Below are 144,179 nucleotides of genomic sequence, written 5' to 3' on the forward strand. Positions count from 1 at the left end.
CACACCTGTAATCCCAGCTTTTGGGAGACAGAGGCAGGAAGATCTGAGTTCAAGTCCAGGCTTGTCCATATAACAAGTTCCAGGCCATCTGGGGCTACACAGTAGGACCTTGTCCCAAATCAGAACAAACACACCGCATTAAAGTCAGTCGTGGTGATAGACAGGCAAGCACTTCAGAGGATGGAGCAGGAGGTTCTTGAGTTTGAAGCCAGCCTAGACTATTCTATAAGACTTTCAAAAAGCCAAAAAAAAAAAAAAAAATCAAAACAAATGAAACTAAAAGCACAGGCTACAGCTTAGTTGAATTGATAGTTTCCATTTTTATTGCATAAAAATGTACATAAAGCACGTTTGAGTCATTTTCAGTGTGCAGCTTTAGTGCCATCAAATGACCTGTAAGATCATAAACCATCAGTGCTGTCTTTTTCCAGAATGATGTCAATACTCCACAAGAAAACTGTGCCTAGTCACTCCCCGTTACCTCCCTGCCGTCTCGTCCCCAGCTGGGACCCATCTACTTTCTCGTTTGTCTGTGCTGGACATTTCGCTGACACGGGCTCATTCCAGGTATATGTTGTTTCCTGTCTTAATTCACATAGTATCATGTCTTCAAAGTCATCGATGTTTCAAAATGTCATCCGTGCTTCACTCCAGTACATGTCAAAACCCTATTTTATTTATATGTGCAGCAGTCAGTAAATATTTGGGTTGGTTTGGTGTGGGACCTCTCTTAGGAACATCTTTTTAAAAAAATATTTTATTCTACATGTGAGTGTTTTGCCTGCATGTATTTCTATGTACCACATGTGTGCCTGGTGTCCTTGGAGGTCAGAAGAGAGCATCTGATCCCTTGGAACTGGAGTGATAGATAGCCATGAGCCACATTCTCCTCTGGGAGAGCAGTCAGTGCTCTTAACCACTGAGCCATCTCTCTGTGCAACTTTGCACTTCAGTTCCTACCTTCAATTCTTTTGGCCATTCCTAGGAGTGAAATTGCTGAGTCAAAGGACAATCCTGTGTTTAGTAATAATAAATGGTCAAATGGTTTTCCACAGAGGCTGGTGTGTTCTCAGTATTGGCGTATGATGGTGGCAGGTTTTGAACACATACCTGCTCCTTTGCATTATTGCCACCACTGTTACCATTCCCGTGGAGAAGTGTTCCTTCATCATCCCTTTGATCTGTGTTTCCTTGACAACCATGGGTTTTTAGTGCCTATGTCATGGGATTGTTGGCCATCGGTATGTTTCCTTTGCCAAAATGACTTTTCAATTCTTTCTTGTTTTCCCTTTGTGCTGTTGAGTTGTGGTTATTTATGAATTCTGTGTACTCGGCCCTTATCAGAACATGACTTACAAATATCCTTTGTTTCTGTGGATTGTCTATTTATTATAGTCAGATATGTGGGGGGGGGGGTTGAATAAAGATTGATTCATTTTTGTTTATTTATGTGGATGAACGCTTTGCTTCCACTGCCCGTTTGTCCGGTATCCATGGAGGCCAGAAAAGGATGCTGTATGCCCTGGAACTGGAGTTCTACCACAGGGGTACAGGGAACTGAACTCTGCAAGAACAGAAAACGTGCTTCACTGCTGAGCTGTCTCTCCAGCCCCCACATTCTTTTCTGGGGGGAAGGGAGCTCAAGACAGAGTTTCTCTGTGGAACAGCCCTGCCTGTTCTAGAATTCACTCTGTAGGACCAGGCTGACCTTGAACTCACAGAGATCCACCTGCCTCTGCCTCCCAAGTGCTGGGATTAAAGGCGTGCGCCTCACTATCTGGCTATACATTCTTGTTTTTTAAAGGGTAGATGATGAACAACCCATTCGGGTACCACTGGAATGAGTTTTGAGCAGAGAGGTCTCCTTGCCTCTCTTCTCTCCCGAGCAGCCCACACCCAACTTTCCTGTGATAAAACTACAGCCACATATGTTGTGTGAAGACTCTCAGCTCACACCCATGTACCCTCTGGGTGTTGTCCCCTGTCTGTGTGGTGCCCTGCCTCATAAGTGCTATGACTTCTGTTTTTCAGGTGGGGAAACTGAGGAGCAAATACTCCAGTGAGGGTCCTGAGGTTCTTGCTGCCCATAGCAGCAGAGTCAGAATCCAAACCCAAGTCTATCCAACTTGACAGCTGGACCAGTCCAGCCACAGTGAGCAAGCTGATGTTCTTGGGCGCTAGAGTGCCTTCATGTGCCTGTGACACCTTTCTGCCCACAGGGAGGAAGGTCAGAAGAGGGTGCAGGTCTCGGGAGCCGTCACACACTCCAACCACGGCAGCTTCGCTTTGATGTCTTCATTATTTAGGACTCTGGAATCAGATTTTGGTTGAGAGAAAAGAAACGAGGATAATGGTACTTTTAGAAGTGTTTGAAGAATCACAAGGAACGCATGTCACTTTGGAGAACAAATCCCAAAGCCATTGTAACTTCTCGTTACACAGAAGTCTCAACAAAGGACACCCAGTTCTAAGCTTAGAGACTGAAAGGTAGCATTTGTGCACACCCACACCTACACATGTGCATGCGTGTATTCACACACTCCCACGTCCTGTCTTTATGCCCCAATTCATACCCGCTTCTAGTCCAGGACAATGCCAGCCTTAGGCGTTGCCTCTAAACTCCCACTCACTAGGGAAAAAAAAAAAATAGTGGCCTCACCCACACTTCCCAGCAGTCCCAGCTGCCACCATCATCAGTCAGGTATGCTGTCTACTCACCTTTGAAAGGCTTCCCAGCAGCCAAGCAATTCTCCTAACCAAAGCTTCCCATCTCATTCTTTGCCTTTCCATTAGCAAAATGAGTTACCACCAGCCTCACGGGGAGGCCTTGGCTTTTCATCGTCTCTAGTTATGAGACTGAAATCCAGGAGGAGCCATCCTGAGGAACCCTGACAAGGTGAAGCCAAGTCCTAAGAGAAATAGCTTGCAGGTAAGTGTCCCTCTCCCTGCCTGGCTGCCGGCCAGGACAGAGAGGAATGAGTGAGCTAAGGGGAGGGGCCACTGGACCACCCACTCCCACAGAATGTTGCTTATCTTCCAGACAGAGCTCATCTTAGTAGGGTAGGAACTTTCCCTGGCCCCGGAAATCAGGCTTGATCTCAATCGCTCTGTGTTTTTCCTTGGTAGAAGACCCAGGTAGCTAAGGTGAGTTCTCGGTCTCATTGTCTATGAGGTTCAGCAGCCCATGCAGATGAACAGTCACCGGGACGGTGAGACTTTGAAGAGGGTGGGGAGAGAGGTAGATTTTGTGTAGCTTCATAGGACTGTATCTTGGTTTTTCTGAACGTTTCTATGTCCCAACAAATCACTACCAGATGTCTGCTCAAATATAGTTCAAGTGAGAGATTCCATGACAAGGTTTAATGCTATTAACTGCTTTGGGAGCGATGGGAAAAGGTGTTGGAGAGTGTTCCTGCCCACTAGAGAAGTTGGGTCCAGGGGCAGAATATCTTTTCATCTCTGTCCCTATCTTCATTTAAACAATGCATAAGGAATCTTGTTTGCTTATTACCCCAAAGATTCCCCAACTGGCTATGGGCATCCAGCGACAATCCTCTAGCTTTCTGTTTCTGCTAGATAGTGCTTTCTGCCTCCTTTAAGAAAGAGCCAAGGCAGACGTGGACTCACAACCACAGATAAAAACTGCAGAGTCACAGGTGGCAATAGGGTGTTTCCAAAAGCCTCTCCAGTGACGTGCCTGGGCACCACTCCTTCCCAAACTCTGCCTAAACTTTCTCCAACTGGCAGTTGTAGTAGCTCATTAACCAACTAACAGTGGACTCATGGTACTGAGAAGGGCCCTGGAAAAACCTACCTTGTATAACAGGCTCAACTGCAGAGTGACCAAGCACTCTGGAAGACCTAACCCATATGGATCCAGGTACCTAGGTGTGTCCTGCAGCCTCAGTGCACACCCACACTGGCTGTGCCCAACTCATCCATCCAGAGTTACAGCTCCAGCCCCCACACACCGGCTCCTAGGTGCTTGGAAGTGAAGCAAGTGCTCTTTCCCCATCTTTCTTCTACGCAAACCCAGAGATGCAGCCGTAATGTATTCCCGTCCTTGAAATGGGAAAAGTCGGACAAAGGAAAATGAAAAGACCTTTAGTGCAGATGAGTCTGCCTGAGTCCCAAGATCTCAGATCCTCCGCCATGCTGTGGTGCTTAGTCTTTCAGTGACACATGATTCATCTGGGAGCATGGGGGAGAGTGGAGAAGGTTGCACACCCCCTACACACACACACACACACACACACACACACACACACACACACACACACACACACTACAAACTAATGGGAAACTGCTATTGGCTCTATCATGACAGACATGCAGGATGTCTCTCCGCTACACCCATAATAATTCTTTGGGTTCTCCACCTGGGATGAAATTAGCTGATAGACAACCTGCAGAGTACAACAGAGAGGGAGGATGTGTTTGGATCTGAGTACATGCTAGCCTCAGAAAGAGTGAGACAGCAAGGGATATGCGAGAGCAGCCAAGCACAATAGGAAGAGACACCGTGATGATGTGATGTTTAAGATTGCCTTTGCTTTTAGGTTTTCATATAGAAGGTACATAGCAGACCTCAGGGATGCTGGGTAGGTGTCCTGGGGATCTGGGTTAGAATTACCTCCAGGATTCTGTACCAGGTTTCAACAAGAAGAAAATATAGATTTACACTTGAGAATATACGTTATTGAAATAAAGAGGCAAGAAATCATCTTTTTTCATGTGAAAGAAGCCTCCCAAAGCCCTGCTCATATTAATGAAACCTCATAGCACAGGCTGCAGGCAGCATGTGGAAGGGAAACCATGCGCAGTTTGTACATGTGTTAAACATTCAGAATGTGGTCAGAACAAGCATGCTCACTCTATTAGCTACAGTGTGCAAATGACTATGAGCAAGGAGAAAGAACTTGAAATGGCTGGCCAACTATGCTTATTAAATTTGTAAAAGATCATTCTTCTCTTGATCATTTCCCAAAATAAATGAAGATAGAGAGTGCTTAAAAATTACACTAGGTCTGTGTGAAGAAAATTTATCTGAAATATTATTTTATTTCTATTTCATATTTTTTTTTTTTTGCTTCATCAGTACCCTGTCCAGGGTCCTACTTTCAGACACCGGTGATCATGCTGGAATGTAGGCAGGGAGAAGTATGTCCTCACCTGCATCTGTAGACTAGTCTTGTTAATCCCAAAGAACCCTGGCTGTGGGGATCAACAGAGTTGGCACTTTGCAAACTGTGATTTCAACACAACAGCATTATCTGTCCCACTAATCATTTGAGTTGTTATCTGGGAAGGAATGAGCAAATCTTTGTGAACATGAAGTATTTAAAAAGTGATTTCTGGAGATGCTCTCAGAGAAGCCCACACTCATGTTCTCTGGTTTCATTTCAAATGTCTCTTCTTGACCCTTATGCTTAGAAATCTATATTAAAACATCTTTATTAACCTCACATATATAAGTATAATATCTTAAAGAATATTCATAATATTAGCTGCAATGTTTGCCTTTGAGGGGAGTTTTACTTTCTTTTTATTTTTTATGTGCATTGGTGTTTTGCCATGGGTGTTGGCTTCCTGGGAACTGGAGTTCAAACAGTTGTGAGCTGCCATGTGGGTACTAGGAGTTGAACCCAGGTCCTCTGGAAGAGCAATCAGTGCTCTTACCCTCTGAGCCATCTCTCCAGCCCTGGAAGGTAAGTTTTAATGCTGAGCTGATGGATTAGAAGGGGAGTTTCATTTTAATGTAAACCCCGTTGCATATTTTTAATAATTGAACAACATTTCTTGGGTTCATACCCAAGAAAAAACATTGATTCTTTACTCTTTGTTTCAAGACAAAGGCACCCTCTGTAGCTCAGGCTGCCCTGGGACTTGTCATACAGTCTGCCTGGGTAGTTTTAAGATCTGGGGAGTAGGATCAGCTACGTGGGGTCTATTGTTAAGCCTTAAAATTTTTTACAAAAATAGCCGGGCGGTGGTGGCGCACGCCTTTAATCCCAGCACTCGGGAGGCAGAGCCAGGCGGATCTCTGTGAGTTCGAGGCCAGCCTGGTCTCCAAAGCGAGTACCAGGAAAGGCGCAAAGCTACACAGAGAAACCCTGTCTCGAAAAACCAAAAAAAACAAAAAAAAAAAAAAAAAAATTTTTTACAAAAATAAGTTAATCAAGCCCCTGTCCCCTTAAGTGATTCCCTCGAAACAATTAGCACATTTGGATATCATAGAGTATTTGTACTCTTGGTTTGAAACTTCAGAAATGAAGTGTGTCTTGGGATCAAGATTCACACTTGACCTGAGTCTCATTATTAGCCATGAGCCAAAATGTGCAAAGGAAACATCTCTCTGTCTCTGTCTCTGTCTCTGTCTCTCTCTCTCTGTTTCTGTCTCTCTCTTTCTCTGTCTCTGTCTCTGTCTCTGTCTCTGTGTGTGTGTGTGTGTGTGTGTGTGTGTGTGTTTTAGTGATTTGAGACAGGGTTTCTCTTGATGGCTCTGGATGTCCTTGAACTTTATAGACCAGGCTGGCTTCAAACTAAGAAATCCACCTGCCTCTGCCTCTTGAGTGCAGGGATCAAAGGCATGCACCACAGATGCTCAGTTCAACTGAAATATTTCTTTATGGACAGGGCAAAAAATAGCACACTTGTACCAATTTAGAAAAACTTCTCTGTAGGTATAATATTTAAATGATAATTTCTAAAGGACCATTTAGTTTATTTAGAATAAACATATTTAAAGAAAGGTTCTTTGAGAGAAAAAAGGAAAATCAATTGTCACTGTTTAGTTTCATGGATGGAAACATGAATTTATACTCCACACCAGTTACCTCGCTCGTTCCCATCAATTCTGGGACAATGCTCCTCCTTGGTGAAGCTTCATGTTGTGAAGTTTGGATTGCTTTATCCAGTGCCAAGGATGGGTTAGTGATCAGCTAATCTTATTTCTTCCACAATACTGAGTGTATGAGGACAACCTGAATGGGTCTCAAGGCAAAGGCTGGTTCTCTTGACCCTTCCTCATAAAAATTAAGAGAGTCTCTTGGTGTGGGGTTGGGAATCCTATTTTAAGACAACATTCCCATGTACTTCTTATGCACAATTGGATAAATTGCAGTGCTAACCACTGCCAAAAACATAGGGAAATTTGTTAAGACAAATAAAAAAGTAGACCCACCACATACAGTGAGGCATGTATGTAAGCGGGGCATGAAGGAGGCTGAGGCAAGGGAAGGGGGTTGTTCATTTGAGACCAATGTGGAACTGAAAGCCAGCAGGCTGCGTAGAGAGACCCTTCCTTGAAAGGAAAACAACAAACCCAGGCCGGTGGCCTTGACTTTCCACTTGTGATCTTGTCGGACATGGGGACTCTGGCCTCCACTACTGCTCTCCAGTGGTCAGAAATGTGCAGAAGACTCCATGTGAACCGCACAAGGCAAGAGAGAACTATCTAAGCAATAAGGGCTTTTTAACAAAATGGTACCAGTCTCTCCTGGGAGGCTAAAAGAAACTCAAGACATCACTACTTATAGGGCCACTGTGAATCAGGTGACAAATACTGTTTTCAATTAGAAATGCTGTAAAGTATGACAAGTTTTTGAGCACACTCGTATCATGTTCAGAAAGTTTCAGATTGTCATGTTAGAAGTGCCTTACCAGTGAAGTCTATGTAACATTCCTAAATTGGAATGAATCTGAAACACTACTGGTCCAAAGCATTTCAGAACAGCTTACAAAGCAACACGTGAGAAACGTTCAAAAGTTGTGGGCTCTTCTTCAAAATAAGTAAAGAATGGCTTGTTAAAATATGGATTGGCCATAGTTGCCAGTCAATATACACATAGGAGGAGTGGAACACATCTCAATGTCATAGTGATAGGATGCAAAGTCTAAAGTTTGGAAAGCAGTATTCTGTTCCTTCCTCTAGGACCCTGACAGTTGAGATCAATTAAAGCAATAAGACATGAATTGCAATGTGCTACCAGTACGTAGTCACATGCGACCCCCTCTTAGCCTTATTTGTGATTTAATTGAAGAAAATACCGAATGGGTTCCAGTTCTAGTGAGAGGGTTCAGGCTGCAGTTGGGAGGTAGGTAGGCGGTTGGAATGTACAAGCCTATTGCAGGAAAATGAAATTCAATTTTAAAAAACTTGTATTGAATCAGAAATTGCCTAGAAACAGGAACACATGGCGGTTATAACATTTTTTTTTAAGTTTTTCAGGACAGGGTTTCTCTGTGTAGCTTTGGAGCCTGTCCTGGAACTCACTTTGTAGACCAGGCTGGCCTCGAACTCACAGAGATTCGCCTGCCTCTACCTCCCAACTGCAGCCTGGGATAAAAGGCGTGCGCCACCACTGCCCGGCAGTTATAACATTTTAATGAGGCAACCAATAGCCTTCTGCTCTCCAATGAGCTGAAAAATAGACTCAAGTTAGTTACTGCCCAGTTCTGCACACGGTTTGCCAGTGAACATGTTTTGTTTATATTTCTCACTGAGTTTTACAGACCACATCAGTTCTAAGAGTCGATACCTCTAGTGACACTTCCTTTGCATTTGGCTTGCACAGGAAAGTCAGTTCCATGACAATCTCTGCACCTTCTCCCTTCTAGTCTACAGCACACTGTGTTTCATGCATATCTAATTCTGCTTTCACAGTTGCCAAACATCCCTAAAAATGGGATCCACTTTAGGACGATGCTTGTGGGACTTTGGCATTGCTATGACACAACAAACCCGAAGAAAGATCTATTTTTAGCTTGTAGTTTCATGAGAGTTCAGTCTGTGGCTACGGGTTGCACATGCTTAAGCATCATGATGGTAGATCATGTGGTGGGGCAGGCTCCTCATTTCTAAACAGAAAGGCAGAAGGCAGAAGGAAAACCAGAGAGGACGGCAGTGTAGACTGCACATCCTATGGAGAAGCCTCCAGTGCCTTACTTTCTACAGCATCTAGAAGTCCTGCCCCACCTACCTTTCGCCACCTCCCAATAATTTATCTTGTGAGTTTAATCAGGGGATTAATCTGGTCACTCAGTCAGAGCCTCAAGAGCTAATCTTTTCTGGAGAAATCATCACAGAAAGTCTAGAGGTGTGTTTCACTAATGTCCTGGGCATTTCTTCATCTAACAAGTCAACAAACAAGATCAGGTACCACAGTTTACCCAACTGGCCTAGTTTGCCTGACATGGCTTCATATGTACTAAGTCCTAGGTAAAGTAGGATAGCTCAGTCACCCTAGTGTTGTGCTGGCCAATCAGACCAGGCACATGGAACTATTTAAATAAAAATCAATTCAAGTAGAAGACAGTGAAAATTCTACTTTCTCTGTGGCACTGGTCACATTCCGAGGGAACACCTTGTAGCTAGTTGCTATGCCATTGGTCAATGCAAAAATAGAACTCTTCACCATTACAGAAAGTTCTGCTGGGTGGTGCTGAGCTTGGAGGTTATTCCTTGCAGTTTCCTATAGCTAGCATCCTTTAAAGCAGCACACTAATCAAGGCTTGAGCAATCTCATATGATGAGGATACTGCCTCAGTGAGCACACAGAGCCTGCTGTTCTAGGAGACCTGCAGTGAACTGTTTTTCAGAGTTTGTATCAGGCTTTTGTCTCTGTGCCCTCAATCTGCTTAGCTCACAGGAATGTGTGAACACCTGCTAGCACTTAGTGGAAGCAGGGGCATGACATAACAAATATTTAACGTATCAGCAAAACAAATCGCTTGACCCTTTTAAAATCTGTCCACTAAGCATGAGAGTCACGTTCATTTTCTTCCATTTATAGTATCTCTCTTGATGTGCTACACTGCAGGGGTGAGGGGTGAGGTAACTTACAGCCAAGGGAGGGCATGCATGAGGGAAACTGCCTTTTGCAAAGGAGTAACCCGTGACTCCATTGCAACCCTACCCCAAGCATCAGTTGGATGACAGCTATGTGGTGGTCATGAGTTAGAGGGGCCAGCCCTCTTCCTGAGGGCAAAGGCAAATTAGAATCAGAAACAGAGACAAACTGCCTATGTGTTTGAAGACCACTGCTGAAGGAGTTCCGTATGAGCATACATGGGTTTGTTCATTTCAAAAAGATGTTATTGACTATCACTCCAGTCCTGTGACGTTCAGACCGGTGAGTGTGTGTGTGTGTGTGTGTGTGTGTGTGTGTGTGTGTGTGTGTGTGTGAAAGAGAGGTTCTAGAGAGCCTAACACATTTACTGATTTTAAAGGTACAATGTAAATGAAGATTTGTGAATACTGTGGTGGTGGTGATGGTGGAGGTTATAATGAAACCTAGCGTTTATTGGGAGCTTCCCAAAGGATGGGCCTTTTGTCTGCATGCTTTACATGGGAAAGTGTGAGGCAATTCCCTGGGAATCAGAATGTTGAAAGAAGTCTTGGGTGAAAAATGTAATGTTCTATTTCTGAATATTTCTAATAAAACTACCATTTAAGCAGAGACAGACTCTCACGAGTTATTTGTAGAGAAAGAATTTTATACTAATATAGTTGCTGGATTTTATTTTACTTTTTAAAATGATCATTTCATTTTGGAAAATCTTAGGATTTTGAGAAAATGCAACAATAGTACACAGAGTTCCAATGGTATAATGGGGCTCTGAGTTGAGATAAAAGTGGTTTCATGTTTCTGCCTGTGTCTTGGATAAATTATTTAACTGTTCATGTGTATACTCAGATGGACTTCTTCAATTGCCAAATGACACAATAATGTGTGCCATAGTGTAGGAAAGAAAGATATGAGATACTATATACAAAGTGCTCAGCTTGATTGGACCATTGGGGTGCTTAATAAACATCTCTTTTTATTTATATGAATGGCATATTTGCTTTAATTATTATATGAAAATAATATATAATATTAAATGGACATTTTATATTAATGCTTACTATAATTCCATTTTCTTCTTAGTCTATTCCTTTCTTAGGTAGAAGGGACTCTTGGAATTCACACCAGGTCACATAGATCCACCATATTTTTGCCTTGTGTCATTGATGACCTTTTTCCTATTTAAGGAGACAGAGGGAAGCTAGACTTGGTACACCCCCTGTCTCAGTCATTCAGGTTTGTTTATCAAAACATATTGTAGACCATGTAGCTTATTTGGTCTACCAGAAACTTATTTCTGTATAGTCATAGGTGATGAGAAGTCCAAGATCAAGCTGCCTATCCAGCCTGTTAGTTGTGAGGATGCTAATCCTGACCACATCCCCATGTGGTGGTAAGAGAGAACAAAGCTCTCTATGGTCTCTTCTACAAGGGCATCAATCCTATCAAGAGAGCTCCCCAAAGACCCCATCTCCAAGTACCATCTCAGTAGTCAGTGGAGTTTCAACATATGGATTTGGGGACAAGGCACACAGAGAGTCCATGGCACTCATGCAAGGTGGGAAGCTGGAATGCTCTGTCTGGTCTGTCAGGGACTCACTGGCAAGGGGAGAGGAATTGTGTAGCACTGTCTTAGGAGCTCAGAGCATGGGAACAGTGACTTTCTCTTTTGTGGAACTCCTGGATGACCCACAATCCAGCTTCCTCTTGTCTACTTTTGAGCTACAGAAAAGAGTAGGGTGGTAGAGAAACTAGAGTACCATAGTACTCATTTTTCTGTTTACCAAAGTCATGTGGACTGTTTCCATCTTCAAAAAAAAAAAAAAGGAAAGAACAAAAACAAAAAACAACAGCAACAGCTACAATAACAACAACAACAACAACAAAAACCAAGTTTTCCAATCTTTTGTGGGGTCTATTTAATGTTTATTTCCTTCATCGTTGATTTAACATCATGCCTACTACCTGGTTTCTTAATAACAAGGGTTAAGAGAAAAGGAGGCACCCGGGAAGAAAGCAAAACACACAAGAGCATAAGTGTGGTCTCCTCAAAGAAAGAGAAGTCTTTTAAGTGATCATATTTGGGCTATATATTCAAAATTGTTCTGAGTCCTAAGAATTTGCAAGGTTGTTGAATACATTTTAATTTTCCCATTTCTTTCTGTTCCTCTGAAAATCCTTCTAATTATAGTTTGACCTCAGTTTTACCTAAAACAGAGATGTCAACTCAACACTGTTTGCTGTTCTTCGTACCCTACTCCTTACTTTTATGACCCTAACTCACTAGCATGCTGGCTCGTTCTATCTCTCAGGCTTGACGATAATTTGCCAACCTCAGACTTCAGGTCAATTTTGGTTGCCCTTTTCAATTCCTGAGAAATGTAGCAAGGGCTAATGGGAAATTCTGGATCATCATGGTCTTAATGGAAAGCCCCAGATTAAGAATAAAGGTTTCTCTTTGTTTTGTAAGCTGATGTTGGCCTTAAGACAACAGTGAAATATTCTCGGAAATTGTTCCCTCTGAATATTTTCTGGAAAGAATTCAGAATGTTAACAGTGGGTCGTCTCATGGCAGAATTGGTACTTCTACCACGCCTTTAAAAGAAAATACATCTCCAAGATGTTCCCATGGATGCACATGTCTTGTAGGCCATGCGGATGATTTCTTCATGTGGCAGTTGCAAGGGCTAACATTCTAGATGACCTTCTATCATCAAACCCAGTACATGTTGACCACTTACAGCCCTAGGGGCTGTGTCCAGAACCCACGTGGATTGTCTCCTCTAAGGAGCCCAGCAAAGCTGTGAGTGGGGAGTTGTATTACTCCCTTCATTTCATGGTTAAGGAAACAGATACTGAGTTTCACTGCCTCATACATGGCCACACAAGTGGGAAGAATGAAACCCGTGATCTGAAGTCAGGAACTTGACTTTGGAGTATATGCTGTTGACCACTTGGGACACTTTTTCAGAAGCCAGCACGCTAACAGAGTATTGTTCTTCAGCTGCATGCAAGCTTTTCCTCAGTCTTCATCTCACCCTTAGAATCTTAGCAGCAATAACGTTGGTTGTAACAGAGCTTTGGGCAGCAATAGGACAGTTGATGACAGTTTGAGTTTCCTGACTGGTTCTTTGGCTGCTGAACCCAGTGTGTTCTGTCTTAGCTCCCAATCAGTATCTACTTTGTAAAGAGAGCCAGGCTGATGAAAACATGGATGCTCATACTAACTCCAGTAAAAATCCAGAAGAGTATTAAATCTACTTCCTGCTAAGAATGTGGTGGCGAGAGTATCTTTGGCAACAGATCTCTAAGACATTGTCATTGAACACAGTGGAGACACTATTGCCTCTCAGAACAGAAAAGAAATCAACACCCCAGCTATTCAACCAAGTGCATAAGAAAGTGAGTTCTGTGAAAGACAACTTTGAAGACTTGGAGCTGAGCTTTATCTAGTCCCCATTTGTACCATTTTCAGATCCTCTTTGCCATAACTCTCTTCCTTTGAATCTTAAGAAATGGACAGAGAAGGAAAAGCAGAAGGTCATGGCAAAGATTTGGACATCTTTCAAAACAAAGAATGCAAGGCCTGGGCCAGACTTACAGGATTATGTGGCTCCAAACATCTAAGAACTAACTATAATTCTGTCCAAGGAATTCATAGTCTGTAAAACATCTTCATCCCCAGGAGGTCAAGTTTCAAAGAAGCCTGCTTTTGTTAGAAGTAATAAGGAGGGTTGGATTTGATTTTATCTAATTTATTTGGGGCACCTAGGAAACGAATTGGAATCACTCAGAGTACTCTCAGACTCTGAATATTCTAGAGGAGATTGGTGGAAATGCTTAGTGACCATGGATGCACCCAAGTCGATCAGAGAGCAGGATAAGGAAACAAAGAATTAAAATGTAAGGCAACAGACAGGAGGAAGGCAGAAAACTGTCAGAGCGCCGGCATCTTCAACTTGATCTGCTTTGTGAACAAGTGTTTGACCTGGGTCCGGGTCATTTTTGTGTAGTTAGAAAAAGAAGGCATTTCTCTCAACAGTACAGAGAACAACTAACCAAAGCAGCTCTTCTTGACCCAATGAATGGAAACAGTGTTTAAGATAAGGATCTTAGGAAAAGCAAGCAACTTGGCTTATTTTTGTGGAAAAGTCACTGTTTCTAGGCAGACAAGCACAAACTTTCAAAAGGCCATGTGATTTTCTTTTCAGCAGTATAAAAATAGAAAGAAACTAACAAGTCAGAAAGGATGTAACTGATGGTGCTCTTCAGTGGTGCATCTTAAGCTGACTATAAGAGTACACATGCAATTCTAGAGTACAATTCTAGAAGGATGTCACTTTGAAACTTGGTAGCTGTAATTCCTTAATAAGGGTCACTTGTCTGTCAAGGACTACGTCAACTTCTGAGCTGGGTTATTAGGGAAATCAGAGCCTGTTCCACTGTCAGCATTGAGTCATAAATGTGGGCAGATGCAGAAAGAGAAAAATGGAGCCTGTCCATTGGTTCATACAGGGATGGGATCCTGAAGTGCATTTGTGCTTTGGGGGAAAGCCCATCCCTCTCCTCATAGAACTCTGTTCTGTTCCACACTGAGGATACTGAAACATTCTGACTTCTAGAGGGGAGTGGTCCTCAATTAGAAGTGATTCCTTCTCCCCCCTCCCCACAAGAACTTTTGGTAATGTCTGGAGACATTTTTGGTGGTCATACTAGGGACACTAGTGGCATTAGACTAACCAAGATGATCAAAATACCATGGACAATAAACACAGAAGATGAAGTTGTCATCAGAACCACAGCTTAGAGAAGTCAGGCAAGGACGAACATTCCAGGCATGCGCACACACGCACACACACACACACATACACACACACACACACACACACACACACACACACACACACACAAATGAAGTAAAATCTGTATTAAAAATGAAGTAAATCAAACTGAAAGACAATGATTAAAGAAGGGAATCTAAAGAATCAGGAAGACAAAAAAATGAGATGTACAAAAATCAGAAATAACTGGATGGAGTAGGAGGGATACTGGATGCTGAGTTTCTCACTCACTGCCCAGCTCTCCTCTGATGGGTGGAAAACTCAAGCCCTGAGCATAAGGAGTGGATTGCATACAGCTGTTCATTCAGCAGCAGTAGCCACAAAAAGGTTTAAGTGGGCCGGGCAGCAATGGTGCACACCTTTAATCCCAGCACTTGGGAGGTAAAGGCAGGTGGATGGATCTTCGTGAGTTTGAGGCCAGCCTGGTCTACACAGCTGGTCCCAGGACAGCTAAGGCTGTTAAACAGAGAAAACTTGTCTCAAAAAAAAAAATTAAATGGGGATGAGAACAAAGTGATAGGGGGAGAGGATGGGGGATGAATAGGTTAACCAAAACTATGGGTATGCAAAGCCTTACAGAAATTACCAGTTTGTAAGTTAATTAGACACTGTAATATATAGTAAAGGATGTTAAGAAGAAGTATGCTCCTGGGGTAGACAATGTTGCTGTCAGAGACTGAATGAAAATCTCAGTGCCAACCACAGGATATCTCCCTATAAGCTATTTGCCAGGGAGTCTCAGAGGAACCCAAGACAACACAGTCTATTGTCCTTGATCTTGGTTGCCCAACTTAACTAGACAGGTAGACCCTATTGCTGAATATACCGCTAATTTTGGAAGCAGGACGTGGAGAAATCTACCTTGACCGCCTAGGAAACTCTCCCTTGCTGGCTAGCTTACATGGTGCCAAAAGTTGCTATGCAGGGATCTGGGGGAGAAAAATGTAAACATGACCTCACTCAGTACCGAACCCTGCATATGACAATACCCACTGGCCTGGCAAGATGTACCCACTGGTGCATTCGTGGTATAGAGGTTACAGGAGTAACCAAGCACATTCTGATTGACTATGAGGCCTGTGCCACAAGATGGATTTCAAATCCAGCTCAAAGCTCCTTCCTGGGAAGATTGTAGACCTCAAAGGAGAACCTACTATTGTTGTGTTAAATGGATACGATGTCAGACCGCATTCCAAATATTTAAGCTTATTGATTCACAGCAGTTGTGGCTACTTGCACAACACTGGCACAAGATCAAACCAGTCAAAATTCCAACACATGTGGGGAGGGACCCCTGAGGCTCCACCCTTGGAGGGGGAAATATTAGCTCTAGATGATTTCTGAGGGAAGGAGAGTCACTCTCTTTTAGTGACATGGCCTCTAGTAGGTTGCCCATGTCTTAGGGTTGGCCCCATACCCATGTGCATATGGGCAGTACTAATGAAATTCAGGGGCTTATAATAAAAAAAAAAGAAGTTGGGAATGAGAGGGGTGGTGGACATAGGGGCAGGTGCATGAATATGATCAAAATACATTGTATGATGTATAAAATTTTCGAACAATAAGTGAGTGAAAATTATTATAGGTTGGAGGGGAGACCAACACTACGTCCCTGCCCCACCAACTGCAGGAGATCCAGAAATAGATTGCCATAACAATCAGAAACTTTTATTTGACAGTTTGACAGACCTTTTGTGATTGGTCATAGGTCTCACCTTATTTACACTCCCATGTTCGGTCAATCAGGACCCAGTGGTTTCTTAGGAAACTCAGGCTGCCTAAGGCTTCAATACCAACCTCTCCTCCACTCTTAGACTCAACAGAGGAGACCAATACAAACTTCAAAGCCAAGCTGGTGGTTGGTGACAAAAGATAGTCTCTAGCCAACAGCCACTTCAAATATGCATAATTATGGTAAAATGGCGCTGGTGGTGGCGTTGGCTGCCAGCGTAAAAGTCACAGGCCACATTAAAAAGAGCTTTATTAGAAAGCACTAGGGGATAAGAGGGGAGCCAGGCCTGGCGAGGGAGGGAGCAGAGCAGAGCAGGGAACAGAGAGAGAGAACACAGAGCAGAGAGCGCAGAGCAGAAACACAGAAAGAGAGTGTGGCGGCTTTTTAAGGCGAGAATTGTGTGACCACAGGGCAGGTACCTTGGCCCCCAGTGCCCATTGATGATGTAAGACACCAGAACCCGGAAAAGTGAGAGCAGGATCCTAACACATAGGATAAGAGTAATTCTTCTCTTGTGAACCCTGCTTAATAATTAGAAGATTCAGCATCAAGTGAGACAAGACTACTTACTATACTTAAAAATAGGAAAGATAAAGGATTCAAAATGGAAGGATAGAAGGAGGCCATATTTTCAACTAATGCAAAACATATATATAAGTAGAATATAGTAAACTCTGTATATTGTCATGTCCAGACAGTCGAATGGATGCACTCCAAACACTATAAATAAATCAAGATGGAATCTTTTTTTTTTATTTTGGTTTTTTGAGACAGGGTTTCTCTGTGTAGTTTTGGTGCCTGTTCTGGATCTCACTCTGTAGACCAGGCTGGCCTTGAACTCACAGAGATCCACTTGGCTCTGCCTCCCGAGTGCTGGGATTAAAGGCGTGTGCCACCACCGCCCGGCTCAAGATGGAATCTTAAATTCAAGTAACGTAGAAAGCTACAGAAGCAGGAGCAGAGGTATGAGACACAGCAGAAACAGACTGAAAACAAAGAATTAAATGGTAGACATTTAATTAACAGACAGCAGCTACCTTAAAACACAAGTGATATAAATACAACAGACATCACTGAAAGAGTCAGAAATTCATTGCCTGTCTCAGAATGTCCCATCTTCCTTGGGGAGGCTAATGTGAGACCAGTTAACCTGAGTAGGTAGAGTTAATGAGCTCTTGAGGTCCTGGATCATTTTTCTAGGGAACCATCTGAGGTGGTATTGTGTTCCCCGAAATATTGTGCACCCTAATAAACTTATCTGAGGTCAGAGACAGAATAGCCTCAATATTAAACATAGAGGATAGGCAGTGGTAGCACACGCCTTTAATCCTAGCATTCCAGAGGCAGAAATCCATGTGTTCAAGGATACAGCCAAGCATGGTGACTCACGCCTTTAATCCCAGAAAAAACGAGCCTTTAATCCCAGGGAGTGAGGCAGAAAGCAGAAAGGTATATAAGGCATGAGGACCAGAAACTAGAAGCATTTGGCTGGTTAAACTTTTAGGTTTTGAGCAGCACAGTTCAGTTGAGAGCCATTCGGATATGAGGACACAGAGGCTTCCGGTCTGAGGAAACAAGATCAGCTGAGAAGTTGGCCAGGTGAGGTTAGCTGTGGCTTGTTCTGTCTCTCTGATATTCCAGTGTTCACCCCAATACTTGACCTCAGGTTTGATTTATTAATAAGAACTTTTAAGATTCCTGCTACAACCATCCATCTTTAAATGGCTCTGCAAGCTGACCAGGTAGGAATTTAACTGAGTAGTACTTATACAAGCTCCCATTGAAGTCTGGGTCCCCTCCCTCCTTCCTCTTCCTGCCTTTTTTCATGGAGATCACCTATAATTTACCTGTTGCCATGAGTCCTGTGGAAGACACTGGATGGGTCAAGCTCCATCACAGGGGCTCACATCCCATTCATTGGCTGTTCCTGAGGCAGCTCCCTCATGTTGAATGAGGGGACAGATGAAGCTGGGATAGCAAATGTTCTCAAGTGACTGGCATGGGGTTACTTTAATCATTTTCTTCTGTATAGTGACTGTGTTTTCAACGATTTCCTCAAGGCATTCAACCCTAGTTCACTCGTCTGTATATTTAAAATGACAGAATAATATGCTAGATAATTTAAACTCCATAACTACTTTATGCATATCCCCATTATAGTACTTATCATGCCTTGCTGTAATTTTTTGTTTACATATCTGTCTCTTCTACTTGGCTTTGAGCTCCTACGGGACTTAGGCTATGAATTAACTCATCTTAGATTCTGCCTCCTCCTCTGAACACAACAGCTTAATGTTCTGAACATAGTAGGTTTTTAATGAATGAGTCAGCTTTGAAAGACTCAATAGGCCAAACACACCTGCTGTGCATAGATACATTTATCCACAGATATTTTTACTGTAATTATTTGTTTTTGAGAAAAAAGTACAAATCATATACATTTATTGTACATAGCTTGAAGTTCTAAAGTATGCATATGTATAAATGGTTAAATCAAGCTAATTAACATGCGTTACTTTACGTACCTTTTGTGGTGAGAATGCTTAAAATCTTTTGACAGTTTTCTCCTCATTGATTATATGTATTCTTTGACAATTTCACAGATGTACATAATACATTCTGTTTACTCTTAACCCCTGCCCTCTCCTATCTCCCTCCCATTGCTGTTACCCACCCCCACCTCCCTATAGGTCCCTTTCCCACATTCACACCTCTTTGTTTTTATTTTAATCAGGACCATCTGTGTGACCAAGTCTGGAATTATCCAGCAAAGCAGTGGTTCTCAACCTTCCTAATGCTACAACTCTTTAATACAGTTCCTCAAGTTGTGGCGACCCCCAACCATAAAATTATTTTCATTGCTACTTCATAACTGTAATTGTGCTACTGTTATGAATTGTAATGTAAATACTTGTGTTTTCCCATGGTCTTAGGTGACCCCTATGAAAGGGTCATTCAACCCCCCAAAGGGTTGTGACCCACAGGTTGAGAACCGCTGTATTAGAATATCATGTGCAGCCGGGCGGTGGTGGCGCATGCCTTTAATCCCAGCACTCGGGAGGCAGAGGCAGGTGGATCTCTGTGAGTTCGAGGCCAGCCTGGGCTACCAAGTGAGTCCCAGGAAAGGTGCAAAGCTACACAGAGAAACCCTGTCTCGAAAAACCAAAAAAAAAAAAAAAGAATATCATGCGCTTACCTTTGGAATATAACTGAAGGTAATGACTGCCCCTCCCCCAAATCCATCACTAGCCAATAGTTGGGCAGGTGAGGGTAAGGCCACAGGAGTTCTTCCTCAGCCCACAGCTGGCTGTTGACAGACCCTGTCTTGTGCAGGCAGTTGCAGTTACTGTGAGGCCATGTCTGCAATGGTTGTGCCATTCTCTGAAGACAGACAGAACTTCGCATCTCCCCTCTCTGTCTTCCGCTCTTACCGTCTTTCCAATCTCTCTCCTGCCATACTCCCTCTTGGAAATCTTTAAGTACCTGATGCATTGTTACTAACTGTAGTCACCATGATATGCAAATGGGCTCTTGAACTTAATTTTCTTTGGAACTGAAATTTTGTCTATTAGCAATTCTCACTAGTTTCTACTCCCACCCTTGCTTCCGTCCCCCCGATAATTCATGATTCAATTAAAAGACCATCATTCTACTCAATGCTCCTATAAATTTACTTACAGACTCTTCATATAAGTAAGACCTTGCAGTATTTGTCCTTATGGACCTGCGTTACTTTGTTTAAATACTGTTAACTAGGTTCTGCCATGATGCTAACGGCAAGATTCTTCTTTATGCAAAGGCTATAGCACATCTTGTGCCTATTATATGCCACGTGTTATGCATGACTTCATTTACTACTGGACACTTAGATCTCATACTGCAATAACACAGGGGAGCAGATGTATATTTGACATTCTGACTTCATCCCCTGAGGATGTGTACCCAGTGTTGATAATGTAGAATCATATGGTGGAACTGTTTTGATTTTTAATGGAATCTTCATAGTCCATAGTGGCTCTATCAATTTGCATTCTTACTCTGGGTATACTAGGGTTCCCTTCCTCCACATCCTTACCAATACTTTATTTTTTTTATAATAACTTTGTGACAGAAGTAAGTTGATATCTCATTTTTGATTTTAATTTGCATTTACTGATGATTAGTAATATTGAACATTTTGTTCATGTATTTGTTGGCCATGTGAATACTTTCTTTTGAGAAATATTTCTTCAGATCTTTTCCTTAGTTTATTTTATACATTTTATCCTACTAAAACAAGTTCTCACTATATAGTCTTAGCTGGCCTGGAACTCACTATGGAGACCTAGCTGGCCTCAAACTCTCAGAGATCCACCTGCCTCTACCTACCACACCCAGCCTCTTTACGAATTTTAAATTAGTTGTTTATTGTCTTGTTTGACAGACATTTCTAAAACACTAATCTTCTCAGCACTCTGATAAGCTAAAGAAATAACAGCATCTTTAACAAGTTGAGTTCCTGATTGTGTGATTTTCAGAGAGTGGGGGTGTCAGGGAAGAGGTGAGGATTATTTAATGCAGCCTGGTTTGGGAGGAGGCCAGGGAAGAATTCCCAGAGAAGGAAACTGCTAGGGTGTGCCTCAGGGGGTGACTCTGAGATAACCGGTCAGACTTCAGGGACAGATGTCATGAGGGACTAGGAATGAGCGCACTTGTAACCTGGGCAGGTTTAGGTGGGAAGTTCTGTCAATTTGCTGTTCTTAGAGGAGCATCCTCTGACAGACACAAAATGAGGCTGGGGAAAGAACCAGGCCACGTGATAGTGGGCAGTTCACTACAGCTTGTGAAGGCAGATATCATCACATCATAAGTGACTTTCGTACAGAAAAGGGATGGACATCAAGAGTGACTGTGGCATTGCACGAAGTATCACTCCTCGCCTTGTGAAGAACAGAGCTGAGGAACAAAACTAGAATAGGGAAAAATCAACGAGAAGACAGCTGTTCTCACCAACAGGAGAACTCGGCATCTATAGGAAGAGTGGAAAGAGACTGCCTGGAGCCTGAGTCAGGAGATGAACTGCCTGTTTTCATTCCCATTTGGTCTGTCTCTTCTATCTAGTGCATACACTTCCTGAGATCAGGGATAGGATCTTATTTCTAAAGAAACCCTTGGATGAAGAGCTTCAAGCGGTCAATGACCGCTGACATTTGGAGAATCAGTCTCCTCCAGGGACACACTCCCACATAGGTTGTCCAATCACAATGGGTCATCCCTGGACACATGTGCATACAAGCAAAGCTAAGTGGACCCAGTAGGTCATACTTGTAACAATAATTTAAAAAGAGATGATGACTAGGTGGTGGTAGTGCATGCCTTTAATTTTAGCACTTAAGAGGCAGAGGCAGGTGGATCTCTGTGAGTTCGAGGCCAGTCTGGTCTACAGAGTGAGTTCCAGAACAGCCAGGGCTACACAGAGAAACCCTCTCTTGGAAATCCAAGAGAGAGAGGGGAAAAAGAGAGGAGAGAGAGAGAGAGAGAGAGAGAGAGAGAGAGAGAGAGAGAGAGAGAGAGAGAGAGAGAGAAAGGCTGAAAGAGCTGGAGGTGGAGGGGTGGGAGTGATGTGCTGTGTTCATGTATGAAGTTCTGGAAAAATTATGAAACAAAAACTAAGAAAGAAATGTCCATGGCCTAGTCAATTCCTAGCAAATTATATTTGTTTGATAGGTAGTTGCTCAATACCAATTTGAATTTAAGTTTAAAACTCACACCTCTGTCTCCTAGGAGTGCAGAGCTACAGAGAGGCACTTTTGTGAGTCTAGTATTCGAAGCATGAAACGTGTATGTGTGCATCTTTATTATTTCCTCTTAAAAAAATTAAATTCCTGCCAGTTTTTTAAAAATAAATTTTAATTATTCCCTTTCTCCTCTCTATAAAATGCAGCTTCTAATTCTTGAAGAAAGGAATGCAGGCAAAGAGCCGACTAGGCCTGGGTTAGTTCAAAATTGGTGGCTAAATGGTCACAGTCATTGCTTGTTAAGGTATATCCAGGCACTAGTGCTCAGAGTCCCTGCCCAGCATGCACAAGGCCCTGGGGTTGATCCCTAACATTGAAAAAGATTAGGTGTGGTGGCTTGTAATCTAAGCCCTTGGGAGGTAGAGGCAGATGAATCAGAAGTCCAGATGTTCAAGGTCGGAGATGGCTCAATTGGTAAAATACTTGGTTGAAAAGCACAAGGACTCAAGATCAATCCCTAGTGCCCACGTACAAACATTAAGCATGGTGGTACATGCCTGTGATCCTAGAACTGGGATGTGGATAGCAGGTCTCTAAGCCAGGGCAAAGGCTACTAACACTGGGATGTGGATAGCAGGTCTCTAAGCCAGGGCAAAGGCTACTTGAGGTGCCTATTAATATATCTGATGCTGGCTGCCCGGTTCTTCTAGCATCCCTCACTCCCCACCTGTTACAGGGTCTTCCTGGCTGGCATACCCTTCCCTCTATCCTAAACTTCTGCGGCACAGGGACTGAACTGGGCAGCCCTTCCCCCAGCTTCTCTTCCCTATATAACCTCAGCCCTCTTGGCTACCAGCCGTCTTGGCCTCTTGGTGGCCTCTCTTGGTTTCTGCTTTCCTGTCTCTTGGCTCCTGGCTCTCACCTCTCTTCTCTGCCCTCTCCTCACATGACCCAGTTCAGTTTGCAGGTCATGTTCACTCTGGACTCTCCTAAATGCCTCTGCCTGTATTCTCCCTTATATCTGTAATTAAAAAAAAAAAAAACAAAAAAAAAAACAAAAAAAACTCAACCCCTTAGGAGCAGCCATGTCCTCCTTTTATTTCTTTTTTTCATTCAGTGAGGATAAGAAGACTCTGGGAGTTCACTGACCACCCAGTCTAGTCTAATAGATGAATTCCAGGCCAATGAGAGACCTTGATTCAAATGAGGTAGATATGTTTCTAAAGGGTGTCACTTAAGATTGTCCTCTGGTCTCCAACACCCATGTATAAAAACAGAAATATACCTGTGTACCAGAGTGTACCCCCCGACATACATTTAAAAAGTTCACTATTAGCCGGGCGGTGGTGGCGCACGCTTTTAATCCCAGCACTCGGGAGGCAGAGCCAGGCGGATCTCTGTGAGTTCGAGGCCAGCCTGGGCTACCAAGTGAGTTCCAGGAAAAGGCGCAAAGCTACACAGAGAAACCCTGTCTCGAAAAACCAAAAAAAAAAAAAAGTTCACTATTATCTTTAGCTACATATAGAGTTCCAGGCCAACCTGGGCCCTGTCTCACAAACAACAAATAACAACGAAAATCAGACATACCAACAACAACAAAAAATAAAAGTAGTGAAAACTCTACCTGATATCATACCTTGGGACAGATATCATACTGTTTCATGAAAGTGGATCTGATCATCCATCTAGGGATATCACATTGTAATGCAGCCGTGGTTATAATGTAGATTTCCTTTTGGTGACAGTTTTGAGTCAAGTTTTATTAGAAAATTTAGTTTAGAAGTTACATAGTTTTTACATACATAAAATACACATTTCTATTTATTTCAATGCTGACAATTAGTTGGAATCACAAAACAAGTATTAAATACAGTACAAACACATTTAAATACATCAATATTTATCAGATGTCTCATTGAGAAATGTTTAGCAATGAGAGGCCCATCTCTGGGTCTGAATCCACACCAGAGATTTGGGTTTTTATCTTCTCCTTCCCATCTTTGCCTTAATCTTTACTCAACCCTGCATTACTGGAGATTGAGAGAATTTTCTGATAAGAAGATAAATACACCGGGCGGTGGTGGCACACGCCTTTAATCCCAGCACTCAGGAGGCAGAGCCAGGTGGATCTTTGTGAGTTCAAGGCCAGCCTGGGCTACCAAGTGAGTTCCAGGAAAGGCACAAAGCTATACAGAGAAACCCTGTCTCGGGGGGAAAAAAAAAGATAAATACATAAAAGTCACTTAGAGGAAATACTGAAAAGGGGCCAGCAGGTATGCAGAGCAAATGTTTCTCTGTGCCCTTGAGATCCACTAGTTACCAGTGTGGACCCACTCTACCTCCTCACTGCTTACTCAGCACGTTATTTTAGCATTAACATCATTATGGTATTTAAAGTGTTCAGAGAACTGGCATCCATAAAGCGATTGGAACCATGCTTAAGAAAGCAAGAGAAGCCATTGTTATTTGCAGTTTTAGCCTAGGCCATGGGATTTTGCAGAGCACTGTCCCCATGTCCTGGATCACTCTCTCCATAGTGAATGGTTTTCTGTTTTAAATGCTCAGGCCTTACCCGAATTCATCGGGTAAAATCTCAGCTCTCAAAGTGATGGCCTCAAGTAAGAGGTGTGGGCTATAGATAAGTCCTGGACATAAAGACAGAGGCGTCTTCACAGATAGGATTCTGGCCCCAAAGATGCCCACAGGGGCTGTTTTACCTCTTTCCCATGAGAGGTCATGGTGAGAGGGTTACATGTGTTAACTCGAAAATGAACCTGTACTAGATGCTGAACCTGCCAGCAGCAGGAGAAATAAGTTTGTTGATAAGCCTACAACTTTGTAATATTTCATTACAGCATTTCCAACAGACTAAGAAATGGTTACCCTGTAGACATGCCAGCTTAGGACCGCTCTCTCGCTCTCTGAGTCCTAATGCTTGGTCTAGTTGACTTTTCGAGCATAGATTAGTTCTGGGTTTCTTTGGGTTCTCATAGCTCCTTGAAGTTCTTTTTCTCAGTTCTTTTTTTTTTTTCTTTTTTTTTTCTTCGAGACAGGGCTTCTCTGTGTAGCTTTGTGCCTTTCCTAGATCTCACTCTGTAGCCCAGGCTGGCCTTGAACTCACAGAGATCCACCTGGCTCTACCTCCCAAGTGCTGGGATCAAAGGCGTGCACCACCACCGCCCCAGCTTCTCCCTGGTGAAGTCATCCATAGCATCAGACTTCCCTAATGGCACCAGGGGCATTTCTCAAAGAATTTGCTCAAACCTCCAAGTCAGTTGCCCAGGGAAACAAGCTGGTGATGTCACAAGGCATGGCCCTTGCAGTTCTCCTTCAGCCCCCTTCTGCACTGGCTGAGGTAGGGTCCTGCCCATTGCTCTCCCAATCCAATTATGTCTTCTACTCCCCAGAGCAGTGCAGAAGCCCTTGCTCACCCCGAGCCATGTCTACACTCAGGTATGCTGGCCAAAGCTAGCTCCCCAAGCTTCTTCCCTCTGGGCAAAAAAAATGCTATGCAGATGGAATGTCTGGACCTCGTTAGTTCTCTGGTATAGGGGCGGGGGAGATTGAGACACCCTTGAGTCTGTTCCTAGAGGATCAAAGGCTGTCTCAAGCTTGAGAATGTCCCTGAGATTTCACAAGTAGAATGACTATACCTGGTTTTCTTATCTGTCATGAACACACCCAAGTTTCTACTTCCTGTTTTAAGACAGCCTCTCATTCTTTGAAGAGACACTATTACCACCACTGACTTTCTGACCAAATGAAAAGGAAGAACAGAGGCATGACCTTTTACTGAGTTGGCATTTGTAGCAAACAGGTCATGCAGTAAGCTGTGCCCTGTTCCAAGTACAGCTCTTGTGTGTTGCTCGCCTCAAAGCCCTATTTTGAAATATGAGCAAACCGTCAGGTTATCTAAATGCAGCTATCTGAAAGAGTTCCTCCCAAGCTTATAAGAAAAAGTGCCTAAGAGAGAAGCAAACTCCAGCCTGTGTTCAAACTCTAATTCCCAGAGGCCTTTGTTCCTACAGCCCTCCAGTCTGAACAGAGAGCAGCCGTGACTCCCAGGACTCAGAGGCAAGGCCGAAGGCAAGCACGCTGCTTCAGTCCACGGAAGCCATGACGAAGACAACCACTTGTGTATACCACTTCCTTGTTTTGAACTGGTACATTTTCCTCAATTATTACATCCCACATATTGGAAAGGATGAAGAGAAGTTAAAGGAATTCCACGATGGTGGACGTTCAAAGTACTTGACACTCCTTAATCTGGTAAGTCTGTGTGTCTGCGTCTGGAACCAGGTTATTAGTAATGTGAGAGCTTTTCCACGTACCACTTTACTAAACACAGGTCCCCCATGTCTTCTTTCTTCATGGTTGGTGAGTTTGGGGCTTGCCCTGTTATTTAGCAATTTGCTCTGAAGAACTCAGTTTGGAAACTCTCCATAGCGACTGGGGTGTCTAATTGTTAAATGCTCTTTACAAAGACTCTTGTGGGGGAGCACAGGCGTGTGTACGGAGCACAGGAGAGATTTTGAACCCTGCCTGAGAGTCTCTGGAAAGAAGGCGAAGTGTCGCACGTTGTGTAGGAAGTGTGACTTCCAATGGAGGAATAATGTCCTTTGACAGCGCACACCAACTCACAGATTTATCCAAGCAAAGCAAACACATTTGCTGCCTTCCTCTCCCACTAGAGTTTTTTATAGGCTCCAGTTCCATCTGAAAGGAGAGATCACCCGAGCCAACAACCAATACAGAGTTTCAACTATTTTAAAACCAAACTTAAAGCTTAATCCCTTCTTGTCTTCCTAACCTGGCTGACCACGTGCTACTGAGCAAAGTCTGAATGAGTGGAAGAAAAACTGCCTTGTAAGAAGTACTTTAGGAAACATATATATAGATGTGTGTGTGTGTGTGTGTGTGTGTGTGTGTGTGTGTGTGTGTTAAAAGATAAAATTGGAGCATCCTTCAGACATGGGAATTGACATTTAAGTCTTTGTTGTTGTTGCTAAAATACACAGTTCCATAAAAACACCTGATTTCAGGGAGCTGGAAAGAATATTCTTGTTTTCAAGATTGATTTTTTATTTTATGAGTGTTTTACATGCATTGCCTACATGTATGAATATGTGTCACATATATTTCTGGTGCTTGTGGAGGCCAGAAGAGGGCATTAGATCCCCTGGAACTAGTGTTACAGATGGCTGTGAGCGGCTATGTGGGTGCTGGGAACTGATCCTGAGTTCTCTGGAGGAGTAGTGGGTATCCTTAACTGAAGAACTGTCTCTCCAGCCCTGTGATCAGAATGTGCTAATCCTTCCGAATCACAATCCTCCTTTTGCAAACAGAGCAGATGAAGGGTCAGAAAAAGGGACACCGGAATGCCGAGTTCAGATGGAAGGGGCCTTTGCGGCACTGCCCCCTCCCTTCTGGCCTTGTGTTCACCTTTTGGTAACATATAGAATATTTTGAATTTTGGACAAGCTCTCTTGTGGCAGAAAGTGTCATGGTGGCTGTTTCAGTCTTGAGATTTTTGTGAGGGAAAAAGTCGAATAGTTGGAAAAGAAAACAAAAATTGGTTGTGTAGACCTCTACGAGTACTGTGAGTGTCCAACAATGAGGTTTGTATCTCTGTTGGGTCAACTGGGGGGCGTATGTCTCTCCCTGTTTAATCTACTAATCAAACTCAGGCTCCGGTACCGCCATTCTGCCGCACAGAATGGCAGAGCCTCGGGACAGACTTGGCACATAGGCCACCTGCCTGACCTCTTCCAGCTTTCGCTGCCGGTTCCCCCTCGTTTTCTGTCTACTGGCATATCCTAGCTTGATGTTTTCAAAAAACTATAGCATTTTTATTTATTTTTGTGTGCATGTATGTGTGTATGTGTTGGGGTCATGTGCACCACAATGCAGGGGTAGAGGTCAAAGGGCAAAGCTCTCTCCTTCCACCATTTGGGTCCCTAGGATTGAACTCAGGCCATCAAGCTGGGCAGAAAGTACCTTTACTTAGAGAGCATCTCATAGGCCCAAATCATATTCTAGTTTAATCTCATTTTCTGCCTTCCTGTCGAATTAGCCACCAAATCAAGTCCCACTTGTTTCTCCTTTTGTTGGACCCGCCTTTCCCTCCCCTCCCCTCCTGCCTCTCTCTCATTCCAAACTTAATAATGTGCATCAGAGGAGCACAGTAGCTCTGCATTGTCCTTTCCTATCCAAAGTGCCTACCTCTCCATTACTCAGACTCCAGATTGATCTTTTTATTTTGCTTGAATTCCTTTTGACATCGTGGACTCTTTTGGAAAACCAAAACCAAAACCAAAGCCAAACTCTCCCCTCAGGTCCCCTCTTCCCAGGAAAGCTGGTGTCTCTGAGAGACAGGCAGCTGGCTCCATCGTTTTATCCACAGGTTTCTTTCCTCACTTCTCTGCTCACATTCCCAAACAAAGGCCTGCTGGCCTCTGTTCCCAGCTCTGCTTCCTCCATAGACTTCCACAGCCCATCTGAAACCCCATGTACAGCGCTGTGATCCAATCCTTTCCCTCCTCTTTCCGTGAATATAAAAAGCATCTGAGCTCTTACTAGCTCAAAACCAGTTCCACCTCATGGGCCCTTATCAACCTGAGCCACTTACAGTTTTCTTTGTGTCTGCCGGGAGAGCGGGGCAGAGGGCACTCAGGTGCCAGGGCTCTGCTCATTTGGTCTATTGTAGGCGTGGCTGTGTTTTCTGCTTCCCTGAGTGATCTCTTCTGGCTGCTTCTAGCCCCAGCATGCGAGCAAAGAAGATGTTACCTGCAATGATTTCCTTTCTATGCTCTTGAGAGTATGACTTCAGAGTGTTCCCTACCTGACAAAGATGGGTTAAGTATAGTTTAGGGGAGCCATCCAAGGATAGTTTCCAAGTAGTGTGATTATAATACATGTTTGAGCCTCAAAATTTCTACCTCTTGAGATCTCACATGTTCATATATATATATGGTTTTTTTCAAGATAGGATTTTTCTGTGTAGCTTTGCGCCTTTTCCTGGAACTCACTTGGTAGCCCAGGCTGGCTTCAAACTCACAGAGATCCACCTGCCTCTGCCTCCCGAGTGCTGGGATTAAAGGTGTGCGCCACCACTGCCCGGCCAGCTTTATATTTTATATGGAATAATTGACCAGGCTTTAGAGGTCTCCTAACTTACTCTAACAGAACACTCATGTTTATTTTACTTCGACCTGGTGAAATCAGTATCCAATCCAATTTGGCAGTAATTGTTATTTTATTTTACATGTCTAAATTTTTGCCTGCATATTTGTGTGTGTCCCACGTGTGTTGCAGTACCTGCAGAGACCAGAAGAGGGGGTAAGATCTAGAACTGGAGTTACAGGCAGATTTGAACCAGCATGTACATCCTGAGAACAGAACCCTAGTCCCCTGTAAGAGCAGCAAATGCTCTTTAACCACTGAGCCACCTCTGTAGCCCATCAGCTTAGCAGGAATTGTGTACCTCCTCTTTTTATTCATATTTCTTAGTTAATCAAACATAATTATTTTAATGCCTTTGTAATATGCCCTGTTAGTCATATTAATCTTCTATGTGTTTTCTTCCTGTTAACATACAAACTAAAATGGATGTCACTGAATTTTCATACAGGTTTTGTTTTTGTTGATCCCCACCCACACGTCCTTTCTCTGTCATCCTAGCCCTCACCCATTTTGTCCCCAGCAGCCCCATTCTTCTTTCATGTCACATGCATCCTTGAACTTTCTTTTTTTTTCTTCCTCTCCGTGCCCTCTTTTCCTCCCTTTCATAGTTTCCTGTCTAGTTTCCTGACTTAGAAGCTCCAGCCTACACACACAAATGGTAATATCTAGAACCTACATGTGAAGGAAAACGTGGCATTTGACTTTCTGAGTCTGGTATACCTTTCCTCGCAGACATCTTTCATTTCTGTGTCCCTGTTGAATAACAAAGCCTGTCTTATTTCAAGTCAGATCTTAGAGCCCTGCACCATTTTCCGCCTGAAACTCCCCCCTAGGGAGACCGGAAAGAAGCCACAGAAGCTGCCAGAGTTGGTGGCTGGTAGAGTGTTGGTAGCTAAGAAGAGAAAGGCGAGGGGACAAGAAAGTCACTGCTGACAAGACAGAGAGCTGGCCCCAGGGAGAGGGGGTGTGCTCTGGCGGCTGTGTTCCTGGTACGGTTCCCCAGTGCACTGCTTACCATCTGTGACCCAGGGCCCAGGGCTTTATGCCATTCGTTTCCACATTTATTAAGTAGGAACAAAAATAGGAGCTAACGGCATGGCCACGAACTTAGAAGGCCATCAACATGGTGTAAGCAGAAAAAGGAGAGACGATGGAAGGGAGATGGGGAGCCTGGAGTTACCTTGTGTTGGACAGAGATGGGCAGTGTGGAATGTGGTGAATCAGCTGAATGTGGGTCTCCTCGCTACGTCCTCAGTGGATGGCAGATCTGGATGAAAGTCAACCCCTACCCCCACAGCTCCTGTGTATGTCTCCTCACACTACATTCTCCATCATTTAGCTAGAAGAGGATGTCTGTTGAGACACCCTTCTCTCTGATATAGCTGCTGGGGTAGACATCCCTGACATTCGGGCTTTTGGGGAAGGTATAGCTTCCGGTTCAAGCAGAGAGCAGTGAGTCCTACCAAGCGAGGAAGCCCCAACAGCTGAGTACAGAGACCAAGCTATGCAGTCTGCTTGTGCTGGCTCCACTTGTTCTTATAGCACCCACTTTAGTACTGAGAGGCAAACCCTTGCTTTCCATCACAGAGTTAAGATTTTCCGTCTGTGAAGCTCTTTAGCTTTACAGAGTCCAAAGAACACACGAGTGATGACACTCACAAAGATACTTAGAGCTACTGACTTAGCTTTTGAAGGGATTAGAGCTCATAGCACAGAGGGAATGGATATCTCCAGCACCCAAATGAAGCAATTTAAACTGATGGAGTAGCCAGGACGAACAGCATTTTGGTGAGTTCTTTAAACAAGGTGGGGAGATCTGTGATGAGAGGCCTGGCTTCTGGAACCAGAGCACTGGTTGTCTACTTCCTGGGTAATTTGAAGTGAGTTACCTAACTTTTCCACATCTCGGTTTGTTCCTGTGTAGCACTGAGGAGAGCGTATCCTCCCACCTCCCCAGAGCTGAGAGATTCATTCCCCAGCTCCCAGATGGTGTGTGGGCTTCTGATGGTTCACAGGTGATCTCTCTTCCCAGCAGCACCCGCAGCCGGAGGAAGCTGCCTCCACCAGCTCCTTCCCTGGGGTTGCCAAGGGACCCACTTCAGGGAAGCTCTCTCCGCAGGGCTCCTCTAAGAATCTGCTCTGCCCCCAAATCCTTCTCCCTCCCTGTCAGAGATACTCTGAGGGTGTTATCCTCAATGAATTCCCTACAGGCATATCTCCGAACCACAGACTGTTTCCCATTCATCCTGGCTTTCATCCCCACAAATAACTTACAGAAAATGTTCCTTTCTCCTCCTCCTCCTCCTCCTCCTCCTCCTCCTCCTCCTCCTCCTCCTCTTCCTCTTTTTCTCTTTCCCTTTCCTTATTTTCCCGGTAAAGGTAGACTGACAGAGCCAGTCCTGGCCTGTACTATCTCTAGTACAATTCTGGGTTCCTAACTGATACTCCAGGGATGTTGACTGAATGAATTGATAATCAGAACACAGTTCTAATTGGTCTGAGCCGCTTGCCAAGAAACCTCTTCCTTTCTGTAGGTTGCTCTATCCCAGGAAATGCTTCTGCTCTATGAAAGCCACTGTCCTCAGCTACACTTGGCCAAGGCTGCTTATACTCCTAACCAACATATGCTACAAAACCCTTGGTCTCTCTATTTTTATCCTTGTTATTCCAAATTGTGTCCTTCACATTATTGGTCCTCTTGGTTTTGTTTGTTAAGTTCCCTTGTTTATCTTGGCTTCTTTTTTGTTTTAACTTGTCTATTTTTTTATTTAACTTTTTGAGAATTTTATATATGAATTCTGTATTAACGTAATTTTACCACCCCTCTCTCCTTCCAACTCCCTCGTTTCCACCATCATTCCCTCTCAAATTCACGACTTCTTCGTTTACCACTGTTTTACAAACACACACTCTACTGAGTTGATAAACTCATGTGACTCTCTGCTCAGGACTGACCACCTGGAATTGGAATAACCTATCAGGAAGCTCATCCCTAGAGAACACTGAAGTTTCCTTCCCTCAGCATCAATTGATGAATTCTTTGTGGCTCTTTACCTAGTCTAGCATGCTTTTTCATCGGCCACCAGCTCACAAATAACAACACAGAGACTTCATATTAACTAAAAAGCTTGGCCATAGACTTAGGCTGCTCTCACTAGCTCTTAAATTAATCCATTTATATTAATCTACATTCTGCCTCATGGCATTACCTCTCTTCCATCTTGCACCTTCTTTTTCCTCTCCAGGTCTGGCTCATGACTGTGCCTTTCTTCTTCCCAGGGTCCTCTCTGTCCCTGGAAGTCCTGCCTAACCTCTTCCTGCCTAGCTATTGGCCAGTTAGCTCTTTATTAAACCAATCAGAAGGTGCTTTGTCAAAGACACATCTTCACAGTATAAACAAATTATACTGCTTCATAGTATAAGCAAAAACCTAGGGGTGGGACCTTGTGAAATTTCCCACACCCACATTGGCATGCCCACTGGTGGTATCATTATGTGGGTCTTATTTAGATCATATTGATGAGATTACATGGGTGAAGCTTCAGAGTCTTTTTTAACCTAAATGCACATGAATGATGAGTGGGGATTGTGTGCTTCACACCAGCCCAGATGGTCTTGGCTGAGGATCCTCTCATCCCTCCCAATCAACTGCACCCTCTCCACTACCACCAGACAAAATGTCTGTCCCAGTTAGTCCCTGTGTTCTCTTTAATTTGGGAATAGTCTTTCACTGCAAGGGTTACATCAGGTTGAGGGAAGGGCAAGGAAAGTCCCGGTGTGGCCGAGTCAGGCCCGGAGCCTTGGGCTTGGCACTGGGTCACTTGACTCATCCAGCAGGAGTCATAATGTCTTGTTCAGGGGACTTGTGGAATCTCCCTCTCTGGAATTATTATTTTTTTAAATGGAAGAAATTTTCATTTCCTGGGGTTGTTTAAAAGGGTTTTGGCTTTACAGCAAGGAAATAAACTTGATGACTTAGAAAGGGTAAGTTTCCATGATTTTAAGATCCTCTCGGATTTGTGAAGACATGGAATGTATAAACTAAATATCCTTTAGCTACAGTTTCTTAAATCACATTAGTTATTTTCTTAAAATGTAAATTCAGCTCTGTCACTGGTCCTAAGTTTGTTAGCTAGCAACAGAAACAAAAGACAGCCAACAAACTTAGAGCAGCAGCATCTCAGGAAAGGGCCCAGAACATTCCACTGGAGTAGAATCAGGGAAGAGCTGGTAGAAAAGACGAATCAGAAAGCGTCAGCTATGAAAAGGCTTTGATCAACAGGACACCATGAAGCCTGCTGTCCCAGGATGGAGGATGAGCACATCATTCTCCATCTGCATGACCCAAGATGATCCCAACGTTCCCTCGACACTCCTCAGGACTCCCTGGAACCGCTGGCTTCTCACCCTCCCCATCCTCCAACTCTGCTCAGTGGTTCCCTTACACCCTAGCTCTTGCTGCGTCTTTCCCTCGGCAGCATCCATGTGCGACCTGTCACTGAACACGTATTCCTTGTTGATACTGATGTGACACGTCAGTTGAGAGATCCAAGTGACAGTCATTGTGCTGTAAGTTTCTTAACAGCATCCCAATTCGTGCTCTGTTTGTAGAGCCACCACATCATTTGGCAAGGCTGTCCTAATGGACAGTGGAAGCTTATTGTGTCACTGTTTTGGAAACTGCAAGTCTGACATCAAGTCTTCTCACTGGCTTGCAGCTGTCCCGTCTGTTCTCTGTATCTTCTCATGGTCTTGCCTATGTATATCTGTGTCCTAGAGGACACTAGTTAGATTGCATGGGCCTGCCTGTGTGTGCTCATTATAACCTAATTCTTTAAAGACTCTACTTCCAAATATAGTTACATTCTGAGAATTCCTCAGGTGTTTGAACATCAACAAATACATTTCTGGAGGGGATACAGAGGAGTCCATAACTGCTGGCATTTTCTCCTGATAACTCTTTTTCTCTTTTAAGAGTGTCATCACAGTGTGTGTGTGTGTGTGTGTGTGTGTGTGTGTGTGTGTGTGTGTGTCTGTTTATAAACATTATCTTTTTTTTTTTTTTTTTTTTTGGTTTTTCGAGACAGGGTTTCTTTGTGTAGCTTTGCGCCTTTCCTGGAACTCACTCTGTAGACCATGCTGGCCTTGAACTCACAGAGATCTGCCTGCCTCTGCCTCCCAAGTACTGGGATTAAAGGCGTGGGCCACCACCACCTGGGCCCCTTATTTTTCTTTTGTTGTTGTTGTTGTTGGTAGATAAGCAGATCTGGATCACACATCTGGATGACCTGAGTTGACCCAAGTGTGCTCTTGACACCCCCTCAAGACTTCCTAGAACCCCTAACTTCTCACATTCCTCATCCTCCAATTCTGCTCAGTGGCCCCCTTACACCCCAGCTCTAGCCTGTGTCTTTGACTTGGCAACACCCTGGTGCCTTCCTCTCCAACACTCACGTGGGACCCGCTGCTACCCGAATCTTCATTGTTGATACTGATGTGGGATGTCAGCACTCAGATCAATGGCAGCAAGGCTGCCTCACACTGAGTTGGCGTCTGGAGATGCCAGTGTGGCATATGTCTTGCAAGACAATGTGTGAGCCGGGGGGGTGGAGGGGGAGAGGTGATTGGCACATTTACAGTGGGGAGCTAATTCATATTGATGGAGAGAAACCTCGGAGGAGCTGAGTAATATACTTTCTTTCTTAATCTGGTTTCCACACTCCGTGGCTGAGATGGGCAAGGAAGAGGATGGACTTGACTCTCAGTGACTCTAAGAAGCTCTGGTCAAAGGACGTGGGGTAGCATAAACCTCACTCTCTGGGTGGAGGCGGTCTTTCTTCCAAAGATGCCAGATCTCGAGGATGATCAGTGTGTGATGAAATGTTGTGTTGATCAACAGAGCCCAGACCCCATGGTTGCTTCTGCAAAGACAGGAAGGGGCTGCTGCTGCCAGAGTATCTGGAAGTGAAACTAGGTCTGAGAGCTATGTGGGTGGGGGAAGGAGGAGGGAGAAGATGCAACGTCTGACATCCGTGAGTAAATGACTGTGTGCACAATTCTACAGCTCTCGGGCTTAGTTCCAAAGGCACAGACAGTAGGAATAAACATTGTGGAGGGAACCTCTGCATGGCATTTAGAACTGGCCATTTCCCTGCCTCCCACATACACCCTCTGTCCTTGGGAAGCCTCCTGCTCTGCTAGGCACCTTGTGACCCTCACCCGGTCTGTGTTTTCTGCCCCTGAATCTGCCTCAGCTACCTTGGATAACCCTGCCTCACCCTCTGCTGCACGAAAGGAAACTTCCCAGCATGTGTCCCCTACTCACGGCGCCCTTAGGAATTTCATTCCACCTCAAAGGACTGGCTAAGTCTTCTTCTCCCACTCCCATCTCTCTGAGACCACCCGGTCTATATTTCCAAGAGGAGGTTTGCTTACAGAGGTGGGCCTCAGTCTCAGCTACCCAGGATGAGGAGAACCCAGGAATGTGGCAAGTGGGATGCCTTAGCTGGTCAAGTGCCTGGGCACAAGCTTCAGGATCGAACTGTCATTTCCATCACCTTCATAAGAAAGAGGCCAGGGGTGGTGGCATGAACTTGTGATCCCAGCACAGAGGAGGTGAAGATGGGCAGATCTCTGGGGATGGCTTGCTGAGCAGCCTGGCTGAAGCAGAGAGCTTCCTCCCTCCACCCCACCAACACACACACACCAGAAAAGAAAATCAGGCAGCCTTGGAAAAATTTAGTAAGCACCCCCTCATTACCTGGCCTTCACCCCCAGACCCATTAAAAGGGAATCTCTGGGGTAGAAACCAGACCTTGAGACTTTTCAAAGATGTATTTTATCTTCTTACTCAGGTAGAATTGTTTCTTCCCTGACCTCCCACAGAATTTTGTGTGGACTGCTTGAGAAAGCTGATGTGTCTTAAGTCTGGCTCAAGAACCAGACTCTGAAGCCCGGGAGCTTGGAGCAATTTTGTTAATTTCTCTTTATCCCATTTCCCTCAAACCCCCACCCCCTACGACAGAGTTTCTCTATGTCACCCTGGTTATCCTGGAACTCGCTCTGTAGACCAGGCTGGCCTCGAACTCACAAAGATCCGCCTGCCCCTGCCTCCTGAGTGCTGGGATTAAAGGTGTGCACCACCACCACTGGCAAATTTTCCTCATCTTTAAGATGGGTCTGCGAGCTTAATGCTAGCACATCATGAAGACGTTTGAAAATTAAAAGTGAGTCTCAAGTCTGGCATGTAACAAGCCATGACTAAAAGTCAGCTGCTGGAGGTCTGAGTCCTTAGTAAGACCATGAATGATGGATGTCTAATCCAGAGGCTTCTGCCTATGCAAGGACACATAAGTGCTTCCTTAAAAATCACCATTGGGCCCTTCTTCCCCGGCACTGTGATCCCAAAGTCTGCAGGTGGAGAAGAGCCTGGCTTTCTGAGAAGCTCCAGGCAGTACACTTGCTGCTGGTCTGAGGACTCAGTGCTGAGTCACAGAGGAGTCCACATCTGCTTCTTCCCCCACCTATGCCTCAGCACAGGGAGTGTCCTGAAGCCAACTTTAGATCTTTGCTCCAGCCTAGACTTTAGACACTATTCCCCAACAGCCAACCCGGATCAATTATTAACCCAGCTCCCCCGGGCTCCAGAACTTTCATACTCTAAGCTAGAATCCAACTGCCCCTCACATGCCAATGCAGAGCTTCCAAAGACTGAGATGACTTCTAAAGCAAATATACATTAAATTCAACCCAATCTCCCCATAGTCAGCACCCACCAGGCCTTAAATTAGCGACTGTAACATTGTACAAAATACCAAGACCACTGAAGACTTGCCTTTCAGGCCATTCTAAGGGCTCAGCATCCCAAATCCAAAGACCTGACTCTTGAAAGGCTCTAACATCCAAGCTTCTTGGTCACAAGTATGACACCACAAATGTAAGAATTCACACCAGGTAACTTGACTTCATGCACAAAATTATTTAAAAAAATATAGTATAAGGTTACCTTCAAGCTATTTTTAAGAAGTGAGCATAAACATTAAGTGAATTTTGTTTATACACTTGAGTCTTATCCCCATTGTGTGTCAATATTCTAAAATCTAGACAAAGAAATCAATAATCCAAAATACTTCTAGTGCCAATTTGGGTAGGGGGCCTTCAATCTTACTTGAGTGAAAGAGACTCTGTTTCTCTCTTGCCTTGCCTCACAGACCTCATAAAACTCAGCAGCTTCCAGAATTCTGGGTCTTGTTTCTGGTATCCCATGATTTAATCTCTCCAATTGTCAGGTTGCCTCTCTATGGCCTTCAGCCAGGGCCCTGCACTGGCTTCACACTATCTACATTTTCTTATTTTCTTAGAACAGCACAGGGCTCCATTCCTGTGGTCGTGACCCTCATTATAGCTTTCTCAGTGAGAGTTCAGTGTGTGTGTGTGTGTGTGTGTGTGTGTGTGTGTGTGTGTGTGTGTGTGAGAGAGAGAGAGAGAGAGAGAGAGAGAGAGAGAGAGAGAGAGAGAGAACATGCTTATGCATGTATATGCATGTGTACATACATGTACGTATGTGTGGAGGCCACAAGTCAACTTTATTTTGTGAGTCATTGTCTCTCACTGAAACCATAGCTCACCAACTGACTGTGCTGACAGGCTGATTTCAAGGGTCCACCTGTCTCTGCCCTCACCCCACAGTGCTGGGGTTACAGACACATGCTGTACCATACCCTGCTTTTCCATGAATGCTAAGGATCTGAGCTCAGGTCCTCATGTTGTGACTGGGTTTTCTCCCCAGCCCCCTGGGCCTTTACCGTAATTATCTTTCCTGGGAAAGGACGCCCAACCACGCCACCACTGTGCTTGGTCCTTCTCCCTGAGCTGTAGATTTGGTTCTTAACTCTGTGCAGCCATGCTATACACCTCATTACATCCTCCCTGGAAAGCCTTATTTTGTTTCCATTTTAGCTGAAGGCCATTAGACTAAATACTGTACACATTATTATCTCGTAAATGAATTTCCTCCAACAGTTTTCGTATGGAAGGTCAAGGCCCAGTGAGCTGGAATCCCAGCCCTTGGATCGACTCTCCACCCAAGCAACACTACATCTCCTCCTTCTCAAATCAGCATCGCTCCCACAGGGATGCGGTCTTCTCTCAGTGGCAAATGCTCATTTGTTGTAATGAATTCAGCTCTTGCAGGCCGTTTTCTTTGGGGTTGCCTGCCTGGATGATGTGCTGAAAAGAATCATAGGAAGGAAAGACATCAAGTTCATCACATCCTTCAGAGATCTGCTTTTTACGACACTGGCTTTTCCTGTCTCCACAGTAAGTGCCCGAATGTGTATCTCACACCATAGGCATGTACAATGGATGGTCACTTCTCCTGGAACAGTAAGGTTGTCTGGGGACAAGTTATTATAACTAGAGCATCTCCATTTCCATAAATGTCCTGTCTGGGGACTGACTACATTGACTGATGTCTTTAGGAAGTAGGGTACGTGACGGATGAGCTTATCATTAACTTTCTGTCTTTGTGAAGGTTTTGTGCATGGTCCTTGCTGCTGCTGATAGGAAAGTTTAATCAAAATACAGTTAAAAGAAATAGTCTCCACGTTTGCACAGTTTGCACCCACAAATTCAACTAAGGATCAGAAATATTTGACAAATAAATGAAAATCAAATTAAAAATACTTATAACAACCATGTAACATTTACATTGTGCTGGATATTATAAACAGTCTCTCGGTGATTTAGCACACACAAGAGAGTGTATATGGGTCCTAGGCAAATGTGATTCCATTACATATACAGGACTTAAGCATCTATGGATTGGAGTATCCTTGTGAATGCTAAGAGATGACCGTATCAATGGGACAGACTTGCTTTCATCATGACTGTGGGAAGGAGAGGCCTAGGTGGGGAAAATTATCACATCTATACATTCAGAAAGCTATCAAATAAAAAAATTTGAAAAAAAAAAAGACATAAGACTTTTGAAGTTGGCCCGTGGAAAGCACACACTGGAGAGAATGGCAACCCGATGCAGAACACAGGACAGGTGCTTCACGTGCTGTGGATGGACAGAAAGCAGGAACAGCAAGCCACGCACAAGCAGAAGTAAGCTGGTTTGCTAGTGCTGCCCACACTGCCATTACACTGTTTATGCTTCAGCTCATAAGCTGGGATGGAGACAGACTGAGATCACACACGGGGCTGTGCAGCAGGGCCTGGGATTAGAAATCACTCTTTTATTTCGCCCACCATGGTCCTGCTTTCTGTGGCATGGAGACTTCAAAACCAAGTGCAGAATGAAACTTTCTATACCTCCAGTGAGTTCTCAGATGGAGCAAGCACTTAGCATTCCAGGTTTCTTTGTGGAAAATCTCCACATCTACTCTCAGAAAATCTTCTACAGTTCAAGATGTTAAAAGGAACAGTGGAGTCTGTTCATTTGTCTTGCAAATTGAGCCTGTGCATGTTCAGAAGGTGGTGTGATGGGGGAACTAATAGCCTGTCCCCTCATCGTAGCACAGACCCTCACAGAGGGCAGACGGTGATAGGACATTCAAGGGGTACAGTAGACACACATAAATCCAAAGTTCTGAGCAATGGAGAGATCAACTCTCACTTTCCTAGTTTACAAATGATCTAGTGCTTAGCCCTACTCCAAGCCTCCCTGTTGTCCTTTGCCATGACTACTTAAAGGGGGCAAGGGGCAAGGGACATATGCCAAGCTATTCCATATGCTCATTCACAGTACTCTTGGTATGAGCTTAGATGAGAGAGAGGTCATTGGTGACGATGAAGGACTCGAGGTCTATGCATCCTTTTTATCTGTGTCTTCTCTGCACGCCACTTCTCTGCACTTCTAACCCATTGAAGAATCCCCAGAGAGCCAGGATACACTGTTATAAAATAAGCATTTCCTCTTTCCTTTTATGTCCCTAAAATGTATATCCGATGTCCTTCACATCACCATCCATTTTTATGTTGCTGTTTCCTTGGTTAGCTTAGAAACCTCTGATAAAAAACAAATCTAATAATAATACTTTTGTGTTTCCTCTCCAGTTTGTATTCCTGGTATTCTGGACCCTCTTTCACTATGATCGAAGTCTCGTTTACCCCGAGGGCCTGGATGATTTCTTTCCAGCATGGGTTAATCATGCAATGGTAAGTAGAAAAATAATGAACTCGAACATCAGTGGCTTTTCTACTGAGTGCCAAAGTGCCTGTGTGTGATTCCAAACTGTTCTTCAGTGCCCTCCAGCTCATGCCTGTCTCTCCCTCCTGTCACTATTAAAAAGCGTCCTGAGGGCTGCTAGAGAGATAGATGGTTCAGTGGCTAAAGGTATTTGCTGATTTTCCAGAGGCCTGGGGTTCAGTTCCCCGGAACCTACATGGCTGCTCACAGCCATCTCTAACTACGATTCCAAGGGATCCGATGTCATCTTCTGACCTCCATGGGCACCAGGCATGCGTGTGGTGCACATACATACATGCAGTCAAACGCTCATATACTCAAAATAAAAATAAGCAAACCTTTTCGTTTTAAAGCATACTGGGGATGTAAATGAGCAAAACCTGGTATTGCAGCCAAGGGGGACTCCACTGAAAGCAAGGATGAGGAGCTGAACAGTTGTCATACTGCTTCGAAAAATCACTGAAAAGTTAAGCTATCAGGAAAGGCGACCTTTGGCAGTTCTGAAAAAGAAGTGACTTTTGCCCATGACTAATAATGAAATTCATTTCCAGGAATGGAATAAAGGAAGGTTTAAACAAAATCTATCCCCTTGTCCAAACAATACGTTATTCTAAAGGGCAAAGCAGTGGCCGCTCACTAAGATTCCTCTAGGACTGTGCGTCACAAACAGGATTTGTATTTAAATGTTTCAGGGTGGTTTATCCAGGCATGTATTTTTTCATTGACTCCTGTTTTGAGGAGTTACACAGAAAGCAGAAGCTGCTCTAAGAGGTTTGAGTCACTGGAGTCTGAAGAGTCGACTGTGACCCAGACAAGCAGGGCTGAGCTGGGATCCAGGTCTCCACTGCAGGGCTGAGCCTGACTCATTAGAGCTGGGAGTATAGTCTCCCTGGGCAATCCTGGCTCAGCTTCTCCACACTTACAGATGTATTTCCACACTACTAAGCAGTTTAAATAGGAAGATTTCAGGTTCCAGGAAGCAAGACACAAACAAATCAGGAAAACTCATAAGGGCTTAAAACTCCCAAGTTTACCCAAAGACTTTCTTCTGCCCTTCAAAAGCTGTCATTGTCTCAAAATTCATGAGACAATCAATGTGGAAAAGCTTTGCTGCCCACTAACACTACCCCATGAACCCCAGGCCTGGAAAACACTGTTTCAACATTTTGCTGAGAAAGATACTGACCATTGGCTGAGTTTTGTGCTCTGGTTTCCTCAAGATCCAAATCTACATGTTGAATAATGTTGTTAGTTGGGCTGACTGACTGGCCAACGAGTTTCCAGGGAATATACTCCAAGCCCTGCTGAGGTTGCTGCCACCTTGACCAGCTATTACGTGGGTACCTAGGAGCCAAGCTTAGATCCCCATGCTTGGAGAGCAAGCTCTTTACCAGCTGAACCATTCCTGCACCCCTTTTCTTTAATGTCACATCACACTGTGTTAAACATGTTCCTCGGGAACGAGTTGATTTAATTCACATGTGCATCTTTAGATAAGTACCACAACTTAAGTTTTACAAATGGAAAAAAAAAGCTGAAAGGCCATGTCACCTGCCTGGGGCCAGCAAACTCATCATCCATGGCTCATCTAGAGAGGTAATCCCATAATTGGATGCTAATTCCCTGTTGCCTTTTTACCAAATTCGTGCTTTGATGTAGCCTTATATTTCACCAGGAATCCAAAGGAATAACTAATATGGCAAAGTGAGAATTTTCACTTAGAAAAAAAATCCAGACTCCCCATCTTATGCCAATAAGCCAAAACTCAGAGAAAGTGAGGGGACAGGAAGCATGCACCTACTGGGGCTGGATGCTATAGTATAAGAAGCAGAGCCTTGAAAGTTCTTTTTATCTGGAGCCGAACACACTTACCAAGCATCCTCGCCAAGCTTCATGAGCTCAGCTGCCTTTCCTACAATGACTACCATCTCCCTCCCTCTTCGAGTCCCGCTTACTACTGATGCTTGGATGTCTTCCAGGGAGTTGTGATGCTGATGCCTAATCATGGTGACCTTGATAAGTAAACAGCCATATGGGTGGTTGATCATTTGGGAAGTGAAGAGCTGGATAATAATGTACATCATATCCACGAGCCAATTATTAATAGTAAGACAGATACTGTAGCATGGAGATGCTTAAGCATTTTTGTGCCTCCACAACCTGGGAGGGGGAGAGCAGTGGGTCTGCCCCTTGCTCTTTGTCCTCGCCTCCATCCCTTAGGGAGATCAGGCAAGAGTCGAAGGAGGTGGGCAGGCTGGGTTATAGGAGAAAAGGAGGAGGCAACCTGCTGTGGGTTAGACACTGGTGTTTCCATGTTTCTCTTCACTTAATTGGAGAAAATCCCTGCACAGCCATCTCAAAAAACAAACAAAACAAAACAAAAAACAAAAAAGCCACTATCAACTAACCCACTCTGAGTTTCCTAGTGAAACCGTCTCCAAACATTCTGCTTCTCTTCCATGTTGGCTCCAAACTGAGTGCTTGTGGCTGCATCTCTTCCCTCCAGATATTTTCTGTTCTTACTATTCCATCCTTCTAGCTTGATGCTTTAAGGATGTTCTGTCAAGTTCTTGTTCAAAGGCAGGTAAGGGCTAGAGAGATGGCTCGTTCAATAAAGTGCTTGCTGGACAAGAATGAGACCCCGAGTTCCATCCCTTGCTCCCACATGAAGCTGGGCACAGAGGAAGTTGCTGTGATGTTAGTGTTGAGACAAGTGGATTCCTGGGGCTCATCGCCAACCAGCTTAGCTGAAAAGATGGGCTCCAGGTTCAGTGATACACTGTATCAAATGAAGTGTTGTGCTAGATAGTTTTGTGTCAACTTGACAGGAGCTATAGTCATCTGAGAGGAGAGAACCTCAATTGAGAAAATGCCTCCTTGAGATTGGGCTGTAGGCAAGCCCAGAAACCATTTTCTTGATTAGAGATTGATGTGGGAGAGTCCAGCCCACTGTAGGCAGTAGCATCCCCTAGGCTCGTGTTCTTGGGTTCTATACATAAGCAGGGTGAGCAAGTCATGAGCCGTGAGCCAGTAAGCAGCACCCCTCCATGGCCTCTGCATCAGCTCCTGCCTCCAGGTTCCTGTCCTGCTTGATTTTCTGTCCTGACTTCCTTCAGTGATGAACAGTGATGTTGAAGCATAAGCCAAATAAACTCTTCCCTCCTCAAGCTGTTTTTGGTCATGGTGTTTCATCATGGCAATGGTAACTCTGAGACAAGTGGAAGGCAGACGAGAAAGATGCCTAACATGGACCTCCACGTGCATATGCACACACGTATACTCTTGTGTACACATCTATAGGATTGTGTATGTTCATCTATGTACATATATACCCTCCACCCTTAAAAAACACAAAAACATTACATAGGGGTGGAGAAACAGCTTAGTCAGTAAAGTGTTTACCACGCAGGCATGAGGCTCTAGTCAGATCCCCAGACCCACGTAATAAAACCCGGACGCTGCAGCATATGCCTGTAATCCCAGGGCTGGAAAGGCAAGGATGGGACAATTCCTGGGGCTTCTTCACCAGCCAGTCTAGCCAATCAGTGAGCTCTGAGAGACCCCCGTCACCAAAAACTAAGGTGGAGAACCATCCAGAAAGACAAGACTATATTGACCTCTGGCTTCCATACACATGCACTAACAGGTGCGCGCGCGCACACACACACACACACACACACACACACACACACACACACAAAAGCATGCAGAGATAAGTTGAGAGAATGAGAGGGAGAGATGGGGGAAGAGAGGGAGGTAGTTATTTGGTGCTATGGTTCATACGTAGAGTAGTCTCCAAAGCCCCAAGTGTTGACGCCTGGGTCCCTAGGCCTTTCTGTTTGCAAAGGGTGGAACACTGAAAAGATGGGTGCAAGTGGGAAGCCTCGGTTACTGGTGAGCATGCTCTTATAAGGGATTTTGCAACCCCAGCTTCTGTCCTCTTGGGGTAGAGGTAAGAGATTTCACGTCTCCACATACTCCCTGGCATGCTATGCGGCTCTTCCATGAGTCCAAAAAGTAATTTAGTGAAATGGTCATCAACAGGAACCTCTAAAACTGTGCACCTTGATAAACCTCTTTATCTTCAGAAGCTGTCATCGCAGGCATTTGGTACAGCAATGGGAGCTGACTAGTTAACTGGGTCAATTCGTCAGTCCTTCCCTTTACCAGTGCCCCTCTAAGACAGCCTGAAGAAGATGGTTCAGTGCTGGGAAGCTGGGACCAGAGGGATGACAGGCAGTCTCCTGGACAGTTGGCCTCTGTGCTTCCATGTGGGGCCCACCTGCTCCCTGGAATGATTCCCTCTCTGTACTGCTCCTCCTTTCTCTCTGCCATATAATAACTGTGACGTCACCAGAGCCCTGGGACACTGAAAGCTTCCTTTACAGCATCCCGTATGCTGACTTGATGCTAACTTTCTTTTTGCAACAGTTTCCTTGTCATTATCTGTGTTTCCAGTTTTGTGGCACTCCCCCTCTGACACCATATTTCGAGATGCTTCAGGACTGATTGAGTCTTTGCGATCTTCCTGCCCAGTGCTTCTGACTCTCTGGAAATTTGTTGTTCCTGTAGGACCCTTCAGAGTGGACTGCCACTGTTGTGTTCAACAGATATTTTTCTGTCCCTGTTACATTTTCTGACCAAACAGTAACCTCAGAAGGATGTTTGCATCCACATGGACAGGCTGCCATCACTGGTGACAGCCAGGCTGCCTTCGCTGAAGTAGATTGTGTTATTGCTGAGCAGTCTCTGCCTTCATAAAAGAAGGAAAGGAACAGCAAAGCATTCCTTCAGGGTTTGCCAGGAAAGCATTAACTCCTCAGGTCTTATCTAAATGCTTACTAAAGATAGAACCAGAGCAGACAGATTTAAGTAACAGGAAGAGGCTCTTAGTAACTGAGAAATAAGGGCCCTATCCTGCATCGGAGGGCAGCTGGGGAAAGCATTTCTCTGGAAATCAACCTGCATTGTTCAAGTTGGAAAGAGGAGTGGATAGATCAGAGTTCCTCCTAAGCTCTGCTGCGTTGGAAAACTATGCATAATCATCTAGAATGTGCCCAAGCACTTTCCAAACAGCCAAAGACTGCATAAATGGAAGTCATTATCATGTAAAATATGAGAATCCCAGCCAGGACCCATCACACTACCCGTTATCCACAACCATAATCTGAGACCCATGAGGCTCAACAGGTAATGAATAGAGCTTAAAACAACCTCCATGAAGAGAATTTTCTCTGGCTCTTTGAATTCGAGGCAGGAACAAACATGGCTTCTTAGTTACTAGATGTATTGTCATCTGTTCATTTGGAAATAATTATTGAGCACTGTTACATGTGTGGTGCTATTAAGGTTAGACTATCAAGTGTCCCTCTGGAGGACACGTATTGATGGGTGGACATACAGGTCCTCGGTTAAGATGCTGCTGAGGGGTGACTGCATCAGGAGCTTCCTGAGTTCATGCTTGAGCACACTCTTGGAGATGGGCTGGCTTGGAGGAAGTGGCCAGGGGAGTGTGCCTTCGAAGAGTGACTCTTGTCACAGGGGACCGCTTTTGGTTTCTCTGCTTCCTGGCTGCTATGAGGAAAACAGCAATGTTCTGCCCCCCAACTTTCCACCACGGTGTTCTGCCTCATCACCATGGACTAAAAACATGAACCCAAACCAATCTTTCATCTTTTAAATCATTTATCTCCGTTTTTGTTATAGTAAAGGAAGTTAAGTAACACAGATGTTGTGAGCAACATTTGACAAGGGTTTGGGCATCCAGTGATTTTTGAATCCTGATTAAATCTACTACACACACACACACACACACACACAGAGAGAGAGAGAGAGAGAGAGAGAGAGAGAGAGAGAGAGAGAGAGAGAGAGAGAGAATAGTAGTGAATGCTAACACAAAACACTGGTTTATTTGTTTTATGTTTAGGCTATTAAATACCAGTTCGTGAGTCCTGAGGATCCATCATGGGCATGTCAGCCACAGATGGCTGCCCTCGGTTTCCAGGCCAGATAAACTCCTCTCTCTCCCTTCTTGATTCCTCATCCCCCAATCACCTCTTTGGACACAGGTCACCCATAGCCTAGACATTTCTCGATGTCTCCATGTTTTCAAACTCTCAGGGACATCCCCTGTTTATCTGAGTAAATCTTCAAGCCATTTCTCAGGGATAACACGAATATCCATTAAAATAATGCACTATTTAAGAAGGCCTCAGACCTTCAACACTCCAGTGAATGCTGGTCTCAGAATAAGACCATCCAATATAACTGAACATATGCTAGAAATAGAACCTCATATGATATCCAATATGTAGCTCCAAACACAAAGACAAAAAATCACGAGGCATTCAATTTTTAAAAAGTCAAAATTGTGTGTTTAGCACCGTTTTCTGCCTTCGTGGGATAGTGTGGACACAGGAGGTAAAGTTAATATTGATGAATTTAAAGTATAAACATTGTGTGTAACAACTCCATACCCTCTAGATCGTAAATAGAATGACAGGCAAGACATTTGTTTTTAACGTAAGGAGGGGTTGAAAAACACCTGAGGTGGGCTGATTTGTAAGAAGAGATTTGTTTAGTGCACAGTCTGGGAGGCTGGAAGTCCACACAGTGTAGCAGATACTCTGAGTGAAGGCTCCATGGAAAACGATGGGTGGGCGTGTGCGCAGAAGTAGATTACATCATCTACCAGAAAGCCGCAGAGAAAGTCAGCTCACTTGCTCTGGAGAGATCCACCTAAATTCCTCCTAAGAGCAGAATTCAAATGCCATAAAAACTTCTGCCTTCTAGGCCCCCCTCCCCTCTTAAACATCCCTCTGCTTTCCACATCACCATACATGGTACCAAACTTCCAACACATGCAGCCTTGAGGAACACATTCAAATGATATCCAACTCATAACCATCAGCAAAGCCCTTTGACCTTGTAAAGTAACACCCTCTAGGATTCCAGGAAATAGGGTGTAGACTTCTTTGGGGACCATCGTTCAGTTATTACTCTGTATGATGGCACCACTAATGCATATTCTCTCTCTAGTTTGCAAAGCTTCTCCAAACATGCAGACAATAAGGGATTCTGTCTATATAAAGGTAGCAAGGACATTGAAGCTTGTGGTTAGTGAACTGTGATGGAGTACTGTCTTTTTAAAAATTTGCACACTGCCTATGAAGAGAAGATAAGGTACTATGAAATTTGACAACGATGCTATGGTACAGGTGAGAAAGTGGAGATAGGGGAAAAGAAAACTGGCCTGAGAAGGAGAAAATTAAATCTTGAAGGCTATTGATAAGGGTGAGATGACATTTTCATTTGTTGATAATGTCAGTTCCCAGTTTATGTTTTTCCAGAAGCTTCTACTCTCCCTCTTTCCTTCAGCTTCCCCTACCATCCTTGGCTCACTAAAATGAACTGTTGTCTGTCAGCCACCCAGAAGACCTAACAGAAACCTCTCAGTGGCATGCCACTAGTGGGAAAACAGCCTGAGCGCACGTGCCTCTGCATCTCCTCCTCTATAAGGGCACTGATCAGATTGACTTAATATCCTGAATCTCCGAGAAACACACCAAGTAGATACTATTCGCCTTAGTACAGCCAATCAAGCAAGAACAGAGTGATCCAACAAAGAAAGAGGGGCCAAAGTAGCTCAGCAGTAGATCACTTACCTAGCATGTGGAATGCTTGAAGTTGGGGTTGGGGGCAGAGAGACATATGACGTATTTTCAGAGTAAATGCTGAAGAACTTTAATGCTAAGAACTTTTGTTGTTAGTGGTGGTGTTGACTGTTGGTTGGTTATCCTGTGGTCAAAGGAGATTGATAGCAGATTTTGAGCTTGGAATTTTCCTTGTCCATGAGTGTTAATAATTACAAAGTTAAAAAGAAGTTGGGGTATTTAGAAGGTGTTGTCAACATATACGGTGAGTTGTGATGGGGCAATCTCACCCTGACTAGCTAGGGAACTCAGAAACTCTCCCCAAATCTCCACGTTTATTTTTCTAGTTGGAATTCTGGGGAGAGACACTACATTATTTTTGTCTTGTATTAAATCTTGTTTTCCAGAGAAAAGAACAAGAGATTAAAATTCTATTTGTATAGCATTCTTAAAATAGCAATTTTGATTCTATTCTTAAATGAATATGGTGTTTGTGAACATTTGCTTAGATGCTGCTGTGACCTCACAGTGCTAGCTGCTACCAAGTAGTGATGATTCATCACCCTGTGCTGCTTCCTGGAGACATAAATGTGGTGTAGACTCAGAACTGAAACACCCCCAACTCTCCGTGCTGAACACCTTCAGAGGGGGAACAGAAGAGGAAGCTGAAGCTCAGCTGTGACAAGCTAGATCTAGCTGATGACCCTGAACCATAAACATGTTTTCTTTGACACTTTTATGCTTAATACATCTTTTCCTCAAGGCACATCAGTCACTAGAGAATTGTTTCCCTGCCCTGCACAATCTTTATATGCAAACATGCAACACCTACTATATGCATGTCTCCCTTTATTCCTTAATTTGCTCTTAAAAACTACTTTTAGATAGTTATACTACAAATCCCCTGTGGCCTTTTCCCATTTCCACCAGGAGTATTGGTGACTGTGTGTGTCTGTGTGTCTGTGTGTGTGTGTCTCTGTGTGTCTGTATGTGCCAGTATGTGTGTTCCTGTGAATTCCTGTGGACATGTGTGCTTGAGGTGCATGTGAAGGTCAGGGAATCATCTTCCATGTCAGTTCTCAGTGTCCATCGTGCTCTCGTGCTCCAGGAAGGGTCTTGCTGTTTAGCTCTGCGTGCACCAAGCTGGTTGTTTCTGAAGACAGGGTTCTCCTGTCCTTACTCCCATTTCACGAAGATGCTAGGATTGCAGATGTGCTCTACCATGCCTAGCTTGCATGTGTGTTCTCTCACAAAAATGCTAGGATTGCAGATGTGCTCTACCATGCCAAGCTTGTATGTGTGTTCGCTCACAAAGATGCTAGGATTACAGATGTGCTCTACCATGCCAAGCTTGCATGTGTGTTCGCTCACAAAGATGCTAGGATTGCAGATGTGCTCTACCATGCCAAGCTTGTATGTGTGTTCGCTCATGAAGATGCTAGGATTGCAGATGTGCTCTACCATGCCAAGCTTGTATGTGTGTTCTCTCACAAAGATGCTAGGGTTACAGATGTGCTCTACCATGCCTAGCTTGCATGTGTGTTCTGGAGACTCAACCATAGGTGCTCACACTTGAGCAGTAAGCACATTCCCACAGAGCCATCTCTCCAGTCCCCCTGTCCCCATGCACTGTTAATGTGCTACCTATTGAAGAAGCTATGAAATATCTTTGAGTCATAAACTCAGAGGCAACCATTTCACATCACCCCCAATCCCAACCTGTTGTATTATTAAACTCTAAAACGTTCTCTGGTCATTTTCTGCTCTAGATTTTCATGTGTTCAAAGTTTTGCTCTATTTCCCAGTTATGACAGAATATTGGAGACTATGACATTTATAAAAGAAGGGGAGGTTATTGAGCCCACAGTCCTGGAGACTGAGAAGTTCAAGATTAGGTGGCTGTACCTGGTGAAGGCCTCTTGCTGTAATATGTACATGGCATCCGTGATAGATCCTCATGAGAAACTGACAACCCAACATTTGAAGAGCGAGAGGCAGGGGACCCCTTGTAACAGTGGCCTCAGAGAAAAACTAATCCACTCTTGCAAGAGCCAGTCCAGTCACTAGAGAAAGACACGAATCCTTCTCAAAGGCCCCGACACTGCTAGGTTGGCAACCAAGTTTCAGCAGGAATTTTGGCAAGAAGCATAACAATTGTGTTTACATTGGAAACAGAAAATATGACTTAAACTGTGAGTGTAAAACAGTGCTGGGAAACACCTTCTCCTGTGACTCCAGTGAGAATGCGCATTGGTGACGGCTGGGGATGAACACTCCTGTGGTCACACCACCACCATGGGGAAGAGCCTGACGCTGGGAGTGCTTAGGAAGCCTCAGCTCAGAGAAGTACAGCCCTTAACCACACCCTAACAGTTCTTTGGATGGGATGTCAGCCTGACCACAAGGGCGTGGTTATGGGTTCCTTAGAAACATTTCTCACCACGCTTCCTTTCATTGTGCTCACTTCCTAACCTAAGGTGGGCTAGACAGCCCTCCAGCACTCACCTGAGAGACCTCGAGAAGGCAGACGAGTACTTAAAACTCCACAGAGACACCTGGAAGCTAAACCTGGCTTTGTCAGTAGTTACTTACATGACAAGAATCACAGCATACTTGCAAACAGAAGGGCATCTGACAATGACCTCCCTCAGGATTACCATCTACTGTGGGCTTTTTGTAACTAGACTCAATCAGACACTCACTGGGCCTTTTTTCTTCCTCTCTGGAGAGCAGGAACCAGGATGGCATCAGCTTGCCTGTTTTGTTTCTTTTAATCTCAATTCCGAGACGGTCCAATTTGTGCTGGAGTGGCCTGCTTTCAAAATTCCGTTGATTCTTGGTTGTTTATCAACAGGCTGCTTTCAGACAGATCACAGATTTTTTAAAATGCTTCTCAATTTCTAAATCAAGGTCAAAGGTTTTCAAAAGTCATCAAAAACATGTAGATGTCTTCTGAGAAACTGTAGGAATTTAAGTAATTGAAATCATTCAGTGTGCTTGAGGGCTTGCTAGTGGCCCCCTCCAGTGAGAATCAACCAAGCCTTACTTCCATGGCAACCGTGTATAATCCCCCAAAAGGAAGAATGACTTTGCTGGAGTCTACCAGGAGGCAGACACTTGAAACAGAAGAACCTGGACCTCGCTGAAATACCAAGCGACAAAAATAAAAAGCTAAGTAGGTAGGAGAGACCAAAAGTCCCATAATCTGAATGCAGGAGAGCAAGCAGCCTGGTGTGTGGGCTGGGCAGACTCCCCAGGCAGACTTGAGTGGACGCCCCACCCCCTTCCTGATGAAGCAGCCAGTACAGAAAAGCCATCTTTTCACTCTCTTTGCTTAATAACCCCACAGGCAGCCATTCTAGTGGCTGCTGTGAAGACCCAGCCTTGAACATAGCGGCTGCCAGCCCCTCACCCAGCCCCCACTGAACCTATCCCCTGCCTCTTCCATCTCCTCTGCCCACCTCATACCACTTGTGCCTAATTGGGAATTCTATCTCCTCCCCTTCTCTTTTCCTCCCCTTCCTCTGGGTGGATTACCAGCCAGTAGAATAATCCTGCTGGGCATTACCCATTAGCCCCTTGGATAGTCTAAAAAAAAATTCTCTGAGGATTCCAGTGCCTGCATGGATTCTCAGTTCTCTGTTCTTTGTGTCCATGCTTTGGATTTCTCAACTTCCAACTCATCCTTTCCATTGGTTCTCCCAATCCATGACCTAAACATCTCACATTTGCCCAAAAGACCTCGCTTTGCCGTCCCCTACCTGAATCTCACCAAGTCTTTTTAAATCGCCGATAGCCTTCCTGCCACTGGTGCTGTGGCTTGAATATTCCCACTGAGTCCCGTGTTGGAAACAGTCCCCAGTGCAGCAGTATTGAGAGGTAGGACCTTAAGTGGTGATTAGGTCACAAGAGTGCCACTCTTCATAAATGCATCAATTGTATCTAGTAAGAGCACAGTTAAGTGAACTGGGAGGATGGGTCCCTAATAAAAAGACGAGTTCGACTTTCCCTTCTCTTCCCTTATTAGGTGCCTTCACCCCTCTCCCATCTACTTTCATAGGATGATAGAGCACGAAGCCCCTCCCCAGATGCAGAGCCCTCAATACTGGACTCCCCAGACTCCAGCACTATAAAAAACCAAGCTTCTTTGTAAGTCACATAGGCCCTGGGATTCTGTTACAAAGTCACTAACCAGGCTAAGACATCTGGCTTCTTCCTTCTCCCAGCATCTTCAGATTTGCTGGATCCATCCCTCCACTTCTAAAATATTTCATTCAAGCAAAGCTAAAGAGGAGGGAGGAAAGGGGTATAGGCCAGAACTTTCTCCAGGACACACGCATACTAAGCAGTGTGAGAGGCACAAGTCTATGAAGAGTGAGTAAGGCCGGCTCCAGTTTGCAGGTCTCTTCGTAAACTCAAAAATTCTTTAGAGTGCCATGTGTATGCATGTAATCTTCTAACAGCCACGGGCAGCTAAAAGGACTCCAGACATCTTTAGTGAGTACCTCCATTAGTGTCAAATCCACAGATATGTGATGAACCCTCCCCTCAGAGAGTCAGTTATCAAACTGTGATGGCCTGAACACAAAGGAAACAGTGATGTTAACAGTCCCACCAGGGACTTCAGCTTGTAGATACCAGTATTGCTTGTCTTTTTTCCTTGGGTCACATGACTCTAGCAGATCATTGTACCATGAGATTTTCTTTTTTTATCTATTTCATGCTCAACAATGACTCTGCCTTGGTAGGAATGATTGGCAGAGATATTAAAACACTTAGCCTGTCAAATAGCATATAATAAAGGTCTTTTGTCTCCAATCAGCACAGGGAGTCGAGTTCAAGGCTTATATGTGGGAACATTTTAATTAATATGCATAGTTATACTGACATATTTTAAAATAATACTTCATAATCCAGTGTCAGAGTTGGTAGCATTAAATTGTCATTGTGAGCATAGAAGGTGTAAGCTTGGCAAGAAAAGCTGCTTGAGAAATATTTGTTGAAGGATATTTGGCATCTGTAATACGGGGTTATATGTCCAACTGAAGGTGACCATTGGATTTAGTAGCTTTTGTTCTTTTTGCACTGAGGTGTTGGTTTCTAGAATATGAAGTAAATATGGAGGCATCATTATATACAAGCCGTTAGGAAATGTGTTATATGGCAAAGTGATTTCCATCTTCATAGCTGTCCCTCCACGTGTGTTAAAGGTCTATTTGGCCTAAGAGGTTGAAAATTAAGTCACTGGGAATGAAAACATCGAAGCTCAGACACTCCCTAAACCTCACATCGAGGCCAAATGCCTCTCTGTCTAAGCCACAGAGAAACAAGCAATCTCAAGCATGCACAGTTTATATTTGATTTCATGAAAAAAAAATTGACAAGTACCAGGAAACCTTGATTTTGATTTGTATTAATCGCTTTTCTTATTGCTGTAACCAAATACCTGACTGGAACTGATTTAAGGGAGAAAGGTATATTAGGACTTACAGTTTGAGGGGACATATGACATCATTGCGGGAAAGGCTTGGTGGCAGGAGGACAGCTGGTCACCCTGCATTGACAGCCAGGAAGCAAAGAGTGAACAGGAAGTCGAACATGGGCAAAAGAACAAAACCAAACCCAAAGTTTGTTTTCTATGGCCTACTTCCTCCAGCAAGGCTCCACCTCCTAACAGTTCGAGAATCTTCCCAAATAAGTTCACCAGCTAAGGACTAAGTGTTCAAACACATGAATGAACCTATGGGGGAAGATTTTTACAATCCACAGCATGATGGTGTTTCTGCCATTGTCTTGTCTGGTTTTGAGAAAGTTGTTCAACTTGTCTGATAGTTGGATTCCTTAGAACAGGAAAAGTATGTTGATTCTCTTTAAGCCTCAGAAATGTTGTGGAGAGCAAATTAAATGTTATATATGGGAATGGGGAAATGGTTCAGTGGTAAGGTATTGTGCAAGCCATGAGGATCTGATCTAATCCCCTAGCACCCATGTAAAAATCCATGTAGTGTGCCTGCCCACTTCTGTAACCCCAATGGTGGGGGAAGGGAAGGAAACAGAGAAAGGCAGATAGATCCCTTGGGCTCACTGGCCAGCCACTCTAGCTGAAATGAGAAACCTTGTCTCAATAGAAGATAGATAGATAGATAGATAGATAGATAGATAGATAGATAGATATGGAGAGAGAGTGATAGAGGAAGATGGCTGTTATTGAGCCCTGTCTGCACATATGCAGACATGGTGGAGCCCACATACACCCCCTGCCACACACAATGTGTTATATGTACAACATTTGAATTTCAGTTATAATCAATTGGGTCAAACTGGGGCCAACTTGGAACTGCCCACCTTCTTCCCTGTTTTCTCCATTGCATAGAGAGTCAGAAACCACACAGTTCTAAGCATCCCTTCCTCCATGGGGTCTAAGCAAGAGGCCTTCTCATGAGACCCAAAGAGAAGCAGGGGTCGCTACTGTCCAGTGGAAGTAGACAACAGGTGTGTGGGAAGACTGCAGACCTTGAGCTGGCGGTGGCTCCTGGATGAACACATAGGGTTCACACGCCTCACACAATGAGCAAGAGAAGCCATGGTGGCAGCTCATGGAGACCTTGGCTCTCATTTACAGCATCTGATGGAGAGCTCCCTCTTCCCTAGAAGGTCCCTTGATTTCACCATCCTGTGTTTAAAAGAATTGCACACACACATGCATGAGCTCACACTCATGTATATGAGTATGGCTCCAATGCCATGGGTGTGTGTGGGGATGACAGCCTTAAGTTTGAACTTCCCCTTCTACCTTGCTGGAGAAAGGACCACTTGTTCATTGCTGTGTCCACTGGGTTAGCTGGTCAGAAAGCCTCCACACTTCCTGTCTCCACTTCCCATTTCCCTGTGGGGGTGCGGGGATTGCAGACACCTGCTCTCATGTCTGGCTTCTGGGGATCTGAACTCAGGCCCTCAGGCTTTAAAGTCAAGCCCTTTCCCACTGACCCATTCCTCCCCACTGTTACTTTACAGTTTTAGAGTTAACCTACAAATTAACGGGTTGTATTGACATTTGGAGATAGGTATTCATAGTCAAAGGAATCCGAATCCAAAGTGACTTTCATCTCTGCCCTCTTCAGAGAAAAGTGGCCCGAAAAGGGAAAAGTCTCATTAAGAAAAAGGCACCTCAACTGTTGAATAAAACATTTTAAAAAATCTTTTTAAATGCTTGGCTTACATACAAGAAAGTAATGGAAATTTCCCAAAGTTAAAGTAAAGCGGAGAGATAACAAAAAGGTGAGATAAAGGAAATATTTGAAGAGATAATTACTGTTTCTTTCGAGTTTATGAACAATGAATCATCATACTGAAGAAGTAGGAAAAAAGATTTCCATACAGGACGAGGAGGCAGACAAAAAACACTCTTACTGGGCCACGTGTGTGCTACTGCAGACACCCGAGATGAACGACAGTCCTGAGGACAGCCCTTAGAAGGGCACATTTCCAAACGTATTCCCGTTTGGACTCCTACAGGTTCAATTAATGAAGACTGGAAATAATCGGGGAAAACGCTTATGTACCAAACATGTTCAGACTTTTTTTCTTATTTTTGTCCTCTAAACCATCAGTGTAGAAATTATTTACATAGAATTTACATTGTGTTGGCCATTGTTAGTACTCTGAGGGTGACTTAACGTGTAGAGAATGGTGTGCACTGTTTCTAAGTAAATGTCATAGCTCTGAATGTTGGTGTTGTCACCAAGCTTTATGACCCGAGTTCAGTCTCAGGTCCCACATGGCAAAGTAGAGAACTGACTCTCACAACTTGTTCTCTGACCTCCCCCCCCCCCCCCCCGCAACACACACACCATTGTACATGTGCACATGCACACCCCCTCCCCACACAATCAATAAATAGACTGTAAAAAGAAAAGAAAATGTTACCATGTTTTAGACCAGTAGTCCTCAACCATGGGTCATGACCCCCACAGGGGTTGCCTATCAGATACCCTGCATATCAAATATTTACATTATGATTCAGGACAGTAGCAAAATCACAGTTATGAAGTAGCAACAAAATAATTCTATGGTTGGAGGTCACCACAACATGAAGAACTGTATTAAAGGGTCACAGCATTAGGAAGGTTGAGAACCACTGCTTTAGATAAAGGATTTGAGTATCCAAATATTTTGGTATTCAAAGGGATCCTGTAGCCAGACCCTTGTAGACACTGAGGGACCAGCATACTGTCAGACTTGTGGATGTGTTTCAGCACCAACGATGGAATAACAGGTCCTGAGAAGGGGGGGGGGCAAGGAAAAAAGTTGATTTAAGACAATGTGCTGAGAGGGTTGAGTCTCCTGTCTTGGGGTCTTGTCCTGCCCACCCTCTAAAAATGTAGTGGGTAGACAATAGAGGGACTCTGAGCCTCTCAGCTGCAGGAGGATGCCACCAAGAGAGCCAGTGGGTCTCATAGCCGTGTGCTGTCAGCAGGCTGTGGGTGCCAATCAAGAGAGGTGGCAAGTATCACAGCTTTGTGCTCTCAGTGACCTTCAAGGTGCCAACAGAGACTGTTGGCAGGAGTTCTAGTTGGAGAGATCCCAGAGGGCTTTGGGTTGCCAACCTAGAGCAGATGTGCAGCAAGCAGGTCAGCCATAAGAGGGACAGAAGTGGCAGGTCTTCAAGGCTGGAGGCAGGTGCAGGAATATATTCTCCTCCACAACCAGAGCTTGGAGTCTTCAAGTCAGCCTTCCTTCCCTAAAGAGCCTCTGGAAGCCATGCCTCTGGGATCCTGGCCCCCAGCTAAAGGCAGGATTCAGCTGAGGGCTGGTCTCCACCAGGAAATGGGATCTACACTCTTCCTTCTCTTCCTCCTCTGATGTGTATGTCAGTGAAACTGCCTCTCTAAGACCCCTGGGTTGAGCTCTGGAGAACCTAGTGGATTCTCATTAGATGAATGGGACTGCATGGAAATAAGATGAAAAAAATGGGACCAATCAAGGAAGTGCCATCAAACCTGGAAGAAAAGGAGAAGAGGAAGAGAGCACTACCTAGTCAGATCTGAGTCCAGCCTTATGCCCCTGCTGTGCAGTAGGTATGTGGCTGTGAAAAGCACTTTTCCTAGGTTTAACGCTAAGTCTATGACTCTCTGGTCACCTTTGTACCTTGAGTGCCTGCCACATTCCCTCCCAGGAGTTAAGGCACACTTGTTAGGGGAGCAGTCTGACCTCTAGCCCTTGCCTTGTCGGCTGCGTCCTGTTTCCTCCCCACAGAGCTGGAGGCTCTTCCTGTGGCTTGAGGTCTTCCCTGGCTGCCATTTCTCTGACAGTTTGGGTCACGGACGTCTTTTCACCCTCGGGGCTTGAGCCTGTAGGCCCATTTTGGGACCCTGCTAAAACGGCACATGATGGTAACCTTAGAAATTGGGAGGCTGAGGCAGGAGGATTGTGAGTTTGAGGCCAGCCACATAGCGAGTCCTTGTTTAAAACCCAAACAACACAAAACAAACACACAAAACCCTGCAAATGTTAACTCAGTGAGAGTATCTTCTAAAAACAGGAGTGTAATAAAGACAGGGCAGGCACTAACGTAGATTTTAGTACGCACACACCCTCACCAGAGGCTGCACTTATGAAACAAAGAATGAGATCTTGTGGGAGCCCATTTTCAGGTTCCTCGTGGCTTTACCAAGCAGGTCCGCATAAAGGATGATTGGAAAACGGGCCTGAGTGCAGGTGTCTGAGATGGTCTGCACTTCCCTTGGCATTCCTTTAAAAACCCAGGGTGGAGACAGTCAAGGCCCAATGGATACGGACCCAGGCCCTCTCAAGGCTATCCTGCAGTTCTCTCTGTTTCTCTCCCCTCTTTATTACTAAGTCTCTTATCCTCATTCCTCAAGAGTCCTTGGGGTAAATAAAAGATCTCAGAGGGGAGATCTGAGAAAGCTCCAGGGGCTGCTGAGAAGATGTCTAGATGGACCATTCTGTTAAATCTGTTTGATCTATGTCGTTTAACTCGGATGTTCCTTTGTTGTTTTGTCTGGATGCTTTTAGTATGGGTGAGCGAGGTCTCCATGTGACCCACTGTTCTTGGGTGATGCCAGTCTGTGCTTTTACATCAAGTAGAGTTTGCCGGGTGAAATGGGTTGCATCACTGTTCCATGTATGTGTGCTTTGGGTCACAAAGCCTCCTGATGGGTTGTCGCCATCATCAATATGAAGTGACTCTTTTCATCTCTTCTCATTTGGGTTTGAAATCTGTTCTGTCAGTTGGTCGTACCGTGGTGTCTGCTTGCTTTCTGTGTTTGCATTCTCCTTGGGAGTGCGTTTTTTCCAGCCTGCTCTTACCCTTGGGTTGTGTTTGTCTTTAAAATGGAGGGTGTTTCTTGTCGGCAACAAATAGAGGTACCTGTTTTTAAAACCAGCCTGCTAGTCGGAGTCTTTTGATGGGAAAGTTGAGACCATTAAGTTCAGAGTTAATTTTGAAACCCGTCGTTCGTTCCCGTCATTTGTTCTTGTTGTAATATTTGGGGCTTTCCTGAGGCTCACTGCTGTGTTTACTGTTCTGGGACAGGTTTTTGTTTTCCCATGACCTCACGGGCATTCATCTCTCTTCGCTGGGCAGGATTCCTCCAAGTGTCTTCAATACTGCCTAAATGGTCATGAGTCCCTTTCCCTCTCTGAGTTGACGTGTCCAGAACCAGTCGCTTTATTTTCATCACCGAGCCTATGCTGGGCTTCTCCAACTTTGGAATTGGAGCCATGTTTTACCAATTGCTTAAGATAGAAGCCAGAATTGGAATTGTGATTTTAAGGCTGTTTGGAGCTACATTGTGAGACTCTGTCATAGAAATAAAAGCCAGCTGGGTGGGGAGGCTCATACCTGTAACCCCAGCACTCAGGAGACTGAAGCAGGAGGCTTTCTGTGGATTCAAGACCATAGTCTCAGCTACATAGTGAGTTCCAGACAAACCTGGGCTATCGAATAGCATTCTGTCTGGAAAATGGATGCCAAGTGATGTCATCATGTTTTGTAAAATACATGATTCAGAAAGACAGGTGTTGCACACTTCCCTTCCTTGGTGGCTCCTATATTCTATGTAGATAAAAGCTCTATACATATACGACATGAAAACAGAAAGAGAGACTGGTGGAAGAAAGATGACACATTGTGGGGGAGGGGAAGACAGAGTTGTGGAGAGGAACATGGTCAAATCAGGTGATATATTTGAAAGAAATTGTCTTTAGGAAACCCAGAACTATGCTCAGTGAATATAAACCAATAGAAATATCAAACAAACAAAAGAGTCAGTATCAACCTTGCCCACTCCTTAGGTATCTTATCCATTCTACTCAAGTAGGTAGCATTTCTGGTCACTTTCTAGAACCAGTGCTGACATGCTGGGGGCTACAACCACTTCCTACATGACCCATGCCAGAGCTCTAAACTGGTCATAACTGTCACCATTCTTAACTTTCTCCACATGACAGCAAAAGAGATTGGAAAATGCCACCTCTCTTGGTCCTCCATGGCTTCCTAGTTCATTTGAACCATGTTCATCAGACTTACTGCTACCAGCTCAGATGGGACCTCCCTCTTCTTGGTGTGCCGGGAATTTATTATTTATTTTATTTATCTATCTATCTATTTAGATATTTATATTTGTTTAGTATGCCTGCATGCCAGAAGAGGGCACCAGATCTAATTAGAGATGATTGTGAGCCACCATGTGGTTGCTGGGAATTGAACTCAGGACCTCTGGAAGAGCAGCCAGTGCTCTTAACCTCTGAGTCATCTCTCCAACCCCTTGTTTATTTATGTTGAGACAGGGTCTTACTATACAGTCTTGGCTGGCCTCAAACTCACAAAGATCTGCTTGCCTCTGCCTCTGAGTGTTGGGATTAAAGGTGTGTGTCATTAACGCCTGGTGAGTTTTAGGTATTCTTGCCATTTCTCTTTTCCTATGAACCTTGAAGTCTTTCCTTTACCAGGACCTTTTCCCATGCAGTCCTTCTTACCTGGAATCTTCCCCATCTGCTCTTGAATGGTTCCCTGTATATTTCAAAACATTATTAAACCTGATCTCTGAATGGCTGCCCCTGACTCTGTCCATACTACACCTTTCTGCCCATGTTCCCATGCATAGTTTCTCAGTCTTCTTTCACAGCACACAGTATGTTGGTAGCGTGTTTTCTTGACTATAGAAATTTTGTCCATTAGTGAAGTCTGCAAGAGTAGAGATGTTCATCTTTTCCCTTAAGGGCCATACAGAGCACGTAGTATATAATAGACAATGGAGGTTATTACAGGAAAGGACGAAGGTGTCCCTGTTTAGCCTCACTGTTGCCCTGTAATCTTGACCAACCCCAGGATTCTTCCTCTTTGGGGGCACAGTAGGGTGTGATGAGATCAAGCGTCACTCGTGGCAGGAGAGAGGTTGTACTGTGAAGGCAGTTGGCACTTATGAAATTTGGGGGGTTGGGGGGGGTTGTTCTTTTGTACACAAAGTTGTAATGAAATTCTACCAAGTTACATAGAACCTTGAAATACCTATGGAAGTTTTGGTTCTACCTGAGTGAGACCTGGTATATTGAGGCTAGTTCATCTTTAAGACAAGAACAGTACCATAGCTACAGCATCCATTTTGTCGAATAGTATCTATCCTGGTTTGGGTCATGGCTCAAAGCCAGACCTTTCAGTGGAGACTTGTTGCTGGTCTCCACTTTGCTTGGTTATCACCATTGCTAGGTATATATTAGGCAACAACATTCAGTAGCCCAGGAGAGTCCAAACAGCCACTGAAGCAAGGAAGAAATGTGGCTGGGGATGAAAGTAAGAAGAGAAATGAACACACAATCGTGGAGGTCATCAGATTCATGAGATGTGGTCAAAGGAAAGGGAAGAGCCATGGTTGAAAATAGAAACATCCTTTCTCTGTGAACAAACCTGTGTAAAAGGCCCGTTCTCCTCCCTTGGGCAATGGTGGGGTCAGCACTGATACTGACAGGTGTACTCCGTATACAAGCAAGGATTCCTGCAGATGGGTGACTTGTGGAGTTGTTTTGTTGTATGATGGAAGCAAACCCTTGAAATATGAAGCTTCACCAGGAAGAAGCATTTCTTTAGTGGCCTCCATGGAGCCTAACATTTCAAATGCTGACTTCTAATCAAAGACTTTTTATTTTAAGAACAGAATTTTAAGAAAAGCCTCAAAAGATTTCAGCCTTTCCTTACTTCCCTTACAGGGAACAGATGATACCAGCAAGAATTCAGATTTGAAAGCTAAAACGTTATCAACATGCAGAGGACTGCAGGGGAGTTTTTGTTGTATTGTGTTTCCTGCATTTGGAAACCATAAAGTGCAGAATCATTTCAGAGGGGTATTCCAGACACCTTACCAAGCGTATTTTGGGCATATCATCTCTAGACACATATTCAGGCTCTGAAAAGTCACATTTACTGTTCTTTGTTGAGGAGATGTTTCATGACCTTTAGAGCCCTTTTCATTTGGTTTTTCTCTAAGAAAACCAGGAGGAGGAAGTAAATCAACTTTCTGGGTAATGGGAGGCTGGTTTCAATATCCCAGGCATGCTTTCTCAGGAGTGTAGAGGGTTCTGAAAGTGATTGTCACCAACTTAACGTGCACATAGGTCCCCAGATGTTATATTCACAACTGAGATTTCAGTCAGTCTCTGGGTTTGTGGGACAGCTGGAAACGGCAGTGTGGCAGTATCTCTAGGCTAACCTCCAAAGTCTCTCCAAGGTCCATGTCTAATACCATAAACAGGAGGTTGACAGCCCGTGGTTCCCTGGGCAAGGAGTGCAGGACTCACTGTGGAAGGATGATCAGCAGGGGAATGCAGGGAGGAACTGACAGTAGTCTTCTTGCCTCTGTATTTAGTTAATTTGGTACCATGTCTTTGTGTGTATGTGTGTGTATACGAATTCAAGTGTGCATGTGCAAATGTGTACACATGTGTGGAGACCAGAGGGTTTTTCTACAATCACTCTACACATTATTTTTTGAGACAAGGTCTTGACTGAACCTAGAGCTTTCTTACTTGGTTAGAATGACCGACTTGGAAGCCCCAGAGACCCTCCTGTCTCCACCTAGCCCTGGAATTGTGGGCATATGCTCCTGAACCTTACTTTTTACATGGATGCTGGGGATCTAATCCAAGGTCCTAATGCTTGTATGGCAAGACATTCACCAACTGAGCTATGTCCTTAGCCTCTGTTGCTATGTTTTAATATATCTCCTCAGGTTGGGACACATACAACCACATCATTACTGAAATCACCTAGTTTTCTTTTTACAGGACTTCCAAACTGACCATTTCTGTCAATCTCCTTTGCAAAACAGTCTTTAGACCATCATTTTAGCCAGGGACCCTCAACTCCATCTCACTGATCCCAAACTCTATCTAACTCTCAACTCCATCTGACCTCCAACTCCATCCCATCCTCAATTCCATCTGACCCTCAACTCCATCTGACCCCCAAAGTCCATTTGACCCTCAACTCTATCTGACTCCCAACTCCATCTCACTCTCAACTTAGGTGACTCTCAACTCTCAGGTAAGATGGAATTTACTCTTCAGAGGACGTATAACAATGTCTAGAGGCAATTTTGATTGTCATGCTGGGAGTAGGGACTGTGCTACTGACATCTAATGTATTCAAACCAAGGTTGGCACTTGACATCCTGTGATACACAGGGGAAACCCCAACTCAAGATGATCTTTTCTAAAATGTCAGTAGTGTGGAGTTTGAGAAGTGTTGACTCCACTCTGGTGGTCCCTCAGTATTTCCTTCCAGATCTTATTCATCTCCTCCCTCTGTTGTGTCCTCCCTTCTTCAACTTTTAAAGAGTTTTTTTTAATGCTCTGATGACTCCCAGTTCTTTGTCCTGTCTAAATATTTTTGAGTGCCCAATGTCATACTGGACAGTTTCAGTTTGATAACCTATGCACAGCCATTTTTTCTTTTATTTTGAGTTCTTTTTTCATAGAGAAAAGAGTTTATAATTTTAAAGGTAGGTTAGGATAAGTAGGTATCTAAAATAACATTTCAAAACAACAAAACACAATTTGGTAACCATTATGAACTAATCAGACCTGGCTAGGGGCCCAAAACTATTGAAAAAAGATCCCCAAGTTTTTAAGACAGAAAGATTTCAACCCAGTGGGCCTCGCGTGAGGAGTATAGTTCTTTGAATTAAGCAAAGATGTGTCCATCTGTTGTGGTCTCCAAGGGCTGAACACAATGCTACCTACTACTGTTTAGTGTTTTCAGAGCCTCCATCGCATGAAAGTTTAAAAGTAGTCTTGCCCTAGGGTGACAGGGTCGGTTTGACAGAAATCCAAGTTTAAATTCATTACTATTTTTTCAGTTGCTGAGAGTGTGGATTCCGCACTCTGTCTTTTAAGATGCTAGATGGATATGTTAAGGACAGTTTTCAGCCCTCACCTTCAGCCATCCTCTTCTCTACTGGCAAGACCACAATAGAAACACACTCACAGAGACTAAGCCTGAACCAACTGACTGGTGTACATTTAGGAAAATCACCAATGAGCAACAGCATTGCAGAGCACATAGTGAACTCCATCAGCATAGGACGATGGGTCAGCATGAGGAAGAAAGGAGAAAGAAAGGAAAGTAGTCCCTCATGGGGTCTGCCTTGAGGGGGGCTCGGAACTGTGGCCCCGAACTTGTGCTTACAGGGTGCTTTTATGAACCACTGCTGTTTCCCAAGGAAAGCAGCTGTCTTCATGTCCTAAGTTCTTTGCTGACGTGGCAATAGGCTACTGGGGAGGAAATGGCATTGCCTGGGATACGCAGTGCCCACGAAGCAAGCCAAAACCCCGATGCTTCCTAAACCCCCTCTGTGTTGAGATCAACCTCTCATCAACTCTGAAGAGCCATCTAGAGAGTTCCTTGTCTGTCTGTCTCGTATCTGTGTACCCAACAAGGGGTCATGGAGGAAGACAAGGGGTCATGGAGGAAATGTAGGAGGAAGATTGATGAAGAAAAGGGGGTAGAGAGGCTATTCAACAAAGCCATAGGGGAGAGGGCTCCATCTGTCCCAACCTCAGGATGGAGGTAGCCTAGGTAGTCCTGGGACAGACAAAGGGCTGTGTATGCTGCCTTTGAGTCTTCCAACTCCATGCAGGGATGTTGGCTCTAAATGCCAGTACCACTGGTTGAGCATGCAGTGAAGCTGCCATTTGTTGGTGGTGGTGGTTGTTCCCAGGAGCGTCCCTTGCTCATAGCCTTCCTTGAAATATCCAAGACATAATTTAAAGACCTAGCATACCCTCTCCAGCCATGATGAAGTTGCCGCTATCTCATTGTGAGGCTGACTATGCCACTTCCCTCATGCACACATCCTGACACATGGAGGCTGATGCCTATGGGCGCCACTCTGGGTTCCTTTCCAGGCTCTGCAGAAAAACTCTCCACCTCCCCCTTTACTGTTTCTTGGCCTCGCTCATTAATGCCACCAGTATTAAGTGGCCTAAGACTTGAGTTGCTTCAGTCTGAGGAAGATGCTCTGGGCTTTAGGATGCAGTGATGGGACTGAGCACAGAGGGCTCCAGGAAGACCATGAGGAATATCAACTGGAATGCTGGGATTCACCCAGGAGTCACTGAGCCTTCCATAAAGGGAAGGAGGTAAAGAGAGTGAAGAAATGGAGGGACAAACAGATGATGTTTCGGTGTTAAAAGAGGGCGCAGGGGGCTGGAGAGATGGCTCAGCAGTTAAGAGCACTGGCTGCTCTTCCAGAGGTTCTGAGTTGAGTTCCCAGTAACCACAGGGTGGCTCGCAACCATCCATAATGAGATCTGGTGCCCTCTTCTGCCCTGCAGGCAAATATGCAGGCAGAACACTGTATTTATAATAAATAAATCTTTAAAAAAATAAATAAAAATAAAAGAGGGCACAGGGGTCTTCAGATGGGGATACAGAGTAACCAGAAGGAGATGAAGAGGAACTTGGGTATGAGGTTAAGAAAAGATAGGTGACCAAGCCATACTAAGGACTCTACCTTCCTCTGTGACAGGAAGATCAGTCAAGTATTTATTATCTGACTGGACGGGAGTGCAGAAAAGAGTAAATTAGATCTTTGTCCCCCAAGCATTTGTAATCTCATTGAGAATAGGAGTGGAAACACACAAAGCTGCAACAGAACTAACAACCACACTGGATGGTTCTGAGGGGGGCATTTCAGGAAAGGGTGTGTCCTGCCTGGGCAGGGGGGACAAGGAGTGGGGGAAGCAGGGGAGGGGAGTGGAGAGGCTCTCCAAAAATAGTGTAGCAGAGAAGGAGGGAGAAACTCTCCAAGGTTTTGCATCTGAGTCACCACCAGTAGATAACTCATGCACTCTGGGCTTTACACAAAGAGGCTGACATCCAATGCAAAGTTAAAATGAAAATACGAGGAAAATGGCGCTTGGGGTCTGCTGCTCAGACCAGGACATGCTGCACAATGGTTTGCAAGGAAGGGTCTCTCCCCTCGTGCTTTATCTTGTTGCCTTCCAAGGATGCCAGTTCATAGATTCTAGAGTCTTTGCTATGGGGATACTGTCAAAATCGCTAGATCACTTACGCCCCCTAAATGAAGTACAATGGTAACTAACCATTTCTTCTCAGTCGTCTCACAAGAGGAAAACCTTCATTTGCTCCAAAAGGAACCTAAAAGCAAGCCACATCATTCCCTTCTCTTTCATGTCAGCTATCTGGAGCCTCACTGCTGAGTAATGTGAGTCTCAGCGGGAGCACAGCAAGCTTTCTGGTTGGTTTATTGCGTCTGTTCTCTTGAGTCCTATTTTTTTCTTATGTCTTTCAATGCTAATGAATGGACCTGAGATGAGAGGTATCTCAAAGGCACATAGGGCTAGTTAAGAGAGAAAAAAAAAAATGAACTAATTTAAAACAAACAAAAGTGAAGAGTCATAAAAAAAAGACCAACAGAAGCAAAAATACAGTGAGAAGCTGATCGGAGTCTGAAGACGGCCTACCAGAAGACAGCCTACCAAGAAGGAGGATGGGCTGGGCCGTGGTGGTGCACGCCTTTAATCCCAGCACTCAGGAGGCAGAGGCAGGCAGATCTTTGTGAGTTCAAGGCCAGCCTGATCTACAGAGCGAGATCCAGGAAAGGTGCAAAGCTACACAGAGAAACCCTGTCTCAAAAAACAAACAAACAAACAAACAAAAAAGGAGGACAGAAAGGGGGAAAGGGAAGAACCACAAGACGGTTCTGAGCAGGAAGTGGTCGTATGAGACTTGATTTAGGAGGTTGGCCAGATTACAATATGGCAAAATATGCTCCTGATAGGCGTACCCCAAACTTTTTGTTGCTATGACCAAAACATCATGATCAAAAGCAACTTAGGAAGGAAGGAAGTAGGGGCAGGCTGTACAACCTCAAAGCCTGTGCCCAGTGACATACTTCCTCCAGCAAGGCTCTGCTTCCTAAATGTCCCGTAACCTCCCTACACAGCACCACCAGCTGGGGGCCAAGCTGTCAAATACATGGGTCCATGGGGAACATTTCTCATTCAAACCACCACACGGGAAGAAGCCAGCAAGTTGAAGCTTGAGATTTAAAAGCTAAGCACTGTAGGGAATATCAAGTTTGGATCTAAGGTCTAAAGGAATAAGTCAATAGTTATAAGAACCAGTGTTGCAGACAGGGTAGAGGAAAGGACAGGAAGAGGCAGAATATGCTGACAAGACAGTCCTGGGACCTCAGATGTCTGTTTTATCTGGCTCTGACTAGATAGAATCCAAATCATCACTACTTCTCCAGGCCAAACTCTTCTAAAACCAGCTAGCTTCTCCAGATAGGAGAACGATGCTTGGGTTAACCCCAGGTTAAACCAAAGGATACTAGTCTGCAAGTGGAAGATGGCTTACAAAGCTTTCAGAAGGTTCGAGAAGTTGTCGTCCAGCTACTTGTTCAAAAATACATCTATATGATAAATACTAGCACACTTCCTCTCTTCCCCTACAGGATCATTTATTTCCAGATGAGTGGAGGCTATTCAACCCCCTCAGTGTCTTATTATGAAAATTTTCCAGCATAACGATGAAGGGACTCCACAGTGAACTGTTGGTTCTGCCCTTGCCGGTTGGCTGGTTTGGCTTTAACATAAATCTGTCCATCTCTCCCTGCATTAGTTCATCGGTCCAGGTGCCTTTCGGAGTAACATGGAAAAACCATGACGATCCTTTCCCATAAACGAGACAGTTGCTTTTTAACTTCCTTGCAGGTGGGCAGCCTGTGTCTGCCTACCTAGGTGGATAGTGGAAATCAACCTAGAGCTTGTAGATCTGTCTCTGGATGGTTTATGTCCCTCCATCCTCCACCCCTTGCCCAAGGCAATTTCACATTGCCTCTGTAATTACAGTGGAGTCTTGCCAGTGAGTTCCTAGAAAGTAAAAGAGAATTTTGTTTTACAAGTATAGTCCACTTTTAAAACTAGAATACTGAGGCTGGAGAAGAGTCTTGCCAATAGCAGATGCACAAGAGTTAAAATCCAAGATTCCCTAGTGGCAAAAACTGAGTGACCTGTGTGTACACTTCTGAACTACCCTATTATTAGATTTACTTCAAGCAAAACTGTACCTTTTTAACAATGGAAGGGAGTCTACACTACAGATGGCTTTAGTTTGGGACTATAAAATACTCCCAGTTGCCCACCCCACACCTCCACTGTTGCCTTGTGGGGATTTGAGGCAGAAAGTCAGCTGGGGAAGCCAGCGAGGAAGAGTCAAGAGTTATTAGCTGGGGAACTGTATGGTGTTAACAAAACCAGGCTCTGCCCTAATAGGATTAACCAAACAGCTGTCACTGCATGGAAAGGGACAGGGGCATAATCGTGAGCCATGTGACCAGCATGGGAATAACAATACTTCAATAAGGTTGACTTGGCCTCCATTCTTCCATCTCTTGCATTTACATTTAAAATTTTGATTGATGTCTTTGTCATGCTTGTCCCCAAGGAGCTTTTGTGCAGGTTCCTTTTGTTTTGGTGTGTCTATTTTATCATGAGATCCATCTTTATGTGTTCAGAAATGAGGTCTTACAGCACACTAAAGTTCATCTGAAAGGCGCCACCCATTAGCACCATGAAAAGAAGTTGTATCAGTCACTTTTCTCATTGCTATAACCAAATGCCTGACCAAAGCAACCTGGGAAGGAAGGATTAATTTTGGCTCACAGTTGAGGGACTGTCCAGCCACCAAGACTGGGAAGCCATGATAGCAAGAGCCTGAGTCACATGGTAGTCACAGTCAGGCGGCAGAGAGCCATGAGGTGAGGGCTCAGCTCCATTCCCATTTTTATTTGGTGTGAGACTTTAGTCCATGGAATGACACCTCCCACATTTAGAGCTGCTCCTCCCTCCTCAACTAACCTAATGCAGAAGCCCCCTCACTGACACGCTTTGATGTTTGGGAAAAGTCAACACCAGGACGGGGTTCTTAGATATAAGTGCTGTCTTGACAGAGGGGATGCTGAGAGCACGGGGTCTGTAGGAAACAGCAGTATGTCATCAGCTTGGGGTCAGAAAGGGTGTTGAAAGGAGACACTGCCTGAAGGCTGATCTGAGAGGACAAAAGTTGGCTGGTTGATCTTGATCGAGTGAACTCAACACAAGAAAGATTCTGGCAAGAAAATAAACAGAAGAAAGAAGCAAAGACCAAACATTTTAAAGTTATTAGTATTATCTGATTTTTAAAATTCACAGTCACCCTAGTATTTTTTCATTAGAGAAAATTGAATGTCCTCCCCCAAACCCCATGGTACCTCCGGAGTCTGAGGTGCCTGGCTGTCCTGTGGATGTAGTCTTTGGGGGCCTCTGTGACTATGAGCAGGCTAAAACTGCAATACTAGAAGACAGATCCCGCACTGCAGAGTAAGACTGGAACCGAAACAAACAAAAACCAAGAAGTCTGTGGGCTCCACTAGTTACTGTGTTGGCTGAAGATTGCTTCCTGAGAGTCAGGCAGAGAAGGTATCCACGGTTAGTCCACAGGCAGGGCCAGGTAACAGCTGCTTCTCTGCAAGGAGGAAGCAAGCAGGAATACAAGCGCAAACCATTATCATTTTATTTCCAGTTGCCAACTCTTGAAATCTAGTAAGAACGTTCTATGGTCATTATTCACAACCCCAGAGATTCTAAAGTGCAATTATCATACTAATACCTAAATTAAGAGTTCACACGTAACTCTGATGGAAGTTGGCATTATAGAAAGAGTGAGGGGGAAGGAATAACCAGGAAGGACAAATAGGGCCAGCAGCACTTCCCTTATATTTGAACAGACACACTGAGAGAAGAACGCACCCAAACGACAACTTCATTGATGAGGAGAGATAGCTCGCCCCACCCACTGTGTTTACATTTGCCATTGTTCCAGCCTGTGATGTTTTGTTTACTTCAGAAGGAAATATTTTACCCCCTCTGAGATAATTAATTTTTGTCAGCTTCACGGTTTTTAAGGGAAACTGAGAAACTGTTAATTGAAATACAGAATGAGTCACTGTTTTCGGTAATTTTTGGCAGCGTTCTAATTTGTGTCAATCCCAGCCTAATTATTAGATTTTGTTGGAAGCAGAAAGCATATTTGATTTTTTCTCTTATTGAACTCTTTTTTTTCCCTATTTTTTTTTCTTTGAAATATGTGCTCTCTGGCAAAGGTTATGTAATTTATGTCAATGTAAGGTGAAACGCAGATACATCTGAAACGCTGCGAGGTTCATTGCGTCATGCTTGGCTCAGTGCCTCAATATTTACAAAGCCTGTAGACTGCAGTCTTCCAGCCTTGCTCCTGCCTACCGCAAGCCCCTGTGAGAAAATGTGATACTTTAAAAGACCTTCTCACTGGTGAGAAGCTGCCGTCTATGGACCATCACTAATGGTATCACGGAAGTGAATTTCCCAGAAGCCATCAGGGAGGGTTCATTTGGAAATCCAATTGAATGTCACTGGCAAAGGGCAGGCACCTAGTAGAGGTGGCCAGTCATGCATCCCGAGCTGTTGGTTGTAAAAGCATTAATCACCATGAACTCATTTACTCCTAATGCAAACATACTGAATTATTCCACAGGCATTCTGTTCCCAATGATCATTAGTGCAGACAACAGGGAGCTTCTGGTTGTGGGTGAGGTTAATAAAATCTGTCAGCTCAATGGCCAGCATAATGGACCTGTTAATGACTCTTAATAGAAGCTGGATTCTTCCTTCCTACTGCTGCAGAGCAACGGAAGGAAGAGAGGCAGGTGTCTACACAGGGCAGACAGCTCTGTCCCTTAGCTCCCATGGTGGCTTCTAGTTAGAGACAGCACTGAGATCAGTCACTGAGTATAATCAGGAATCAGAATCTGTTGTGTCTGGGAGTTTTGGTGCCTGTGGTGGGCAAAGAAGGGAGTCCCCAGGATGACCCAAGATGGTTCTGCTCTCATCCTCTCAAATGCCTGCTGTAGCTGCTTGCAAAGTCATGAATACCCCAGACCCTTCTCCACCCTGAATCCACCCATAAGAAGGCTATAATTCACAATAATGTTAGCGACAACCATGGCAGGTGGTCACCAGATGCTGCCAAGGACCTAGGACTAAATGATGTGAGTCTACCAAAAGTGCTCACGTAGTGTCCCCATTTGACAGCAGGGTAGCCCCAGCCCAGAGGTCTTCAACTACTGCCCCGAGGTGACATTCAGAAGGTTATGCCCATAAGCACCATGCTTCTTCATTGGAGGAACACACAAAAGCAGCAAACTGTACTCAGACTCATAGAAAGGTACAGGGCACAAGAGAGAATATAGAACTTCCTACATTGTGTGTCCATCTAGTCAGTCAGCACATGCAGGACCAGTTTCAAGCAAAGTGCATATAAACTATGCTACCTTCCATGCCTTGTTACTACAACACAGGATCCCAAGCCCTTAGGATGCTCGGCTGTTCAGTGTCACCCATTTGTGACCCTGGCTGGGACACTCCAGCCAATGATGCTCTCACTCCATCCTTAACATTGCTCCTTACTACTCTAGTCCCACATGTTACAAAACTGGTCACCTGAAGCTCATCTTGATCTCCTTGTTGGGTCCTAGCTGTAAGGTACAAAAGAAGCTACCAACTCTTGTGGGGGACTCCTGAACACAAGTCTTGTGAGATTGACAGTGAGGAGTGCCCTGAGCCAGAGACCTGAGCTCCAGCCCCATAGGCTAGGTAGAAGCACACAGACCCTCCCAAACCCTGAGGACTCTGTGACTTGGGTGCTGATAACCACCAGGACTTATCATCAGGAGGCTTTGGATGCAAGGGCCTGCAAAGAACGATGTAAACCAGGCTACAGAGTCACAGAAGGGCTCTGTAGTCTCTTCAGTAATGAAGGGAGCATTGTGTATAGACCGCCAGGGACTGAACCTAGAGCAGCTTCCAAAACCCAGAAGGGAGCAACCCCGGCAGTTTTTAACCATCAACCTCATCTCTAAAGGGGCACTTCCTTGATTGTGTTTTTTTTTTTTAAATGGGGTTTGAAGTATTTGAAAGATAAGACAAAGCAGATGGTTATAAAGAGGGAAGGTATGGGGAGGAAGATGGGCTTAGGGAGTTTCAGAAGGAGCCTTATGAATACTCCACAGCACCTACCATCCCCAGCAGGCCTGAGCTCAGCAATGACTGCAGTGGGGGAACACAGAAAGTGTGGGATGTGTTTTCTGCCCCACACCCGTGCTTATGGGTGCACAACTTCAGTGTGAGACTACATGGCACCAGATATAACAGCAGCGAATCAGGAGAAATTAGCAAGAGGGAAAATTCACAGAGAACACCACAGAAGATTGCATTAGTTGTCAGGAGCACGGATCCATGCACGCACATAGAGGGAAAAGACACTTATGGAGCACGATGAGGCTTCTGGATTGAGAACAGCATGCAGAGTACAGAGAATTCTGAGGGACACTGCCCTGTCCAAGTGGAGAAAGAAAGTATCTATGGGTATATACATAAAGGAAAGTATGTGCCTGTGTATGTGTGTGTATGTGTAAGACTGTATTTGAGAAAGTGTATGAATATACAAGCTTAGTGTGTGTGCACGTGTGCGTGTGTGTGTGTGTGTGTATATGTGTGTGTATGTGTGTGTGTGTGTATATGTGTGTGTATGTGTGTGTGTGTGTATGTGTGTTAGGAGAAGAGCACAGCAGGCAGCAGGCAAGGCCAGAGACGATGGTAGTACATTTCAAAGAGCCTTATAACCCCCAGAGGAGTTTAGACTAACATAGCAGGTAACTGGGAGCCGCAGGAGGGCCTTGGGCACCCAAGGAGAATGACCTAACTCAAGTGTTGCAAAGGTCAACCTGGCAGTGTACAATTGGATAGACTGGAAAGGGACAAGGGGACTATGTGCACTTTGAGAAGTAAGGGAGCCCTCCTTACAGTTTGTCGTATTTCCTCCTGTAGCATACCTCCATATTGCCCTTCTCACTGGCTGAAGCCGTTCTCAGACCACACCACTATCCATCGAAGAAGCTAGGACTCGCCTTGTTGGGTGCTTGTAACATCGCCTACATTATCAGGTAAGAATTGCACAGAAAGGGTCAACTGAAACTTGCCATTGGCGACGCACATAAACATTCCATAAAAGTATAGCATTATTGTACTTAAGTACTTCTGTTGGTTTAGTTGGTGATCTAACCCATCTTTAAATTTCCAGAGGGAAAGGGTTCTTATTGTTTGATTTTAATACTCATGAAAAGCTCATATTCAGAGGGGACACACACACACACACACACACACACACACACACACACACGGTAAGCTACAACTTCCTTATTCTCCCTTCATGAAAAGTAATTATTGTCAAGAAGCACACAGCATGTGTTTCCAAGAATATATTGACTTCAGTTTCATTTGCAATTAGAATATTTGAATGAATGAATGATCCAAAGCATCCATATGTACTCCATCTGAAAAGGCATTTGGCAGGTGGAACCAGATTCCCTGCATCATCTTAGGCCTCAGATATGATCACCTAGAGGGCAGTTGCCCAAGATGTGAAGAATATGGGAAATGAATCAAGTAACTGACCTTGATTTCATCATTCAATCACTCTTTGTAATGCTGCCCAATGGTCTGCAATCAAGGGCATGCATATGACCCTCTGTCTGGTTCTTGAGGAAGCCCAGTGCCCTTTCACAGCTTCTTTCTTTTCTTTGCTTGTTTGTTTATTCTGAGACAAGGTCTTATGTAGCTCATGGTGGCCTCAAACTCTCTATATGGCTGAGAATAACCCAATGATCTTCATTTTGGATCTTCCTACCTCTACTTCCCAAGTGATGGAATTACAGAAGTGTATAACTGTCTTCGTTAGGGTTTCTATTGCTGCAGAGGGACACCATGACCATGGCAATCCCTATAAAGAAAATATCTAATTGGGGCTGGCTTACAGGTTCAGAGGTTTAGTCCATTATCATTATGGCAGGAAGCATGGCAGCACACAGGCACACATGGTTCTAGAGAAGGAGCTGAGAGTCCTATATTTGGATTGTCATGCAGGAGGAAGAAAGTGATACTCGACCTGGCTTGAGCATCTGAAACCTCAAAGCCCACTCCAAGTGACACACAAGGCCACATCTCCTAGCAGTGCCATTTTCCAGGAGCCTATGTCAGCCATTTCCATTCCTATCACCCCAATTACCTTGCCCAGTTTTATGGTACTAGGATTGAACTGAGGCCCTCATGCACAGTAGGCAAGCACTCTACCAATGAGTATATCCCCAGCCCTACTTTTCACAGCCTTCTCATATGACACCATTTCATGTCTGAAAGGGCCATACCATCCATGCATAGGACCTGAATACAGAACACACGGCAGTCTGGATCATCCTCCCGAGTCTTTATATGGAAAGCTATTTAGTACAGTGCTCTATTAACAATGAGAGCAAAGCACAATATAACATTTCAAAGAACCTGGGAGGTGTGGTAGTTTGAGTGCAATTGACCCCCATAAGCTCAAAGAGAATGGCACTACTGGAGGTGTGGCTTTGTTGAAGTAGGTTTGGCCTTGTTGGAGTAATATGTCATTGTGGAGGTAAGCTTTGAGGTCTTATATATGCTCAAGCCATGCCCAGTATCTTAGTTCAATTCCTGTTGCCTGCAAGATGTAGAACTCTCAGCTCCTTCTCCAGCACCAAGTCTGCCTGCATACCACTACATCCGCCATGATGATAATGGACTAAACTTCCAAAACCTCCAAAAAGTCATCCAGTTAAATGTTTTCCTTTATAAGAGTTGTTGTAGTCATAGTGTCTCTTCATAGCAATAGAAACACTAACTAAGACAGGACAGGACATCTCAGGGCCTTCAGTGACACATTTTTCATATAAGTTAACAGCTTGGTACCCAGAATTCCATGACCCTTCTTTCCTTCCTATAATCTTCCCATCTTCTCCCTACCCTTCCTCATCGCCTCCCCCTCACCCCCAAGTGCTAAGGTCTTTCTTGCTTTTCTCTTAAAGAAAGTTCTTGCATAATATAATTTCTCTGAGAATTAAGTGTTCTGTACTGTTCTCCACGCTTTGGGGTCTTTGAAGTTTAACAAAGGGATACTTTAAGAACACAAAGCTCTACCTAGGAACCCGTTTTAGTCAACACCAGGACCATTGTACTAAGAAAGATCCTGAGGCCATATTGTATGATGTAGATACTGAGGACACAGGGAGGTACAAGAAGCCCATGGCTCTTAGAGACTATTGGGAATGAGAAGCGGCACAGGACAAGGAAGACACAGTGATAAAACTGGTGGTAGGGTGACCAGGGTGCTGCAGCTGACGGTCAAGGCTGGCTTCTAAAGGGAAGAATCATTTCAGCTGAGATCTGGAGTAAGAGTAAGAACTCAGAAGAAACGAGAGAAACAAATAGTCAGGCTGAGGGAACCGCTGCCCTGGAGCACCAAAGGAGGCGAGCGCAAAGCTGAATTGGAGGATAGGGACAAGTTAGGCCATGAGTCCAGCTCAGTGAACTTGCATTTACAAACGGAGTGTTTTTCTGGTATAAAAAAAAAAGATTTAAGCAGGATTACAGAGTCAGTAAGTACCGTGAGTTAAGTACAGAGGTAGGTAAGGCAACCATGGCTGGAGTGTGGAAATGGAACTAAGGAAGACCAGAAGTAGAAACTCAGGAGAGTCAATGTCAGTCAAATGCTCAAACACCACAATTAGTCTCAGAGCACAAACAGAGGATGGTAACTTATCTATTGGCCGGCCTCTGAACACTAGGGTTCCGATGACTTAGATGCCATGCTCAAGGTCATGAGGTCATAAGGCAGAGGGATCTAGCCAGGGAAGGAACAAGAACAAAACCTTAGGAAAGATTTGAAAGTGCTGAGACTAAGGCAAACTTTATGCCCACCTACTCACCCAGCCTCCAGCATGGTGGTTTTGTACACACTGGGAGCTGAGCAGGCTCTTGGCCTTGTGTGCACTATGGAGAAAGAATCAGACCCAGCTTTGTACTGGAATAAATGGAATACAAGTATACCTGAGGGCATTTTGTTGTCCCAGAGTAGACACTTCCATAGTTCAGTCCAGCCCCCAGTAAGAGGGCATGAGATCCTTTGCTGCCCGCTAGCCCTGCCCTGTTAAACAAAATGCACCCTCGTGAGCACACATGGTCATAGGAAGTTCCCTAGTGGTAGACGCCCATGGAGAAGTGCTCTAGGTCAGCTCTTAGGGTGTGCCCATTGAGATGGGCAGATAGGGAGACAGAAAAGCAAGAATGAGGTCCTGAACGCGGGCTGGGCCACAGGGAGCATGAGAAACAAACAGGAGTCTGCAAGGAGCTGCTGCTAACTCTGCACCAGAGACATCATTCTGATAAAACCATGGAACAATGGCCTAAAAATAGCTGCCTAGACCCCTGGGGACTGCCTCCCCTGTGCTGTTCACTTTTTGCTACTTTTTAGGTTGCAAAATTGGAGGTTTGGCCCTGCAGAGGGAAAACAAAGCCCTGCAGAGCAGTGATGACTAACGGTTCCTTTCCTTTGGAAAGCTTCCGTCACCTACAAATCTGGTGTCTTGCTTACACCTCCCTGCTCTCTCTCTCACCCCCGAGACACCTTGCCTCACTCTGTCTGTGGCAGTGGTGATGGGTGAAGCAAGGAATGTTCCTGCTGCTGGCCTTGTTCCATTTTAAAAATGGGATTTGAACACATGTTTCCCCTAATACAGAGCTGGTTCTGCTAGGAAAAGTGAGGTCATATAAGGCCAGGCTCCAGCAAGCAGGGGACTGATATTTAATAAGGGGAAAAGAGCTGTGCATACAGACTACAGGAGCCTGGGCTGGGAAGTGAGAAGATGTAATCAAAGCAAAAGAAGCTGTAAGAACACGGAGAAGGAAGGGACAGCAGGAGGAAGGCATCGTGAAATGTACTCATAGGGTCTGAGACCCCAAATACCACGCAGAGTTAGAACTGTGACAAGCTGTTCACACTGACTGCGTCCACAGTCAGCAAGCGGAGAGTGGTAAATGCTTGTGAGTCAACTGAATTTCTCCTTCTCTACAGTCCAGGGTCCCAGACTACTGAATGGTAGGTACCACTCACTTTCAGGGCGGGTCTCCTCACCTCAGTCAACCTAATCAAGACAATCCCTCTAGTCATGCCCAAGAGGCTAACCAAATCAGAATAATTCATCACAAGTACGTTCAGGGGCTTGTCTCCTGAATGACTCCAGTTTTATAAGGTTAACAGTCAGCATTAACTACCACATTCCTCAAGAGTAACAGTATTTAAGCCCATTCCTCACGCACACAATTATAAATCATATTCCAAGAATATTACATGTTGCTAAGAGCTGAACCAAGCTGAGTTCAGATCAGCTGGCCATACCCACTCTTAAAATTCTCTCCTTTTCCAATTATTGAATCATGGTAAAATCTTTCCAAGAGCCACTGTTTGCTATTTCTGAAATGTAACCTCCATCTAGAACCAGCACAGTCAAACCCAGTTTTATAGCATTTACCAGAATTGTTCTAGTATTAATAAAAACTAGTGAGTCAGAAATTGAGATTCAAAACCTGATAAATCCAAGGAACAGGGGAGGGATGATAAGTTGACTCTACTCACCACTTACCCACCCCCCAATCTGAAAAGCCCCATAAATCCTGTCAGCCCCTCCTCCTCTCTTCCTGTCCCTCTCTATCCAACTTTCTCAGTCTTCCAACATCTCTATGGTTAAGCCTGGTCGGCCAATCACTGACTCCATCCTTGATTCAAGTTAGCTTTATTTGCACAGCGGAGTGACAGTGTGAAAAATTCTTCCACAACACGGTTTGTAGACTCAAATCTTAGCAAGGGTTAGAATCCCAGCCCCATTTTCTACGGTGGTACTCACCAGTCATCATGCTGATATATGAAAATAACTATCAGGATGTCACACAATGCACCTCTATTACCAGCATTTAGGGGTGGGTCTCTGGGGGTACAAATTAAAAAGTAATTATAGTGCTTGTAACAGAAACTAGAAATACAACACTGTAAAGAAGGCACCAGATTCTTTTGAAATGAAGAATCTATCAGAAATATATAGTTCAAGGAATGGATTAGGTTTATGAATTGATTGGTAAATGTAAAGGACACATTAAGGATACTTTTAAGAATTTTCAGATAGTGGCCAGGAAAGATCGTGGTTTCACTAATAGAGATGAGGATGAATTGTGAAAGAAGTAGTTTGGAATATAGTGTTTTGCTTTGTTTTTGAGACAAGGTTTCTCTGTGTAGCTTTGGAGCCTGTCCTGGACCTTGCTCTGTAGACCAGGCTGGCCTTGAACTCACAGAAACCTGCCTGCCTCTGCCTACCAAGTGCTGGGATTAAAGGCATGCGCCACCACCACCTGGCAAATATAGTTTTCTTAAATAGCCAGTTTAAAATCCCATATTCAGGTTCTATTAAAATCTAATGCTGGCCTGTTGATGATGGTGCATGCGTTTAAACCCAGCACTCAGGAGGTAGAGGCAGGCAGATCTCTGAGTTCAAGACCAGACTAGTCTACAGATCAAATTCCAGGATGGCCAGGTCTACACAGAGAAACCCTGTCTTAAAATACCACCTACTCCCCCCAAAAATTATCACTGGTTCGATTTGTTTAGGGTTTATACATTAGGAAATCACCCCGAACACACCACACAGCAGTTTCTCTCTACAGTGAAGATTGACACCCACCCACCTAGAGGAAATTCACTGTATGCTTTCTGAATGAAGATGGGTGAAGGGGGATACAGGTAGCTGATCCCTCAGGTGAGATAAGGTTTCTGGAGTCCAAGGGACAGAGTCAGGGAGCAAATGCTGGGGTATTTCTCTTGTTTTAATGATCACATGGCAGGAGGACAGCTGAGGTAGCCAACAGCTGAGATCGGGCAGACAAGAACCCCCATGGTCTTTAACAAGGGGGAAGCCTCACACCCAAAGAAGGTGTATCAGGATGATGTGGATGAGTTCCAAAATTCAGTCCATGCAGGAAACAGAGGTGCAGCAAGCTGTACTATCACCCCTCCCTACTTCCTTCTTTCCTCTCTGTATTCGGGCAAACCACAGAGAAATGATTCCAGCGGCCACAGTGACTCTCCTTACTCACCCCCTGCCGAATGCCCTCTAACAATTACTGCATGCTTGCCTTGGACTCCCCTGGGTTCCTTCTGCTTTTCCTACTGCCACCCAGCAGCTATCAGTTCTCTGGCTTGTTCTCTGTGAAAGCGCACAATCAGTTTGCTGATGTCAAGATCTTTCCGTCATATGCCCTGTGCTGGACAGAGAGAAAGGTGAAGTTAACGGAAACTTTTCATGTCCCTAGAGAAATGTCCTTGCTTGTGGACTACCTTACATAAAAGGACACGGGAGTTAGGAAGCCCTAATTTCATGGATCTAAAGCAAACCATGTGAACTAATTAATACGGTCTATTAGAGTGTGCTCAGGGATCCATTCCTACCTGCTTGGGGATATTTCTGCCCCTTGTTCCTACTCTCTGGTCTGTTCTAAGAAACAACCATGCAGGCAGGAAACACCATGAAAAGCCTTCTGTAATGCATCTCTGCTATGCACATCTTCATCCTAGTATTTAGTATAATGAATGATATCATTCTGTTACAGTCATCCCATCATCCATGTGGCAGGGAGAACAAATATCCTAGCAAGGCAGGTCTAGGGACCAAGCATCGAACTTGGTCATACACTTACATGACCTCAAGACTGATGCTGTCTGTCTTAGGATTTCTGTTGCTTTAAGAAAACACCAAGGCCAAAGTGAGGGCGTGGAAAGGATTTATTTCAGCTTACAACTCCCAAGTCACACTCTGTCACTGAAGAAAGTCAGGGCAGGAAGTCAGACAGGGCAGAAACCTGAAGGTGGGAAGTGAAGCGGAAGCCATGGGGGAATGTTACTGAATTGCTCACCATGGTTTTCTCAGCCTGCTTTGTATAGAATCCAGGACCACCTGCATCACTCACAATGAGCTACGCTTGACCACATCAGTCATCAATCAAGAAATGTACCACAGGCTTGCCTAAAAACCAAATTAGTGGAGGATTGTTGCTATTGAGGTTCCCTCTTCAAAATGACTCTGGACGGTGTCAAATTTAAATACAACTAGCTAGCATAGTGTCCTAAATTGATTTTAATTGTGACAAAGGGAACATAGTATAAAATCAACCGTTTTACCCACTTGAAGTGTGTACTTCAGTGCCATTGAGCACATTCACATTATACAGCTATTACCTGCATCCCCCATCCAGAACTCTGAACCCACTAAACAACACCTCTCCGCATCCTTTCTCTGCCCACCCCTCACACTTGCCATCAACCTTCCTGTCTCTATGAATCTGATGCCTCCTCCTACAAATGGAATTGCATGTGACCGTTTCCCACCGTAGCGCCTTCAAGGTTCACACCTATGTTGTAACCTACATTCAAATGCTTCTCTCTTTTTTTTTAATTTTTATTTTTGTTTTGCAATACAATTCAGTTCTACATATCAGCCATGGATTCCCTTGTTCTCCCCTCTACGGTCCCCCTCACCTTCCCCCCAGCCCACCCCCCATTCCCACCTCCTCCAGGGCAAAGCCTCCCCCGTGGACTGAGATCAACCTGGTAGACTCAGTCCAGGTAGGTCCAGTCCCCTCCTCCCAGGTCGAGCCAAGCAATCCTGCATAGGCCCCAGGTTTCAAACAGTCAACTCATGCAAATGCTTCTCTTTTTAATGCCATGTTTTACTCCTCCATTCACCCATCAATGGCCTCTTGGGCTGTTCCCACCTTTAGTCTATAAACTCCAACGTACAGATATCTTTAGGTCTCTGATTTCAAGTCCCAGAGCATGTCCTCCAGTGTAATGAGTATATGAGGCAGATGATAACCTGTCTTAACACTCTGAAGAACCGCCTTACAGTTTTCCTAGCCAATGGCGTAGAAAGAATCCAGTTTCTCCATATCCTCACAAACACATATGTTCTGTGGTTTGTTTCAGGTTTTAATGGTAGCCCTTCTGTGTAATGATGTGATAGCTCGTGACTTTGATCTGCATTCTCCAGATGTGACATCTGACATCTTACTTGTTTATGTTCTTTGTGTAATGTCTATCCAAGTCACCTGTCTGTTTCTAATTGGATTGTTTGGGGGTGTTTTTGAATTAGACAAATTATTTACATATTCTGTGTGTTAGCTTATTAATATACATATGATTTGCACATATTTCTCTGCATCCTATAGACAGCCCTTCTACACTGTTGACTGTTTTCAACTAACTCTCAATCATTTGATTTTACCAATAAAAACCCAGGAGCCAGATGGCTGGCATGGAAACCTGCTAGCCCAGAGAGGCAGAGAAAGCACCCAGCTGACCTTCTTCCTCCTCTGATGTCCCAGGAAGAGTTTTCTTCTACACCAGCTCAAACAAAACTCTTCAAACTGAATGTCCCTCCCTTCTACTTCCTGTGCATCCCTCTATCCATCCTCCTGACTCCCTCTTACTCTCTATGATTTTTTCCTGTCCAACTGGTTGCTTGCTCCAACTCTTGACCTAAGGGTTGACTTTATTTAATCCTGTTTACAATATTCAAGCAGAAACCTCCTGGATTAAAGGTGAGTGCTAGGACTGAACCACACCACAACTAGAAACAGTTTTTTGTTTTTTTTTTTTTTTTTTTTTTTTTAGTAAATAACACAATCTCGGGGCTCACAGTGTAATCAAATATCCTGCAACAGTTGACAGTATCCTTTGATGCATAGAGATGAGCCTGTAAATTCCACACTTCAGCTCCCTGTTGCCCCACCCTAGTCCTGGCCCCAAATATTAGCCCTTGTCCACAAAACACTTGACAAACTGAATGTATTTGAAATGACAGAGATTCCATTCAGGTTTTTGAAAGCTTAATTAAGCACAAAGCTTTGTTTTTCTGAACTCCTCTGAAAGACAGCCATGTTGGAATGCTGTTTCTCAGGCCTGGTCTATCTTCCTTCCCTCTTACAAAAGAACCCTGCTGTGCTGTCCATGACTGCTTAGGAACTCCTGTCAAACTCCCACATGCCAAGCACGGTCTTATGTATCTTACACATGAAATACACGGGTTGCAAACACATATTTCATTCTAGTCATTCTTGCAGCATCCTGATGAGGTGTATGCTAGTTGGATCCCCGGTCTGCACCAGCAGAGTTAATAAGTTGCTGGAGGTGATGCAGCTAATAGGTGGCAGACTGAACATTTAAGTCACAGAATCCTCTTCCAGATTCCGTACACTTAACAATTGTAAGCTGCAGCAAGGCGACATCATCCCTTAACACATATTCCGTGTTTTAAGTTATTTCAGACTTTGGCATCCCCAGTGCAGTTGGCTGCCAGCATACTGCATTTTTAGTCTTCACTTAGACATCATGGCTTCTCTCCCAGCATTTCTCTTCTTTCCTTTGGCTCACAGAAACAACTTATAGTCTATCCTCACATGGGTAAGTTCTGAGCCTCTCTACCAACTCATCCCTTCCTACCTCGTGCTGGATCCCTAAGGATTCCTGTGAGCTGAAGTCAGGGATAATACACAATCTCCAGGCATCCTGTTTTAGAGCAATGATGTACCATCTCTACCCCTCCTGGGTCAACAAGACTTTTGAGAGCTGAGAGAAACTGCACTGTCCTCTTAGGTACCAACACCAACAGCTGCACACATCACACTTCAGCTGCAGGCAACAAAACTAACACCATCATCACAGGTCCAATGTCTCAGTCAGCTGTCCATCTCAAAGAAAGCAATAATTCAGCCATGTGCTCACATACCCTCCTTCGCTGATAATGTGTTGTATGCCTCTATCCTTCCACCAAGATGGATCACAAAGTACTAGTTAAGGAAAAGGCCAACTCATTCCATGAAAAGAGATGTTTTATTAAAACAAGTAACAACACTAGGAGACGACCAGCTCCCTTCTGTAGATATGCGGGAATACTTCACATGTTGACAAATGTTCCCCTGGGGCTGGTTTTCACCTGCTGTCGTCCCGTGTCCCACTGAATCCAAGGTGAAAATAGCTTACTGGCTGCTATGATCATTTTGACTTCTTGTTCATGCAGGATCCTGTGGCGCTACTCTCAGACCGGAAACTGGGTGTACCCTGTGTTTGCCTACCTCAGCCCACTGGGTATTATCATCTTCTTCTCAGCTGCTTACATCCTGAATGCTGGCATTTACCTGCTTGGAGAGAAGATCAATCACTGGAAGTGGGGTCAGTGCTTCCCTTTTGTCCACAGTCCAGAGATACTTTTTCTTATTCCTTCTCCACTCTCCACCCAAACCAAAGGAAAACTTATATTTTTGGTTGTAAGCCTAGCCTTTAATGGCTGAGCTATCCCTCCAGCCCCCAATGGAAAACTTAGTCCAAACCAGAAGACCACACTGCTAGGAGACTTTGTTCATAGAGCTCAAGTAGGTCATATGAAAGCTGGAAGAAGAAAAGTCAGATGCAAATTGGCATTTCCAAGGGTCTCTTCTCTCCTGTCAAATAATATCTCATTTAACTCCAAGACCAAATCGTCTTTTGAAATTTTAGGACCCAAAGAACAAGGTGTTACCACCTCAGACATGGGGGGAGAATCCTATAAGAGTCTTCACTCCCCGCAGTGAGGGCTTCAGGGATAGGAACTCTCAAAGTATGAGTTCTTTCATCCTAGAAAAATGTGGCTCTTATTCTAAACTGTAAGAGATAGCTTATTCTGAGCTAAATGTGAGTAAGCATGGCCCAGTAAACATGGACTCAGGTTGCTCTAGATGACATCATCCTCCTCTACTGAAGAAGGGACATGAACTTACACAGTCACAGAACAAAGGACAATAACAAATCAATGCATTAAACCAAACATTGATGTATAGATGGGGACAGCAGGTAGGTGGACCCATGGGCTACAGCAAAATGGGAAAGACTCTGCTATAGGTTTCAGATATTATCTGATGACTCTTAGTCTGGGGAATAGTGGAAGTCAGGAGTGTGTCAAGTTAATCCATTCCAAAGGTTGCCTTTTTTATTCCTTTTTTTTTAATTTAAAATTATTTTTCATTTTACATACTAACCCCTATTTTCTCCCCCTCCCCTTCTCCTGCTTTCCCTCACATTCCCCCATCCCACCCCCATCCCCTCCTCATAGGGGATAAGGCCTCTCTTGGGTAGTCAACACAGGCTGGCATACCAAAGTTGGGGTAGGACCAAGCCCCTTCCCCCAGCATCACTGCTGAGTAAGGCATCGCACCATAGGAAATGGGCTCTAAAAAACCAGTTCGTGTACCTGGGATAAGTCCTGGTCCCATTGCCAGGGGACCCACAAACACATCAAGCCACACAACTGTCACCCACATTCAGAGGGCCTAATTGCGTTCCATGCAGGCTCCCCAGCTGTCAGTCCAGAGTCCATGAGCTCCCACTAGCTTGGGCCAGCTGTCTCTCTGGTTTTTCCAATTATGATCCTAACCACTCCACCCGTGCTCCTATAGTCCCTCCTCTATCTCTTCAACTGAACTCTAGAAGCTCGGCCAAGTGCTTGGCTGTGGGTGTCTGCATCTGCTTCCATCAGTCACTGGATGTAGGTTCTATGATGACAATTAGGATAGACACCAATCTGAGTACAAGGGAGGGCTAGTTCAAGCACCCTCTCCACCACTGCTATGAGTCTTAGCTGGGGACATCCTTGTGAGTTCTTGGGGATTTCCCTAGCTCCAGATTTCTCCCTAACCCCTTAATGTTTCACTCTGTCAAAATATCTCTTTCATTGCTCTCCCTCTCCATCCCTCCCCCAACTTGGCTATCTCAAACCCTCATGTTTCCACCCCCCATTCTCTTCCCTCTACACCCCCTCCCAGTTTACCCTTTCCCCTTCCTGGGGTGATCCATGTGTGTTCCTCTTACGATCCTCCTCTTTACCTAGCTTCTCTGGGGTTGTGGATTGTAGCCTGGTTATCCTTTGCTTTACATCTAATATCCACTTATAAGTGTGTGTATACCATGTTTGTCTTTCTGGGTCTGGGTTACCTCACTCAGGATGAATTTTTTCTAGTTTCATCCATTTGCCTACAAATTTCATGATGACATTGGTTTTAACTGCTGCGTAATACTCCATTGCATAAACATACCACATTTTCTTTATTCATTCTTTGGTTGAGGGGCATCTAGGTTGTTTCCAGGTTCTGGCTATTACAAATAATGCTGCTATGAAAATAGTTGAACAAATGTCCTTGTGGTGTGGTTGAGCATCTTTTGGGTATATGCCCAAGAGTGGTATTGCTGGTTCTTAAGGTAGGTTCATTGCCAATTTTCTGAGAAACCGCCCTACTGATTTACAGAGTGGCTGTACAAGTTTGCACTCCCACCAACAGTGGAGAAGTATTCCCCTTTCTCCACATCCTCTCCAACATAAGCTGTCATCAGTGTTTTTGATCTTAGCCATTCTGACAGGCAGAAGATAGTATCTCAGAGTTGTTTTGATTTGCATTTCCCTGATGGCTAAGGATGTTGAACACTTCCTTAAATGTCTTTCGGCCATTTGAGATTCTTCTGTTGAGAATTCTCTGCTTAGATCTACACCCCATTTTTTAACTGGATTATTTGATATTTTGATGTCCAATTTCTTGAGTTCTTTATATATTTTGGAGATCGAATTCCAAAGGTTTTATGTGACAGTCTAAAGAGATGGTAGGCCAGATACAGAGGTAGACAACAAATAGTTATTAAGGGGAGTAAAGATATCCCAGGATAATTTTAGTGCAACATCCCTGGAATTTGGGGGAGGGTGGTGATAGTTTATGTTTTAATTCTGCAAGAAGACATGCAGGAATTCACCTTGGTTTTGTATATAACAAAGTGAAGAAATCAGCTGTAGTCACCACCCCCAACCATTCAGCTACCAGCAGTTCTGGGCCATCAAACAGAAATGGCATTTCCCACCCATTCTCTGCATCCATGAGAGGCATAAGCTTGTGGGTGCAAAGAGCAGGCAGTTTCCAGGGGCCTAGACAGAGCTACTTCGAAGGGATGCTGAGAGCGTGGAAAAAGATGTTCAACTTGAATCTGTGCATTTGCTTCTTTGGGGAGATTTAGTTTGTTTTTGTTTGTTTTTTAATTAATTTATTTATTTTACATCCTGACCACACTTTCCCCTCTCTCCTCTCCTCCCATTCCCTCCCCCACCTCCTTTCTGCCCTCCCCATCTACTCCTCTTCCATTTCTGTTCAGAAAGGGACTTAAAGGGAGTGTTTTCTATGAAAGTAAACATTTAAAATGAGATGCTACAAACAAGAAACAAAACTAACTCAAATGCAAAAATAAAAACAAGCTCCTAAAACCAGTATTTCAAACCCAGAATTCCAATTCACAGGGAAATCACTGAGAGGTGGGGATTGGGATTTCAAATGTATGGGCATCTAATTCTAGCAATTTGGGGCTACTTGAATTTCTGGGTAAAGATTTCTGATGACTTTCAAAGATCAGTAATTCTGAAAAAGAAACAGGAGGGAGGAAGTAAGGAGGTGGAGGAGAGGACTAATCCATTTGGAATCTGATGGATAGAAATACAGATAAAGAAAACCCAATTACTTAGAGATTATCAAGAACAGTAGGTTTTTAAATCAGTTGTATTGAGTTTGAAGATGATTGATGTTTTAAATTGTTTCTTTACAAGAGTGAATGTTAAACACCTTGAATTAAAACATAAAACATCACTCCTGAATTCTAGGGACTCCCACACCCTCTGGGTTCTGAGAGCATTTGCACACACGGTACACATAAAGTCACACAGACAGACACTTATGCACATAAGTAAAAATAACAAATGCATTTTCAGAGACAGGGTTTCTTTGTGTAGCCTTGGTTGTCCTAGAACTAGCTGTGTAGACCAGGCTGGCCTCAAACTCACAGAGATCTCTCTGCCTCTGGAGTGCTGGGATAATAAATACATTTTTAATAAAATAAAATATTACTGTGTTTATTATCCTTCAAATCCCCATAGCAGCAAGCCCCTAATATGCTCTACTGCCGAGCATTGTGCCCAGTTTTTCTTATAGCGAGTATCAACACACAGGCTCTCACTTTCCAAGAACATGCACATGATGTACAAGATGGAGATTAGTACAGACAATGATGTGCCTCTCCTCTAACTCTGCATTCGTAAGAAAAACAAAGAAACAAAAAGACAGGTGAAAAGTCTTACATTGCATCAGAATAGAGTAAGAGTTACATCCTGAACAAATATCATTCATTGCAAAGAACCAAAGGATTAGGGAGAAAGTGTAGTGAGGGCGGGCCATGGTTGACACCCACCATAAGGCTCCCACTTGAGAGGCTGAGAGACGAAGGCAGGAAGATCAATCACAAGCTCGAGGGCCAGCCCAAGCTACTGCTTCAAAGCAGGGGAAAGTATTAGAAGAAAAACTAGACCCCTCAAAATTCCAATGGCAGTGAACGCTTTTAAATGACTGAACTGCCACAGGACTGTCTGTGCAAACTCCACCGTCCTCTCTCCTAACAGTATTGTGGTCCTCCCTCCCCCAGCTTCCAGAAGAAAGCCCCAGCCTCAAAGCACACAGATTCTTTGGGACTCAGTAACTATCTTGGTGTTCTCTCATCCTTGTCTACAATTCCTTCCTTTCCCTCCCTCTGGCCCCTGTGGGTTTATACCCCCACTCTATCCCCAGCCTTTGCCTGGCTCACATTCACTCACTTAGTTCAGCTTACCTCCTCTGGGATGGCTGCCCTGATCTGCCCAGGTTGGACTCAATGTCCTTTCCAGTTGTTCCATGGCTCTTCCTCTATCTGTTAAATGTCAGACCTATCACTTTAGCATTACTGACTTTGCTAGAGCTTTAGGGTTTTGTCTTTGTAGGAGGCCTTGAGTTTCTTAAGGGTCAGCATGCCTTAGCCATCTTTGAACATCCATTTCTGCTAGTTTTTCCAATGACTCAATCAGAGCAAACAGTTTAAAGGGGGTCAGTGGGGCTTTTCTCTCTAGGCAGGAAGAGAAAATTCTTACAAAGATTTTTCTGGAAATAGCCGTCAAGAGGGTATCTCTAGTGGTTGCAAATTAGAACATTGGGTCAGGAGTTGGTGTCTAGGCAGGTGGAGCTGTGGTGGACCCACTGAAGAGCTGTTGAAGAAAGAGGTGCATATCAAAGCAGGCCATCTAAAGCAGCCAAGACCACTGAGATAGTCATCCTGCATTGTGCTTCTCCAAGGCAGTCCACTGAAACCAGGAAATGTTCTTCACATTTTCAATTCAGCATCTCAGATGAATGTAGTTGTAGATACACAACTGTCAATACCTAGGAGCCCATTTTTAAAAATTTGCCTTGTGTTCTGACTACTGGAGTTATAAAGATATGCATGATATCTGTACAGATAAAAGGATTTTCTTTGCCACACCAACAGATAAATATTACATATTTGTCTGAAACTCTCTCTCTAGCCTTTGACATATATGAAAGAGGATGAGAAAAAGACAAGAGAAGTCAGGGTGGATCTAACTATCTGACTGCCAAGTAGCAGGCTTCCCACTGTGAAGCATTCCCTTCAATCAAAAAGTACTCTAGTAAACAACATTATTTCCCCCTCAGAGTTTGAAATCCACTTTGTAAATGTCATTTATATAAGACAGATGACCTATTAATAAGTTGGCAGTGTTTCCATGCAATATAGAAACACGGTCAGAGATAAATTTTGAAGACACAAGGGAGTGTGGAAATTGCTCAGCTCTGAGAGAATGCAAAACTAAAGATCCATCTCATGCCTCTGTATGGTAGAAGCAAAAAGAAAAACACTATTTCTGAGAAATTCAAAGCATGTAATTCTCTACAGAATAAAGTGATTCGAATCTCCACACACAGAATTGTGTGGGAAGGTGACTTCTCCATGTTGGTGAGTATATTAGCCAGCTTCTCATTGCTGTAGTGAAACACCTAAGAGAGTTAGTGTCAAAAAGCAGAAAGTTCTACATGTACCTTACGTTTTTTTGGGGGGTTCTATTGATTTAGCTTCAGGTGAAAGTAGCATATAGGTTAAGGTGATAGTGCTTTTTAAAGATCAAGTAAGTTAACACATCTCACACTATAAAGAGAGTAATTAGCCGGGCGGTGGTGGCGCACGCCTTTAATCCCAGCACTCGGGAGGCAGAGCCAGGCGGATCTCTGTGAGTTCGAGGCCAGCCTGGGCTACCAAGTGAGTTCCAGGAAAGGCACAAAGCTACACAGAGAAACCCTGTCTCAAAAAACAAAAAAAAAAAAAAAACAAAAAAAAAAAAAAGAGAGTAATTAATGGGATCAAAGCCAAGGCAACTAACAGTCCTATGAGAATTTCTCCTTAACCCCGATAACCTAAAAATCTCCCACTATGCTCCACCTCTCAAAAGTTCCCTAAGCTCCCAACAGGACTGCCCTGAGCCAAGACTAATCATAGTAGAGGCTTGGGGTTAACTCAAATCACGCCATGCCAGTGCAGTGGATATGTAGACATCTCCTAACATCCCACCTAGATGCTTAAGTTTGTATGGAGGAGACTCTGATGTGGAGGAAGGAGGTACCCTCCTCTTCCAACAGACCTTAAACCATCGTTTCTGCTTTACTCTTGAGTCTTTGTACTCTGCACTGGGCCTGAGGAGAGAAGTTAAGGTTACAATCATATGCAAGAGGTGAGACTTGGAAGCACATGAGTAGAGAGAATGTTAGAAGCCCTGTGAGAAAGTGCAGAGAAAACATATTTGAGAAATGTATATTGATCAAGCCTTTGATTGTGAAGGAAGCAGCTTGCTATTTAGTTGACTTAGATGATACTTACTGGGCTAAAGCACACTGCAGTAAAGAGGGGGAGCTGTGATTGAACTTAGAGCATAGAGAAGACTTACTGGGCAGGTGTGGTGGTGTACACCTTTAATCCCAGCAGTGGGGCATAAATAGGCAGTTGTCTGTAAATTCAAGGCCAGCTGGGTTTTCCAGGCCAGCCAAGGCTACATCATGAGACCCTATCTCAGAAAGAGAGAAAGAAAGAGGGGAAGAAAGAAAGAGAGAGACAGAACAGGAACAAACCTGTGAAGACTTACTGGACTTGGTGTGACTCACATAAAAATGGAAAAAGAATAGAATTAATGAATGTAATATGGAGCCTGTAGGGCTCAGTAGATACTTAGGCTTTGCTGAAGTGATTGCAACAATCTGAGCTGATGAGAAGGATGAATGCAAGGGTGTTCATAAGGATCTTGGGATCAGGAGATAGTATTTTTTAAGGAAATCAAGGTGACCGAAAGGCCACAAGGAGGACTTCAAGATACCAGTCACCTCCCTAGAGAGATGGCTCAGTGGTTAAGAACAACAACTGATCTTCCAGAGGATCCAGGTTCAATTCCCAGCATCCATATGGTGGCTCACAACTGTCGGTAACTCCAGCCCCAGGAAATCCAGCACACTGTTCTGGCTTCTGAGGTCACTGTACACACGTGGTACACAGATATGCATTCAGGCAAACACATAAAATGAGAATAAGTAAAATCTAAAAAACAAAAAGGCCCAAAAAACTAAAACACTCACCGTAGCCTCTGAATACTAAGGCAAATAGAAGATTTGTAATAGATACTGGGTTTTGTGGGTTTGCTTGATTTTACTTTTATTTATTTTATTTTATTTATTTATTTATTTATTTATTTATTTATTTTTTTTTTGGAGCTGAGGACCGAATCCAGGGCCTTGCGCTTGCTAGGCAAGCACTCTACCATTGAGCTAAATCCCCAACCCCTGATTTTACTTTTAGTAGTGCTGGAATTGAACCCAGGGACTTGCACACCCTACTTAGGAACTATATTCGCAGCCACAACGTGTATTTGTTGAAAATAGAAGTGTTGGATGTGGCAGTCTGAAGGATGAATACAGCCCGGCATTTTGTATGTGTTTGTTTGCTTTGGAATTAGCATATAATACATTGTTTCATTGTGGCATTTTCATACATTTATTTTTGTTAATCCTTCTCCCAACTTCTTCCCCACCCATCTGTCACCCGGGCTGGATTCTTCCCATGCCAGCATCCCACTTGCTACTCTCATGTCCCAGGTGTTCTGTTACCCTCTTCCCTTTCTTAAAACCTCCATTTCCCCTCTCAATCCCTTTTCTGATTTTCAGACCTATACCTTCTTCATTCAAACAACCCACTTAAGCACATGTATATAAAAATTAGAAGCTTGGATCTATGTATGAAAACTTGTGTTTGTCTTTCTGAGTATGGCTCACTCAATAGAATAATTTCCAGATTCTATTTCCTGGCAAATTTCATTTATTATTTTTTTTTTGATGGCTGAATAGTCCATTGTTATGTGTGTTACAATTTTATTATCTATTCATCTGTTGGTGAATATCTAAGTGTTCCCATTTTCTAACTTTTTGGTTAGAACAGCAATCAACCTGGATGAACTGGTACTTCTATGGTAGAACACCGCAGTTTTGTATATGCCTAGAAATGGTATATGTGTGCCATATGGTAGTTCTATTTTCAGAATTGTTTTGTTGTTGTTGAAAAACCTCCATACTGATTTTCACAGTGGTGACACCAGTTCACACTTCCGTTAGAATGGACCGCGCTCCTCCTTCCACACATCCTCACCAGCATTTGGTGTCATTTGTTCCCTTGATCATAGCCATAGTGAAATGCAAGTTTATTTTTATTTTGCCTTTCTTTGATGGCTAAGGGTGTTGAGCATTTTTTAAAAAATGTTTATTGACTGTGTTTCTTCTTTTGAGAACTGTTTGATACTTGTGGAACGATAGCTTTTGTTTATTTTTTTAATTTTCTGAGTTCTTTATATATTCTAGATACTAATCCCCAACTGAAACATGGCTGGCCATGCTTCTCTCCTGTTCTGTAGGCTGTCTGTTCACTCTCTTGCTCTCTGCTGCTGTGCAGCTTCCAGCCTAGGAGCTGGAGCATGAAATCACTACAGCACTACCAGACCAGAGATACTACGGTTCTGATTCCCACAAAGAGGAAGAGACTGAGCTGAGAAAAAAAAATTTCAAAGTACAACTAAGTATTTGGTAATAGACAGGACAGATAATAAGCTGTGGAGAGGTTATCAATTTCAAAGCTTGTGCCAACATTAGCAATCATGAAATATGGAGCTACCAACCTGTTAGCTTAATGGAACATATTCTAGTAATGTCATGCATGGTTTCCACAGAAGAATGACCCTATACTGTGCTTACCCAAAACAAATCCTGTGTCAGTACTGATATAAATTGGTTTGGGAGAAGCCATGGAGGACCCCAAATGGGTGGACTTCCACTCTTCTATTTCCTCTCTAATTTCATTCAGTCTCTTTGTTAGCAAAGTCTCTGCATTTTCTGATGGATGTGTGCAGTACACAGCCCTTACCCAAAGCACCAGCAACTGGAGGCTGATTTGAGGATGCTGTGCAGACCAATAGCATCACTGAATACCTGGCTAACCACACACTGAGCTCCAAGGCAGAAGACTAGATTGCTTCTTGTCCTTGCAGCAATAGTGGCTGTTTTTCAGAGTTCATCTCTCCTTAAGAAAAAGTGTTTTTGACTTCCCACTGCCCCATCAGAGTGAATATTTACCCACTCTCAGAATACCCACTAGGGAACCCTGTCTGAGGTATCTCTGTGTCTGTTTGTGCAGGTGCCACAGTGAAGCCATGGATGAAGAAGAAATGACCACACACTATTTTCCAAGAGCCATGGAAGAAGAAACCTAAGAACTGGTCATCTTTCTGTTATTCTCATTATCATTATTTCTTTTGAGATCAGTGGTAGAATAGCATGCAGAGATAGAAAGGACAGAGAATGATGCATACATTTAATAAAGGGTATGAAGGGAGCTTTGCTTGAGATCTCTTGGTTTTCTAAAAGGCTGATAGACAATTCCTGATGTATCAGAATCTGTTGTTGTTGTCTGACCTCCATGGAGGATTAATTCTGACTAAAAAGGTCAAAGAAGCATGTGCAAACTTGCTGGTGGACTATGTAGAGAAGGGGTGTGGAAAGAGGAACTTAGAGTCATCCAGTCATCCATCACTTTACCTTCAAGGGGGATGGTGAGGACCCAGATGACAAGTTATATCCATCAAAATAATTGTCATGCTGGAGTAGCAGTGTACATGGGTATTTCCAGCATGCTGGATGCTAAATCAGAAAGATCATGAATTCAAGGCTGTCCTGGGCAGCCAAGTAAGACCCTGTAGTGGTTTGAAAGAAAATGGCCCCCAAAGGGAGTGGTACTACTAGGAGATATGGCCTTGTTGGACTAGATGTGGTCTTGTTGGAGGAAGTGTGTCACTGTGGATGTGGGCTTTGGGGTCCCACATATGCTCAAGCCATGCCCAGTGAGACAAATTACTTCCTGTTGACTGCCTATCAAGATGAAGGTCTCTCAACTCCAGCACTGTGTCTGCCTACATGCTACCATGTTACACCATGATAATGGACTAAACCTCTGAAAATGTAAGCCACCCCAAATAAATGTTTTTCCTTTATAAGAGTTGCCATGGTCATGGTGTCTCTTCACAGCAATAGAAATCCTAACTAAGACAGACCCTGTCTGTAAAAGACCAAAAAGAGGAAAAAAAAAAAGGAAGGAAGGAAGGAAGGAAGAAAGAAAGAAAGAAAGAAAGAAAGAAAGAAAGAAAGAAAGAAAGAAAGAAAGAAAGGAAAAAAGAAAGAAAGAAGAAAGAAAAATTGCTATCACAAAGAAGACAATGGCTTATACTCCTAGATCTCTCAACATCCTGTGCTGGGCCATTTTTCAATAATCCCAACTTTTCTAACACCCAAGTATTTTAAAAGCTAATTGTTTTCAGTGATTTCTGACCTATTATCCCTTGATTTAGAATTGTAATTGTAAAGACACAAAAGCTACTAAAAGTGTCTGTCTGCCTAGTATGACAGTGAACTCACTGGAGCAGTGAGTATAATCTCTAATAAGTGATGAGAAGTCCACCCCCTTTCAGAGCACACATTTGTGGCAGGAATTAACATGGGACGTAAGGAGCTGTCAAATGACTCTTCCATTTGAATACTGAGTTGAATGGAGGCATAGGTGAAATCAATGTGTGTAGCATATGCGAAGAAGAATCTAGCTGAGAAGAAGGTAAATGTAAGCAAACGCATCCATACAAACTATGGGCTCAGGTGACTCCCAAGGGCTCAGGAACTCTTTAATTTTCCTGGTGGGTTTTAGGTCCATTTGCCTCATTGCTGTGTACTTGTTGTACATAAAACTGGGTCTTGTAAAAAAGAATTCCTTTTAAGAGTATATCATGCATTTTACCCATATTCACCTCCCAAGAACCTCCCCTCTCTCCCCCTTGCCCAACCCCTGCTCCTTCTCTCAGCTTCCCTACTGATCTCATCTCCTCCCCCTACACACACACACACACACACACACACACACACACACACACACACACACACACACACAGAGTTCCATGTATTTATATATAATTTAAGATCCACATATGAGAAAAAAGCCATATTTGTCTTTCTGCGTTTGGCTTATTACCTTAATTAGATGCTCTCCAGGTACATCCACTTTCCAGCAAAGGACATAATTTCATTCTTCATGAGCGAATTAAACTGTATTCATATAAAGATTTCTCATGTTTCTTGTGTTTCTGTGTTAGGGTTTGCACATGTGGGATTAAGGCCCTTGGTTGGATTTGGTTTTAATCACCCACACTCTTGTTGTACTCCCGTGGGACCAGGTTCTGCTTATACTGCAGAGTCATTCTACCCTACTACTGGTAGTTAGGCCATCAGCCCTGTGCTCAGGCAACAGATTCTATCTCCAGCTGTGCTTGTTGGGTTCTGTCAACTTTTTTTTTTTTTTTTTTTACACAAACCTGTATGTATCTGGGAAGAGTGAAGAGGGAATCTTACTGAGAAAATACTTCCATAAGATTGGCCTGTAGGTTAGTTTATAGGGCATTTTCTTAATTAAGGATTGATGTGGATGGTAGCACCCATGGTACCCATGGTTGTCCTGGGCTATCTAAGAAAGCAGCCTGGGAAATCCATGGAGAAAGAACCAGTAAACAGCATGGTCCCATGGCCTTTGCTTGAGTTCCTGCCTCCAGCTTCCTGCCCTGCCTTGAATTCTGCCCTGACTTCCCTCGGTATAATGGACTGTTACCTAGAAGTATAAGCAAAACAACCCCTTCCTCCCCAAGTTGCTTTTGGTCATGCTGTTTTATCACAGCAATAAAACCCCAACTAAGACACCAGTAGAAAGCTATCGGATTTGAAAGAACCACAACTGATAAACAGGCTCATATGAAAATACAGCAATAACCAAACAAGAAAATGTGTCAAGTCTGTCTCTGAAATCCCTCAGGAGGCCAGGGAGTGGGGGCTAAGCCTACCTCTGTGTTGTCTCTCGTGGGTGTGTGGGTGCTGCCCTTTAGCCCTTATGTGAATGGGCTGAGGGTGTCTGCTTGTCTCTATGCAGGCCACTCCAGACTATGGCTCAGAAAAGATTCCTGCCTCACGCAGTCTTCTGTATAGGTACCCTGAAGGCCAGGTCACAGGAGATCTGTGACACTTGCTCTGGGTTTCCCGGGGTCAGCCGTGTGGGAAGGCACCTTTGCCTCTAAAGCTGCCTAGTAACCCTTTTTGAAATGGCTTTTTGCCTCAGCTCCTGTTTGGTACCGAGAAAGGGTTTTATCAGCAACTGTCCTCCCCTGCTGGAGTAGCTACAGCTACGACGCCTCCCCCATGATCTTTAAATTATCTACTGTAGATAGAGTGGTGTGAATTCTCTGAGGTTCTCTCTTTTTAATTTTTAAAATTATGTATATACACGGGGTGTGAGTGTGTGTGTGTGTGTGTGTGTGTGTGTGTGTGTGTGTGTGTGTAAGTGACGTGACATGCCAGCAGAGGGAGGCCTGAAGAGGATCTGAACTCCCCTGCAGTTGGAGTTACAGGTGGTTATCAGCCATCTAACTTGGGGACTGTAAACTGAACCAGAGTCCTCTGTGAGGGAATACATGCTCTTAACCACTGAGTCCTCTCCTTGACGTCCTCTGTTTTAAGCCATGATTACCACCCTGTGTGTTACTCTCACAGTGGGAGGACCCTCCTGAACAGATGCAGGATTCTCTCCTTCCATTCTGTTCCCAAAGTTTTCTTTCTTTCCTCATTACTGAAACTCGTGAGAGTTTTTCCTGCCAGCACCCATCTCAGCCCGTGATTGTTCTCACAATTACGCCCCATTTAACTGCTGACGTTTCTAGCTGTGAGTTTGATCTGCCACAGTCCTACTAGGGTCACTTTCTGGGAACACAATGGCAAGTGTCTGGCGATGGGAAAGCATGACTGAGTCCTCTCAGTGTGGGTTGGGATGTGGGCACCATGGTGGAGTGGGCACCATGAGAGTGGAGTGGGCACCATGAGAGTAGAGTGGGCACCATGATAGTGGAGTGGGCACCATGATAGTGGAGTGGGCACCATGAGAGTAGAGTGGGCACCATGGTGGAATGGGTACCATGGTGGAGTGTCCACTTGGCTTCCTGACCTAACATTATATAGGGAGGGGCTGGGTAAAAGTAGACACCCAAAAAAATCCTTAAAGAATTACAGATGTATGGAAGAGTGAAATAGTCTGAGATTTGGGGCACACATCCCAAGGAAAAACTACCAGACTAGGGCAAGTACTAAGAATCCTGTTTTGGTTTTTTCTCCTAGCTACAGTGGGCTATGAGCCTCCAGATTTTTTCCCCTTGAACCAGGAGCTCCACCTCCTGCTCACACCTGCTGCTACTCTGAACTGCCTGGAGCACCTGGTCTCAGGGGAGGCCCAGGAGCAGTTGTCAGGGTGGAAACTCCCTGAATGTGAAGCTCACAGGGGATGGCCCCAGTTTTCCATGCCGGGAAGATGACCTGGGCTGCATTCTTCTCACAGGCATACTAACTCCTGTTCCAGAGGAGCCCGTTTCTATTTGCAGCTTTACTGTCCTGACACCAGATTAACCCTTGATGTCAGCGTGGCTGGCCACCGTGCAGTTCTGTTCTGACACCAGAACCACCTCAACCCGGTGTCCCACTGGGCACATGCTTAATAAGCAGACAGGTGTTTCTTGGGGCTGGTGTAGTTAAATTACAAGCAATAAGACACATAATGAATGCTAATTAAACATTCATGAAAAGACATATAGCATTTGCTGCCTGCATAAGGCTGTGTTAGAGGCCTTAGTGGTAAGAATATGATAATAACAGGAGCCAAATGATGATGCCAGCAGTCACATTTGAGTAGTGTAATCACTACTAGTGATTCCTAATCACTCTCATTTCAGCCTCACAGTACTATGTATGTAGAAAATGTGTTGGGTCCCCATTTTACAATCAGTTAGATTGACCTTCTGATAGTGGTGTGCTGGTAAATGTTTAATGACCACCAACAAATTAAGCTCCTAATTCATGATGCTGGCTCCTTTCCATGGTGTAAACACCACCACCACCACCACCCTGCCCCAACCGGTGATCATTTTTTTAAGCTATCAAGATGCTACTAGAGTTGACAAGAGATGTGCCCAACCCTTTGGTCCCAGAGAGCCTGTTTCCAGCAGACTGCTGGATCCAGAGGGGGCTGGGTGGGACAGGACGGGTAGATGACAGGTCCAAGTTCACACAGATAATTGATTTCCCAGCCCACTTCCTTCCCTTTTGTATCGCGGAGCAAAATAGCAATGCTAGTACCAAAACTAATCCCACCTTGCATGGCTATATAGGATAAAGCGGTCAAGTGCTTCAGAGCGGTTGAAGACCTTTCCTCAGGCTGGGGAAGAAGCGGTGCCTCTCATCCCCAGCCCCACGCCTGATTGGCCCATCCCCAAGCTCTGTCCCCAGGTAGCTCTCACAAGTGAAACCAGTTTTAAGTAAACACTTCCCTGGCAGTCTAAAACACCATATTCACCTCTTCTTCCAACCAAAGGGTCATACGTTCCACGAGCTATTTTAAGTAACTCTGCACCTACTCGCCTGAAGTATTTGTCATAACAGGAAGCCAGCTTCATATACAGTAATCCTCAGACACGTTGAGGTGCATGTGGGGAGCATGAGTGGGCTGAGGGAGAAGCAGGGATGAGGTTGCCTGCCCAAGCCCTGAGACCTGCGTGTTGGTCCCATTCCAGGATCCATCAGCCTCCTTCCCAGGCCCAGAGACTCAGAAACCCAATTTATCCCCTAGTCAGGCTGCCTTGTTTTCCTTCCTCACGCCGTTGCTGGTGCCTTTTTTTTTTTTTTTTTTAATAAAGGATTTTGAGTAGGCAGCTAAGCCAGTCAGCTGTTTATTTATAGCTGCAGATTTTCAATGCTGTATAAATTAGAAATCATTGCTGAATGAGGCCTGCGCCCACTCACACACGTAGGGCCCCTAGCTGTGAGTCCTTTCACACAGTTTGACTGTACAGTCTAAAACGGGAGAAAATGACACGCTCCAAGTCAAATGACGGAGTCACAGCTAAACGGCAAAGCAGAAAACCAGCAATTATTTGTCCTCGGCACAATATGGGAGGTACGACAGGTGCAATTATCCAATATTATTTAACAGCACCGGTTTGTGGTGTACGGAGAAAATAAAGGTTTCCGTGTCTTGGAGAGGGAAAAAGAGAGAGAGAAAGAACCTGCCTTGCAGCTCCTGTTTCTGTGGATTAAGCTGTGTTATGTAAATTGAAGCTGGCCAGGATTCTAAAACAGGGAAGGGAGAGCCACCTGGCTTTGGGGCCTCCCTCAGGCCCCTGAGGCCTGCAAGCAGCTGTGTTACTAGGGATTTCTGAGGAACACCCACCCGCTGAAGACTGTGGGGAGATTGGGTTTACTCCGGTCCCTTTAGGGAGCCTTGTCCTGCATTTGGCTCCCTCTGACAGCGCAGCAGGGATGAAGTCCAAGAGAGCCCACAGGGACCGCTTCTGTGTGGTTTCCACGCGAAAGGTCCCCATAAGCTCGTGCATTTGAACACTTGGCCCCAGCTGCTGGCTCTGTTTTGGAAGGCTGTGAAACCTGTACACGGGGGCTTACTGGAGGAAGTGAGTCATTAGGGGCAGACTTTGGGGTTTGATGGCCTGGTCCCACTTCCTTTTGGAAATCAGTTTCTTGACTGCAGATGCAGCATCACACTCTCTGGTCACGGCCACTTCCCTGCCATGATGAACCGTATACCTTCTCATACTATGAGACAAAATAAACCTTCCTCCCTAAAGCTGAATTTTGGCCTGGTGTTTGGTCACAACCAACTCCTCCTCTTCAGTCTCCAGTTGTCTCTTCCCAGGCCTTTACTTTAGCCAGTCTATCTGGAGCCACCATTGATGTCTCAGAGGGCCACTCCCAAGCTCTCTCCTGAAGTCTCTTTTGATTAGCCCTCCAGGGTTTCTGGTCCTCTGAATGCCCGTAGTCCCAATCAGTAGTGTTCTATAGCTCTCTGCATGTGTCCACTCAGGTTTCCACAACAGGAGAAGGTACTGAGAACAATATACTTTAGGCCCTGAGAAGAATTGAGTCTAAATTCTGACTCCATGATCACAGTCTGTATTACAGCCAAGAGAAATAGTTTGCTTTTCTGAGCCTTTATTCCTTGTCTGTGCAGATAAGATTGTAATGCCTTCCAAGATCTTCCAAAATAAGATTATAAATAACTTGCATACACCTTTAATTCCAACTCTGGAGTTATAAATAGGTAGAACTCTGTGAGTTCAAGGTTAGCCTGGTCTACATAGGGAGTTCCAGGCCAGCTGTGATTGGTTAGTGAGACTCTCTTCTCAAAAATTACACACACACACACACACACACACACACACACACACACACACACACACACCACATACCATGATTAGTAAGCTTTTAATGGTGGGTTCAAGTATCTGGTCTCCAAGATTCCATCTTGCCCTACTGATTGCAAATGCCTGAGGCAAAAGTCTACCTTTGTCCCCAACAAAGCCTAGTTATATTCCAGTATAAAACATGGAACATGGATTGAGGGCTGTATAGTTTCTTCATCTCATTATCTTCTCTACCCAACTCTTCCCCCAAAGCTGAGACCACTCCCTGACATTACAGACAATTCTCCTGTGTAAGATACTCTTCACCAGTGACCTTCCAGGATTCGTTGCAAATCAATGGTCAAATTATAATTTCTTGTGACCTGGTTACAAGTGAGAGAGGGCCATGGACAGCACACGTCTGGAATCATAGCCCAGGGGACAGGGAAACAGGAAGATCCCAGAGCATGCTGGCCAGCCCAGCTAGCCAAATCCATAAGCTCCAGGTTTAGTGAGAGACTGTCTTAAAAGAAGAGTGACTGAGGGAGACCCTTCACATCAACCTCTGACCTCCACACACATGCACACAGATAATGTGAATACACACAAGCACTCCACACACATGTACACAGACACACATATATACACATAAATGCAAACAAGCTCATTTCACTTTAGGCGGCTGTTTGCTTCTTCCTAAAAGATGTGCTATTGTTAAGACCTTATCTAGTGTGATTCAATTACATCATTTCCGGCATGATCTCATCAACCAGCCTTATGGTCTGATTCTACAGGAGTTGAGGATAAAAGGCCTCTGTTCTTACTGTCAGACCATATGTCTTGCGAATGTTAGGGAGGAAGACAAGGACCTTTACCAAGGATAAAGACTTCCTTTCTCTGTGGAGAAACAATTTGAGTTTGTAACTGTGTCCTATTGATTTAAAACTATGCATGTTTAATTGTTAGCTAGTTTACAAGTGAGTTTTAGCATGGGAGAGCCAAGCTTTAGAGAATGAAAATGGCCATTTGTGAGGGGAGGGGAAGAGGGTAGGGAAGGAATAAGCTGCAGATTCCAAGGGCAAACCTCACCTAAGTTACAACTTTCCACCATAGAAACTTTCCACCATAGAAATATGGTGGGGAATGTGAACCCCCCTCTCCCTAAAAGAGCTGAGTGATATTTATAGTACCCAAAATGGAGTTGGCCAGCAACCTTGGCCTCTGGGTCAACAGAATGGTGCATGCCCTTAGAAGTATAGATGGACAAGACAAAGCTGTCTTAGGCTGTTGGAGTCTCCAGTCCTGATGATCTTGCTTAGACTACTGGAATTTAAACTTGTGTCGTGCCTGGAGAGAGAATCAGTATTGGGCTATCACCACTTGTAGGGAGGAGAGACGGACAAAATAAAGCTGGATTTCACTGGCTCCTGTGGATGCCGAGGCAGCACTGGACTCTCCTAAGGTCCTTCTTCCCAAATACCCATCCTATTGAGTAGTCAGGGATGCTCACATGCTTGAAGGATGGACACAGTGTGCTTCTTGTGGGGAAGGGCAGTAAGATGTCATTTTTACCATTGCACCCCTTCAAAGCACAGAGTCTCACGTATGGCACACATTAAATACATGTTCGGTACCCAGTCAGATTTAAGCAGCATGCTTAATGACTTGTGGAGGACTTAAAATTCAGTTCCAAGTCCATCTGGTTCACATGCTCCAGTGGTCTTCTTTCCACCAGTATCCTTCAATCTCTCCTGACAGATACTCTCAAAGATGATTTTTTCATCAGGTCTCACAAGAAATACACATGCAACAAAAGTGTATACACCTGTGAATAACTGAAATAAATCTTTCACAAAATCGTATTCACTTTAAAATATAAGTGAGATCCCTGTATTTTCCATCAGTCTTTTATCTTCTGTTATTTAAACTCTAATTGTGACTGACTCTCCAAACCAGTGTTACAGAAATAATGTATTTTGTAATAAAATAATAATAGTAATGATAGGGTTCAACTTAGTTCGGTGTGTTGAGCCACCTGGCACTCTACTGCTCTCTCATCTACCCATTCATTCATTCAACAAATAATTATGCCTAGTCTATGCATAAGTGCCTAGTCTATGTATGGCCGTGGCTCTCTGCATGTCATGGTTGTTTAGGGACTTGGTGTCCTCTCTCTAGGCCATTTGCTTTAGGGTTGAAGGTTCCCATCATTTCCTCCAGTGGCCTCTCAGGAAATGCAGAGCACAGCTTGGGTTGCCCACCTCACACTAGCAGCTGCTCCACCACTCCAGCACCTCCCAGATGTTGACAGACTCTCCATGACTGCTTCCACACAAGAGCCTCCAGACTGTCTACTGAGGCCTTGGCTTGGCCTGAGCAGACAGATTTGGTTACACTTCAGGGAGTTGCTCACATTTAGCACTAAATTTTGTTAAGGATTGAATGATGAAATTACATGATGTTGAGTTAGGGAAACAAACTGCCTGGGGTTTTACCTGGTTGGAAATCTGTTATGTGAGTCTAAGGGAAAGAAAAATAATAACTGAGGCATGCTTTTGCATGGGAAACTTTTAAGTATACCTAAAAGGCAATTATGCTGTCATTTTTATGTATAGCATTAACTGAACTTTGGCAATTTACAAAATCACTTGGTTAAATCAAATTCTCTTTGTTAAACAATAGATTACATAAATGTTTGCCTCTGCTTTCTACCACTGTGACCTTTGACTGTCCCTATACACCATCAAACTAGAAAGGAAAAGGCCAAGAGAATCATGGGCCACCAAGACTGTCATAGTTTTCCCCACTCAGAAGTATGTTTCTGTGTAATCATCAAATCAAGAGAAAGGAAAGAGCCGTGACAAAGTAGTAGATGGACTGTTCATTCCCAGCTGCTAGTTCCCAAATAACCAACACAGATACTTAACATTAATTATAAATGCTTGGCCAATAGCTCAGGCTTTTCAATTAATCCATATTTTTATCTTCACTTTGCCATGTAGCTTGATACCTTTTCTCAGTATGGCATGTCCCTCTTGCTTCTCTCTGTGTCTGCTTTGCAACTCCTGACTCTGTCCTTCTTCCTGTTGTATGATATTTTGTTTGTGTTCTGACAAAGCTTGCCTACAGATCAGAGGGCAGATCCAGCTACTAGTTAACCACAGAGGCCAGGCAGTGGTGGCACATATCTTTAATCCCAGCACCTGGGTGGCTCACACCTTTGATCCCAGTACTTGGAATCTCATGCTTTGATCCTAGCACATGGGAGGCACACGTCTTTAATTACAGCACTAAGGAGGTGGAGACAGGAATGTAAGGTGGGTGGAGACAGGATCTCTGTCCATTCAGTCTGAGGATTTGTAGAGACAGGGTCACCCCCTTTTTGGTATGAGACTTCATAGAGGTAAGAACTCTCAAGTGACTGGCTGCTCTGCTTCTCTGATCTTTCAGTTTTCACCCTAATATCTGACTCTGGGTTTATTGTTAAGACTAATTAGAGTCACACTTCATCTTCCTAGTGTCCTTAGTCTGATTCTCCTACCCAATCTTATCCTGTCTAGCTATTGGCCAGCCAGCTTCATCATTAAGCCAATCACAGCAACATATATTCACACAGTATAAAAGAATATTCTACACAAAGTGGCTTTAGACTATACAGAGAACTCTCAGTCCACTGGGGAGTCACCTAGGACCTGGGCATATAAGGTAAGAACTATTCATCCCAAACACAGTAGTTCCTTCTTACCCATGAGAAATGCATTCCAAGACAAGCCGTGAATAACTGAAACATTTGAGGTGCTACTAAACACTATGTACACTATGTTTTCTCCTGTGCAAACACACCTATAGTGAAGTCTAATAAATTAGACACATTAAGAGATCAACCAATAATAACAAAATAGATCAATTGGAGAAACATTATAATAAAAAGCCATTAAAAACTTATGGGCTAGGTTATTTCTAGAACTTTCTGTTTCATAGTTTGGGGTAGTATTTAAAGCTAAAGAAATGAATCTTTAGAAGTGAAACAATAGGTAAACAATGCACTACAATGAAAGGAATTTGCATGCTCATTAAGTTTAGCTTAATGGAAATTTCTCACGTACACAAAACTTGGTACTGTAGGTGCAGACTGAGGAAGAGATTGAAAGTGTAACTTCAGGAAAGGGCTCCCAAGAGGAAACTCTTAATTATTCATGGTCTAGTGTATTATATGCAATTGAAGAACAAGTCTCTTTCCTTCCATGATTGATGAGTGGACATTCAGAGGGCCTGCAGCTCTTGGATGTCAATTGACTACCCTGCCATGCTGTGGGATGTTCTGTATGGCAAATGTGTTGCTGATTAGTCAATAAATAAAACACTGATTGGCCATTGGCTAGGCAGGAAGTGTGGGCAGGACAAGGAGGAGAATAAAGTTGGGAAGTGGAAGGCTGAGTCAGAGAGACACTGCCAGCCACCATGATGACAAGCCACATGTGAAGATGCCGGTAAGCCACGAGCCATGTGGCAAGGTATAGATTAATGGAAATGGATTAATTTAAGCTGTAAGAACAGCTAGCAAGAAGCCTGCCACGGCCATACAGTTTGTAAGCAATATAAGTCTCTGTGTTTACTTGGTCGGGTTTGAGCGGCTGTGGGGCTGGCAGGTGAGAAAGATTTGTCCTGACTGTGGGCCAGGCAGGAAAAACTTTAGCAACACTGCCACACTCAACACCTGTCATTTCGATGGGCCCTCACACAATCACTCTTGAAAACTCATGAAGTCTCAGTGGCTTTGAGGGCTATCATTACATCAGCATCAAATAGTCCCAACAAATATTTAGTTAAAATGTCATCATTACTCAATCTATCACATTTGCAATATGAATTCCTTACGGTTGTAATACTTTAGATGAGCATGTGCTGTGGAATAATCCCTTTGTACACTGTGAAGATTTGTTGCTGTGACTGGCTTAATAAACAAGCTGACTGGCCAATAGCTGAACAGAATAAGGTTAGGCAGGAGAGCCAAACTGAGAATGTGGGGAAGGAGAAGGGCAGAATCAGGAGTTGCCAGCCATATGCAGAGAGAACAGGAGATGAACGTGCCATGTTAATAAAGGTACCACCATGTGGCAGAGCGTAAATAAGGAATATGGGTTAACTGAAAAATGTAAGAGCTAGTTAGTAACAAGCCTGAACTATTGGCCGAGCATTTGTAATTTATATTAAGTCTCTGAGTCAGTTATTTAGGAAGCAGCTGCTGGTTATTTGGGAGCAGGCAGATGGACAGAAACGTTCTGTCTCCATTTATAAGCATGGTTGTTGATTGTTTTAGATCTTTAGAGTGACCGTAGAAAAATGCTACTAGCTGGGTACCTTCAAACCATGAAAACCATGGAAGTGTTTTCCCTCACAGTTGTGGAAGCTAACAGTCTTATGTGTCAAGTATAGCAGCTCCGTGTCCCCTTAGACCATTGTGAGAAAGAACCCTTCCTCCTGGTAGCTCCTGGTGACTCCTGGTGGCTCTTGTTTAGTCACAGCAACACTACAATCCCTGTTCCCACTTTCCTTCCTATATGTGTATTTTTTTTTTCTTACCTTACAGATAACCTGGACTATGGGCCCAAATCTCCCTCTCTTTTCTCAAAAACCCCAGTCACTGGATGGATGTAGTGTCCATGCCAAGCCCAACATGAGTCACCTCAGGATGGTTACCACTTCACATATGGGAAGGTCTTAGTTCCAACTAAGGTTCCTTTCTGATGGTCTTGGAGATTGTGAGCACTACAGGATATTATGCGGCTTGATATAATTACCTCAGCAGAGGGGAAGACGTTCTAAAGCCTGTCAGATGTGCTTCTTTCTCAGCTATCAGACTAGTGAGACAATGGGCCCCGCAGAATTGGGATTTCCCCAGGAGCAGGATGGGAAGAGGAAAAGCTGGGGCCCTAATGCTAGGCACAAGCGAAGCCTGACTTCCAGGAAGAGATTTTCTTCACCATGTTAACAATTTTCTGGATAGCAGGAACCAGAAACCACACTTAATACATTACCCTGCCTGCTCTTCACTGTTATATCTATTATATTGGCTTACTGAGAGTGAGTGAAGAGGCTTTTCTTGTTAGAGCTGTGAGGCCTAGACTTGTCCCTCAAAAGTTCTGATCATATCAACAATTTGTTTTTATTTGATGAATGAGAAAATTGAGATTCAGAATCCAAAGAAACAAAATGCTAGATCTTAACTTTTCTCATTGGTCTGTCCCAGTGACAATTCAGAATATGTACTGTGTGCATTTGCTATTCATTTTCCCCATACTTCATTCACCACAGCACAGACAATCATTATTCTGGTAGCAAAAAAATCCCTGATGCTCAGTAACATTGATGGACTTTTCTCAATGAAGAATTACCCAAGAAAAAATGGCAGACACAGCTCTTTCCTGTATATCATATGATTTTCTTACCAAATTCTGTTTCTGTCTTCTTTATGATGACTGGAAAATCTAACCCTTCCTCTGTGTCTTCAAGGTCACCACATTAGACATTTTTATTTCAAGTCTTTTAAGCCAATATGTGATGGATACCGGGTTAGAGAAAATGGTGTCACCGAGGGAACATCCACTTTTCTGAACTCAAGCTTGTTAAAGTATAAGCCCAAAGTGAGTTAAGGCCAGTGATACAACTCAGCAAGGCACACACTTGTGTGTGTGTACATGTATAAGACCTCACTACCATCAAAGAGAAAAACTGGACTAAATGGACATCGGGAACAGCCTGGAAAGGGAACCACCAAGAGCTGCTGAGGGTGGCTGTGGTTTGAATGTGTTCCCAAGAGTTCACGTGTGAGAAGATGAATTTCCAAATTCACATGTCAATAGCAGTCATTTGGGAGGTAACTGGGCTGGGTGAGGTCATGAGGTGGAGGCCTGTATGGTAACGCTGTAGAAGGATAAAAATGGAAGATTCCGTGCCTGTGGACTCACTATTTGATATACTTACCATATTAAGATGTAGCACAGGGCCCTCCTCAGAGTCTGACCAGGTACCAATGCCACATATCTAGACTTCCCAGACTCCAGAACCTTGAGCTAAATAAGGTCTTCTCCATTCTAACTCATCCAGATTGCTATTCTGTTATGACAGCTGTGTATCACAGCCTTCTATCCAGCTTTCCTTGCAGTCACTAACGAGCTTATAAGAGTACAACTTCCCAGATTCCCCTCCAGAGACTCTGAATTTTTCTGCACTATGAATCCTGCCCTAAGTGTTTTAAACCCCTTCTAGAGTATTCTAATACACAGTCAAGATTGGAATTCCCCTTGATGTATGAGAATCCTGCTTTAACTGTCCATGGAAAGACAACTACTAAGTCATCAAGCCACTGCCTGTTTTCTAGCTGCCACAAGGGGCCAGTGCCAAGCCAGATGAGTGGCTGGTGGCATAACTGGCTGCCTGGCCTCTTTGGGCACACAGCAGAGGTGAGTTTGAGGCAGAGTGTGGGGCCAAGCTCTGACAGTGGTTTGGAAGCCTCTGTAGAGATTCCTGGTCAAGACATCTCACATCTCCCTATAGATATGAACCAATGTGCTTTTCTAGCAGTGAGTACTAGGCTGTAGGTGCCATGGTTGTGGCCCCTGTGGGAATACTTCTGGCATTCAACATCAGCACTTCCCTGGGCCTCCAGCCTGCACATTTGAGATTTGCCACACTCCATCATCACACGAGCCTATTCCTTGAATGAAATCTGCTCAGCATGCACACAAATCTGATTGGTGCAGCTCCTCTGCAGAGCCCTGACTAATACAGTCCTGTAGCTTTGCTCCTTCCTCTCAGCCTGCCTCAAGCCAGCTCTGTGCCCACACTCCCTCCCTCATCCCACTCAGTATCATTCGCCTGCAGTCCCTGTGACTCATAGGCCTATAATAATCCTCCAGCTTCTGTTTGCCAAGCTCTCTAGCTCCTGTCTTCATTCAAGAGTCTCCCCAAATCCCACACCATCCAATCAAGGGACCAACAGCCTGTCCTTCCTAGAATGAACCCAATCAGTGGAAGAGAGTTAACAAAGAGAAAGTGAATAGATGAGTGCTACTTGAAAATACATTTCTGAGACTGTTCCACGTATGACCATCAGAGAATTTGGTGTTCCCAGAAGCCCTAGGGGCTGCTTGCTTCACAGGAAACTTTGTCCCTGCCCACAGCCTTGTGTTAGTCTTATCTTCCCAAATGGTTAATGGCTCTTGTAAGCCTATGGTCCTGGGCATGGCTTCCTGAATGGGTGCTAAAGGCCGTTGTTCTGCATGAATACTAACTGCAAAGACAAACTCCTGCCACCATCTTGCTCACAGGACTGTTTAATTATGGGTGAGTATGGAAAAATCAGGGAAAAGTCCTAAGAAAGGCACATACTCTTGTCAGTGGGTCATCATCATGGTAGCTTTGCCATGGGATCCGGGTCCTCTGATAAGCTCATCATGAGCACTTCATAACATCCAGGGCAAGGAGCACAATCGTGACTGGGGGTCCATGAACCCCCCTGTGTTTATCATCAGGCAGCTCAGTTCAAAGGCCATTAGTAGCTGAAGAAAGAAGAGCAGCTATGGCCAGAGCACTGCAGTTACTGCAAAAGGTGGCCAAGCTTTTCATTGCCGCCTGCACACTTCCCCTTCCCTCAGACACCATGAGGAGCCCTTGTAGTGCAGCAGCCATTAAAGAGGCACACTCCCAGTAGTTAGGGCCATGCTGCAGAGCATGTGGCCTTGGGGCTCCTCCAAGGGGCTACTGTCCCCGAACATCCTGTACAGCTTGAGGAAAGCGTGATGTTCAAAAAGAATGAAAGCCGGAATTGTCAATTTTACTTTATGCAGGCTCCTAGAACGTCAAGGTGAAAGAATGTAGACTCTCTAGGCACTCACAATCCAATTAGTCCCATCTCTACTGCGTTTACAGTCATGGGTGACTCAGCCTTGCAGAGTTTGATTTCTTCTTATGCAAATTGGGAACATGATGCCTGCTTTCTGCTGGTTACTGTAAGGATAGATAACAGTAGTAACCCACTCTCAGGACTGATGCAATAACATTCAATTCCTTCTCTGTTCCCCTGATCCAGAGGCTCCATCAACCCAATGAGTAATATACATACATACATATATTATATGATATATGTTATAATTATATATTATATATAATGGTTATAATTATATATATAATGGCTATAATTTGCAAGTCTGGTGTTTTAAATTCTGGCACACAAAGGAGTGATGTTGATACCAGAAGTAAGATGTAGGTAACTCTCTTGGTATCCAGCACACATTCACTACATCAGTAAGAGGGCCCCAAGTCACACCACATCATATACTGAAATAGAATAGAAAGAAGGAATGATGAAGACGACAAACCCTATGAATGCCATGAACTCTAGCAATCTTAGGTTTCAGTGGGTTTTCATGGAGCACTAAATTTCCGGTAATTAACCCAGCTTCAATAGACTCACCTAAAGGGAAGCAGCTCACTGCCACATCCTCTCTCTTCCCACCTACCATATGGGCAACGTTTCCAGGCAGCTCCTGCTTCGCACTGCACCAGAAATAAATTCAAACAGCAATTAACAACAGACAAGGAAGAGGCCGCCCCCCTCGACATTGGGAGATGGAGTATTTAGAACACATTTGTTCAGCTTCAATCTCTCATCTTATACCAAGACGGTTTGGCAAGATTTCTTTACAATGGTTGCATAAATTTAACAGTGAGGAGAGAAGTCACCCCCCCCTCGTGTGTGTGTGTGTGTGTGTGTGTGTGTGTGTGTGTGTGTGTGTGTATCCTCTTCTGGGCTTCAATTGTATTTGTCTCTTCATTTGAGTCTAAGCCTACCATTAAATGAGAAGATGAGAGCCCTCTGGTGGCTGAATTAACTCTTCATTTCTTAGCGACATTGAAACATTATCTTGAGATGTGAAATTCCTACGCCTTGTTTTGATTAGCAAATTTCTACTTTGTAAAGAGGCAATGCGGTGTCACACCTTTAATTTCTTTGATGCCCGTCCTCTGCGTTTAGGCAAATAGTCAAGGCACCTTCTGAAAAACACCACGTTAGTAAATACATTCCCAGATGTTTATCCAACAATATTGACTGGGTATCTATAAAATGTCTGATAGGGGGCTGGAGAGATGGCTCAGCGGTTAAGAGCACTGACTGTTCTTCCAGAGGACCTGGGTTCAATTCCCAGCACCCACATGGCAGTTACATCTGTCTGTAACTCCAAGATCTGACGCCCTCACACAGACATATTTGCAAGCAAGACACCAATGTACATTAAATAAATAAAATAAATAAATAAATAAAAATTGGGTTAGGGGTTTAGCTCAGTGGTAGAGCGCTTGCCTATCAAGCACAAGGCCCTGGGTTCGGTCCTCAGCTCCAAAAAAAAAAAAAAGTCTGATACTACACTGGGTATAAGAAAAAAATAGGAGGAAATTTAAGTAACCTCTGACCATGAAAAGCTTATGATATAGGACAGAAAGAATGGCTTTTAAAGATGTGTTTTCCCTATAAAATGGACCTATTTTATCAGAGGAAATGTTCTTATCAGAGGTATGCCTCCAGGCTCCCTGCCTCCCATCGGTCTCCTGCTTTCCAATCCAATTATGGACAATTTACGACCAACTCTCCTTGAATTCCTGTTGACATAAGCTTAATTAACTCAGGACACCATCATTTCAGATCCTTCCAATATATGCTTGAAACTTTTGGCTTGTGACATTAGTTTTGAGTATCTGTAACAGACTGTTTCCCAGAGGTTCCTGTGTTAGAAGTGTGGTCCTTTGTCTAATGATACTGAGATATAATGGGCCTGTAAAAATGTGGGGCTTGATGGGAAGTGAAGCCATTGGGTAAGATGTTCAAAAATGGATTGGTGTTCTTCTGTAGAGACTGGATTAGTTCTCTTGGAAACTAGCCGCGTTCCTGTGTGAGGTGCTCAGCCTCCCTCTGGTCTTGCTTGCAGGAATGCCTCTTCTTGGCACAGACTTGCTTGCTGATTCATTCTTCTACATTGTAACCCAGCAAATAGCCTGGCCAGAAGCTGAGCAGACCCCGACACTATGCTCCTGGCCCCACAAAACTGTGAGCCCAAATGAAAGGCTTTTATTCAGGAATCATCCAGCTCATTTGCTATAGCAACATAACAGACTCAGTGGCAATACTGTACCACTGTACATACAGGCACATTCTGTAGAACTCAGGATGTGTAATAGTGACTGCATTAAACAGGCTTTTTTTTTCTTTAACTCCCTAAACCCTAGTCCACCCAGTTGTCTTCTTCCAGACAACTAGAAGTCCACATAGCTAGACTGTATTTATGGAGACAAGAGTAGGCTCCTAAAAAAATGATAACATGCTGTCTGGTTGCTCTTACTTTTATCTTTCAGTGAACATTGCTGAAAATTCTAATTCAATGTAAAGCAGGCACTTGGTCCTTCTTAAAGAAATACATAGAAGTCTATTATACACTATCATAATTTATTTAATCAGTTCCTTGTTGATGGAAATTCAGATAGTCTTCAATCGTTTACTATTACAAGTTGGCACTGCAGTGAATATCTTCATACAGACATCATTTCATACACATGCCAGAATATACTTAGAATAATTCCTAGAAGTGGGATTACTGGATCAGAGGGCTAAGTATACTTTTACTTCTGACAGTCACTGCCAAATTACCCTTCCGAGAGGCTTTATCAAAGTCTGTCCTCCTTGACAGAATATGAGATTCTGTTTTCCAAAATCTTCAGCAATACAGTGAGTTATAACTTTGTGTCTTATCTTTCCCAATCCTATGGGAGAGAATGGAATCTCGATAGAGTTTTAACTTAAATTATTCTTATTTTGAGTGAAGTTAAATATCACATAAGAACATTTTTTAAGCTATATCTTCGTATTTATTTGTAATCATGTTTGACAGTGCTGGAAAAGTAACCCAGGGCTTTAGATATACAAGGCAAGGACTCTGCCATTGAGTTAGTTACACACGCCATCGGACATATTTGATTTTCTATAAACAGACTTTCTATATTCTCTCTCTCTCCTTCCCTCTCCCTCTCTCTTCCCTAGTTCATTAGTTTTAACTGTTTCATTTAGTCAACTGTTGTGAAATAATCTTTTTGTACACTGTGAAGAGGTGTAACGTGGATTGGTTTAATAAAAAGCTGAACAACAAATACCTAGGCAGCATTTTCAGGGCAGAGAGGATGCTGGAAAGAAGAAAAAGAGTCACCAGACAGACGCAGAGGAAGCAGGACATGCAGGAGGAGAGGTAACAGCCACAAGCCACTGGCAGGATGTAGATTAATAGAAATTAGTTATAAGAACTAGTTAGAAACAAGCCTAAGCTATAGGCTGAGTTTTCATAGTTAATAGTAAGTCTCTGTATCGGGATTTGGGATTTGGTTGGTGGGACAGAGAAAGAGTCACGACAGCCAACTTGACACACACAGAATCACTGGGGAAGAGAGCTTTAATGGGATTTAATGTGAAATTATCATGTCTGTTGGGAGTCGTCTTGATTGTTGATTGAGATGGGAAGATCCATCACACAATTTCATGGGCTGGGCTCTGGACTGTATAAGAATAGAAAGGACTCGATGAGAACTAAGCAGACAATAAAATATTCATATATTTATTCTCTCTCTGCTCTTGACTGTGAATATGATACTTTAAATTCCTATGTGGATTTCCCCACAGTGGACTCGGGTCTAGAACCATAAGCTGAATCAATTCTTTTCTCTCCTAAGTTACTTTTGACCAGGATGTTTTACTGCAGGAACAAAAATGATTCTCTCTCTCTCTCTCTCTCTCTCTCTCTCTCTCTCTCTCTCTCTCTTTCTCTCTCTTTCTCAATGGTCCCCATGGCCCCAGGTAGCCTCCAAGGTGGGCCCAGATGATCCCCAGATCCTGGTACCAACACACATATGTAGTACCCTCCCACATTAAACCATGATATGTGACCAATAAAACATAGAAGAATGATAGCATATAACTTTCCAGATCAGCTTATAAAAAGTGTTCAGCTTATGTCTTGGTGGCTGTCTTGAGCCACACTGCTTAGGGTACTCAGTGAGCGTGTCATGAGAAGAGAGATAGATGAGGACCCATGAGAGAAGTAACTGAAATCTCCAGTGATGGCCAGAGACCTCCAGCCACAGCTCACACACATGACCCAGAAAGTGGTCCTCTGGGCTCTGGCAAGCCTCAGGACGGCAACTCGGGCTCATGTCTCTACACAACCTCGTGAGCTGTTCCCCTCCAGACCTGGAACCATCCAGCCATGCTGCATCCAGATTCCCACCCCTCAGTCCTGTGAGATAAAAAACACATGCTGACCTTGACTGCTAGGTTTCTTACTTTTTTTACATATCAACTAATGTCAGCATAGAGTTCTCAATACATTGAGAAACGAGGTCCTTTCTCTTACACTTCAGCTTGCTGATGGAATTTTGGAATACTTTCTCTGTTGACCGACTATTGGTCTTCTTTGTACATACTTTTTTTTCTTTTTCCTTCCTTGCCTGCCCCAAGATGCTTATTTACTTTTTACATAATAAACCACCAATTTGAAAGTACTCTTCTACTTGGAAATGATGAAAATTATACTTGGAAAAATTATTCCAAAATTTCCCCACTTTCAAGAATAAAGGATGAGGCCAATTGAGACAACTTTCCTGCTAAAAATCAACTAAACATACTAGGAAAAATCATTTTCTAAAATTAGACAAGGTAGTATGTGTTCTAATTTGTCTTTTGTTGCTGTGATAAAACACTAAACACCACCAGGCTGGAGGAGAAAAAGGACTATTCATCTCACAGGTTATATGGTCCATTGTCGAGGGAAGCCATGGCAGGAGTTTGAAACAAAAACCACAGAGGAACACTGCTTACTGGATTACTCACTCTGGCTAGCTCAACTGTCATTCTTACAGAGCCCAGGCCCAACTGCCTGGGGATTGAACCATCCACAATAGACTAGACCTTCCTACTTCAAATTAGCAATCAAGAAAATGCCCACAGACATGGCCACAGGTTAATCTGATCTAGGCAATTCTTCACTTGACATTGCCTTTCCAAGGTGACTCTAGGCTTGTTCTGAGTTTATATCTAAAGCTAACTATGACAGTAAGAAATTACCAAAGCAAGCTCCAAGTGACTCCAGTGTCTCAGAAAGGCAAGAAACACAATAGAAGCTTTTGTAATGAGGGTGCATGAAGAGAAAATAGTGTTAATGGTTTTGAAGGCCCTACAAGCAAGAGGAACAGAAGTCAAGTTCAGAGTCCATGCAGGTTGGTAGGCCAATGTTAGATTTCCCTTTGCATTAAAATAGAATTGCAAAGGGAAAAGTGCCAATTCCCAATAGGCTCAAAGCAGAGGTATCTTGATACTGAGTAAAGGGGGAAAGTGAACACACACACACACACACACACACACACACACACACACACACACACACACACACCCCTACCCCAGAATAGTTTTATCTAGCGATCAACCTTTCTGTAGATTTACAGCCCAGACTGAAAAAAAACCAGGAAAGGTCCAGAGAACTCTAAGCCAGGAATTAAATTTAAATTGATTACAGAAAAGCAATGCCCTTAGACATCTGGCAAGGACAGTTATCTAGAGAGAGCCACCGTCCCACAAGGCATCACCAAATCATGCTTCCCAGAGAGTGAGCAGTACATGGTTAGCACACAACCATGTCACTGGAAGGAAGTGAGCGGGCTGAACGGGGAAACAGAAGCAATAACAGACTCTGTAAACAGACCCTGAAGACTTCAGCATGGAGGTAAGCTGATGAGATCTAGAAAACTGCATTTAAAGAAACAAAGACTGAAAACTGTCTCAATGAACAGGGAAGGGTAAAAAGAAGAAAAGACCTTGCCAAAGTAAAAAAGGACAGAGTGGGACTTCTAGAATCAGAACTAAAAAAAAAAACAATGGTTAAAAGCCCTGTAGGTGTTTGTAGGGGGAGAATGAACAAAATCATTGAGAAGTAAAAGACTGACCCAAAGAAATGATTCCAACTGCAGGACAGAGAGAGTGACAAAAGGTGGGAAATGTAATTAAAATAAATGGAAGACTGAAGGGTATATGTGCTTAGAACTCTCTCTCTCTCTCTCTTTGTGTGTGTGTGTGTGTGTGTGTGTGTATGTATAAAATACTAGAACTGATTAGTGAATTTATCAGTGTTAGAAAAACCATAGTCAATATTTAAAATCAAATACATTGTTACATGTTAATATAAAACATCTGGAAGATAAAATTATTAAGAACCATTTATAATAGTATAAAAACACAAAATCCTTAACATTTATTGTGGTAGAATTTATATGCAATAAATGCTTAGATCTTATGTGTTCAGTTTGATGATCCTTGACAGTGTATGCCCTATGTTCTATCCCCATCCCCTTTTCCTAGTCAAGACATAAAACCTTCAATCATCTGGACTACGTGTTACTTCAGAAGGTCTCCTCACGCTCCTCCAAAGGTTCACCTCGAGCCCCAGGCAACCTGTGTTCTGATTTCCTTCACTGCAGATGAGGACAAATATGAGTTACATCATTGTAGATGCACATGGGCTATCTAGCTTCTTTGTCTTGGCACAGGCCTGATGTTCTCGAGGCTCACCCATCCACATTTCATCATTTTTATTACTTTTCATATGTACAAGTACATCACAAACTGATTATGTTCTTGCTAGACACTCAGGTCAATTTCAGTTCAAGCTATGATTTATAAAAGTTGCTGGGAACTTTTCTGTGCAAGTCCTTTGGCAGATGGATTTTTTTTTCCTAGAGGTACCTGGAGGTAAAACAGTGGGTCAAATTGCACTCACCACACTATTGAGTCATCCACATAAGTGGTACCATTGGACTGTCAGTATTTGAAAACAGAGACCAGGTGTGGGTCATCAGTTCATCTCTGATGTCTTGTACAGTAAAAGGAACACAGAAAGTCATAGTATACATGAGTTAAGTCAGTGTATTTAGGATAAATATTTTTAAAGACAAAAGCAAATAATACATATTTAATTCAGTTTGTTCTTGATTATATATGGTGATAATTCAAGAAGACATGCTGAATTTTTAAATTATATAAAATAAAGAGTCATGTTAGGCCAGCATTGTGGTACACACTATTATGAGTATGAAGTTAGCCTGAGGTGCATAAGAAATTGTCTTGTATAATACAATATAATACAAAATAAAATAATACAAAAACAGGAAAATGGTGAAGAAAATATGAGCTCTTACAATAATACTAAGATTGGATAGTATTTATAGAATCCTAATAATATGAAACTGTTTTAATGATCACTGCATTCATTCCTTGCATTCTAAGTAATCAATATAAAATGATAAGTCTTATAGCAGATAAGTACAATGTAGTTTTTTAAAAGTTTTGATGCACCCAGAAAGACAGCTCAGCAGCTAAAAGAGCTTACTGCTCTTGCAGAGGACCAGTGTTTGGTTCCTATCACCCACACAGCATCTTATAACTGCCTGCAACTCCAGTTCCAGGAAATCCAATGCCCTCCACTGGGCTCCATAGGCTCCTGAACACATAGTGCACATTGACTCATGAATACAAATAAAAATAGTAAATAAGTAAAAGTTGATGTACCTATAGTGTATCTGGAGAAGGAACTTTGAGTTTTTATTTTAATAAGTATTATTGTGAATGCAATTTCCAATCGAAGTTTCCCCATACCAAGGATGAAAGCAGTAACAGCAGTACTCATATCTCTTACATATGCAGTTATTGGTTTTCATTTATCCTGTTAACAGAAAAGCCTGATTCAAGGTGATATCTCCTGAGTGGTGAGTGTTGTCATCTCCACCACCATCATCAGTTAGCATCACCATTTGGCCACTTATGTGTGGCCTTGAGTAGGTTACTAAGCCCTTGGGAAGTAAGTGATGGTGCTGGTCTACCTTATTCTGAAGATGAGAAGCTACTATGTATCTAACGTTCCCCAGCTGGAGTGAGCAGTAAACCAAAGCTCAATACAGAACCCCCTCTGCTGCTCTTGACTGTTGAAGTCATGGTTCTTGTTTGTATTTTCATTCCTGGCTTTCTGAGTTTCTTTTCCTGTTGCTATGATAAAGTACTCTGGCAAAAGCAACTTAAAGGGAAAAAAGAGTTTATTTAGGCTCACAGTTCAAGAGTACAGTCTCTCAAGGTGGGAAATTGAAAGAGGCGGTGCCTGAAACAGTTGGTCACATTGTTATCCACAATCCCGGAGCAGATGTAGATGCATGCACGCTGCTCCTCGGCTCTCTTTCTCCACTTACATGATCCAGAATCCCTGATAGGATGGGATGGGTGGGTCTTTCCACTTCACTTCCTAAATCAAGACAATTCCCCACAAGAGGCACATCTCCTTGGTGTTTCAAGATACTGTCAAATTGACAATTATCAGTAACCATCACACTGGTTGACTAGTAACTCCTGGGCAGATGAGTGATTCTCCTTCATCAGACTTCAGGATTCTTCACATTTGAGTAAAAACCACATTTGAGTGAAGTCACTAAACTGTCCATCAGAGAAACCCCTGTCGCAATCATTTTAGGTTCTAGAAATAAGTCAAATGCAGTGTCCTTCCCCGCCCCCTTGGAACCTTAAACTCCAGTTTAGAAGTTACAGCCTCAAGTTTCCAGTACCATGGATTCATAAACCACTTTTATAAATTGATCAATTTTTCTAAACATAAACCTTACATATATCATTTTTACATTAACCAGAGAGTAGAATTTGAACTCTGCTTAGCTATTTTTCATTATCATTTATGCCCCTAAATACTGAAATTACATAATCCTTCACAGGAAGCGTCATTTTTATGGGATACAAAAGTTACAGTGTCTCATTGATTCAAATCAAAAACTAATAGATCTGCTGCCAAACTTTTATGTCTACAAAACCTTAACATAAAAATCTAGGAGCATGACAGTGGGGACTGGGCATGGTCACTTGCCTAAAGCTCTACACCCCTTTCCCACTTAACCCTGAAACCCCTGAGAAGGCTCTGACAAACACAATGGGATTCTTAAAAAGCAGTGCTGGACAATTTGCTGTTTTCCCAAGACGATGCTTCCCATGCTGCTCATTTCCAGCCTGTGCCTTCCACAGCAGTAATGCAGGAGTCTGTGAATATACATGCTGACCTCTGTTCACGATCCTGGCAGGCAAAGACGTGAGTCCTCAACTGTCAGAATGCACGTTCCTGAGACACCAGTTCACAAAGAGTGGTCAGGGAGTCATCATCCCTGGCAAGAGACACCTCAGTAGCAGGTGTGTGAATTGGCGGTGTCAGGGGGGTTTCTCTGTTTGACCTACGAGTTCAACTGAATCTAAATAAGCCCTTTAAAGTTCCAGGAAATGGTCCTCCTTCCACTGAGTTCTAAATGTTCTGACTCACCTGGTCACTAATGAGTTTCCACTTTCACACAGATCTGTAAGCTGTTTCTACTTATTTACATACACGTATCCATCTAGGAGTGCCAGCATGGACAGTGACATTGGGCATGAAGAGCTAGAAAAGCGTCTAAGGATGTACGTAAGGATACGAAGCAGAGTGAAAGCTAAGAACCCATGAGATGATACACTATGTTTATAGCACCTGTCACAATTTACAAAACATTCTTACATATCTGCTCTACTGTAATCCAAGTTCTTAGTGACAAATAAAAGAAGCCATCCTGGCTACTTGGATCTGGAATATATGCATGGCAAGGAAGTAAATAATTCCCAGCATTCCCATGACTATTAGAGCATGCACAGTCAGGAGCTAAAGGAGGCTGTTTCATGTGGCATGAAAAAGCCACACCATGGTCACATAGGATCTAAAAGCTGTCTCAGTAACTATCTTCCACTAAGCATTGGCCCTTCCTGTCACTGTACCCTGGATTTAACCTCTAAGTTTCTAAAATTTTGTGTTCATCCTTTCAGAGAACTGGATCAGTAAAATGTTTACTGAGCAAGCAAGAGGAGCTGAACTCAATCCCCAGAACAAGTGAGACCTTGCGGTTCGTGCTTACAATTTCAACACCAGGGAGGCAGAGACAAGTGGATCTCTGGGGTTGCTGGCCAGTAAGACTAACCTAATCAGCAATCTTCAGACTGATTAAAGACCCTATCTCAAGAAATAAGAGAGATCTATTTGTAATATTAGCGTACTGTGCATCTACTTCTCATAGTCACAGAAATAGCTGCCTAGAGACGTGAGTGTGAGTGTATCACACACACACACACACACACACACACACACACACACACACACACACACACACACACAACATAAAGACAATAATAACCAAACCAACAAAGGGGAGCAGCTGCAGAGGATAGGAGAATGGGAAAAACACCATTCCTGCCCAGCATGTACAGTTGGCCTTAGCCTCAGCCAGCAACACTAGATCTGACAGCCATCTCCTCCTGAGCAGACTGAATCCGTCATTTCCTTTATTTTTTAAGGCACCTCTTTTCTGCCATATTTCCTCCCCCAGGGAAGTAGTTAGCTAAACTTAAGGCTAGGGAAGACCCCAGTCATAGGCTCCGTTCAGTCCATTTCTGCTCCCTTCTATCTTAAACCACTTTGAGAATAACAACAGTTCATCTCCGTATGACCAGTGTAGCCAGCTCCCTTCTCCCTCTCAACCCCCCACTTTCCCTTTATTACAGAAGAATCAGTAGCATGTCTCAAGCTGGCCATATTGTTTCCTTGGTCATCATTCTGTAAAGTTCCCAAGAAGTTTTGAATGGTAAAATTCTCTGCTACCCCCACCCCCACCCCCGCCATCCGGGTCCCTTCTTCTGTGAGCTCAGCAAGGTGCAAATATGCTAAGTGACAGAAACAGGGGCGAAGCAAGGAGATGGTCCCACTCATCAAGTAGCAAAATTAATCTCCCTATGTATAACCAATGCCTGAGAAGAGGGACTCTGATTTTTCCCTCTCCCCCAAATCCCTGGAAGACTGTGAAGATGGATTAACCATCAGGAAGATGTTTTGATACTTTTAACGTCTGTCTGCCTCTGTTGCATAGTTTTCCAATAGTAAATACAGGCTGCGGTAACATAAAATTACCTAGGACCCTGGCTGGCTTCAGATAAATTTGCTTCTAGCATGGTGGAAAAACTCAACTTCTCTTTAAATGGGCTTGTTCTTCCATCTAGGGAATCCCCAGGCAACAATGCCATGAGCCTGGAAGGTATATCCTGACATACATTAAATAAATGAAGTTCATGGCATAAACGACTGGTCTCACAGGGCTACTTGAAAATGAAACCAATAAGGTTTCCTTCGCTAGGGAAAAATACACGTTCTTCCCCTCTTCTTAATGACTGTCCCGACTCTGATCATAGCGTAGAAATTTACTAAGTGAAAATGTAGCGAACACAAAATCCCTGTGGGCTTTGTTGGTGGGCCTGAAGTTAAGCTGTGTTCTCAGCTTCAAACTCCTCCTTCTAGGTTGACTACAACTGTATACTACATGCCTGGCTTTTCACATAGGTTCTTGGGCTCAAGGCAGGTCCTCATGCTTGCACAGAAATCATTTTACCAATTCCAGACCCTGTTTCCAGTCTTAATGAGACCCTGACTTACATAGGTAATTTTATTAGAATGCACCCAAGGAAACACGCCACTCAATTCCTTTAACAATGAAGCTGGGAATAGCTTTGGTTGCCTCCTAGCTTTGCAGAATAGGGCTGAGCACCCTATCGTTGGTCACTAGAGTTCTAATGACTAGTGGCACAGAGCAGCACACAGTTAATGGCATCAGCACCTTCAGTTAAGTGTGATACTTACTAAAACAGGAGCCTTGGGAGGACCCGGGGCCCACTGCCCTTGCCAATAACATCAGAATAGATGATGGCATTGATTACAACATGGGCTGGTATCTCCTGAATGCAGGGAACACTTACTGGAGACAAGTTCATGTCTGTAGATTCTCAGCTCAAACCGGAGATTGAAAAGTCAGGAAGTGTCGCCAGGCGGTGGTGGCACACGCCTTTAATCCCAGCACTCGGGAGGCAGAGGCAGGCAGATCTTTGTGAGTTCGAGGCCAGCCTGGTCTACAGAGCGAGATCCAGGAAAGGCGCAAAGCTACACAGAGAAACCCTGTCTCAAGAAAAAAAAAGAAAGAAAGAAAGTCAGGAAGTGTCCAAGTTTGTCCCAAGAGACTCTCTGATTTTCTTGCTGAAAGTAAGTCACCAGAGTTAAGTGTGCAGATTGCAGAATGAAAACTGAGGTCAATTTCACAAGTTCTCAGCTTTCACAAGCGATGGTTTCCAGTATCAGCTGGAAAAAGACAAAGCGCCTTAGGATCAGGATGAAGACATCTGGATAGGTTCAGAGGGGGCCAGGATCCTTCCTTGCCAGCCAAAGTTTCTTGTATTTCTAGAGATCCTAGCCTCTCCACTTAAATCAACTTTAGTAATGGGGCAGAGCCTTTGCTAGGAAATATCTCTCCCCCTTACGGCCTTTTCCCTTGGTTCCTTTTGCTGCAAAACCCATACTTTGGACCTGATCTATATTAGTTTCTTTTCTATTGCTGTGATTAAACATCATGACCAAGGTAACCTATAGAAGAACGAGTTTATTTGGGCTTATGGTTCAAGAGCGTTAAATTCTATGAAGGGCCGAATGGAGGGAGCAGAGAGCACACATCAGAGTCCTGAACCGCAAGCACAGAGCAGAGAGAGCAAACTTGTGGCCTTATTCCATCTTGATTCAAGGTCACAGAGTCTGAGCTTATTTTGCCTGGCAAGGCTGCAAAATAGGATGTTTTGGCCAAAGCTGTGGTTACCAGGTGTCTTATACGTCAAGGCCTAATTACAGGATATTTTGCCGTAAGGCATGACTACTAGATGTTTGGGGAATTAAGGACGTGTTTATAGTTTTCTGTACTTTGTACTATAAACTATTATATCCTTTAAAGGGGGAGGTCTTTTGCCTCTCCCCTTGCTGGTTTATAAAAAGCCCATGAGGAATAAACTGGGCGACTGTGGTATTGACTCAGCGCCCTCCCAAAGCTATCCTATGTCTCTGTCTTGTTCTTCATCTATGTCTCTATTTTTCCTATCTATTATTTCTCAATCCACACTCCCCTATACCAAGGACCATCTGAAGGTCAGGCTGGACTTGGCATACCTCCAGTGATATACTTCCTCCAACAAGCTACACCTCCCAAACCTCCCCAACAGCATCAGTTGGGGACCAAATGTTCAAATTCCTGAGACTATGGAGGACATCACTTTCATAGCAAACTACCACAAGATCTGAGCACTTCCTACTGTTGGTAAGTACTAAGTGACCCAGAAGGAACTTGAGTACACACTAAGATAATTGTAATGTAGTATAAATTAAATGTACAATGGCACAATCTGAAAAATAGGTACGAGGGTTTATTCTTGAGATATAAGATCAAGGGAAAAATGAATAGAATATAGAACAGACTGAATTTTATTGAGCATAACAAAATGCATGAAGTTAACATAGTCTGGATTTGAAGCTGTATCTCTTGCTACTAGACTTGGTTCTAATAGTTTGCTGGCAGCTTGAAAACCATGGTTCATGTTTACTGAAATAGAGATGCCTCTGACCAAGGTAAAGGATGAGAAATTTGTCTAATTCTTCTTAGGAACACAAGGTTGTTGGAGCATAGTCACAATGTGCTACCTGAATTTATTGCCTTATAATCCATATCCCAGTGTAACTGGAGACACTTGTCTTATAAAACCATAGGCAGTTTGGGGTGTTGATTACTCACAAAATGAAATGCATTCATAGAAAAGCACACCAGAGGTAAGGTAGTCATTAGAACATTTCTAATTTATAGTCCAAGTGTCCTTATCATGGGATTACCCACAGACATGCTGCTAGGCCTCTGCTGGTGTTTGCCAAACTTTCCCTATAAAACTAGACATAGGAATATCTTGCCCTTTGCAGACGAAGAGGCCAAAAAGAAGATGTTCCAGAGGTAGTTAAATAAAATAAAGTGTTCACTGATGTAGTGAAAAACTATAGCCTTACAACTGGGTGTAAATTCCTTGTAATAAATATAGTCTGGTGAGTGCTGTGAAATAATCCTTCTGTACACTATGAATATGTGTTGCTCTCATTGTTAATAAAAAGCTGATTGGCTGATGGGTAGGCAGTATTTTGGGGACAGAGAGAATGTGGGGAGAAGTGCTATGAGCCAAAGAAATATGAAGCAGGAATTTAGCTGACTATAGCAAAGGCTAATACCTAGAAGAAGCAGGGCTCTTCCAGAGGATAAAGCTAAGCTTCAAGGAGTCTTGGTGATGTTAGCTTTTGAATATATATTAGCCAGTTCCTGCAATGATTTTCTTGTGTGCTACGGTAGCTTTCCCAATTAATTCTTCTTCTAAGAACTTCTAACAGTATATTTTTTCTGAGATACCTCTCAAACATCCAAAGACAAACAGCAAACAAAACAAGCATTCCAGACCACCTGATAGTCTCCTGAATTAAGGTAAATATTCATATGGAGACACCACCTAGGCCAGACAGACAAGGCGGACATTAAGTACATAGCTTTGTTGCTTGTTCACATTAAGCTCAGACCTTCCTTTCTTTCTCAGCCCAAATGGCACCCCCAGACTTTCCCTCCAACAATTAGCTCAGAACAAAAAGACTTTTTTCATACCAGGTGCATTCAAGCTATGATGCAGGTTTCCTAGCTCTGAACAGACTTACCTGGCCCAACCAGAAAGCAGAAGGGCAGAGAACTGCTGATTGTAGGTATAGGGATGAGTCACAGAGAGAGGAAGGAGAGGAACAAAGATGGAGAGAATATTGGGAAGAAGAGGGGTACCAAGCAGAAGCAGAGGGAGCAGGAGATGAACACATCTTACTGAAAAAAGGTACTGCCAAGTGGTAGAGGGTAGATTAATAAATATGGGTTAATTTAAGTTGTAAGAGCTAGTTATTAATAAGCCTAAGCTATTGGCTGAGCATTTATAATTATTAATAAGTCTCTGTGTGGTTATTTGGGGAGCCATCTTGCAAGACAGAGCTAATTGGGAAGTATATGTATGTATGTATGAGATAAACAAGCCTCAGGGTAGCATATGGATTAATAGAAATGGGCTAATTTAAGAGCTAGCTAAAAACAAGTCTGAGCTATCAACTGAGCATTTATAATCAATATTGTCTCTGTGTTGTTATTTGGGGAGTGGCTGACAGGGCAGAGCTGATCAGAGGTCTAGATGGAAAACGCTGCCTACAGGTGAGGAGAACAAAAAGGAGAGTATAATATTTCCTTAATTCAGGCTCTAAGTTAGTGCTTTCTGTCATCAAAACTGCTTGTCAATGTCATCTGTTAAAGCTGATTTTTAATAAACTTTTTGTAATGTAACCTAATCTTTGAAACTCTTTTTCACACAGATAAGTATTGCCAAATATTAGCATCGAAACCAGGAGTATATCATTTTAAGCATGCTCATCACTTAGAAGTTACTTACATAACTCAGGTTCCTCTCTTGTATAGCCACCACATGGTGTAATTACAAGGACATGTTCTGAGCAATGTGCTACTAAACAACTTTGTAGTTGTGCAAATGCAGAGTGCACAGTACACACTGGTGTAGCCTGTTCGTGTAATCAAGAGACACAGTAAACAGGATGAGGCTGCCCCAAGCATGACAGTGTTATTTCATAGTAAATGGTTTATTTTAATATATATGAAAAGAATGTTTGATACCACTTATTGCCACAACCATGCATTATGCACTGTTCACAACTGTGTGTGATCTGCTTTAATACAGCAGGTTTATCCACACCAGCATCACCACAGATATGTCAGGAATGTATTGTGCTTTGATGTCACCAAGGCTACAGCATCACTAGCTTTCACAGCTTCAATATAATCCTATGAGACACTATAGCCATTTTCAGGAGTTTGACTACATCTGCTTGCTGACAGTCATCACACTGAGTTTATTGGCTGTTGACATGGAAAGAGAAAGCAGGAAGAGACCCTCAGCTGAGTATCAGGCCACTCCTCCCAACCAGTTGTATGTAATTCTGCTGTAATTGCACATGACTTCAGGGCCTCTGGGAAGGGCTAGACTAAGAAGACACAAGTGGAGAAGGATTAGGGGAGGTGGGAGCCATCTGCACAGCCTTTGGGGAGTCATCACCCCCATTGGTTGCAGACCTTCCTCTATGGCTGCTGTTCAGTCACTCACGCTTCTGACCTTAAGCACTCACCCATGCCTAAGAAACTCACAGGTTTCCCAAAATGAACTTTGGTGGAATTACACCTTGCTTTGTTGTCAGGATCGAAGGAGGAGAGGTAGACATTGTTTACATCTCCCAAGGGCAGGACTCTTAGCAACAAAAATATTTACAGATATCTGTATTTTTGACAGGAAAAAAAATCATTAAATTGCCAGTAGGTGAGTCTACAACATGGAGTTTGTTGCCTTCCCTAGTTTGATAGCAAATGATAAACTCAAATTTTCTGCAGAGTACCTACTGAAGGATAATTCAAAAAGAAGCTTTGAAGGTTTTAGGCTTCCACATGCGTCGTAAATTTGTCTAAGGCTTTCGCCTCCATGTGTATTTTAACTAGTCTCAGCTGCAACATACCCTACGGATTCTACTTCATAATATTGAATTGGTGATTTCTCACCTTCTCTGAGCATATGCTGACCTGCCATTGTTCCATATTGAACCACAGACTGTTGAGAGACTGTATCTCTAGTCATTTTAAACCAGTCAGACATTGCCTCGCTGAAGAAACAATTGAACGGTACATAAACATTTGTCAACTTGCCCAGACCCAGAGAAAACCACTCAAAATCACTTGCCTTGTTTGTAAATTGACTATTGATTTTGTTCTCAGTGTTCTGAACTCTTAAAAAAAAAAAAAAACTCTTCCTGCTAAAATGCTAATAATCTTAAGTTTATTTCTCAAGAAACTTTCCTTTAACTGCTAAGATCATGAATGATTTAATTAATTCACCATCAGTACATGGATTTTCTTGCTTGTTTCACTGGCAAATGGGACACATGGAAGCTACAGTCCGTGCATAACTAATGGAGCCTTGCATTATTTCATTTCATAAAAACTATAATATATTCTGTAATAAATAAAACCTGCTAGTTAATTTTCAGAATACAAGTCCCTAGAGTTGTCTTATTTCCAGCTACAGATTATCTGCTGAGCTACCACTAGATCCCACCCCAAACTTGAAGTTTAGAGCAGAAAACTGCTAATGGCCAAGTTGGCCTAATGACCTGAAGACATGACAAGGTCATACACCAGAAGATCTGAGTTTCTCACCTGCCCTTTGTCATGCCTTAAAGACATACACACAAATTCCACCTTTACCATGTTTTCTGCTCATGACATGAGTGTATTAAGTATCAATAAAAATACTTTACAGTATAGTGATATGTATGGTACTCAAAACACCATTGCATTACAGATGCATCATGGATGTATCCCCATAATTTGCAGCATGTTCAGCATTACTTTGTAAGTATAAAGCCCTTGTGTCTGGTCTCTGTTCATCCACTCAATCAACTCTGCTGTGGTTTCATGATATCACATAGATCAAACCTACCAACTGAGTATGAAGTCTGCCAATAAAACTTTATGGACATCATTCATAACATTTTCATTTGCCACCCAATTTTCCTTTTGGGTTTTCCCAATCATTTAACATATACAAGCCATAGTTAGTTCACAGCCCTACAGAGACAGGTGATAGATCAGAAATGGCCATGGTCCATGATGTGTTCAACCTCCAATCGATGTAACAAACTCCAGATCTGAGAGCTAGACCCAAATCCTTATATAGTGAATGGCTCAGCTAATTCATAGACCCTTCCCTTTGGTTGAAGGAAAGATTAGAATTCCTTGAGGAAGGGACTCCAGAGTACACACTGTAAGCCTACCCGAGGGATCCTCAACCATTCGTTATAGTGACTTCTCCTTGAAACTGATAGTATCGGATCTTTTAGGAATTAGCTATAAACAACACGCAGAAAAATAAGTTAGTTGGTGAGAATGTTATGGAGTTCTGTGTTTTTATAACCAGTCATTAAAAAAAAAAAAACCCACAGGCCAATGTTTTCACTGTTTACCTCTGTCCTTGTCCTGCAAGTAGCATGCTGGTAGGCTCTGTCCCTTCCCATGCCATCAGTCAGGCGCATCTCTGGCCTCTCTTCTCTGTCCTTCCGACACCCATGAGATCACAGCACCGTCCATTTATAGGACAATTGCTAAAATAGCATCTGAGGTGAGACAGAACACTAGCAGCCAAGAAATAAATGTTTTGGTCCATGTGCTTAAAAATAACCAGTATGGAATGACATCATGGGAAAAATCCGGATAAGACTGAGCTCACCCAGTGTGAGGTCACCGAGGCGCTTCTCCTGGATGCACCTCCCCTTTCTGTACCCTGAGCATCAAAAGCAAGACAATCCCCTGCATTTCCTAGTGTTTGTTCCTCCAAAGCAGAGGGAGGTATAAGGATTTTTCATTTAGTGACCAGCATTATCTACTCTTGACCCATGGCATTATTTTTAGTTTTTAAGAGAACAGCACTAAGGTGACAGTAGCTTATGCAGCATCCTGTCGTTTTCGACACAACCAAAATCTTAACGCTCCATTTATTTCTTGAAGAATGTGATACAGCTTTTATTGGAGAGGGACGTAACAAAGAGAATAAGAAAAGAGCGAACAGTTACCATGGTAGCCCCCACCGCATACCCAACCCTGCCCCACCCTGCGCACCTCACCCCATCTGGTGATGAACACCCATCACACGTTAAGCATCCTGTAAGGGTCAGAATGCAAGCTGAAAGCATCCCAGGGACGAACCAGGGGCCCAACTTCTCAGCAGGAAGATGCAAGAGACTGGTTAGAGCCGCTGGATCTAACCAACATGCAGAAGGAACAAAGACACGTGGGGGGAAAGCTGGCCATCTTTCCTGACTGAAGGTCCCAAGCGAAAACTATGACTCCTAGAAATGGCAGTTCTGTCTTCCCGTAAAACTGTGCCGGGCCTTCCTGCGGACTCTGTCGGCATCTTTGACTGAATCCTATTGCGTGGGTCACCATGTTTATCACACAGCCATGCGACTATGGGCCTTCTTTCCTGCACTGTAAGCTTCTTGAGGGTAGAGACTGTTGGTTTGCTTCTTGTTTGGGGATTATTTTCTTATTTTTAATAAACAAGTCTTACAGACTCCACATTGGAACTTAATGTCAATGAACAAAGTGGTGTGTACCATAGCTTTTAGGTCCAAAACTCAGTGCCGTGTACTATGATACAAGCCCAAATGAAGTTTTCAAAAATTGCTGTTGGATTCACCTTGTACTAAAATGAAGTTATATGAGACTATGTAGCAGTAACAGTGAGTCTTCTGGAATTGGATTAAGCTGAGATCTTGCCCTCGCTACCTACTGCCTGAATAATGTTGTTGAATTTCTTTAAGTCTCTGGACACCTTAGTTTTCTCATCTGCAAAATGGGGATGTGATGAACACTGGATTAATAGAGCTATTGTGGAAATTAAATGAAGTGGAATGCATGCGAGATCTAAAAGGAATCTGTATGGTGAGACTCTCTTAATCACACTGTCATCAATAGTAGAGGAGAATGCAGTATTAGGTGACAGTGATCCATCTGCACCTGGAGCCATAAAACAGTGGTCTACGAAAGGACAACCTTCACGACATTTAAAAGATTAATATAGAATACATACATGACCTCAATTTTTAATTCTAAAAACATCAAAACTGGAAAAAGATACAAAGGACAATTCACAGCAGCAGAAACTCAGTCAGGGTATATAAGCACACATTTACAAATTAAACAAACAAACAAACAATACACTCCAGTCTTGCAAAAAGAAATGGAAACAAAGTAAACTTTAGGAAGTAATATTCTTAGTGCCAAACTGGAGAACATTTCAGGACACGATGTTGTCAAGTATCCACACGGAGCAGGTGACGGGAACTTCCATAGATGGTGGGGGTGTAAATTGGTATTGTAGACTGAGATCAGGCACTCTCTGGGAAGACTGGACATGTGCATATCTGAGCACCAGGCAGTCTCCACAGTAGGACCATGCAATGGGTTTACGAGCAAAGCACTTTACCAGATTGGCCTAAAGCCTTCTTATTTCACAGAAGCTGTTTCCACACCCATCAACATTTTCTGGGTGTATTATTTCTGAAAAACCTTCAGCTAATGAAAAAAGGAGCACCTCCCTCAATGACTATTTAGGGAGCAGGAAGCCTTTGGGCCTCTAGTTCCTCCCAAGCTGCACAGTGAGGTTTCAAACTGCACTCAGAGAGGGGCAGAAGAAATAACACTCTAATAGTCCAGTGACAGAGGTGCAGTTCCTACGAGCAACTCTTGGGTGAGGCATCTGAAATATGCTCTGTGTTTTGAAGGTACCTCTGGGTCACCTTCTGTGGGTCTCCTCCAGGGTCCCCTCAGTGCTGTGCCTGGAAAGCATGAGTGGCTTGAAACAGCATCACTGGACGTTTTCTGCACATCATTGAGATGGTGTCCAGTACTATCCAATTTCCTAGAGTTCGACAAAAGTCCACATGAGAGACTCTTTCATAATTTCTAACTTGTTTTGTGGCCTTCAATAAAACACTGAAAATGCTCATTATAAAAGTGCATCATGAATAATCTAATTGAAATTAGTCTTCATCCCATTTTATTTGTAACATGCTCAATGCTTTCTCTTCCTAGGAATAACCAAAAAAGTGCAAATACAGGCATGCATTCATAGTGATCAATTTTAGCATTCCACGGCTTTCTCCTTAAACACCAGGGGACAATTTTATGCTGAGGATGATAAATTAGTGCATTATTGATGATATTTACACTTGATTCTAATTCATTTTCCCCCCAGGGCAGAACATAATCAATACACACACACTTTCACTAAAGAAATACCATGGTTTTCAACATAGAACTCACTTCAGATATAGCTTACAATTTCAGTTGAACTGCATCTCCTTTTTTATAAATTAGATAACACAAATAGTCACATGACCCACTTTCTTTTTTATAACTTATTAAAAAGTGAATACATTAATTCTATTGGATATAAATCATTTAAATCTCTCTGCAATATATATTCTGACATGCATTTTTCAGTAGTTTTAGTAATGTTTGATATTTATTCAATATTAAATGCAAATTAAATTCAAGAGATACTTGATGACATTTCTTAATCTTGTATTAACATATTTATTTGAATTAAAAATGAAGTTGGGCTATTTTTGATCAAAAAAGGTTTCATCATGATATATTTGGCAAAGGCATGGGCTTTCTCCATATAGGAAGGATAGTTTTACAAATAAGCAAAGAAAATCTGCAGCTCTGAAGTTTCAGTGAAAATCTGTCTCATAGTGTGATGAGATTAAAAATTATCAATAATAAAATAGACAATGTGTCTGTTTTTCCAATGGTGACAGATACTGCTGGCTGCTGGGCTCCTGTATGTCCCAGTGTCTTATCTAAGGGCTCAATGTGTCTTCTAGACTCTTTTTTTCCTTCAAATCTTGGTGGTGGTAGTGGTGGTGTGTGAGTGTGTGTGATGTGTATATGCATATGACGTATATACAGACACACACTTGCCATGGCACTGAGGTATAGGTCAGAGGATAACCTCAGATGTGGTCCTCACCTCTCACCTTATTTGAGACAGGCTCTCTTTGTTTGCAGTTGTGCATCTTGGGTTGGTTGATCTGCAAGCTTCAGGTGCTCTTCCGGTCTCTGCCTCTCTGTAGGAGTACAAGGATTAAGAGATATAACTGCCATACCAGGCTTTATGTGCATGCTGGAGATTTGAAGTTAGGACTCCATGCTCACACTGTAATTACTTTGGGTAAAGCACTTTCTTTACCCAAAGAAATAGCACAAGCCATTTCTCCAGCCCTGTGTCTTCCAATCTTAAAGGACTTGCACATTGTCTCTGGCCTTCACTCCTGTTCAGAGGATCCTGAATGTACCAGGGACAAGGGATAAGAGAGGAGAGCCCACGGATACGTTCTCCATTGCCTTGTCCTTCCAGGGACAGTTTATTGTTGTGGCTGTTATATTTTCTTATTTGAAGTTTTGAGATAGGGTCTCATCCCATCGGATTGACTGCTCTAGTGCTCACTATGTAACCAGGCTGGTCTCAATTTACAGCAACCTTCCTGCCTCAGTTTCCCAGTTGTGGGGATTACAGGCACAGGACATCACATCCAGCTCATGGGACAGGTTCAAGGTGCTGGTTACAGGACACCTGGGAGGCAGGAACTCACTGGATAATCCCCTTTGGGTTGGATTTGCTTGTTTTTCAACCTCACATTCCCCATGCTTTCGTTGAACTCTCAGGGGCAATTTGCTAAGAGAAGTGTTCACACTGAAATGTTATTATTTCTGTTTAATAAGCTACAAACAATTATTGTTTGGTGATAGAGCATTGTTTTCCTGACCAATTGTGCAACAATAGCAGCGATTACTCAGTCCAGAAGACAGTTTTCACTGTCGAGGAAATAAACTCTCAGATAAATTTATTGAACTTAGCACTGAATCTTTGCATCTGCTTTGAGGGGAGCCTGAACTAAGACACTGGTTCATCTACAAGAGTCAGCTTTAAGTGAGAGAAGAATGGGTACCATTTAGAACTATCTGGGGCATCATAGAAAACGTTCCTGGGCAGAAAGTCTCAGCCTTAACACTGTTAATAAGTTGTTCAAATAGGTGATAGAATTTCTGCCTGTCGAGTGGGGTTCAACACTCATGGATTGAAGAAGGTAAGAGGATTTGCAGCAGATATAGGGCTAGAAATATTTTTGTTGGGGCCCGAGTTGGCTTAGTGGTTAAGGGCACTGGCTACTCTTCTAGAAGACCCAGGTTCAATTCCCAGTGTCTATATGGCAGTTTACAACCATCTGTAACTTCAGTTCCAGAGGATCTGACATCTTCTTCTTGGGCACCAGGCACGCTAGTAGCATATACTTATACCCATAAATTTTTTTAAGAAAAAAGGTTTATAACTTTTTTAGACGAGTCATGTTTGGTTCTACCCTAGGTCTCTGGACTATCCAGTCTCTGCTTTCTGGCCTTCCAAGCAGTGTTGGGCAGGGGCTCACTCTTGTGGAGTGGGCCTGAAATTCAATCAGACATTGCTTGGCCACTCCTACAAGCTCTGTTCCATCATCACCCCAGCATATCTTTCAGACAGGGCAGATTGTAAGTGGAGGGAGGGTTTTGTGACTGTGTTGGTGTCCATGTTTCTCTTTCCATAGCTTGCAGAGTACCTTCCTGTTCCAGAGAGACTAGAATGGAGAGGTGAAGCGGGCTCCACACCAGCTCAGTCTCTCTATGTTCAATGAATTGAGTGGAAGTTGCCCTCTGCAATGCGCCCCCCTCACCGCCACCCTTACCCCTACTGTAAGTTTTCCGAGAGTGACCCTCTGTCCTAGCACCAGCCTGGGTTGTTTGGGGATCTCCACGGGACCTCTTTGGCCAATAACTCAAATGAATGTAACCCAGTCCCACCACCTTGCCTAGCTAACAAAAGATGGCCAATTCAGACTCCATATCCTCCATTACTAGAAGTCCTCACTAGGGTCACTCTCACAGTTTCCAGGAAGTTTCTACTCTACTAGGGTTCCACACCATTCCCCAAATGTCCTCCAATTCCAGCTGTCTTTCCCCACATTCTCTTCCTCCATATCCCCCCACTTTCCCGATCCTTCCAGTTCCCTCCCCTTCTACCCCAGGCTACCTGCAGAATCTAGTCTATTTTCTCTTCCCAGGGAGAGCCAAACATTCCCCCCCCAGAGCCCCCCTCTTTATCTAACCTCTATGGGTCTATAGGTTGTAGCTTGATTATCATTTAATTAACAGCTATTATCCACCTATAAGTGAGTACATACCATATTTCTCTTCTGAGTCTGTGTTACCTCACTCAGGATGATTTTTTTCTAGTTGGATCCATTGCTTGTAAATTTCATGATATCATTTTTTTAACCACCAAGTAATACTTCATTGTGTAAATGTAACACGTTTTCTTATTCTGTTCTTCAGTTGAGGGACATCTAGGTTGCTTCCAGTTTCTGGCTATCATGAATAAAACTGCAATGAACATAGTTTAGCAAGTGTCCTTGTGATAGGATGTGGTAGGATTGAGCATCCTGTTGGTATATGCCCAAGAGTAATATGTTGTTCAAATTCTAAGTTGTCTTAAAAAACCAATACCAGATATTGGGATAAATACTGAAAGATCAAAGAGCCAAAGGAGCAAGTCACTGCCACATCTTACCTCTAGGACTCCTCAGCCTGAAAAGGCTTTAGATCCTGTCTCCTCATGCCTCACATACCTTTCTCTACTCAGCCATCACTTCCTGGGATTAAAGGCATGAGTGCTTCCCAAGCAAAGGCATGAGATCTCAAGTGCTGGGATTAAAGGTGTGTACCAGCACTGCCTGGCTCTGTTTCTCGCCTATACTGAGTCAATCTCACATACTCTAGGGTGGCTTTGAACTCACAGAGATATAGACGGATCTCTATAAAGGTGTGTGCCACTACTGCCTGGCCTCTATGTTTAATCTAGTGGCTTGTTCTGTTCTCTGATCTTCAGGCAAATTTTATTAGGATACACAATATATCACCACAGTGGTATAGCTGGGTCTTGAGGAACAGCCATATTGATTTTCGTAGTGGCTGTACAAGTTTGCACTTCCACAAGCAATGCTCTACGTCCTCTCCAGCATGAGCTGTCACTTGTGTTATTGATCTTAGCCATTCTGACACATGTAAGATGGAATCTCAAAGTAGTTTTGATTTGCATTTTCCTGGTAGCTAAGGATGTCGAACATTTCTTTTAAATGTTTCTCAGCCATTTGAGATTACCATATTGAGAATTGTCTGTTTAGATCTGTACCTTATTTTCTAGTTGGATTATTTAGTTTTTTAATATCTAGTTTCTTGAGTTCTTTATATATTTTTGATACTAAATTTTTTAATTAAAAATATCTTCCTGTTGATTAATTTCTAGGTGATGTTTGGCATACAAGTTATATGAAATGGACAGAATCTGGATAAAATTGTTACCTCAAATATCTTTCATTCCATTTTGTTATAATCAATAAGTTCTTTCAGCACCTATTTCTGTTAAAATGGCAAGGAGGAATAAAAGACACATCAAGCTGCGTGGACACATGGACAAACAAGGCAGAAACCTTGGTTCTTTCCCTTAACAGATACGTTGACAGTGACATTTTACTTTTTGTTTGTTTGTTTAGTAAACTACAAGCTTAGTCTTATAGGATACTTTGATTTCCTAACCAGTTGTCCCACAATCATTACAATGATTCTATCCAGGAAAGAAAGTTTTTAGCATGATCTCATGGTCCTAGGAAATTAAACAAATTTGGCAAAAGGAAGTTAGCTATGGGGCTTCTTACATCTTGGTGTCGCTCACTGTTTTCTGAGCTTATTTGAAATATGGACTTTAGTATGGAAATATTTTTAAGATAACACACACACACACACACACACACACACACACACACACACACACACACACACACCGCTGCTTCATCTTCGAGAACGTTATGTACATGGACTGCTTGGAATTATCCCCAGAGAGCACATTTCTCTTTGCTCTTCCTTTTACATTTAAATATTTTGTCTTGATGTGTCTTCAGAATCAGATTTTTTCTTCCCTGTTCTCTAACATGCATCAATCAACATGTAATGTGAACCCATTGGGAACAGTTTGGTTTTAGGCTCGACCAGTTAACTTTATGTTGTTTTAACATGTTGAATCTGCACTAAACTTTTCATCAAATACAATGGAATCATCACCTTCTAAATACTTGATTTGATGACCCATTTCCTAGTTTGCCTGGGCATAGGCACTATTCCCAGCCTCGTGCATGCTCTAAGGGATGGCTCCCTCTGGTCACTCTCTATCCCTTTCTGACACTACCTGTCTCAGGTAGTACCCACAGGTCACTCTGTTTCCTCAGTGGATGCTTGTACTAGGGGAAATTCTCGAGGATCGCTCTGAAGCTCTCAATCTGCCACTGCATCTGAAAACTCCAGCTACCTTGCCTGAAAGAGACATCTTCTCATGTCAGGGCCTCTGAAAGATGCCCTCTGGGTTTACTCCACCTACACTTCAGCCTGGAAAAATCTCTCAAGGAGCCCATTGGGAGCATTTGCAAGGGTCCTCTCATTTTGCCTCCATCTACAGAGACAGCTGAACTTCATTGCCTACAGTGCAACATCTTCAAAAACTGTAGCTTTGCGTATTTTGTCCAGTTTTTCAGCTGTTTGGTGCACACAGGGAAATCTGGTTCCTATTACTGTATTTTGGCAGAAAGTAGAAATTCTGCCTGTCAATACCCTCCTTATCAGTTCCTTTCCATTTAAGACAGTTGGTACCACCTGTTTGCCAGTTAGTATCTGGTGGATACACATCTATTTCTTCGGTTCCTCCCTCAGTTTACCTCCTAGTCCCTTCACAGTTAGTCCTTAAATGTCTCTGGAGCTGTCTGTACTCATGGGAGTTCCCCTTTGCTTCCTGTCTGGAGTCCAGCTCCAGTGGGGTTCAGTTCCCAAAGAGAAGGTGTGGAGTCAGTGAGGGAAGGAAACTGATGGGGTCTGAGGGTGAATCAGGATGGCTGCCTGGTTATTAAAAAAAAAGGCTACACCTTTTTTACTCTATAACTGCACAGAGGATTAAATGTGAGGAATGGGGCTTGTGAGCTGGGGTGGGGCTTGTGAGCAAGGATTGAGGAAACTTTCATTGACCTTGACAAGTTAATAAGCACCACAGTCATATGTTAATGAAGAGTCTCAAATTCCTCCTGCCAGAGATAAGGAGAATGACTGTCTTCGTAGACAGCAGGGACTTTCTTCAAGCCCCTGAGGAAATGGGGGCTTTTGTTTAAATGCCTGACCTTGGGAAAAGGACTTTCTCAGGGACCAGACACTCCATTACAGAATATTGCAGGGGTTTTTTTGTTTTGTTTTGTTTTTTGTTTTTTTATGGCTTAGTTTATCCAAATAGCTAGAGCTTAAAGTGAGCAAAGGCAAAGTTAGACAAATATTACTGTGAACTGGAGTAGACCTTAGGAATTTATAAATCTTGATTATTAAATATACCTTATTTATCAAGCATATGTTACTTATCTCAATTTTCCGGCAGCTTGATGTTAGCTTGTGTGGGAGTAGGCAGAGTTATCACACTCTATGGTTCCACAGTGACAGGGATTTTTTCCAAAGAATTGTTTTGTTTAAAGAAGCTGCCATTGTATACATCTTCATCCTCCACCAAAGCCCACACAAAATTTTCCAAAGGAAAAATGTTAGAATTCCTAGTCACTCCCCATGACCACTCATTCACTGGCAAGATGCTTAGTCATCCCAGGGCCTTATGTTCTACGTAATCTGTGCGCTTCGTGATCACGTAATTTACATGCAGCGTGAATATGCAATCTATACACATATGTGCATGTGCAGGGAGCGGGGAGACCTCTAAATGGCAGGTTCTTCCTATCCTTCCCTCTCTTCCTGCATGGTCTTTCCATAGGCCTAAACACATCCCTTCTGTTCCCTTCCCTTAATAAACTCTTACAGTGGGTTTTGTTGTACCTCCTGGCTTTTCTTGCACGGTAAGGTAAACAACGCCACTCAATGAATAACATTGCGCCACTTAATAAACATCAGAAAAGGCATAAGGGAACTCCCACAAAAATGAAAGTGAAAGGATGCTGGAGAAGTGTGGTCTGCAATGTCAAAACGCTGGAACTTTGTCAAGCAGTGATGGCTGCCATACAGTCCACACCACTTACATATGCATACAGGAGTATGGGGCATATGTAATTATTATATTCCAAGTACTTTTCTAAGTATTTCAGGTCCATAAACTCATCATATTCCTTTCAGCAGCCCCACGAGATGAGATTCATTACTACATCCACTTTAAGGGTGAGGAACCTGAGGCACACAGAGGTAAAGAACCTTTACAAGGTTAGGCTAAGAGGGTGAAAACTGGCCGTCTGAACCAGCTCCCAAGAAGGCACTGCCACCTCCCCTAACACACCTTCCTTCTTCCAGTGTCTCTGCCCCACCATGCTAGGTCAGTCTGGTTTCAACCTGGCCTGAGGTGCCACGAGAATGGTGTGTCTACCTCTAAGTCATCTCTTTAGTGCATTAAACTGACCTGTGAATCCCATATCTGATGTTCTCTCTCTTGTGCTAACACTCATGAGTGGCATTCTTTGGAACATACCCATAGGCTCTCCCTGGACACCTTCCTGCTTAGTTTCTGTTCTGCTTGTCCCTTCTCTTCCATGAAGCCACAAGGTCTCTCTCTCTCTCTCTCTCTCTCTCTCTCTCTCTCTCTCTCTCTCTCCCTCCCTCCCTCCCTCCCTCTCTCTCTCTCTCTCTCTCTCTCTCTCTCTCTCTCTCTCTCTCTCTCTCCTCTCCCTCCCTCCTTGATCTTCTGCCTGATGACTCTTAGTTATGACGTTCTTTTGGCCTACAACAAACAAACTCCATGTTTATACGTTTACTTTGACTCACTATAAAATATCCTGTGTGTGACATTCTTTTGAGCACTTAGAATACATCCCATAAATGGATAGGAGCAGGTAAGCTTCCTGATGAAGGAGATCCTGTAACCCATGACACATTGGGAGAATGAAGTCATGCTTCCAAACCCAGTTAGAGTTTCCATGTGGCATGTGAATCAAAGCTAAAAGAAACATTTTGAGGGCTGATAGCTTGTGCTGTCTGTTGTGGGTGTTAGTGATGGTCCCCACTCTGCTGTCTTCTGAGGAGAAAACCTCCTGAGGTTCTTACCCGACTGCTCTTTCATTTGCCATATGGAACTATTTTATGGTGATGTTATTTATGGGTGACTCTAGTCTGGAGGAATTATGATTGATTCAGTACTTGGTCTAAGCATGAACTTTTGATGATGTAGGTCTGTTCCTAGTTAATTAACAATGGCAGATGAGAAGACTTAGGCCTGACACTTCTAGGTACACAGCTGCTTAGGGTTCTATCCTAGATAATATAATACCTCAAGTTCGCTGTGCTGTAAAATCATTCCATGAAGCCGGGTGGCGGTGGTGCACGCCTTTAATCCCAGCACTCAGGAGGCAGAGCCAGGCAGATCTCTGTGAGTTAGAGGCTGGCCTGGTTTACAGAGCAAGATCCAGGACAGGCACCAAAACTACACGGAGAGACCCTGTTTCAAAAAAAAAAAAAAAAAAATCATGCCATGAAAGCTCTGGAGCAGAATCATGAGCTTGGCATTGGCAACATGTTACCACTCCAGGCATGGGGAAAGGAGTGGGTTTCCTTCTGTAAAGAATTGTGCTTTGCAAAAAGAACACAGACTGATGGTGAATGCAGCTCCCCAATTCCCAAGGCACAGTGTTCACAAGAGAGGAGACATGCAACCTGAATTCAGTCATCAAGAAACGTAGACAAATGCAAACTGAGAGGCAGTTCTCAAAAGTGTCAAGATTGAGGAAAAAGAAAGAGTGGTTCCCAGGTTGGCACCCCACCTGAATGTGAGCCCCAGCACTGATGTGGATCCTGGACCACAGGAAGAACATTGGTGTCACACCTGGCCATGTTTGAAAACAGTCTGTTGGTTTTTAGGTGGTTTTTTGGGGGGATGTTGGGATGAGGGTAGTATGCTTAGCTATAGAAAGGGTCTCTAAGCCCCTTTACAACTCAATGATGAATCTGAAATCACCTTATAATAAATGTTTAACACATCTGTACTATACAATAAGTAAGCAGAAAATAGATCAGTCAATTAAAAGGGGAGATGATTTATATTCCAAAGGAAGATAGCATTGATTTGTTGACCTATGGGTCCTCCTGGAAACTGGTTTCTCCTTTATATCATGAGCTAGAATCTGTCACCATTTGGTGTATGGTACAGTAGCAGGCACAAAACATGCACTTGCTCTGCAGAGGGGCTCAGAGGCCCTGAGTTCAGGGAGCCAGTTAGAGGAAGATCTACATCTGGATATCAAGGCTGTTATCTTCAGTGCCTGTCTGTCTGTCTGTGTTTGTGCCTGTGTGTCTGTGTGCATGGTGCATGGTGCGTGTACACACAAGTGTGCAGCTGTGCATGCACATGCAGATGGAGGATCTCAGGCGTCTTCTAACACTCTCTACTTTGTACTCTTAAGTCAGGGTCTCTCACTGAACCTGGAACTTCATTTGTTTTCACTCATCTAGTAAGTCTTAGCTATCTTCCTGTTTCTGCCTTGCCTCCAAGAGCCGAAGTTTATAGGTGCATGCCGCCACTTCCAGCATTTTCCATGAGTTCTGGGATCTGAACTCAGGTCCTCACACTTGCACAGAGAGCATTCTTGCCCATTGAGCCATATCCCCAGTCCCTGGTCTGCCTTTTTAAATGGCCATCTAAAAACCCTCTATATGCATGTATTTCTAATACAGTGTTGGTGCTCCAACTGCTGTCACAGGGGCAAGTTACTTACCTTGTTGCAGTTTTAACATCTGTAAGCTGTAAGCATGAAGATGGTAGCCAGAGAGGGTCAGTCTTTTTCAAGCAGTACTAGCAATAACAATTCCTTTCCATGATAACTATGGTCCACATTTTACATGAAGAAACCTAGGGCTCAAGGATGCTTAATGATCCATTGATGGTGCTCCAAGATGAAAGGGGCCCCAGGGATCCAAGTCCATAACAAATGTAGCCACATCTTCTCCAGCCCTGCTTTTATAACTTGCAGTAGACAGATGAGATAAGTAATTTCTAACATCTCGTATAACTTTAACAAACTCTAATTTAGTGACAGAAGTTATTCACATGAAGAATATAGACTAAAAGCAATTGCCGCAAATTACCATTGCAACAAAAATTTGGGCATTGCCAGATGAGAGGCACTTTTCTCTCCAGTTGGAGAAAAATCACTGGCCATGTCTGTGTGCTCTGAACCCTGTGGCCTTTTTGCTTTTCAGTTACAGTCTTACAGCCTTCCTTTGGTGGGTTTTTTTTTTCCATTTTGATGTCTTTTTTAGTTAAGGACAACAAACAAGAAAAATGTCTTCACAGCTTCCTGTATCCCTTCACAGCCAAGTGTCAGGAGAAATTTGATGCATTTATTTTCTTTCTTGTCCCCTCTTCAAGTATCCATTGTATGTAGCATGGAGAGATACACAAGGCCACCAATAGCTTTATAGTGCTAAACCCAACAGTCATTTTTAGCTGTCATTGGCCTTAGACAACTAAGTCTGGAGTCACACTCCCCTCCAAATGCTTCTTTCCTCAGCCTTCTGATACACTACACATCCAGCTCTTCTTAGGTTTCTCTGGCAACTCCTCCTGGATGGTCTCTACTTGTCCTTGCCTTCCCAGCTAGCAAGTGTAGGGATTTATTCATACCAGATCCCAGGGCCTCAGTTCTCACCCTCTTCCCTGACTCAGTCTCCTTCAATGGCTTTAAACATGTGTTTTCTGCACCTTCAGTACTGAAGTCTGAGCTCTGGGCTGTCAGTTCACCGGCTCTGGTTAGCCGCCTCCAAGCACCTCTCTTAATTTCTTTTGACCCTCTCTGACCTAAATATACAGCAGAAACAGCTTTGGAAGGAGGGGTTTCTCCTGGATCATGGACTCCATGGCAGAAAGGCATGGCGGTTGGAAGGCTCTGCCCATGGCAGTAGGAGGGCTGATGGTATCTGTTCCCATGGTGGCAGACAAGATGCACAGTGAGCTAGACAGGAGCCAAAAGCCAGAGTGATCTAAATTTTAACTAGTGACTTCAAAAAGCCAAGCCTACAACTTTTTATAGCCTATTTTATCTACCGACTTAGCTGTGTTTGATTCGAATGAAATCTCTTTCTTAGCTTTTTGTGAATTGATGGCAAGCTTTCATATGTGCCCTTCGTGGAACTCAAGGTTTCATGAAAACTACAAATGATCTTCAATAATAGAGTCTTTTTGTTTGTTTGGTTGGTTGGTGGGATTTTTTTTTTTTTTTTTTTGAGACAGGGTTTCTCTGTGTAGCTTTGTGCCTTTCCTGGAACTCGCTCTGTAGCCCAGGCTGGCCTCAAACTCACAGAGATCTGCCTGCCTCTGCCTCCCATGTGCTGGGATTAAAGGCGTGCGCCACCACTGCCCCCGACTGGTTTGTTTTGTTTTGAGACAGGGTTTCTCTGTGTAGTTGTGGCTGTCCTGGAACTCACTCTGTAGACCAGGCTGTCCTGAACGCAAAGATCTGCCTGCCAAGTGCTGGGATCAAAGGCCTGTGCCACCACCACCTGGCCTCAGCAATAGAGTCTTACTGTCAAATTCTGACGTAACTAAGAGCAATGATAGTAACCTGTTATGTCTGGGGGCCTATGGGACCTCACTGGCCAACAACTCAAAAAGAAGTAACCCATTCCTGGTACCGGGGTTTTTATTTACTATCATGTGGTGTCTAGTTTAGGTATTGTCTCTCCCTCCCCATTATAGGGTAATTCCATTTAAACTCTTAAAAACATATGTATGTAGTTTAGGAAGCTTCTACAGTAGTAGGTTTGCATATGACTTTAGGGATAGTTATGACTCTTCCTATTCCCTCCTCTACCCTGCCCTTCCAGCCCCCAACCCTATTTAACCCTTCCCATTCCATTACTCCTACCCCCATTACACTATATTCTATCCTCTCTCCTCCCTCATGACCCTTACTAGTTTCTTGATGTCCATGGGTATTCTTAATGAAATATACAATTCTAAAGGTCCAAAGCTAACATCTACATATGAGAGAAAAAATGCATGGTCCGTCTTTCTGATATGCATATTGGAGGTATACAAAACACACACACACACACACACACACACACACACACACACACACACACACACACACAAATAAGCAAAGACACAGATTCAAGGTAGGTAAGCTAGGATGAGTAAGATCACAAAAAATCCAAAAGACAGATCTCTGGGCAGCATTGGTCCCCAGGGCTTGACTCTGTGGCTAGAGAAATGAGTCATGGACCTCTCAACAGCATGCACATGATTTTGATGCTGTACATTATTGCAAACAAATGCATCAGGATTAAATCTATATTCTACCCACATTTATCTCTGTAAATGAATGCTTACGAATAAGTAACTCTCACAGCCATGTCTATTAAGGAAATTGAATTTGTGGGTTTTTTTGGTTGTTTTGTTATCTTCCACACAAATTTTTCAGAAAATATTTCCCAATTTATTATATGTTGCAGAATATTCCTTTACACTGTGTGAAGATGTGTCACTGTGGTTTGTTTAATAAAGAGCTAAATGGCCAATAGCTAGGCAGGAAGAGGTTAGGTGGGACTTCTGGTGGTAGAGAAGACTCAGAAAGTAAGAAAGGCAGAGTCGTCAGCTGGATGCAGAGGAAGCAGGACATGCAGGAGAATAGGTAAAAGCCGTGAGCCATATGGCAGTATGTAGATCACTAGGAATGGATTAATTTAAGTTATAAGAGCTAGTGAGAAACAAGCCTAAGCTAAGGCCAAGCTTTTATAATTAATAATAAGTCTCCATGTCATTCTTTGTGACTCAAAGAAAAATCAGTCTACATATTGTGTCCAATGTGGGGTTCAAATATCCAAACATAGGGTCCAAGAAAGCTAAGAAAAGTTCCAGACAAGGAGCTGGATGTGGCTTTCTAGTCCTATAGCCTCTCAGGTGGGCTAGTGCTGGGCATACAGAGGCATGGCTACTGGCTACTGCCTGCAGGCTAGAGCCAGCTGCCAGCACCATGAGCCAACACCATGTGCTAAGTTGAGCTGATATGGCAGTTTAAAATTTGTCTTATGCAATCAGAGAATATTATAGGTACTCAGTAAAGACAGATCCAGATGGAGGGGAATAAAAACCTCTAAACAAGTTATGGTATGTTTTAAAACTGTGCATAGGCTTAAAAAAAGAAGAGAAAATGGGTATACGTAGTCATAAAAATAGTTTATAAATAACAAAATGAAATCTTTAAAGAAAGAATAAAGTGATATAAAAAGGATAAGCCACATAAAATGGAAAATATACAGGAGGTCTGGATCCAGTATGGTGTCTTGTTGACTTTGAATTCTTTGATTGCTGATGAGTGAACAGCTGCTGAGAGCCATGGGATTGTAAAAGGGACTGCTGAATTAAATCAGCCTAGATACTTTAGGAATGGCTTAACTTTAAAATGAAATTCAGAAAATTTATTGCTTTGGGGAGGAAGTTATGCTTTTATTTCCACAGAAAACAAAAGGCTGTGGACTCATTCAAGGTTGATAGAGATCAGGTTTGACTAAGGAAGACACCCCTGAAAATCCTGGCTACCAACATTAAAAAAACAAAACAAAACAAAACAAAAAACTAGAAAAACAACATGACAGGTGACATATTTTATCTGCTCAAACATAAAACAAAACAAAACAAAAATCACTTTTGACTGGTTTGTGTGCAGTGCACCGTCCATACTTGTGTTAATATGGATATGTATGTTACCTATGAAAGCTTGTGTGTTTTCAGAGCAAGGGGACCATACACCAATGAAAACGAGTGGTCTGGGTGATCCAGCCTCTCAGAGTGCCTCTGTTGCAGTTTCCTCAGACTTCTATATCCAGAACAACCTCAAGGCTGCTGACTGAGATGGTCCAGCTTCACAGACTATTCTAGCCAGGACTACAGATAAAACTTGTACTTTCCCATTACACAGAGACTGGACCACAAATGTTATGGCTAGTTTTTCCAGGGCTTGGCCATTATCTCAATTTTCTCAGGTTCCCTAAAGATGCCATTGTCCACAGATAACAGGAAGCAGTCTAGAGAACACAACGCCTACACTCCCAAGAGTTGGGATGGGTGGTTTTAGTTGTTTGGTGAATTATGGATGTTTATCATCATTTATGGAGGTGGACTGCAAGTTGTTATTGGTCATAGAAAGAAAATTAAGCAAAGGAGATTAGATTCAGGGATCTCATTCTGAAAAGAAAAAAAGGGATACAGGAATGATAGGATAAAAGGGCAAATTATTGCATCTATTTTTTTTGTTGTTTTGGTTTTTTTTTTTTTTTTTTTTTTTTCGAGACAGGGTTTCTCTGTGTAGCTTTGTGCCTTTCCTGGGACTCGCTTGGTAGCCCAGGCTGGCCTCGAACTCACAGAGATCCACCTGGCTCTGCCTCCCGAGTGCTGGGATTAAAGGCATGCGCCACCACCGCCCGGCTGTTTTTGGTTTTTTGAGACAGGGTTTCTCTGTATAGTTTTGGTACCTGTCCTGGATTTCACTCTGGCCTTGAATTCACAGAAATCCACCTGGCTCTGCCCCCTGAGCACTGGGATTTAAGGCATGCACCACTGCCACTGGGCTGAATCTACTTTTAAACTAAAAAAGCAACTACTAGTCTTAAATATTTTATATTGGTATGGATTTTTGTATATCGATACAAATTTAAGGTTTTTTTGTTATATTTATGTTTCTACTCTTGTTTAAGGTATTGTACCTATGCAGCTCATTTAAAAATATAATATGAAGTTCTAGTCCTTAAAAGCTATTTAAGATATGAAAGAAATATAGGTTAGTAGTCAGTCATCTACAATAATCAAACTTATAGTCATGTTAGGTATATTTTAAGGTCAATCAGAGACATATTTTAAA

At 43.5% G+C, this 144,179-nt stretch overlaps 1 protein-coding gene across 1 annotated transcript; it reads left to right on the plus strand.

Annotated features, from left to right (window-relative positions):
* The first annotated feature begins 25,570 nt into the window (after nucleotides 1–25,570).
* On the plus strand, nucleotides 25,571–93,200 carry Adtrp (androgen dependent TFPI regulating protein). The gene is made up of 6 exons (XM_052728062.1): nucleotides 25,571–26,407; nucleotides 38,504–38,638; nucleotides 40,382–40,483; nucleotides 72,614–72,729; nucleotides 82,762–82,913; nucleotides 92,343–93,200. The coding sequence occupies exons 1-6, from the start codon at nucleotides 26,255–26,257 to the stop codon at nucleotides 92,375–92,377; spliced, it is 693 nt and encodes a 230-aa protein (XP_052584022.1). The 5' UTR covers nucleotides 25,571–26,254; the 3' UTR covers nucleotides 92,378–93,200.
* Nucleotides 93,201–144,179: the final 50,979 nt, after the last annotated feature.

This window comes from Peromyscus californicus, unplaced genomic scaffold (assembly GCF_007827085.1).
Source record: "Peromyscus californicus insignis strain IS unplaced genomic scaffold, ASM782708v3 Scaffold_8__1_contigs__length_139910024, whole genome shotgun sequence".
NCBI classification, from domain to species: Eukaryota; Metazoa; Chordata; class Mammalia; order Rodentia; family Cricetidae; genus Peromyscus; species Peromyscus californicus.

What these genes read in the sequence shown, in the direction of transcription:
- Adtrp (XM_052728062.1), top strand. Translation starts at nt 26,255, where the DNA reads ATGACGAAGACAACCACTTGTGTATACCACTTCCTTGTTTTGAACTGG. An exon ending in CATGGGTTAATCATGCAATG is followed by an intron (nt 40,484 to 72,613) that starts GTAAGTAGAAAA and finishes TTCCTCCTGTAG; the next exon opens with CATACCTCCATATTGCCCTT. An exon ending in GATCAATCACTGGAAGTGGG is followed by an intron (nt 82,914 to 92,342) that starts GTCAGTGCTTCC and finishes CTGTTTGTGCAG; the next exon opens with GTGCCACAGTGAAGCCATGG.